Consider the following 144,179-nt stretch of genomic DNA (forward strand, 5'->3'; position numbering starts at 1 on the left):
ATGTGTTCATATATCATTCTTTCTTTGACCTTTACAATGTGCATAAACTTAAATGGGCCTTTTGTTTCCTTTCTACGATTTCTTGGTTGTTTTATGAAGAGAAATAACTGAAGCCTTCTTCAATCCTACTGTGGTCTATTAACACATTTATTAAATATGTTAGTTTAGCTGGAACAGTGTCCGAACCAGTGACTTCATCGTCTGTTAAACGTAAGGAGTAAGGCTGAATCCCATATACGTCTGCACCTGACTCACTATACAGTGATGTAGGTGCTCATCCATATTCATTTCAATTGTTATCAGATGAAGTCAATCAATACAACTTTATTTGTATAGCCCATATTCACAAATCACAATTTGTCTCATAGGGCTTTAACAAGGTGTGACATCCTCTGCCCTTAACCCTCAACAAGAGTAAGGAAAAACTACTAAAAACCCTTTTAACAGGGAAAAAGAAGGTAGAAACCTCAGAGAGAGCCACATGTGAGGGATCCCTCTCCCAGGACGGACAGAAGTGCAATAGATGTCAAGTGTAAAGGAGAACATCATCAAGATAAAGGTTTTATCAGCATTGATAAGAATAAACACTTTGTAGCATAACTGAAGGTCAATGAAGTGATGGATTATTGTCAGTAATGGTCGAGTATCTGAGGAGAAATATTATATATCAAGCAGTCTTGTTGTAATCATAGTCATGGTCAGCAGCCACCACGATCGTGATCCACCATCAAGATCAGATGCCACTATAGTCCACAGTCATTGTCCACTGCCGCCATCAGGATCCACCATCAGCTGCCACCTCGATCGTGGTCCACCACCACTATCAGATGCCAACACGATACAGGATCCGCCATTACGATCTCTGATACGCGATCCACCATCATAATCCACCAGAGGCTGCAGCCGCGCCCTGGATCTGCGGACGATAAGGCAAAGGGACTCGGGAAGAAGTCAAGTCAGTAACTTGTATTGATGAGATATTAATTTCTTTGATGTGATAACGATTGAGAAGAGGAAGGAGAAGTGGGAAGAGAAGCTCCGTGTATATGTGTCCCGACCCTTCTAGACCTATAGAAGCATAACTAAGAGCAGATCTAAGACAAGCCTGGACCGGCTCTAACTATAAGCTTTATCGTAAAGGAAGGTTTTAAGCTACTCTTAAACGTACAGATGGTGTCTGCCTCCCGAACTGAAAGTGGGAGATGATTCCACAGGAGAGGAGCTTGATAGCTGAAAGCTCTGGCTCCTACTCTACTTTTAGTGATTGGCTCTAAACCCAGACTGAAAGTCTTCATATATATTATTTTCCTGGAGATACTCACACAGCTGATTGGCTATAACTTTTTCAAGGATTTTAGACAGGAAGGGGAGGTTGGATATTGGTCTGTAATTGGCTAAAACCTCCGGGTCCAGGTGGGTTTTTTCAGAAGGGGTTTGATTACAGCTAGTTTAAAGGACTGTGGTACATATCCAGATGATAATGACAGATTGATTGTGCTCAGTAACGTACTATTAATTAGGGGCAGAATTTCTTTAAGTAATTTGGTAGGGATGGGATCTAAGATACAAGTTGTTGGTTGAGAACATGAGATTAGCTGATCAAGGGTGATCAGAGAGAAGCTGTCTAAATAATCAGTAAGATTCTCAACAGTTTCTGAGATTTCTGTTCTTGATGGGGTATTAGTGCCAATTGAGGGCAGGAGATGGTTGATTTTATTTCTAATAGTTAGAATTTTATCATTAACGAAGGTCATATAGATATTGCTATTTAGGGATCGAGGAATACTGGGTTCGGTGGAGGTGTGACTCTGTCAGCCTGGCTACAGAGCTGAAGAGAAACCTGGGGTTGTTTGTATTTTCTTCTATTAAAGTGGAGTAGTAGGCAGCTCTTGCTTTGTGGAGGACCTTCTTATATGCTTTAACACTATTCTTCCAGGCTAGGAGATTTTCAACACAGTTGTTGGAGCGCCACTTCCTTTCTAGTTTTCTTGACGCTTGTTTTAATTCATGTGTGTTGGAATTATACCACGGAGCTAATTTACTATGTTTACACGTTTCTTTTTTAGAGGCGCTATTGAGTCTAATGTTAATCGTAATGAGTCTACAGAGCTATCGTGAGATGGTCAATCTCAGTGGGTTTTTAAAGAATTTGTTGGTTATATCGACAGATAATACGGGTTTAAATGTAATTGGAATTATTTCCTTAAATTTAGCTACAGCACTATCAGGTTGACATCTAGAAAAGGAGTTTTTTATTAGTGGCATATATTCTGATAGTGAGAAATTGAAGGTTATTAAATTATGGTCTGATAGAATCGGATTACGTGGAAGTACTATTAGATGTTCAATTTTGACACCGTATGATAATACAAGGTCAAGTGTGTGGTTACAACAATGAGTAGGTTGGTGTACACACTGACTGAAACCAATTGAGTCTAGTACTGAAATAAATGCTACGCTAAGGCTATCATTATTATTGTCAACATGAATATTAAAGTCATCGACAATAATAACTTTATCTGTTTTTAGGACTAGGCTTGATAAAATTCCGTTTAAAATTCAGAATAAGCCCCAGGAGCACGGTAAACTACAGCAAATATGATTGGCTGTTGGTATTTCTTGGATGGGTGTGGAAGACTAAGAACAAGACTTTCAAATGAGTTGTAGCTTAGTTTAGGTTTAGGATTAATTGATAAACTGGAGTTAAAAATAGCAGCAACTCCACCTCCTCAGCCAAATTCTCGGGGAACGTGTGTATTTACATGACTGAGGGGAGTAGATTCATTTAGGCTGACATATTCATCATGATGCAGCCAGGTCTCAGTGAGGGACAATAAATCAATGTTGTGATCTGAGATCAGTTCATTAACTAAAATAGCCTTTGATGATCATGATCTTATATTTAAAAGTCAACATTTAAAAGTTTTTGTTCTATTTATGCTTGAAAGATGATCTACCAACAAAATTCTAATGTATGGTAAAATATATATTCTCATCATAACAGATATATGGACTGATATTGTGTTTATATTGTAGAGTCAAGACTAAAGGACATTTCTTGTGAAAACTAGCCACGCAATTAGGAGTCTTGACTCAATGTCCACATCGTGACCTCCTCTGGTGGCGAGGAAGGCCTGGGGAAGGCCTTTTCCATTTGTCTGCTGCCCTCAACAACATGCTACACTGATTCTTCCTCTGTCATGCAGTCAGGTGCAGTGTAGTTTTTTCCAAAGGATGCCACTGGTCCAAGTGGCTCCGTCAGGTACAGTAGATCACTTCTATGGACCGTTTCTCCTCTGACCTTGTGGGAAAAAGACGCTGTGTATCTTGGCCACAATTACGATTTATAACTTCAGACTAGATGAATAATTAGAAAGCTCAGTGTCACATTAGGATTTTTAATTACACATGACTCATTAACTTTTGCGGTTGGTTCTTTAGAAAATGAGAAATTGGTGAATGGTGAAACTCATAATTGAATGTTTATTTCTCTTTATTGATGACTTATTCTTATTCTAATTAATGACTTGTGGCATTTTCCTCAGGTAAACCATGTGTATAGCACCTTTAGTAGAACAATGCATCCACCCCAATAGAAAAGACCTTTTTCTCTGAAGACAAGTGACCTGTCACAGTAGGAAAAGCCCATGTACAGATACATAAAATCAATGATGGCTTAGTTTCAATTAACTGCCTCAGGTCCAGTGAAGTAACATTCAGGCCAGTACCAGAACCTCAGATCACAAAAGGTTTCACAAAAGTTTCTGTGACATTTCAAAATGACTGTGAAGTTGAAGGGAATTTGGTTTGAGGTACTCACATCAGTGAGTGAGAGATGTGCACCATTACAAAGTGGGAAAGTGTTTTCTTCAGACTGAATCTGGTCACGTTTGAGGCCCAAATACATCTGTTGAAAAACAGTTTCAGAACAGAAATGGCCTCTCGGCATGACCGGGGGGGAAGCGCCACATGTTTCAGACTAGGCTGACCTATGGTTACAAATGCTGTTCCTGAAGAAAAATAAACTTAGATCTAAACTCCAAAATGCTTTGAAGGATGCTGTTACAGTTACACCTTCAACGGATTGGGTGCAGACCTTCATTGTTGGGGAACCGATTTTCTTTACGCAACCTTGACTTGTGGTGGGATACCCCCGGCATACTGCTGGACATCTGCCGGAAAGAGGCCAGCCACAGTGGGGATGTGCAGCCTGGTGTCGGCTCTGTGCAGCAGAATGAAGCCACAGGGCAGGTCTGCATGCAACCGCTGGCCAGGGCCTCAACAGTCTGTTAACACTACATCGGCGCTACATGTCTAATTTAAAACTGACAGGAACCTGATCCGACTGTGAACAAATAATCGCTAACCCTAAACCGTTATGTATTTTAAGCACGTTCAATTTCCATGTAACATTATTACAAAAACTCAATGTAAAGGGTCACATTTATGTGTTTTCAATCATGTTGCGTTAGTTTGAATAAATCTTGAGAGTGGTTTGATTAGAAAATGTGTGTTTAATGTATATATTTACTATGTGAAGTTTAACTTTAACTTGAATTAAATTGGGATTACAGCAGACAATAACTGAGAATAAATACAGAGATATTAATGAGATTAATGAATTGTGCTAAAACAATAGATATACATAAAACAGAAATACTGTGCACAGTTTTGATTAGTGACATTGGAGTCCTTCATTCTTGTTTCACGATACATTGATGATAGGTCAACATTTGCTGGGTAGCTTTATCAATCCCAGCACAGCTGGATGATGGTGAACTAGATGAAACAGTACAGATATGTTGCCACACAAGATTATTGACATGATAGTTTTCATCAGAACTCTCTGTTCATTAAACTAAGTAGTGCATTGCCTGCTATAAACCTGCCTGTTTGGAATGGGCTGGTTGCTTATCCTGTGTTAATACTCCAGAGCTACTTCAGAATTATTCCTTGTCCTCAAAAAGTCAGACAATATACTGTCACTTGTGGGCTTTTTATAAACCGTCTATGGTGCAGAGTGAAGTTAAAAAACATTGAGCTCATCCTATCTGGTTTATCTGCAATGAAGATTTTATAGTGTTTTTCATAAAATGAAACTGAATTTTTTTAATTAACCACACGTGAACAGTAATTAAAAAAAAAATATATATATATATATACGTTTGAACTATTTACCTAACTGGTATATTTTTCAAACATTACATGTTGGCTAGCTCAGAGGTCTGTTAAACAACCGAAACATCATGCTTTTACTTTGAAGACAATTTGCTAAAAAGGAAGCGATTCTATGAAAACTGGTGCCATGCCAGAGATCAGCACTGTGTGTCTGTGTCCAATATGATGAAATAAAAATAATCAAATCATCAAAACGATCTTTCGTGACAGATATTATTGGAAGCTGGCTGATCAGTTACCGCCCACTGCAGTGGGTTATCTGAGGATGTAGAGGAAAACATGTTCAACTCAATCCACAGACTTTGAGCACACTGCCCCGCCCCCACTGACTGCTACAGAATGCTGGTTGCCTGTTTTTTTCAATTCTTATTCATATATCCCGTGTCCAAATTGCACAAAAACTTGGCACTGCATTTCCACGGGCAATTTACAATACACATGCCAAGTGTGAAGCTGACTAGATGAACAGTTTGTGAGACATGTATTCCAAATACAGACAGACGTGCAATTAGTATAGATGTGCTAATGTTTCTGCATAATAAACCTTTTATATTTTAAGCATTGTAACTTCCCTGAATGGTTTCTAGCTGTGGACAATGATAATCCTAAACTATTGGCAGAGAGTGGGAGTAATGTCAGACTGGCTGGGAGATGTTTTCCTCAGATGTCCTTCACATTGTCATGGATAACAATTTTTAGCTCTGGATTCATTGCCAACACGCATTCCCCAAATAAGTAGCTGTTCCAGAGTTTTAAACACAGTATTATAGCATTAAATGTCCAACTGCAATCTAAACCACGCTCTCTGGGTCCTGTGTACACGTTGCCATGTGGCAAACATGTGTGCAATCCAGGCAAGGGTCACTTCAACACACTCAGAGTGGCTGGTGTACAAGTATGTGTGTGCGTGTCTGGTTTTTCATTTGTTTTTCAAAATTGTGTTTTTTTGGTAATAGTTGCAGCCATTATACTTTTGTTTTTGAGTTGTGTGGATGTGGTTGATATTATTTGGATCTCACGGGGCTTCTTGAGCGGCTGGTTGAACTCTGAGCACACAGCCATTTCAGTTATTATTCTGCTTTGAATTTGAAAGTAGAAGTTCTGATGATTACATCCTGATTTTGCTCCTTCTCTCACTTTAGAGCACTCATTGCTACTTTTCCACAAACCTCTACTCCGACATTAAGATGGGCCAGAGGCGACAGCTGAGCTCCTCCTCCTCCTGACATCCAAAACAGCATTGTGCTAACCCCAGCTCTGTCTCCTTCAATATCACAGTAATGCCAGATCATCGTCTCAAATCATTTCAATTCAACAAGTCATTCGACAATAATAAGAATGATAGAGATGTGGTGTTGTTGTAGGAAGCAGCTTAAAATATATATCCTGTAATGATATTTATATATGTGTGTGTATGTGTGTATAGGCAAACAAAGTTGTTGTGTTGTTTGTCTTTGGGTTTGACAAATAAGTTATGAGATTTTTATTTAGTTTTTCTTATTGAAAATTAGAGCAGAGGCACACTTTTGGAGGCACTATAAGGAGCTAAAGCAAATACAATTAACTGATTCATCTGACCTTTGAATGAAGCAATGGAATTTATTGTCTGGCACAGCATTAAAAACAATGATCCATATAAACAGAAACAGTGTCTTTAAAGTTCACGTTGGTCCAACTTTCTACTGAAGAAAGTCTCCTTCCCACAATCATAAGGTTTTATATCACCTCCACTGAGGCTGAGTCATTCATTAAAACAGTCTTGAAAGTGGTTTGCTAAAATTCTTGATAGCTGAATCAGTGAGGACTGAAACACATTTAGTACAGAAGAAAAGGCAACTCAGAGGAAATGCATTGTTTGCAAGACTTCTACTCATTTCCATGTGTGTGGATACAGAGGTGACTGTGCTCCAGTGCCTGAAATCTAACCAGGGCTAGAATGGGTCATACACAAGGCATTAGATTTAAGTATCTGTTATGTTCCGTAAGTCTGAGACCACAACTATGTTTTACATTTCCCGGGGTTGAAGGAGAACTGGGCAGAACCATCTCTAAAGTCCAGACAGACGACACGTCTTATTACCTTGTACCTAACAGGGCTATGTGGAAAAAAACATTCAAAAAATATAACTCAAGTTTCACTTACTAGTCATTTTCAGGGTGTTCAACCAAATCTCTATCAGTTAAGGACCAACGTTCAAGAAAAAGCCAGTAGTTGAGAATGAAATCTGAGGCTTTTATTACATTGTTTCTATAATATGTCAATATGTTAGTGATGCACTTGGGAGGGTAATCTGCATATCTGAAACATTTCTTTAGTGTTTTTCACATTAGTAACTCATCAGCCTCACTGAACAGATTTTGAACCAGCATGTCAATCCACAGTGTGTGTATGTGAGAGACGTATGTCAAACCACTCAAATGAAACAAACATCTTCCAGATAGAACTGTGGAAACTTTCTTCATTTATATGCATCTTTTCATGTAGTGTACATTTTTGTGTCTTTTGAATTGAATGTCCATGAAATAAACATATTTATGACTTTGATGAATATTTTAGTTTGCCATCTTTATCGCATACATGAGCCCCCCCCATCATTAGTGATCTCACAGAAACGTTCATGTTCAGACCATGCTCACTGTAGAAGTCATCATTCACAACAGGCTAATGACAGAAGCTTTGATTCGTAGAAAAAAGGAGCGATTCTGTTGATTCTTCATGAAGACTGAGTTGTTTTCATCAACGGTCACAGTGTCTTGTTTGTTATTAGCACAGAGAAATAAATCATCACACATTCAACAGTCAAATCCAAACCTCCACCCTCTGGACATTTTTTCAAAGAAGGGAAGAATGTCACAATAAGCATTTAATAAAATGTAATGATTTCTTGCAGACACATCTGGTGTTATGATCACAGGACACTTCTAACAAAGTATAAATCTAATACACTTTCTGATGCATCGGTCTTGCAGCATTCACAGAACTTAAAGGATTTTCAATGGCTTGGATTGGTTCACTAGTCAAGGAGGCTACTGTTGCTGATTGCCTGCCACTCACACTGCAAACAGCAATAACCATTTGAAGTAATTCTTGTTTTAGAGTGCAGAGGTTGTGAGTATTGTAAGCAGTGTTCAATGCTAAGTGAATTCACTTGGTTTCTCCATATGTTGACGTAATAGTTGTCACACCCAACGAGGGTTTTAAAATACACCAGCCAGGATCAGCCCTAATGCCCTGCAGTCAGATGTCCCCTGGATGCCGTACAGCTTAATGTGTTGTACAGTTTCACCCATAGATATGTTGGAAGCAGTTGAACAGTAGGAGAGAAGGAGGCAGAACTCTGGGATAGTTTCTGCAAGTATTCGGCCAGCGTTGCCTCACTCGCCCTTGAACTGAGGACGCCTCTTCTCCTTGAACGCAGCCAAACCCTCCAATCGATCTTTGGTTGGTATCACCTGAAATAACAATATAAATACATCAGTACAGAAGAGGAAACACCTCTTTATTTAATTCATCTTGACCCGTTTCCTGAGGGAGACATGGAAGAGTTGTTTCATATTGATGATGTGACATTTTTTGGTGTGAACTGATGTCATGTTAAAGTAAAAACGATTATTAACACTTAAACACTGATGTCCTGTTTGTGCCCAGCACATCCCATCGTGTGTTGTTTGTGGCAGATGAACAGCATGCACACAACATGTAGGACTTTTGGCCGCCCATGCAAAATGAACATGGCGGAAACCCAACCGTTTGTGAATGCATGCATTACGGAAAGTATTAACCGAATTAACTGACATGAACAAGATAGATTAAGTCGGTTAGAGGTAATAAACGTCTTTTTTTCGATAAATTTTCTGTTAATTGCCCAGCCATGGTGTATGTTGTTTCACACACACTATATAATGCAGGTCCAATAATTATAATTACATTAGCATCAGTCAGAGATTTTTTGTATGCTTAGCTCCTTCCACTAACAAAGGGCAGCTAACAAAAGCATATGTATATTTGTTTAATATACAGCAGGTCAATTATCTACCTACTAATTCCACAAACATCTCTGTGTCTGTCTATATGTATGTGGAATGCATATCTCGTGAATCGTTTTCGCTAATCGACCTCACAGTTGGCGCGTCTATTTTAAGTGCAGAGCCAAGTTTGGTGCGATTTGGACAAGCGGTACTTTAATATTAATACAAATGTAATAAACAGACGACCAGCACCCTGTAGCAGGCAGTGGGGGCGGGGCAGTGTGCCTTCAGTCTGCGGACCAAGTTGGCAACAACTTTCATAGAATCATTTCCTGTTTAGCAATTTGTCCTCAAAGCAAAAGGTCAACATTTGTTCTGCTGCAGTAATGCTTCATATAGAGCTGCATCACAGAGCTTGTATTTTAAAAAGTTGGGACCTTGGGTCTAAAGATTGTGTCAATGCTTAACAGGCCTTTGAAGTAGCCAATGCAAAGTATGAAAAAGTAACACCAGTTAAGTAAATCATTCAAATGTATATAAACACCACACATATGAACAGCAATACAGAACATTCTGTTTCATTTTATGGAAAACATTGGCTATAAAATCTTCATTGCAGAGAAACCAGGTAGGATGAACACAAACACAGGCCAAGCAAACAGCCCATTCCAAACAGGCAGGTTTAGAACAGGCACTGAGGTAGCTAGTTGACTAGTAGAGATTCTCACCTGGGCGTAGCACGCCTCTTCAATGGCCAGACCTGTAGATAAATCCACCTGAAAGAGAATTTGGTATCTCTCATAAGCAACAATGAGATACAGTGAGTGCAACTGAAAAGCATCTGTATTCAAAAACTCAAGACTGTCTCTGAATTGCCCTCTTTTACTGGAGACAGCTCCTATCACCATCTCACCCTATACAGATTTTATTTTAGTACAAACATTTAAGTTTTGTCATTTCTAAGGTTGGGAGTAACATGGCACATGAGTGGGAGCACCATCTGTGAAACATAACTAATGTGTGTCTTCTCAAAGACAGAGACCAGAATGACAACTGGCCACCATAAGCCCAATAACCGTTGATATACTGTATAGTTGCGCAGGTGCATGTGTGCTCACGCATGTGCAGGGGTGTGTGCTAATATCAGCAAACGCAATTATGGAAAATACAAAATCACCTATTAGGGGTTATTTTGGCTTTAAATCGGACACAACCAACAAGCCAAAGGTCCTTTGACATGACAAAGCTGCACAAGCATTTGCTAATACATCATCGCGCTGAGCACATTGTGTGTGTGTTTTTCGTACTATACATGTACAACAAACATTTGTATTCTATAGCACACCTGTTCACACCTGGTATTTAGATTGCCCAACCCTAGTGAACACAACCTTACTCGACAAAGACCTGCTGTTGAATTACTGGGACTTACCTCTATCCCCTGGTTGATCGCAAGTTTTGCCATCCTTACTGCAATCGGGCCCTGTGAGAGTCAAACATTCGATTGTCTTATAGATTACAAAGCTTCATAAATTGCTTTGTGTTGTTTGGAATTATAAAATATTATGATGCTGTTATTGCAAGATTAAAAGGAGTAAACAAAGTTGATCTAGTCACGGCATTCACGGCTAAATCACCGTTTTGTTCTTCTCTTACTGTAAAGTATAACTTCTTAATACAGATGTGTGCTGGTCAGCGAGGTGTTACCTGAGGGTTGATCTCTCGGGCGAGCTCCAGAGCCTGCAAGTAGGCAGCATCCCCACTCTTATTCTGCTCCACAGATTTACTGACGAGGCCCAGACGACACGCCTCTGTTCCGTCCACCACCCGGGCTGCGAAGATGAGCTCCTTCGCAAGAGAGACACTGATCACCCTGGGGAGACGCTGTGTACCACCTGCAAAAGAAATGAGAAACCTAAATGGAGCATGGCCTTGACCACAGATGTTGATGATAATGCGGGTTGTCAACTATATAAACATATAAAATGAGTCATGATAGAAACGTTAGAGGCAAAAAGGGTACAAGTATCAAGCAGTAAGCATGTATTCACTGTCAGATCTTGAGCACATAAGGTTTTATACATTTCAGTGCAAAATGCAAATAATAACTTTTAAATGCGTATCCTTAACTCCAGAAAACTAACAGATTGCTGTGTCAAGGAAAACCATGAACTTATCAGTATTACCTGGTGTGCCTGAGTTGGTAAAAAATCTAAACTTAGACTAATAACTTAAGTTTATACGAATACCATGCAATCTAGATGTTATTGAACACACCCACTAAACATTCATTGGACTGATAAAAGTCAATGAACCCTTGGGTTTAATAACTGGCTGAGCCTCTTCTGTAGCTGTGGATCAGACCTGCGCAGAGTTCAGAAGGAGGATCATTCTTTCTACAGAGCAGCTTCAGCTCAGATTTATTCTCTGTGGCCATTTTCAGACCAAGTATTAACGTCAACACAGAGTTCCGGGGCCTCATTTATAACCGTTGTGTATGCACAAAACAGAGTCTGAAAGATGTTTACACAACTTCACACGCTGAAGTCGGGATTTATAAAAACAAACTTGACGGGAGAATGTGCGCCAACTCTGACCCACTCGTATGAACATTTCGGAGACGGGAAGGTGGTGAATCGAAACTAAATATATAGATACACTTTATATTCTCAATGTCTCCTATTCAAGTCTGATCTGGACTTGTACTTTCACTTTTAAAGCAAAGCAAAATGTGTGAAAAATACTTCTTTAAAAGAAACAAAGGAGAATGTCTGAATGAGCATGTAAAACTGACGTATGTACGGGCCAAATTATATGTATAAGTGAAATGAAATAACTTTTTTTCCCAGCACATTCAATATGGAGCCTGAAGATATTACCTTAGGCTTTGACTTTAAAAAGTATTGTGAATCTGTATGGCAGACTTCATGGCCATCCCATTAACAAAAGGCCCAACTCACAGCTGCTGGCAGGAAGCCTTGGACAATCACGGCCATTCAGGCAATTTTCAATGATGAGTTAACGTGTAGACAAAATAAATATTTAAGCCAGAAATAAAATAAAATATATCCTTACCTGCTCCAGGAATAATTGCCAGTTTAGTCTCAACTAGTCCCATTTTGGCAGTATTGGCTGGATGGACCAAAAAGCAGTAGTTAGCACTATTTACACATATACACAACAACTAGAATACATGTATGATATAATACAGAGAAAATAATGAATGCATTCATTTTATATTTCACCAATATCACAGTATATACATTCAGACACACTACTATACAAGTGATTCTAAAATAAACAATATAATAATAATATATGTAATAACTATTTTCATATCTCCACCACTGTTTAAATCAAGATCCAAACATTAACTCCTGACATATTTAATAAAATCAGCAGGATAATCAAACTAGTTTACTCAAACAGTCTGATCTCTGCATCAATAAAGCCATTTCTTAACACAGAGAAGGTTTGCGGGGCTTTCACACACACAGTTTATTGCATGCTTGTCATTACCTCTGAAAAGGTGGTTATGTTTTCACCTGTCCATTTGTTAGTCAGTAAAGCTGGGCATACACTGTGGGATTTAACACAGTTTTGCCCCCATTTCTTAGAGTCACATGATCTTCAGCTTTGTCACGCGTCGTTTGCCGTGCAGTGTACAGGGGGGGTGAACTGCGATTAATTGCTGCCGACTGACCATCAGAGATTTTTGTTTGACCAACTTCTCGAACAGTTAAATCAGAGCCAAGAGTCGATTTCTCAAACTTTTTCATGACTACACCTTTGCAAAGTTGCAAACACAGGGACAGCGAATTAAACTGAAGAAGCCTCTTGATTGAGATGAAACCTTTCACTTAATGACACTATGTAGCCTTAATAATGGTTTTTAGAGTGACACACTCTACTGACTGATAAACTCTGTAAACTTACTATCTCCCATAAATAAATAGGATAAACCTAATTAAAGTGGACGATAAAAGTATCGTAAAAGTAAAGGGGAGGATAAAAGAATAAAACTACGTCTGATTATCCTGCCACCCAACACCCAGTAGGCTACATCTTAATCTCTCCCCGTTTCCAGATGCACCAGTTTGACCAATACGTTTTGAGCAGACTGTGGTTGCCCGCAGGTAAACAGTCCATGTGGAGAGCAAAAGAAGTAGAACACATTGACTGTAGGGCATCAGCTATTGGCTTTTCATAAATATGCAGATAGCTGTTAATAATCAAAATGTCATCTGGACCTAAAAACACCAAACGAACCGTTACCCCCTAGAGGCTAATTCACCTTCAAATGATTGGAGATTGCTCAGCTGTCTGCTTCATTAAGGCTGTGTGTAAAACATTAGGATATTGTTGTGGCGCTTGTGACATCTTTGTTTCCTTTGGATTTACTATAATAGTATGGAGTATAGAACAATGTGTTTCACAATTATCCGGGAAAAAAACAGCTTTGATTCTAGGTGTCGCTGATTCCACCAGATGACTTTAGCCTTGTCACGCTCCACAATAGCTTTGTGGTAGAACTGAAGCAGAGAAAATTCCGCAGAGAATTTGAAAAAAGGTGGAAACTGAATAAAAATACTCGAGAACAGTATAATTAACTGCAGCACAGCATTTCATTTAGGGCATTTAGTTCTGACTTTAACTTTCAACTGTTTTAGGGATTTTCTTTGAACTGCTTTGACCGAAAACTGATTCCATATGTAGCTGGTACACAGAAAATCAACGCATCTCATCTTAAAACAGACTTATTTCAGTCTGCTACCATCAACTGTTAGTAATTCTACAACAACAAACATTAACAGAGTTTTGCACAGCCTCAAAATAAAACCTTACATGCAATTCTGATGTCACAAGCAAGGGCCATTTCCAAGCCTCCTCCTAAGGCGGCTCCATCAATTGCAGCAATTGTTGGTACAGGCAGATTACCTGTAAAAGAAAAGACAATATGGTCCCAATCAAAAGCTATACAATGTGTTCATATGTACCTCACCGAACCAACAACATCATTCAACTCGAACATATCAACTACTCATATCACTAGACTGCTATTTTCTTCACTTCTGGCAGAGCTGCCTAGAGTCTGTCAGGTTGTGTGTTCAGAAACCAGCCACCTACAGAAACTCTCTCTCGTTTCAAGGCTTGGGTGTGGAAACTGTAGGAGAACGTAGCTGTGCCTCGGGCTCACACTGTATTGTTAACATTGAAGATGAACAATTTTGTATTTCTTTCAATTGACCAATTTATATCAGATGCTCCAAATCATATTTTTTTTAATAAATATGATGCAATGGAACTCCCTGCAGTATCCACTTCCACATCAAGGCTGATTGGCCACTATATCACCATATAGCATATACACATATTGAGATCAGATACATTTGAATCATGATCCACTTTTCATAGTTATTGTTGAATATGTGAATTAATAACTGGTGCCATGTCAAATGTAAATGTGGAAAACAGTCAAACAACTTGACTGATGCAGTGTGTGATATAGTTATAGATACCTGATACCAATAATGTAATTATTGTGCATCATTCCCCCCCAAATGTTTAAAGTAATGATAATAACAAAATTAGTCAGTTAAATTGACCTAACCGTGATTCCTTCATTAGTAAATGAAAAAAGTCAAAGTTGTCTTCTGTGAAGAACACATCCAAGTCAAACATCTGCAGTGAATTTACAAACAGTCACGCTCAGTCTTTACCAAGCTCTGTGATGAGTGCTCTGGCTTTGGACACAAATGGCCCCACTTCACTCTGCTGCATCTTGGCTCTCTCCTTCAGATCTGCACCTGCACACCAACAGAAAGTAGCAGAATCAAACCAGTGGCTTCCTCAAACATGCAGCACAGAGTGCGCACGCACACGCACGCACGAAATGTCATGTCAATGCACACAGAAATGTCATGAATAAGGTGAGTTTACCTGCACAGAATATCCCAGGAACCAAACTACAGAAAATGACACTACGCACTTTGTTATTCTTCTTGATATCTTCCACAGCTTCAAACATCTGAAAGGCAGAAAAAGCTTAAATTAAAAACTGCACATCTATAAGATTTCTCCAAATGTCTTACGATTTGAATGTTAAACTTATTTTACATCACCTAAGAACAATAATAATTATTTGGAACATACTTTAAGACAAACTTAGACAAGAGAGATCAGAAAATCTGAAAAAACCTAATAACTTGAAGTCAGTTTAGAGGTCCAGGAATTCTACGATATTCTGTTTCACATGGACTGAACACTCCCTTCACTGCTGAGTCGTCAAAGTAAAGCTAGGACCGTGCTTCTCAGAAGATGTACATAGATGTACACACTGCAGGGCACTATGGGTCACCGTATATCATGAAGGCTTGGAAAGGAACCAACGTGCACATCTTGCAAGTTTCAACAGCAGGTCATTTATATCGTCATGCTGATTTGCTAAAATCAACTCAAATCATAATAACCTACATGCTGCTAAGAGAAGCAGAGTTCCAGCCTCATGTCTGTTACCAATCACTGACTTTACTCTTCTTCATCATGCCAAAAGTAATAAAAAGGTTCATAGTAATACATACCATTTTGACCAGATTTTTGCTGATGGCATTTTTGGCTTTTGCTCGATTTATTCCCACGACAACAATACCTGAAAGACAATGTTAAATCAGGGTGAATAACAATGGAACTCTTTAATAACAACATGTTAATGATGAGCCACATTATAGACATCACACAATGTCACAACTATGAAGCACATTGTCAGATCATCCGCAGAAACTCTGGAGCAGCCGATGTGGCGACTGGGGGAGGTTTAAGATGTTTCTAACAGGTGACGCAAAAAAGAAAAAAATAAGTATATCTCAGGATGTAAAAGTGAAGCCATACGCGTCCAAGACATGGACGAAAATGTCACGAGAATTTGAGGTCATACGAGCCGACGTTGTTACTGTGCTGTAGACAAAAACACTCATGCATCTCAATGGAGAACTGATTGTGCATGTGTGAAAGGAAACCTCGGGTGGGTTTAGACATATAAATGTGGCCTGAGCCGCTCTCTATTCTTTACAACTGTGACGTCCACTGAACCGTTTCACTTCTCCTGCAGCTTGATGTGTTATTCTGTGAGCGGGAGGATCATTCTGACTCATAGCGTCACCTCGTGTGTGCTTTCCTGACAAAATAAGGTTTTGAGACCCGACATACTAGTTTGGGGTTCCTCCATGTGAAAGACCGTGCAGTGTGTGATCCCCTGTTGCCAGTCAGTCATGTGGAATGAACTCACAATGACTGCAAGATTCCGAACAAGACAGCAAGTTGTGTAACTGCACAGTGATTCAACGACTTTGACGGTCGTGTTGTGTGAACTTGGCTTAAACTACCAAATGTAAAGGCTTGATACAGGCTGTGTCTTTCTGTGACAGTAGACAAATGCCAGTAAGTTTCTCATTGATAAACAGGCCGGATACTCAGTTCGATGCTCAGTAGACCTGACATGAATTTTGCAAACCGTCTTCTCTCTCTTGCTGCAGGGGGCCCCAGGGGGCCCCAGGGGGCCCCAGGGGTGGAGGGAGGGATTGACTATAACATCTTCATTGCAGATAAACTAGGTATAGGGTGAACAGTTTCTCTCAGGTCACACTTCACGCAGGATTTGGTTGTTGTTGTTGTTGTTGTTGTTATGTATATATTGCACCTTTTTCTACTACTTATGCTGTTATTACTTATATTGTGCACCTTGAGGACTGCTGCTTAATTTCGTTGTACACTGTGCAATGACAATAAAATGAGTCTATTCATTCTATTCTGCACCATGGACTGTTTATAAAAAAATCTCTGCACACAAAGTTTAGCACACAATGAATCAAAGTGACAGTATATTGTAAGGCTGTTGGGTTCTACATCGTAAATGGCAAAGTAATAATCAAAAGTGAGGCTATTTGTCATAGTTATACCACATGACTGTCTTTGAACACATCTGAGGAGGCACCACAGCCTGTTCCAAACAGTTTACAACGGGTACTGCACTAGTAGCACTGATGGAGGGGCAGCGTCGGGCAGTATTTCAGCGGCCACCATAATAAGAGCTGCTGAAATTCTCTAAATGATAAGGAAAGGAGCTTCAATGCTTCCTAACGTACCTCCTTTAGCATAGGAAAGACCAGACCAGACCAGTCTTTATGAAAGGAAAGGAGAAAATGTCGCCCCACAACTCTTTGCAGCTGCAACATTTAAAGCGACACAACCTTGTATTTGCACCTGGACACAACCAAGTAAATATAGAAAACAGAACAGCTGTTTAACGCTCATGACACGATCCAGAACGGATGTGAATCATCACACGATTGTTTGATTTCTTCTCTGTCACATCTGTCCGGTCCGGAATCACAATAAACAGCAAACATAATGAACTTACAGTTCACAACATCATCATCACAAATGCAAAACTTATTTCAATCCTCTGACTGTGGAATGGACACAATCCTTTTTCTCTCCACTTATATAAAAGGTTTTCCCCTTGTATATTCCTCACATTAATATATTATTTCTACATTTCAGTCTTGTTTGTTTTATTTTTTAATAAATCTGTTTTGTTGTCATCTCCTGTGAGTAAACTGAAACCATCTTTTCTCAGGACGTGAAATTCTGTTTTAAACAGAAAACTTTATTATAACTGTCAGCGATCAGGACAGCGTACTGTACATTTTGTGCGCATCTTCTTATGTAAATAAAGTATTAAAAAACCTCTGAGCTTAAGTGGAGTCGGATTTTCTCCGCACAGTGGATCTCCTCTCCTAACTCCTTACGTCTTCTCCTATGCATCTCTCCTTGACCTAGTGACGTCTTCCATCGGGATCAATGAGTAGTGGTTAGGAAAGGAGATTATTAGTTATTGTTAATTATGATTCATATTATTTGGACTATCTGAACGCAGCCGGTGGCTTCTGGTCACGTAGTGTGACGTCAGCGCGTGCAGTCTGTGATGGTGGGCGGGGCCCCGCTGTGCCTCCATCAGGATGTCGGACTGTGACTTCACAGTTTGTATGAACGCCTGATGGCGCGTCCGTCTCTTCCCGCTGGTACACATTACACACACACTGTAACAACCGGGCTTACCGTCGTCCTCTCCGTCCAGGTACCGGACGCGCAGGTCGTCCTTCAGGTCGGAGCTGTAGTGTCGCGCCGCCGCCGCCGCCGCAGCAGCCGGGGCGCGGAGCCGCACAGCGCGCGACACTGCCCCGGTGAAAACACAACGTCTCGTGCAGGAGAGAGCCGCCGCCAGGCTGCACGCGCCGCCCCGGTGTGCCGCCTGCACGCGGAAGGTCTGCATCAGGGCCGCCATGTTGACGAGCTGCTTGACTTTCAACTGTGAACCCCGTCACGTGGCCACGTCACCTGACTCCACCACCAGCGACGGGCGCAGCCACGTGTGTTTCTGAGAGAATATGAAAAAGAAAACAAAACACGAAGCCACTGAGAACTTGATGCCTTACATTTAGTTGAATGTACCGCTTAACTAGTTTCTGTGACTTTGTTTGCTCTGTTTTTACTGTAATAATCTGCTATTGCCACACATCGTGCTCAAATCTTCACTATAAAGCTAGTATTAACACGTTAGGACAATAACATCTGATAAGGACTGTCCTAATACCACATTTGCTAATGTATAAAATATATGAGTAGCTTGAATATGTCACCAGATAAATGATAAATCCCCGTTCAGGCTACTGAAGCCAGTTACCTGAAAGTAATGCACACACTGTGCAAAAGTAGCACCTCATTTTGCACAGTGCTACAACGTTGGACTCAATTTTTCTTCAGCTTACTTTGGAAAAATAAAGGTGTTTATTTTTCTATTTGCAGACCATAATATGCTTCTAGGGTTTCACAGTCAAGCATCATCATGGTTTGGATTCACAGCAAAAGATGGACTCATCAGTCCATCGTCAGTCACAACCCTGGTTCTCATATGTTCATGTACAGATTTGTTTCCAAATGCAAGCTTTGTATACATGATGTATACTTATATTGGGTGAATATGAAAGCTATAAAAATATAAGAGCACACATGATTCAGTGATAAGACATTTATTGTAAACAAAAGAATCACTGTTACAATAACTTGATGAAAGTGGTCATCACCAACGAGATTGTCCAAAGTATGACAACAAATGCACACACATCATTCATTTGAAATGAACTACACGACAACATACAGCAGGGGTACGGTGGCTGTAAACTGTAATAATACAATTACAATTAAGTGTGAGGCTGTAATGCAGAATCTCCGGAAACATTTTTGAAAATGATTTGTTCACCAAAATGTGACAGAATAAATGTCAGAGCTTTATAAAGTCCAGTTGTCACTTCCATCAGATGGTAGTCACAGTTGTCCCGCCAGTGTCACACACGTTGTCAGTTTTACCAGCAGTCTGGAAGCTAACAAGACTATTACAAAAAGAGAGCGCAAGAGCCGTGGCTGTTTGGCAAAAACAGTGAAGCAGTGACAGTAGCAGAGAATTTAAAAGTGAACTCATAAAAGTTATTTGCATAAATGATCAGTCTCTGTAACAGTATGTGTACTTGCCATTCTCAAAGATGTTCTAATCATAGGACATTTTGAGTGAAAATGCGTCAACGAAGTAAAAAAAAAAACATTAAATGAAGAAATAAGGGCACATGTACTGCACTTTATGACATGAGGGAACATATTGAAGCTCTAAAGGGTGCTTAGTTACAGTAAGTGCAGATGAGTAAGACAGTACAGACCTAAATAACCTCACTGAGGAAGGTCACAAACCGCACAAACGTGTTTGCATGTGGTTAGAATGTGATCCCACCTCAATCTGAGCCAACTGCAAGGCCTATTCTGCTGCACAATAAATGGAAATGTGCCAATTCAAAATCTACTTTCCATTAATACAAACCAAACTACAGAGCTCCTTACAGGAAGTGTCATGACATTGATTATTCTGAAATGACAAACCTGTAAAATAAAGCACCAAATATCCCTTAAAGCAGAGGCATGGGCTGTACAATTTTCTCAATACAATAACCATATTGCATTACTCAATAAGTCTGTGGGTTTAAGTGTTACAGTGATGTCTGTGATGAATTTACAATTCTCAAATACTGTGTAAAATCTTTATTTGGTCAATCTGCTCTGCAGAGAAAACAAGGCTGAAGCAGATTGATATCAGAGGTGGGCCTCTTATTTGCCGTTTCACAACCATGCTATATTTCAAGAGGTTCCTCCCACTTTCTGATCTACTCCCGTTTAAATTAATCTAATTATTTATGGAGCCTTTTTCTGACTCTGTAAAGTGGCCTTCAGTACTTTGAAAGGCACTATATAAATCCAAGTTATTATTATTATTATTATTATTATCATCATCAGGTTTCTCTCAGCAGAAACTTTGATTCCAGTCAGAATTAGTTTCAGTTGCTTTCGCTTCCCTAATCCTGATCAAACTACTGTCAAGGAAACTCTCCAGATATTTCACATTGAAATCCTTCCTTAGAGGCCATTGTTTCCTGGTAGGCTTTTAATATTTCAGGAAGTATTAACTCCCGTTGGTGATAACTGAACAGTGGTTGGAAACACCGCCATAATAAGCAATGAATGAAAACATTGTGTTCGAAAAGAGACGCTGAGGAGCAGACGCAGCTCTGTTGTGGAGCTGAGCGGGTGCAGTGGTATTGTGCACTGATTCTTTTGTAATTATACCTCTCAGCTTGTAACAGTGAGCAGTCTATAGGTTTAGACTCTGCCATTAGGTCTACACATTTTATTTGAAAACTTACATGAATGGAAACATGATTTAACCCTAATAACCTCACAGTGCAACAGCAAATGAAGTGGAAATGCAAAACAAAAGGATATTCAGAGGAACAACCCTTTGATGACGCACTGATGATCAGTGGTGCTTCTGTTGGACTCTATCACAGAATCTTGCTGTGTTGCCGTCAGTCTTTTCAAAGGAGGCCACTTTAGCAGAAAGGGAGGCGAGGTCCTGTTTTATATACAAGTGCTCAGCGTGTGAGTGTGCATAGGAAGGTTCTTCTCCATCTACGGCAGCTTTGTTTGAGATGGGGCTTGAGGTTCGCCTGCTACTCTTGCAGCCATCCCACAGTGCATCTGTGCTGCTTCTATGCCACTGCTCAGACCGGTGGCTCCAGCCCTGCATGTTGGTGACCTGTACTGACAAAGGGCACAGCAGGGGGGACTGTGTGTACTCTGAAGAGTCGTGAGTGGTCCGGCAGCGTCCTCCCTCTGTAATGCTGCCCGGAGTTGGGGACTTTCCAGAGAACTCGTATTCAGGGTCAATGGTCTCCGCTTTGATTTGAGTGGCTCTGGCTTTAATCCGCAGTTTATGGGGCAAAGCTGAAGAAGTGGTGTCGGGCACTTTGTGTGTGGAGACAATGACACTTGTTGGGCCAGCTGTAGACGGCATGAACCCTTTGGGGACTTGCTGCTCATCCTCACCATCGGACAATTTGCCTACAGCACCATCGTCTGAGGTGCGGGGGGAGTTACTGGATGACCTGGTGACTTGCAGTAATGAAGCCGGCTGGGAGTAAACACCAGACAAAGGACTGGCTATGTAGTTTCTATAGAGCTCATAGGGACTACTCCTCTCCTGTGCATAGCTGCCATTCTCCGATGGTTCTTGCTTGACCTCTGTGGCATTGCAGACATTGAAGCTACCCTGAGTTGCAGTGCATGTCTCAGGCATGGGAGGTGAATGCTTGATGACTGATATACAGCTACTACGCAAATGAAGAGACTCCAAATCTCTGCTGGAAGAACCTTGATCATCGGTGGGTGGTACAAACTCCTGGTAAAGATTGACAGTGGCGGAGCTGGATAACGTCTGGGCTTCTTGGGCATACGCAGCTGAGCTCAACAGGCCAAACTTCAGCTTCAGTGACAGGAGCTCCGCTTTGAGGGAGGCATTTTCCTCTCCAAGGGCCATCAGCTTGGTCTCCAGCACCATGTCGTTAATGCGCCGCTTCTCCCTTGAGCGCTTGGCCGCCTCATTGTTTTTGCGACGCCTCTCCCAGTAAATGTTGTCTTTCTTCTCCTCGGGGATAAACTCCCTTTTCCTGCGACAGCTAGTTTTAGCCTTAAATGGAATCGCAGATATTTTGTGGCCCATCAGGTCTCTGTTAGCCCCCTCTAGGGCCAGGGCCAGGGAATCCTCTCCACTGTAGGACTCACTGGAGTCCAGCTCTTGCTTGATTGATTGCATATTTACCACTGTCTGCAACGGACAATATGCTGGAAAGTCTTTAACTGTTCACCATAATGCATGTATGCATTGACAGCCACATTCAATGAATCCACTGGAGGAAATCTGGAAAAACAACGAGAGGTTGAAATGTTAGTGTTGAATTGAAACAAAGTTAATCGTGTAATCAATGGTAATGTCATTTTTTAAAGTGGTGTATTTTCTCTAGGGAGGGTGTTTGCCTTGCAGATGATTCAGAACAGTTGTATTATGAGATGATACAATGTTTTGCAATGTATCAGCAGACATTTCACTTCCTGTGTTATTTGCATTCATCTCGACTTACTAAATGAAATAAAAAACATGTCCTTTAAATCAACATTTCAACTAAATAATCTGAAATGCGGGAAAAATGCAAAAAATTAAGCATAATAATTTCCTAATGAGGATGAAGTTCCTTTACTGATCTTTTTCATAATCGTTTATTAATAAGAATGAAGTTTCTTAACAGAGATGTTGTCTTATTGTTTAGTTCTCCTCCTTGTCTGTTGGTGCAGCCTGTCTCTTACGTCAGTGTATGGCTTGAAGTAAAAATGCAGCAGAGGATAATTGTTGTTCATGATTTATGTCATTTGTTTTATAATTAATGTAATTACATGATTATAAATGTTCTAATTATCTCTACAGTAAAGACAGGGAGATAAATGAGTTTTACACCAAAATGACAAGTATCTGTCTGAGCTCGCAACTTTTAAGCAAGTTCAGTAGTAGATTTGTCTTATGAAATTTTGATTATTTCCTACAAATAATTAAAAAACATATCTCAAAATATACGAATATTTAATTTCGAGTTTAAGAAAAACTCTATTCGTACAGTATAAATACCATGTATCTCTAGGTATAGTTCAGTACATGTAACCACAATCATAGGGAAGACTGCTGACTGGACATTTGTCCAGAAGGCGATCAACAACACCCTCTACAAGGAGAGTAAGCCCAGAAGGTCAATGCCGAGATGGCAGAGCGCTGTATCTAATGATTCTCATGGAAAGTTGACCCTATGTGGTAGGTCAGGGGGGAGAAGATGGACATTTATGTATGTTTTGTGATTGATCTTAGGAAATATTGAATACTTTGATATACTGTTTTTTTTTTTTCAAGAGCTGTAAGGCATAATCCCCTATTAGTAAAATATGTCATGGGAAGGTGTGTGACGGTTAACAAGGGTGGAAAATACATACAGAGTCAACAACTCTAATTACTACGCATTATTTTGTCAAGCAATTCTAATTCTGTATGTACAGAGACACACTTTTGTTTGCTTATGTTGAATATTAAATCTAATTTCTAATCCTCGGTTTAAAAATCATTTTGCCAGGGGAGAATTGCCTAAAAAAGGCCTGTATTTGGATTCCAAGATCCCACACACCCAGAAAAGGACTGAAGACAGATGTGACATAACATGTGGCCTGGCAGGAGCTCAAACACAGAAACAGCCTGTAACCGGAGGCCGCCGTTCCACAGCCACACACTCCCCCATAACTGATGTTAATTATGAGTACAGCACCAAGTCGTCTCCGTATGATATGGAGAGGGGTTAAAGGGGTGTGCTGACTGTGTCCGAATTCTGCTGCTGCTGTAGGTCAACATTTATTCGTTGAGTGAATGGGAAGTGACAGGTGGGCTTGTGTGTGTGTGTAGACTGGTGCCTTTCATATGGAGTGGGAATGTATTTGATTGAACCTGATCCCAGAGAAGCCACATGCCACTTCCTTAGTAATCTACGAGAGTACTTGCAACTCAGCAAAATGTTTGCATGCTTGACGAGTAGTCCACTGTGAACCATTTCAACAAGCTCCATGTGTTCAAATCAGCAGGTCTCGCCAATGCTGGGATCTGACCCAACATGGCTGCTGTTATCACTCGCTTTTGTCTTTTCTAACGAGGAAACATGTGACACCAGGACTAAATTTGGACGACACGTGAGGAGGATGGGTGGCAGTGTGACTGCACCGGGCCGGTTCACCGTAAGTTCACAGAGGGCTCGGCCCGGACCGGGTCGGGTCGGGCTGACCACATTCCCTCATTGTGTCCACATTACACAATAACAGAGTCCCTCCGGCTGCCAGCACTTTCGATGGCTGCACACATTATGAAAGATCTGCTGGGTGGCAATCACAACACGGGCCTGGGTTTGGGAAAGTCTTTCTAGATGATCGGTTTTAAACTCCGTGGTTAGAGAAGAGAGAGAGTTTAAAATCAGATGACCTCTATGTGAACACATTTCGGCCACAGATCTCAGGCTGCGTGCTCACACACTGTTTACTCACATGACATCATAGGTTACTCAGAACGGTGGAGCTCTTCTGTGTTGTTAGAACGTGAGGAGAAACTACACCACGTACAGATCCAGGGCCGCTGATGGGATGGATAACTCGCCGTTACTCTCAAACTGTGTAAACCGTGTCGCAATGTGTCACCTCACATTAGACCATGATTAGATCGCGTGTCTGAATGCGATCTAATCAGCCCCGTGCCACTGGACTCCCAACACTGACCAGCTCCGACTAAACCACAACAACAACAACACGAGCTCTGTCGCACAGTGGAAACACAACCCAGAGCTCCGCACGCAGGCGAACGTGCGCGGCGCTGCGCTGGACTGTGGGCGGTGTTCAGGGCGAGTAAACACTCATCCAACACTGGACACGAGAACATGGAGCTGAGCGGCACCTCCAATCACAACTGTACCTTCTCTACCCGCGGCCGGCTGACCTGGCTCTGGTTCTCCTCCTCGTACCAAGCTCCGGGGACGAGTCCACTGGCCCCATCAGGCAGTCAGCACACAGGCGGAGGTGGTGGCCCGCTCTCCTCCCGGACCTGCTTCCCTTCAAGGTGGCTCCTGACTCATGGATCTATGTTAGTAGGTCACCGCTCTAACTATATTGGTAGAGCCAGGTTAAAGGACGGCCGCTAGAGCCAATCGCAACGCAGCATCTTCAGACTTTTCAGCCAATGACGCTTGGCGTCGGCAGAGCGCTCAGAGCTCATAGAAAATGTATGTCGTCATCGGCAACGCGTGTGGTGCGTTCAGGTGCGGCGCTTCACCAGGAGATACTACCACCACACTACTGCTGCTAATAACATTACATTATTATAGATATTATAGTATAGTGGTAGTATTATAATATAATACAATTATACAATTATAATGGATAATATGGTATAGTGCTAGTATTATAATAATATAATAAAATTGTAAAATTATAATGGATAATATCGTATAATGCTAATATTATGATAATATAATAGTATTATAATAATTTTATGGTTATCGTACTATAGTGTCAATATTATGGTAATATTATATTATTATCAAATTGCTATGGGTATTATAGTATAGTGCTAATATTATGACGATATAATATTATTATAAAATTATTATGGATATTAAAGTTTTACTAGCAGTTCAAGATATATATGTGTGTGTGTAATATATGGTCAGACTGGCTTGGCTTATATGTGGTCGGTCAAACCCAAACCCATATCTAATATATATCACAGTGTGATTTGTAAAATTGACCTTTGTATCACTTATACCATACTACAACTACTACTACTGTTAGAATCAGTAAATATAAGAATCTGAATTAGTTAACGCTGATTAAAATGTTATAATGTCCTATAGATACTCAGTGGTGGAATTATGTAAATCTTATCCACAAAACACAGCCTATTATGGGCTGCTATAAAACATGCTTGCACTGCATGGATTTTGATGAAGTGAGGCAATGCTAAAATATAAAACGACCAGAAATCCATCTGCTCATACTGCTCAACACCTCTAGGGGTCACTATTGGATCACTGGTAAGAATTTGGATCGTACCTGGAGGTTCAGAGTTAAAATGGCTGCTTCAGACCAGAGTCTCTGCTGAGTCTCTCCCAACACCCACACTCACAATCCTGGTAAATGGCCCAATGGTTACTACTGTGACATATTTATGGGCCTAACTGCTACAGTGCCCACGTTCCAGTTCAAAGAGTCTGGAGTTTTGCCAGAGTTCACTGGGACACAGCCTGTCACTCACACAAATACTAAACAACTAAGCTCAGAGTTTTTTAAAGTTCAAATCAAACAGAGTTTAGCTGTTACATTCAGATGGCAGCAAAAGTGAGCTACAATAATTAAGTACATCTCCTGTACTGTACATCAGAGCATTTTGGTTGTTTCTGTATGATTATATTTTAAAGTAGGGAAGCTATTTTTGATGAAAGTATACATCTGAAATTTATGTTAACAGTCACATTTGCAGTATTAATGTGCACCCAATAAGAGAAGAGGCTAAATGTGTTCCATCTGCTTCTGGATAATAAAAATGTGGTCGATGAAGGAATTTCAGCTACAATAGGAGCATAAAACTTATGCTCATTAGTTCCCCTCATTACAAAACACACACACAATTTATTTTGTACACTGAACACTTTTGTTTTCGTTGCCATTTTTCATAAGTTGAAAATATGCTTTGTACACTTAACTTCATATATATGTGTGTATCAGTCTATTATTATATTATCATATATATATATATACACATTGAAATTATTATACTGCAAGGTGCTGTGTACTATTCACTCACTCACTCACACACACACACAGTGAATAAGAATCTAAAGATTAGAGAAATACAATATAAAATCCCTGAGATAATTTTATTGGTATCAGCAATAAATGCATTTCTTCTCTATAAAGTAAAATTAACAAATGATAGCACATTATTTTATTGCTCTGACTGAAGTGATAGACACAATTTTCTTCATATGACTTTATTGGATACTCCACAGATGGATCTACACAATGCATGGTAAGCAAAAAACTGCAAACAAAGCAGATGTGGTGGAAAGGACATAGTTTTCACACTAGGCTTAGCAATTTTCACCAGTAAAGGAAAAACATTAACAACTAAAATGTTCAAAACCAAAGTACATAAATTAAAAATCTGTACAACTTGGTTAAAAAAGTATATATAAAAAGGATCCGCTTCATGGGAAACATGTTGTGAATAAGACCTTTGTCAATGGCCTCAAAAGAGATTCAACAAGAGTCTTTGTTCTTATTCTTTTGTTTGATGGCGGTAAGTTACAAAATACATCGTAGTGAACTTCATTAATAACAAAGTTACTTTCAAAACCACTATCTTTGGTCATCATACATTCTATTGTTCTATGTCTGTGGCTTTCACAAACCACAAAATAATCACCTCAAAAACAACATCAAATTGTCAAAGGGTGCACAAATTGCACACAAGTAAAGCCCTTGTCTTCTACCACAGAAACCTGGGTTCATTTCTGGGTTCTGGTAGCAATACCTATGGCCTGGTTGTACAATCCAATAAACACCACTGGCATTGTGGGCGGGTGGGAAGAGTGTGAGTGATCAGCTCACTTTTTGCTAATTCTTACCAACTGGTAGGCAGGGCTGCCTGTAAAGGAGGTGAACAATGCCCTTGTGGCATTCAAGAGAATAGGATTGCACTTTGAATTTTGCTTACTCTTTGACACAGGCATGTAAGAGGTACAAACATGACAAACACTTGGCATTCAAATGTATCTGTCCTATCTAAGAAACCCATAAAAAACATTCAGTCACAGTTCTGCAGAATTTCTCCTTTCACTTTACGATGCTCATTGAATTTTCTGGCAAGCAAGCACAGCTCACAGAATATTTTAGCTCAACTGTCCTTCAAACATCACCACACTTATGTGTCTGACAAGCGGACCACCATTTCTTCAGTCTGTGGAGGGTCATTATCACCTAGCAATTCTGTTTCAGGCACTGACAAGTCCTCGTGTTGGTCTATCTCCTCCTGGGATGCCCTGTCAGCCAAGTCCTCGTCAGTGGTCTTGGAGTTCTCATTTAATAGAGCTGCTCGCTCTGTCGCAGAGGTGTTGGAGGGGGCAGTGGTGACATAGCCTGTAGATGTGGATCCACTGCCACTATGGTGGGAACCAGCTTTGGGAACCATTTGGGGTTGGTGGTGCATCTGCTGGTGGGGCATTGCCATTGGTATTTGCATGGGGTAAAAGTTCTGCAGGTATGGGTAAGCTGACATTGGGTGATATCCATTGACAGGAATGTAGAGCTGTGGGGGCACCATTGGCCGATGCATTTGACCCTTCATGGGCATGAACTGGGGCTGATGGAATGGTGAGCTCTTTTTCGGGCTGGTGTAGCGGGATGCATTTGCGGTGCTCATGCTGATGTTGCTAACAGGGCTTGTGCTGAGAGAGCTGGTCTGAGTAGTGTTGCTGGTGCCAGAAGTCTGAGCAGAGCTGTTATAGTTAGACAGACTCTCCCAAGTGCGCAGGCGTGTGTGAATGTCCTTGAAGCGAGGTCTTCTTGCTGGAAATTCACTCCAACACTCCAGCATGAGAGTGTAAATCCAGGCTGGGCAGTCATCTGGACATGGCAGTAGCCGGTGGTTGCGAACCATCTCGATCACGTCCTGGTTGGAGTAGCCACAGTACGGCTGCAGACCATAACTGAAAGTCTCCCACAGCAGCACACCGTAAGACCAGATGTCAGAGTCGGTGGAGAACTTGCCATACATAATTGCTTCTGGGGACATCCAACGAATAGGGAAAAGGCCTGTGCCCATGAGATTGTAGTAATCGGCAGAGTAGACATCTCTGAACAGGCCCAGATCAAGTATCTTGATGCTGAGTTTGTCAAAGACGAGGATGTTTCGTGCAGAAAGGTCTTTATGGATCAATTGTTGGGCAGAAAGGTACTCCATTCCAGCAGCAATCTGGGTGATAACATGAAGGAAATCGGCTTGCTCCAAAGTGGACTTGACGGTCTTATCATCATCTGAGCTGCCAACATCTGAGTTTGGGGAGCGCATCACCAGATACTCATGCAGGTCACCAAGGCTGGAGTAGGAGAATATCATGCTCATTGGCTGCTCTTTGGTGACCACACCCAGCAAACTTACTATGCTTTGGTGCTGTATGTGAAAGCGGAGCATTGCTTCATGGCGAAATTCCTCACAGAGAGTGACATCAACCTTGTCTTTCAATGTCTTTATGGCCACCACTTGGACCGGCTCACCAGGAGTGGTGCCATACAGTTGGCCCTTGTAAACCTTGCCAAACCGATCCTCACCAAGCTCCTCCATGAACCGTACTGCTGACATATTGATCTCCCTCAGCTTGGCCTGCAGCAACAAATCAATAAACACAAATACATGTCAGCAAAGTGTATGGTCAACAATAAAGCCTAATGCAGTACGTAAGCACAGGAATACAACTGCTCTTAATTCAGGTGTATGGGTGTAATGGATGTTCGGACCAAAATCCGCAGGGTATCAAAAACATAAGAATCTGCATTGGTGGAAGTGTTGCCTGAGGAACCAATGAAATGAAGAACTAAGATTCATGGATGTGACTTTGAGAATCAGGCTCTGTTCAGACCTAATATTATCACTCAGAACACGTTCAGAGGGGGTCTGGGATCCTTGTGGTCACATTCTTTTAGCAGTGTGAACATAATTGTGTCCTGAGCCACATTGAACAAACTCCTATTCAGCTGACGTCATCTGACCAGCTACAGTTTCATAATGAGCCCAAATTATTTTTACACTTCTCAGTGTTTCACATACATGTGAAAGTGTTTATAGAGGAGGAAGTGAAAATCTGAAGTTGTCACAGGAGACACATGAGGTGACACATACTAATGCTAGGTCTGAACAGAACCCTAGTCACAGTGGTTTATCATAACCTGAAAAGGGAATTTTACAACTCTCAAAGGAACCATCACTGTAAACTCCATCTTGACAATCCCCAAGTAAAGAGTAGATTCACTCTGTTTATGTCACTGCGTAACATACCACAAATGCAGGTATTTGATTGATTTGGTAATGAACCACAAAACGCAGAGTTAACTGAAATGACAGGGGCCTTCAGGTCTTAAAGTCCCACCTTACAGGGGTTGCGTGAGTTTAAACCTGGTTTAAAGGACTTTGCTATTTCAACTCCTCTTGTGTTCACATGGAATAGATTCCACACTGAATTTCAGCATAGTCATTTATTTTGCCAGAAGTCTTTGTTAAGAAATAAATAAGACTACTACGTCTTTGAATGCACCGCTGATATTGGTAAGAACACTGCTATTCATCAGAATGTTAATATAAATGAAGTACCCCTTTATCAAAGAGTCTGTGCACTGTGTGTATGCATTACCTGGTGTTTCTGTTGACTGAGGAGAGAGAGCTCCATGTCCTGGCTGGGTGAGCTGCTGAGCTGGCGAGGTGGTGTGTCAGTCGAAGCCTTTTGCTTAGTGCGACACATACACACCAGAAAGAAGAGGCAAGCGATGACCAATGGGATGGCAATTGCAGGGATTAAAATGAACAGTATCTCCTTTCTTGGGTTCTCTGGAGGCTCTGTAAGATAACAGAGTAACAGAGATAGTCATTATTTGAACAAATTATCTGTGGAAAGAGGGTTCATACAACACTTGATCAGAACCTGATTTGGCTATTTAAGTGAAAATAATGTCACTGTGGATAATCCCCATTAAAAGCCACATCCTTCCACATGGTGCAAGAATGAAATTCCACTCAGTTACATCTGGTAAAGTCTTACTGGAACAAATGTGCTCTGTTCTCTGAAAAGCAAATCAAAGAACTAATGGAAAAAAATACTGAGGGCCCATAGGGACTAGAACAAAAATTAAACAAAGACAGAAACACAGGATAGATATATATTGACAATAAGCTTAAATCAGGATGCATATACAGTGTAAAAAAGGACAAGGATCCCTGAGGAACACAGTTCTGATGCATTTCTACAGTCTCCAGTCAAATTACCTCATCTAAACTTCTGTAAATTGGCCAAATATGATAGAGGTACTGGCAATTAATTCAAGTGCATTGATAGTGTGAGTTAACTGGGGTCCTAAACCCCAGAATTGCACATTAGTAACAGAACTGATGTGGTGGTTCTGACGTCAGTGGTGTTTAATGGAGGCCCTGTTTATTGTGGCTGTGAGCTACCAGCAGAAACACTTATAGAGACACTGTAGGCTACGAAATGTTATTGATTACATGCTGCGCAAACTGTGTTGTACAGTACTCTGTAATGAGCCAATTCAAGGTTTACTTTAGTAACCTATAGGTTTCTCAAATAACGAAATATGGAATCTTCAGCTCCACATTATTATATGAATCAGGACTTTGACTCAGGAATCTTTTTTCATCAAATTATATATAAACATTATTACTTTTTTCTCATAAATTACTACTTTATTTTTGTAATATTACAACTTTATCCTCTCAATATTAGCCTACAACTTTATTCTCTAATTTAAGGGGATTTTTTAAAAAGCCTTTTCTTTCTTCAATATGGGTCTAATACTCTGTTGTAGGAAAGAGACACTTGAGGGAGCTTTCAGAATGTCTTAAGTAAACTTTGTGTTGACCTTCACAATGTTCCAAGACCTCTTAAAGCTGCCCCAGGTGATAGCCCAGTCTGCTGTGTGAGTGGGCCCTGCCGTCCTTCTTATGAATGAACTATGTACTACCAACAGCAACAGGGACATGTGACACAGGAAGAAGCAGCTTCTACACCTCAATATCAACCTGTAGTCCAAATGAAAATGTGGACAAATTTGCTCGAATGTGTCTGAACGGTCTTTTCTGGCCTCTGGGTGGCCACAGGACATCCTTCATTCTACTGCAGCATTATGTTACAAAGCGTGTGGTGAAAAATGACTCACGCCGATGGGCTGTACAGTCCACGCTGCTACCCACAGTCTCTTATTTCATCACCCTTCCATTGTGAAAGAATGCTGGTGGTCTAATCGTGACAAAAGATGATGTCTGAACTCCTTTTCACACATTCACTGAGTGACAATGATGGAATAAACAGCCTGATCTGGTCAACTCAAGGCAGCAGCTTCTGTTGTTCAGACGTGCACTTTTTTAAAAGGTGTGACATTCACACACACAACCAATCAGTCACACTAAACTGTGCTGCCCCATACATGTTGACCAAAGAACCTCCTACATCACAGCAGTTATACACCCACAGCGATAATGTGATACTTTAGTTCACAAAACGTTCCAGTAGAGAAGTATTGTTACAATAATTTGAATGGTCAAAATGTAGGAACAGATTTACCACCATCAGCTCCCAACATGACCTTGGAGGAAATTCTGTCAAACTTAACCATAAAGATTGCAAATGTGAAAACATTTAAACCTTGGCTTTTACTGTTCTGTTAAGTAGGCCTGGGCGAGAAAAGTGCCATCAGTGGGTCCTCTGTTCTGCAGCAGTGTCGATAGTAAAGTGTTTGATGATATGTCAGTCTCAGTTCAGTGTCATATACTGACTCTTACAACAGACACCACTCCGCACTAGCATATATTGATTTGAACTAATACAGCTCTCAATGATGCACTGCCACTACCTTGTGTAACTTAGAAATGAAATCCCACTCCGGCAGATCCTACACTCTGTACATACTGATGGTATGCCCCTCTTGTTTTGTGTCATTTACTGGTTATTTGTGGTAAACACTCGGACTTACTGCAGGATTGGATGTCACACAGGTCCACCCTGACATGTGGGTCCAAGGTGAAGCACCAGGGGGCCTGCATCTGGCCTCCTGGGTTACGACAGAAGTTGTGACTTCCCCAGAGCTCGGGGTACTCCTGGGACAGATGGTGACTGTGAGGGTACTGAGAGCTCCATGGCTGGCAGGGGTGACCAGATCTAGTGATGCTGACGGTGCCCCTGTATTCAGCCCCACTTTCATTGTAGCAGATGTGGTCTTCGGGGGAATCTGTAAAGCAGACAGTGACACAGTGAGGATACTCAAACACTCTGAGAGAGGTGACTTACCTTGTGTACAATGATTGTGGATTCAGTTCAGTGTGTGGCATACCAGGACAGCTCTGAGGTGTGCAGCTTTATAAACCATGCTCACAATTTGAATAGGACTGTATTACCCAGTGTTTCTGTGCACTTCACATTCTAACATTTCACATTTTGGAGCTTCAAGTTGCAAACTAATGCTTTGGATGGAGTATGTCAATATTTAGGGAAATATGCTTATTTTCTTTCCAAAAAATCCTAAGCTAAGCAAACCACATCCTGACTCCAGCTCTGTACTTTACACAATAGATATCCATCTTCCTTATCTCACTCTCAGAAATAAAGCAAATCAGCATATTTCTCCAAATTCTGAACTGTTCCACTTCACAGGAAAATTTTTATTTCATGATGATCCTCAAAGTTGTAAAATAACAAATTTCAAACTTAAGTGAACATGGGTTTTGGTTACGATACCAACTCCTCAGAGTCCTCTCTGAGACTGAACACATGGCTACATCCCTTAAAACTCTGAGGTGACATCAAAGCTGAAGCTTTTACAAACAGTGATTGGTTGCTTGTTCTTGGGCTGGATGTGATTCCTTTATACTTTTGAGTTGCATCAAACAGGTAAGATCAAATGGTGGTTTGACCAACTCCATTTAGTATTACAATAATGCATTTTTCCTTGATTTTATGAGCGATGTGTTTTAAATCAATAATTGTAATGCGTGTGTGTGTGTGTGCGTGTGTGTTGTGTGTGTGTGTGTGTGTGTGTGTGTGTGTGTGTGTGTGTGTGTGTGTTGTGTGTGTGTGTGTGTGCGTGTGTACGCATGCCATAGCATCTACCTACATGGACCTAGTTTTTCTGGTGGCACTCCAATCCTCATGCAGGACGCAGCATCAAGCGTGCCTGGTCGTGGCAGTAGGTGGCAGCTGGGGAGCTTCAGTTGCATGAGGATCATGGGATTGGATCGGGCGATGGTGTACTCTGCGTGGCACAGGTCATTCTCCAGGGCCTCGCACTCATCCCGACAGAGCTGACGGCGCCGGGGGACCCGAGAGCCTTCGTCACACAGAGGGAAGACGTAGTAGCAGAAGGATGGGATGGCAAACCTGGAGCACTGATCCGACAGGTGGGTGGACGTACCAATCATAGTGAAAGCAGCTTTGGAGAGAAGAAAGAGACACCTGGTTGAACCATTTCGATCTTGCCTATATGGACTCAGAAATCGAAGAATTACAATATAATTGTTTATTAACGACTCAAGTATGTCAACTAATGTGTGGGTTATCTTACCAGTGATCCGGTTTTCACTCTCCCCCTGCATCTGCAGGGACTCAACATAGATGCTCTGGTTGCCAATGAAGCGAGCACAGGCGATGCCTCGGTATGGCTGGCAGAAACCTTTTTCAAGTGACCTAAAAAGAAAAACAAACAATGCTGTTTCCTCAAATATCTTATTAGTGCCCACAGAAGATGGCCCAGGGCAGTTTATTTGCCTGGTTGTGAGGGCTGCTGGGGGTCTAGAGTCATGGGATCAGGGGCAGTGACCAACTTTGCACCTACAAGTGTAATTTTAACAAATTAAAACGTTTTTTAAAAACAGCTCTTTCACAACATATCAGTAAGGAGAAGGATAAAGAGGTGAAGTAGCAGTGGCATTGTAGCATTGGTCCGAGCCAATGTCACAAGAAGTGGATGCTGAGGATCCAACCCCAGAACAGCAAAGACACTGCTTATCCAATGGGGTCCACCAGAGGCCTTCTTACATGGAGTCAGCACCTTCCACGAAGCATTCAACACCCACGAGATCTCTGCTGACAGGACGACCTTGTATGGTGTCCTCAGTATTTAATTTCCTCCCATACACAACCATCTGCTTATACTTGAACAGAGCACCATACTGAAGTATGTATCTCAAATGGTGTTTAGTTTGTCCAGTCTGGGCTACTGTAAAAAAAACATTGCTGCCTCCGTAGAGAGGATCCGCTCCCGGTGTATATTTAAAGTATTATAATATAAAGGGTCCATTCTAAGGTAAAGAAAACAACAATTCATACAATTTAGATGATAACCCTTTCAACTCAATCTTCCAAACTGGACCTTTAAGCCTAATCTTATTTTCAAACTTGGATCTTTGCTAAAGTCAATCATAAGTTCTGTTTGTGCAGGACTTAAGTCTCAGTCCACAAAGCAAACAGGCTGAGGCCAAAGCACAAAGTAAAAACCTGCCTGCAGTAAAACCAGCTGATGATGGCCTGGCTGCTCTGCCCTGCTACATAGGACGCTGGGAGTCTTTTCTCTTTTCATTACCCACAATCAGATTTACACGGCACACGTAATTTCATTCAGCTGCTGGGTATGGGAATAAATATTGACAATGACTCTTGTTGTTCACATTGTTCTATTTTAACCAGCATTTGAATCTGGACTTTACTGAGTGAGTCTGTTTTGAGTTTGACCCAGAAGCTGGTATATATCTTACTGCACACCACAACTTACTAATAGACAAAAGTGCTCATGGTGTCTTTTATTTGAAGTATCCCCCTTGGATCCTTTCTTTTCCTGTCCAAACAGGTTTTGAAAGGACCAACTGTAGACCAACTACAGCCACAAAAATAGTTTGACAGGACTGCCAGGCCATGTGTGAGGGGTGAACCTGGAGGGACTGGATGTAGAAATCAAAAGGACAGGATCAGCATCATAACAATGCAAAAGAGCTAATTTGGTGGGTGATGTTGTTTTGGATTTATGTGAAATATGATCCAGGAAGAACCGAGTCACAGACCCATGATGTTACAGGGTTATCATGCTAACACACTGCACACTGGGAAGTTGTCATGGCAGCAGCTGTGAAATACAGTGTTCACATTACAAAGTCATGGAGCAAAGGAGCACAAGCTGAGCCTGGTTGAACCTTGGCCTCAGTCTGAGCCCCTGGTGAACTGCTGAATGAGGGAGGCTGCACTTTTCATGCTGGGCTCATGTCGATATGAACACAACTTTACAGTTGAATCAAAATTTTGCTGGACATTTAGGTAGAATTTTGAAATTTTTATGAATAATTGCTATCAGTTGGTTGGTCACACAAATCTAGACAAATGAAAACAATAACGGATTAATTGAAAAAATAATTGGCAGTTTTAAGTTACGGTTCTAATGAATAATTCTACGAAGGACACCAGTTAGCTCATACTGATATTGTCACAACGTTACATTTGACATTTCTGAATAACTACACAATGTAAATGAATACCAGCTATTCCTGAAGCCCCATACTCCCTGACTCTAGCTATAAGACATTAAAGGAATCACATTGTTGGCTGATGAGATTCATTCAGAAACTGTTGGTCTGACTGAGGACATGAATCAGCATTCTTTCTAGTTCAGAGCAAGCTCATGCAAACTACTGACTAGTGTCTGACTGTTGGCTGAGGAATTTATTCTGAGCCTCGTGCTGGTGAGTCAAACCCGCAAGAGAGAGAGAGAGAGGAAAATGTCCTGCTACCCTCATCATTGGCTGCATCACTCAGTGCAGCGTAGCACAAGGTCTTCACCACCTCTAATAGTCAGACAAAGCAATGGAGGTAGCTGACATGTCTTTACATGCCCATTTTAGCTTTGGGCAGCCACTTGTAATACTTCAAACACATACATTTGCACTTCTGAGGATTTCTACTAACTACAGTCAGTTGCTAAAAACCCACCTTCTAATACGTTTTACCACTACAAACCTTCAGCTTGTCTGATAAAGGAAAGGGTTGCTTTGCTTGTCTAATCTGGAGTCTAAACCTAAAACTTGAATCCTTACCCCAATTAACATAATCTGGAACCAAACCTGACCCTAGACCAATGAGGTGAAAACACAATTTACAATAGTTCAGGATAGGTAGCTCCATAACCCACCTCCTCGTCTGGCAGAGAAAAATGCAAATATTTACTGGTGCTAAGTAGTAACACCACTCAGTTAATATACTGGCGTAATAATGATAATGAATATAACCAAACATCAACCCAAAGAAATCAGAGGTTAAGAGCCCTATTCCATAAAAGCACAACTTGTATTTTGTTGCTGCAATACTTGAACAAACTCTATACTGAGCAGAATTATAGAGCTTTCATTTTGAAAAGTTTTGGAACTTGGGTTGATTGCTTAACAGACCTCTGAAATAGCCAACATGCAATGTATGAAAAAATAAAACCACTTAGGTCAATCATTCAACCTTATATTTAAGCCACATATGTGAACAATAATTGAGAAAATTAGTTTTATTTTACGAATAAGATTGTCTATAAAATCTTCATTGCAGATAAACCAGGAAGGATGAACATTACGTTTTTTAACTTCACCCTGAACTATAGATTGTATATAAAAGAACTCTCCACACAACGTCAAGCACACAAACAATACAAAAGTGACTTGTATATTGTAGAACAGTTTGAGGAGGACTCACCAATGTGAAGGAATAATTTTGCGGTAGACTCCAGAGCATTAACACAGGCCAAGCAAACAGGCCCGTTTAGAACAGGCACTTTACTACTCCTACTAATGCAAAGAATATGTCCATGCATGGGTGTCAATGGTGTGTTGCTCCTATGAGCCCAGGAGGTGCAGCGGTGAATTTGGTGCAATGTGGACAATATTAATACATTTGGAATAAACAGGCAAACAGCCCTCTGTAGCAGTGGGGGCTGGGACTCATCAAATTGAATAAGAGTGGGGGTGGGGGTGGGTCGGAATCTCTGGGTGCAGAGCTCAACTCTTTGTTTTTCAAGTGCTGATGAAACATGGAGTAAGACCTTTTTATGAACTCTGTGAATCCTAGATGAGGCGTATAAGTGTGTTCTGGGAACACAGGCTGTTTCCATCAACTTTGTATTTCCTGAACAGACAAACATCTCAGGAAAGTGCAAACAAGACATTATTCAGAGTGAAAGTACAAAAAAATGGGTTGTTGGAAGTTTAGCAGAAATGTCTAAATTTGGTAATATAATGTTTCAAAGCACAGGGCCAGAGGAGCAGACAGTGTAAGAAGTTTTAAGAGGGTTTAAGAGTTACTGAACTCACTTTTTATGACTGTTTGGAGAAATCTTTTAGTTTTCTATTTGACCTTTTTTCCATATCCTTTTCACTTTTACCCTGAAGACTAACTAAGTTAGAATCGTATCTGGTTCAAGGTTTGTTCTGCTAAAGAACACAGGCTTTCTGTTGGATCACACTTTGTTTGCGGAATGAGGATTTGAGCAATGTGGATGGTGATTTTGCTGATTAATTCAATGAGATATTTGACTTTATTATCAAGATCTAAAAGATTTTAAATGTTTTCAAAGTGCATTTTTAATGATTGTTTATTGATTATTTTACATGTATTCCTTCTTGATTTAATTTTGTGATCGATCACTGCTTGTTATTGATTTTATTTTGATGTACTATTTTAATAACCGTTTTCTGATTATGGCTTGATAAAAAAAAAACTACTGTGGCCAAATGTCTGGATATATTTATATACAAGCTCCTTAGACATTACAAAAGGTACAGTTACATTAGGTCCCACCTGTCCCGCTCCTATTTACTGCAAGCCCAAAAAGTATAAAAAGTACTCAAAACGTACTCAAATAAAAAGTACTTTTTATATTGGACTACTACTTTTTATATTGGACTAATATAAAGAGATTTATTGTTAGAATAAAATACAGAGATTTACTACTTTTTTTCATATTACAAATAGTTGCAGTTTTTTAAAATACTATAATAGATATCACAGATCCTTTGTCATTATTGAGGGATTTTAATATAGTACAAATTATTTTGCAAACAAGGTTAATGTTCAGAAATCAACTTGCAGACTGATATTCTAACAGGCATCTGATTGCACCAAAAACAAAGCACTATAAAACTATCCCTTTCATATCTCTATGCAAAGATAATACAATGCATGTGTAAGGTTGTTTGGTAGGTATAAGGTTGTTTGGTAGGTATAAGGTTGTTTGGTAGGTATAAGGTTGTTTGGTAGGTGTAAGGTTGTTTGGTAGGTATAAGGTTGTTTGGTAGGTATAAGGTTGTTTGGTAGGTATAAGGTTGTTTGGTAGGTATTCTACTCATCCCGTTTACACTAGTTTCAGTCTCTAATGTTCTCCATAGGTATCATTTGCAGTTTTACCGGAAACCTGGACCTAAAAAAACATACTGTTCTTTTACATAATCAGTTAATGTAATGAAAGCGGGTTCCTTGGTTAACATTTATGATTGGTTTTTGAATCACTGATTGGTATATTTGATGCTGCTCATGCATGCACACATAATAACAAATCAACAGCACAGAACCTCTTCAAATCCTCCTAGAATGAAACTTACTTCTCCCCGATTTGATGATTGTAAAATTACTTTTCTGTGCTTTGATTGTGATAGAAGAAGCCTATGTTCGATAAAATGTGCCATTCATAAATACAGAAATGGGTAAACTGCAGGAGTGGCTGGAGAAGTTTTTGCAACTTTTCTGATGAAAAGATTCTTAATTTGGAAGGTTCATCTTTCCGTAGCTGTTGGAACATTTATTCACACATACTCTGACAAACACATGAATCTGTATAAGGTGTGCACTTACGATTCATCTGGGCCCTGTGTGGGCATCAGTCCTGTGGAGCCAAAATAACAACATAAGGAAAACATTCAAATTGTGTCAACAAACGTAAATGGGGCTCTTTCTGTTTTTGCATTTCCACAGTTCCTCCAGTTGTTTCAGTCCTGATGGGTGGCTAACTGAGAAAACAAATGGGATACCCTCTCTCTGTGTTTTTCCTGCAGAAGCACTATCTCTGACAGTTAATTGATATTAAATGTTTCCATGAAATGTCCTGCCTGGTGTCAAACAGAATTGTATACTGAAAGTGAGGCTTCAACAGAACCAGTCTAAATGCAGATGGTGTCATTACATGTATTCATTTATTTCATCATGATAAGGTGAAGCATAAAGGACTGTGTTTCACTTATTCATCACTTACTGTGTATACAGTTAGTCAAACAATAAACCTTCAACATTTTGTACATATGGTTAAATTACTAGGTCAATGTATAAGTAATGAGAACCTTACCAAGTTTGACGTACAGCACGCCTGTGGCAGAGATGACCTTGAGTGAGTTGGAGGCGACACACTGATAATAGCCAGTGTCTGTAGTGTCCAGGTCCTGGATGCGGAGCTTTGATCCAGCCTCTGTCTTGCGGATGGTTATACGTCCCTGCTCCTGGACCACAGGGGCGTCATTCTTCAGCCAGCGGATGGACGGTCGTGGGTTTCCTGTCACTTTGCAGTGCAGTGTGGCTGTCTGGCCCTGGAAGTGGGTGATGTTGTTGACTTGCTCCTGGAACTCCAGGAAATAACCTTAATGAGATTAAACACTATTGTTAGAAGTTTGAAGGAAGCATTAGACCCGGGAAAATGGGGTCTATAGACTTGTTACATTAACAGTGCAGAGCATTATTTCAGGTAGAGACCTGTCATAAACGGACAATTAACTTAGGTGACGCGCTCGTGCCAAAAAGGTTTGCAACCACATGGACTTCCTCCTCCTCCAACAAACAAAAAAACATAAATACAAATACACAGCTGTGGGCAGACCATGTTGAGACATGTTGAGGATCTTATCAATTTTCTGTGTAGGAAATTGCACCGTGTCATTTGTTTAACAATCACCCACAACCAGATTTATGTACTGTAAAGTATGATAATGAATATAATCGATAAAGAAAATTCACATTCACACATAATGATGTAGTATACCGTCACATTACGGAATAGGCTACACTTGGAAAGTAGGCTACTTTTACTTTTAATACTTCACGTGTATTTATAATCCAGTACTTACATACTTTTACTCAAGTTGAAAAGTTAATGTGGTACCTTTACTTTTACTTGGGTAAATATGTTTCTATTTATTTGCACTTTTATTTAAGTAGAATAAGTAAAATGATTGAGTTCTTCCTGCACTCCTACTAATGAATCAGAATAAAAACGAAGCTAGTAATTTCTTATAATTTTTTCTCACTCTTATTTTTTGTTTCCTTGAAAATGTGCTAAATTAATGGACCAATAGATCTCCTCCACCACCTACGACTGGTCCCATTTCTCCCTCATCTCTCACAGGGTTTAGTTGGACAGTAACAACAGTAGGTGAAATAAAGCTGGATAAATGTCCTTTAGAACGAAAGAGACAAAAAGGAAAGAAAACGCAGGTATACAAGGATGAAAGCAAAAACATTAGCAGACCACTCAAGACTGGGCAGTGAGCCACTCACATTCCAATTGGAAAATGACTCCAGAACTGTTTCCTCTCTCCGGAGGCCTGAACGGTTGCTGGCTACTCACCAACTGTTGATTCAAACAATTCTGCCTTGAAAAAACCTTGGAGTAAGAAATTATTGGGAAAAAAAACCCATTGATAATATATTTTATTTCCATTAAGATTGATAATAGTGAGAGCGTAGCAACTTACTTCCCTTAGATCAAGAAGCTGTATGTTCATCTGAGAGACAATAATGCTGCACTACACCTCAGTAGCATTGAAGGGAAATTGTAACATGCTTGCTGCATATTCAAGATGGTGGTTCGTAGTGACTCTTTTATTTTTCTTCTCTTTTTTGAGTGGGGAAGGTTGTTGATCTCTCTGCTAATATTTATGAAGTCTTTCTTGACAAACAGCAAGTGTCTCTGGCTGAAATCATGCAATGCAGTGGTCTCAGATTCAGTCTTGGACTTTAGTCAGTTAGAGTATGAATCGGTTTTGAAAGGACCTCAGCACTGCAGAGATAATGCAGGAAAGTTTATTCCCAGTCCTGTTAGCTATGGACATTACTGAATAAGGAGATAAACACACACACAGACACACACACACACACACACACAGACACACACACCCTGGCTAATACCATCTGCATTTTGAGCAGCAGCCAGGCTCTGGGGTTTACGCAATGGAAAACTGAAATCTGTGCCCAGCTTCCCAACCTGGCCGCAGCATAGCTGTCCTCAGCACGCTGTAGATGAGTGATGTCACAAGGCAGCTCTTTAATTAAAACGTCTTCATCTGTCATTAGGGGATGTATTGCAACTCCGAATGAGAGAGGTGTGAGGGCAGGGCAGAAAATGAAAGATAAAACAGCTGACATGCAGCGGTGATTACATCTTTGACTGTATATTGAGGGTATGCTGACCCACAGGAATCTAGTGATAATACAATTTCCCCTTTCAAGAATTCAAAGTCACTCGACTCAGATTCCCAAGCAGCACTGACCCCGCCATGTTCAACCAACATCTTCACTGAAACCTCAACTTCTCAAATCAAATCACCACATCCCAAGAGGCTATCATAAACATCTCTGCTGCGGAAACTCTCTTTTTTTCCTATCACTCAGGATAAAGCTGTTCCAAAACTTTTCACAAGTCTGTAACCTGAATATCCTCCCTTGACCTAAACAGCTTCATCACCTCCACCTATATTCTCAAAATAGGAACCAGTACACCCCTGGTATTAACATGGGGCTTTTGTGATCCGATCACACCAGGCCACGTTCGGAGGTGGTCTGGGCCACATATGTCCACATTCTTTCAGCAGTGTGAACACGAATGTTGCCGTAGCCACATTGAAGGGCCGCTTACTCAACTCACGTCCTCTGTGTATGTGGAAATACATACCGGCGCCACATGTTAATAATACCAGGTGTGTACGGGGCCTGAGAACTTCCTCTATCAGTGATTTCAACTTTTTCATTTAAATGCTGATGCTACCCTTTCCATTTCTCACCCTCACCTCTATATGATAATCAAAGGTCTATAACTACTTTCTCATATACCTCTTTGTTTTTTCTGGAGCCCTAAAAAGGTTCCTGAATCCTTAAATCTCAAATACAGAAAGACCAAACCATTGAAATCCTCTGCCTCTTCCTCTGCATCCATCCATCCATCAATCAATTACTTAATCATTCAATCAAATCTTTGTGTGTAGCCCATATTCAAAAATCACAATTGGCCTCATAGGGCCTCAACGACGCCCTTTCATTCTTCCATCTTTGACAGTCATTCATCCCTCAAAGACTGATCCTTATCAAACCCTTCATAACCTTGACATTTAATAAATCTTTTTTATATAATTAGCATCATCTTTGTAGATGAAGATGTAAACGGCATGGTCTTTATTAGTGAAATGAAGTGATAATTAGTATAGATAAGCTACATATCGGAGACACAACACTGCTACAACACACATCCATCACCTTTCTCTTTCAATGTGATGCAATTCAAAAGAGTTAGTGGCAGCATGCATGCTGGGACACTGTGGGATTCAGACATCATCATTCCTGGTTAAAGGTCAAACAACTTTATGACTTTAATAACTAGGACTATAATGGGTACTGTGGAGGCATGGCTGCTTCAAATATCAAGGTTGAAGTTGTTGATGAATTAGTCAAGCTTCCACAGCCTGTCCACCACCAGGTCCAGTGGACCATCAGTTTGTCTTTAGAATGACTAAGGAATGCAGCAAATGACAAACACTTAATGGATGAGTCAGAGTTTACCCTAACCTCAAAGAAGATAGTACTAAATCAAAGGCTGCACAGGACAACCGCTGAGTTATGGTACATTCTTGTGCTGATGAGATGCTGTGACATTTGAGATATTAGACTTGTATAGAAAATCTCTGTTTGAAAATTAAACCCACAAGACACAAAATAAACACACAGGTGAAAGCTAGCCTTCAAATTGTTCTCGTCAGCTGCCGATTTATATCATGTAGCTGGGTATTGAGCCTTAATATATTTGGACATTCTGATGAGTTTTTCTTGGGGGCTGGCCAGAGAAAGTCAACAGAAAGTCAAACACTCTCACTCGGACATTTGTGTTCTCACATACTACCCCTCCAAAGAATGTCCAGAGGTTCTGCAGAGTACAGTGAATGTCTGAAAGCTACTTGTTTTGTGTGGTGGTATACGGCCATACTCTAAATAAATATCCAGGACTGCTTAATGGCAAAACTGGATTGTACATCCATGCATGCCTCCATCATCTATACTGCCTATCCTTTGAGGGACGCGGGGGAGCTGGAGCCAATCCCAGCTGGCACTGGGCAAGAGGAGGGGTACACCCTGGACAGGTCACCAGTGTATCACAGGGCCAACACAGAGACACACAACCATTCACACTCACATTCGCACCTACATACTATTTAGAGTCTCCAATTAACGTTGGTGTTTTGGTTCCCCCTACTGTATTTTGGTTTCACTCACTATAGGATAGTGCAGACTCCAGGTGATTCGACTCAGATCTCAAAGAGCATCATCAAACAAAAACAAGGACAACGTTTCTGTGTTCAGATCTCAGTGTTCGCACCTCGTCCTCAGTGGCAGTGAAGCAGTAAGGGCCTGGTTCAGGCAAAGGCAGCAAAGAGGAGAAAGTGTCTTCACATGTCCTTCTGCATTGCAGTAAAGAGGTTATGTTGCCTTTGTTTGTTTACACTGAACCAAACAAGGCAGCATTTGCCGCCTCATGTGTGATTTTATGCAGCGTGTCACTCTTGTGGAATCAGAGGCGTGACATGTAACACAACAGTGTCAGCCTCCCGTCCCGTCAGGCTTTCCCGTTTATACAGAAGTTGATTTGGCTCCGTGGCTACCTCCACTGCAGGTGTAAAAGCAGAAACCTCTATAGACTGTGTCCAATAAAAAGAGCTGGTACACCATTTTCATTTCATCGGAGAAGCAAAGCTACCAACATGCTGAAGCTTGACACAGATGCTGCAATACTTCTCTTGCTGGGAAGGAACATTGTCAGGGAACATAAGGTTACATAGCAAATTAACAGTCTACATGACGCACCTTTGCACAAAAGTTGGATCTGGGTTGGCTGTTAGTGAGTGAAGTGTCTTTAAGAAGTACTCGTATTCCAAATTTGTGCACATTCAAGACTAATGCACAGTAGGACAGCTATTTTAAACCAGTGGGAAAAATGTATACAATTGAAGAGCCCCCCAATCAAAAACAACTGATCCTCAGCATTAGCTATGTGTTAACTCATTTACTAGACTTGCAGCAAGAATAGATGCTATCAAGTTCTCTTGTGATAGTAAAACACTCCTTGAGTACTAGAAATGTGTGTGTGTGTGTGTGTGTACTATGAATCCAGATCAGTTCCTGCATCACACCTGACAACAGAACTCACTTTTTCAGCTTTCCTGCAAGACTTTAATAAATCAAACAATTTATACAGATGTAGAGAGTTGCCCAGACGTGATAGGCATCATTACAAAGACTAAAGAGACAACTCTTACTCAACAATTATCCACTACCAACTCACTCCTAAGAGCTGTAGCCCTTTCTATTCAATTCAATTTGTATAGCACCATAACATACATTATCTCAAGGTCCCACAACAAGCCAGCACAGTGCTTACTACATTAGAGTAGCAGGTCTGTCCAAAACAACTTAGATCAGACCATGGCAGGTCCTAGATGCCTGTTGGAAGGTTCAACTCTCTGTATGATCCGATGAGCGAGAACAATCCCTGACTCCATGCTGCTTCAGGCTTTCACCTTCTCTCTTGCAACTCTTGTGCTCCCTCATGGCAGAAGTTACAATGATGCAAATCCTCTCCTGTTCCTACATATTCTGGCCTACCACTAATATTAACATCCACTATGATACTCTATATGTGTGTGGCAAATATAACAGTTTAACATTGTATATTTTCTTTATTCTTTCAGTTTCACTCCAGTTTTGTGACTGTGTGTGCATTGGGTCTCCATTAACAATTCAGAACAAGAAAGATATTTCAGTTTATAACACCTAAACTAGGATAGTATAAATGAGCCGGCAACATGACAACCGAACAAATGTGCTGATAAAGACCGAAAGTTCTGGAAAAAGCTTGTGAGTTAACCTTGAGTAATTATTCCAGAGTTATGGTGTAATCCTTTCTACTAGGAGTGTACCAGTGCAGTATGTGCCTATAAATATATATAGGTACAAGGCAATGAAGTTAGTGAAGTTATGGAATAGGGGGAGTAAGAGGATTATAAAGAACCTATTCTGTAGGTTTGAAGTTTTATTTTCTTAATCAATATTACATGGTTTTTAAGGCATTGAAACTGACCAAATAATTTTATTTCAGAATGTCCTTGTTACCAACAAGCAAAACAGCTCCTTTAAAATGTTGGGAAAGGCAACTTAAAATATTCAGGGTACATGTGTGCATTTACTTTGGAACAAAGGTCTAGGGTCTAGGGCTTCTTTCACAGCACACACACCAAAATTCAAGTCTGTGGATGTTCGATATTATAGTAATAAACTACTCTACACGATCTGGCTGAAACACTAACCATGACCTCTGTGAAAACCCTTACGAGGCTTAATACTTAAAGACGTGACATATGTTAACAATGTGCTATGAAACTACACCTAAAATAATTATTATACCAAGGAAAGAAGAATCCCATAGAAAGTTCTGCAGTATTTTCTTTCTGTTCTCAAGAATGATTAGTATTTATGAGAACTATTACTGCTCAGTGTTCCCTCTAGTCCCTAGACAGTCAACACAAACAGTCCTAACATTGTACCGTTCCATTTCCCCACCCTGGTATTAAACAGACCCTGCTGCAGCAGTGTCTGCCTCCCCTCAAATTATAACATGATTGATGATCCCAAGAGGCCACACTCAACACACACCATGCTGCGTGACAGAGCTTGGCTGAGAAGACATGGCTTAAAAAACCAGAGGGCACAGCCATTAACAAATCTGTTTCTAATCATTAATGAACTCTTTAATACTCTTGATTGTTTTCAGGAGTAGACCACTGACACTGACTTCTGGAGGGAAAATGGCTGAGCAAAGTTAGTTGGAAAAATGAAACAACTGAAACTTACAACTGCATATAAAGACATTAAAGTTTCCAGATCTCAGCAGTTAACCAGGTGAATACCAATGCCATGACCAGTAATCGTAATAAAATTGCGGTGAGCCAGAATTAGGTTTTAAAGCACGGTGTTCAACTTTGCCCATCTCAAAAAGACCAAAACCAACAATGTGTTTGCCTGCCTCTCAGTGCTTTACTCTACTCTGTCTGTGCAACACACATAGTATTCACAATAATGTGTATGTGTGCGCATACATTCATGTGTGTGTGTTATAAAACTCCCATTTTGAGGACGTGTTCAGCTTGAACAAGCAGTGTCACTGCATTTGTGTTTATAGTGCCACAGGTGGAGAACTCGATGCTACCTTAGAATCCTGTCTGCTCGTGGTTACAATGTGGGATGTCATGTTAACAGTATGCTTGGTGTTTAGGAAGTTAAGACGTGAAAACACTACTGCTAGGATACAGGAGCATCGACGCTTAGATTAATGTTGCTGTCCAGAGTCCAGAAGCCACAGAGACTGAGGAAAAAGATGAGACCATTGATAATATCAACATTTTCCTCAGTTGTTAAACGTCCATGTCCTCTGCCATTTCTGAAAATAACATGTCATAGCTCATGAGGTCTGAGGTTGTGAATACCACAAGAGGGGGGTGTTCATGTAGACTCTACTTGGGTAGACAGGAAACATGGCCCCATTTGAGGGCAGCATAAGAAGACACACATGTGCAAGTCTCAGGTCACGTCATCCCAAACTGTAAATCTCTATAAGTCCAAAGTTTCTGCGGTGAGTCCGCTATAGGTCTCAGCTATAGGCCTCTGCTATCAGGCAATGAAAGTCAGGTCAAGTCATTGCTCGGGATCGAAAAAAGTCAAGTCAAACTAAATTCTGATCATCTAAACCAGTAAAGACAGTGGTCACGAAAGCTTACGTTTCATTTGCCACATTAACTAAAACCTGTTGAAGCACTTACACTACTTAACCACACTGTAACGTGCGGTGTGTTCATTTGCAATGTCAGATGGTAGCATGTGAAACAAAAGATCATAATTTGTCACTGTGTTTTCCTGACATGGCTGATACGCTGCCAGTGTTTCTGTGGTAGTGTGTTTGCTTCTGCTCCGTGACATCACAACCCTTTATTCTTCATTACAGTGTGTAATTACCTACAGTACATTTACTCGCTACTATTTCACTACTGTACCACAGTTGTTTACACACTGCTCAGATCTGCTGGTTACCTGAGCTTAGCAGTTAGCAGTGGCTTCTCAATCCCACTCTCCATCTCTCTCCAGCTCATTGTGTCTAATCTTAATTATTTCTCGACCTCCTTTAGAGATGATGGTTGATGTAATAGTAAAATGTGGTGTATTTTCTGTAACGGAGGGGAGGCTCAGTGAATTGGAAGTGCTCTACACCATTGAAACCCAATCGTACTCTGTGGTAGTTGGCCGGCCAAGCTCCCAATTTACTGAAAGCTCAGAGTTGACGAGTTGTGACGTGTTTGCTGATCTTTTTCCGAAAATGGCCCAACAAGTTCAGTTTTCATTAAACGGTAAGAATATATAATTTCACTTTAGATGTAACATAAGTTCTTCTTTTGATATTTTATCATGTCTGAGGCCAACCTTGATTATCCTAATGTCCTAATCAATTCATCCCTCATTATGCCTTTGCATTTCCCAGCATTACATTAGCTGCCTGGGCGCTTGCTGAATTGTTGCCCTTTGGCTTCTAGACAGCGACAGTGATGTTATTTATTAGTGTCAATGTCGTTGTGGGGTTAGGGGTTTCAACGTAACCACTTGAAAGCAAACGAAGCACACCGTGTCCATGAAGCACACCGTGTCCATGAAGCACACCGTGTCCATGAAGCACACCGTGTCCATGAAGCACACCGTGTCCATCACAAGGCAGCATCCAGTTCCTCTGAGCTGTAGCTGTGGGCAGTTAGCGTAGCTTAGTATGGAGACCCAAAGCGGTAGGAAACAGCTACCCTAGTGATTCGAACACGGACTCCTCCAGTTGGCAATTTGAAGTGTTCTTAAAGACCAAATTGCCCATGTCAGTGCCATCACACATATATTTATAACATTTGTTTAATCTCTACTCAGACAAAAATGTAAAATGACTTGATAAATGCTGGACCTATTATCGTCTGAGCAGCATATCCAGCTATCGTGCTGGTTGTCGACCACAGCCTTTGGTTTTAGTTTATGTTTCCAGCATTGAACACATCTGTTTTCATATGGATTTAACAAAGCAGATATACAACATGTGAAAGAGTGAGCTTCACTGGGGGTTTTGTACTGACTTCAAACACTGATAACAACTCAGAAGACAAAAACAGGAGTTTCAAACTTACCTTCGGCAGTAGGTGCAGCGCCACTCTGAGCTTCAGCCAGACCATCTGTATCCGCTGATGGTCCTGGATCAGCTGAAGAAACAGCAATACACAAGTGTTGGAATAAGTAACTACATAGGAAAATCTGTCTAGATCATTAAAACAAATATTGTCTAAAACATCAGCCACCACACCTCTCCAGCATCAGAATTAGGGGCTACATGGACGGTTAAATTGGTCGCAGCCAGCTGGAGCTGAGCTCTGCTTCCTCACATCCAAATCACACCCTGCTGAGGCACAGCTCTGTCTCCTCAATCACATCCTGTCTCACAATCTTGGATTACCTAAATAAATGTCCCACGAAATACAACAAATAGTCCACAACACTAAAACTGAACTGTTTTTTATGTTCTGGCAGATCAGTGCAAAAAAACCCCCTCCATGGTTAGAACTAAGGCCACTGAGAGCCTATTTGGAGAGAAGTATATTAATATCTGGGATGTTGTAATATTGTGTTCTAAGACCACATCTCATGGTTTGGGTTGCTTTAACAAAATACCCAAAAAACACTTGGTCTATTTGAAGGATAATGACACTTTTTAGGCATTTCCGGTGAAAAAACTCTCTATAAACGCAGCAGCAGAAAAAAAAACATGACAGACATAAATTGGCTAAAAGTCACATTTTGTGTTTGGTATCATGGCGGCAGTTTGTTTTCTTTAGGGGATACGTTTTGAGGAATATGGGTAATGGATACTCTGGCTGCTCAAATTGATTGGGCCTGGCTCTTCCTGGAAGCTAATCAGGATCAGGCACATGTACGCAGACACAATTTATGGCTTGGTTATTAGCTAAACTCGACTTGGCATGGGCTCATATCCATGTGATGCAGAGCATGTGCTTGACAGATGTGGGTGGTGGTAGAAATTGGTGTTATGAGGACTGCAGTGAGTAAAACCATACAGTATTCCTCTCAGTGGCTGTACTTCCCTCTGTAGATTAGAGTTTAATCCAGCCATAGATGTGAGCAGAAATGGAGACAAGCTTTGTTCAACATGAGAAGGATGGATTATATCGCTAAATATTTTGACATCAGATACTAGATTTGCATTCACTAGATCTTGGCAACCGCCTCTGAATCGAACAGATCAAGAACAGAGCTCTAATGTTTTAAGAAAGTACGGCTGACCGGCACTAACTTCACGACATCCTTGTAATGTTGCATATCATAGTGGATATGATCACACTGGCAGGATGAAGCACAAGCACCAACACAGAACACTAGGGTTTGTTTGATCTTAGCCTTGAATGTTCTTAGTAAAATACTCCCATCTGTTCAACTGTAAATCAACTGCACAAGTCACCGACTAAAAACCAAATGGAAACAACAAAGAGATGTCTACTCCTGTAAGAGAATGAATTAGAATGAGGACAGCTAAACATTTCCAGGAGAGGGTATTAATGAAAAGGCTTGTGGTGTAATGTGACATACAGATTCTCAAACTGAAAATGACAAATATTTGGGAATTTGGGAGGAATTTCCTTAAATGCCCACAGAGAGCAAATGGCAAATAGGTTGAAAGCCAGACTTGTCATAGTTCTTGTCTAGAGCTTCCTGGTTCTGTGTACCAAAGTGCACTGGTCTTTGTCGCTGGTGATACATGTCTCGCTCCACATTGTAACTTGCATAAAAATTAAATCATGTATAACTAAGAACACTAAATTGCACAGTACAGTACACAACCCTGTCTGAACCTCATACAGTAGTTTAGATTGTGTTGTTAACTGTCCATGTTTAGAAATAGTTCAAATAAAGTCATATCAGCTGACTCCAATTCAAGATGCTCCATGTGTTCAGGCCAACTCTGTAAACTACTGTATTACCAGCTGGGTAATGTGGCAAAGTCATAATTACCGAAATGTACTGTGTTTAAGTTCACAGGTACTTTGCATATATGTTTTGAACGCTGTCAGTAAATCACAATGTCACTTAAGGTCCGATAACAATGAACCTTCTCTAGTGCCCCACTCGGGCCTAATTTGAATTTGGGAGAATAGATTACAAAATCATCAACTCACACTCAGTGGGGTGTCATGAACACACCAGCCTCCAGGGGCCACTAGTAGGGCTTCGTTCTTGCTACTGCCAGATGAGCTTGCCTATATACCACGAACCCCACAACACATGTCGTGAGCAAGTTAACTTATATTTTGAAAAAAACCAAGACAACCACGACCTGCACTAAGCTTCGGTGTGCCTGGTTGTAGGCAGTGGCTGTGATTGATTCCATGTATCTACAGCAGTGGAAAATGTTTGATTGGGGGCGATAGGATGCTTTTCCATCCCGAGCTGAGTGAGACTGCTGGCTGCTGCATTCCACCATGAAAGGGCCCTTTGAGAGCTGAGAGGCCAAGCCACAGCTCCATCTACTGGAGTTTTGACTGAGGGCCTTCTGGCACACCTCAACACTTTCCTTCTCTCCCCTGTTTAAACTGCTTGTTAAGTGCGTGTGTATGTGTGTGTGTTTGTGCATGCGCGCGTGTGTGTGTCTACGCTTGCCTCTCAGTCCTCTATCCTTTGTCTCTCTTACACCCCATCCTCCACCCCTCTACAATTTCTGCACTCACTTCCAACCTTTCCCTGAGTTTTGGACAAGGGTGGATTTGACAGTTCGCAGAGAGCAGACTGGAGTTATACAAACATTTCCTGAAGACAGAGCTGCTCAGGAGGCAGAAGCGATGTTGCTGGTTCAGTTAAACCTCAATGGAAGTAAAGGACCACAAAGTGTCAATGGAGGAAAACTCTTTTCTTCTCTCCAAGAATGTGAGTGGATAACGGAGGATTTCAAAGCTGCAAGCAACTGCTATATTTCTTTTTTCTTTCAATGTAACTGTATAGAGAATGTGAGTTAGAAACGTGGTTGGTGATGTACATCCTGCTGAGCTATCGAAAAAAGTGTTCATCGGTATTTGTATGGTTCCATCTCAGTTGACACTGCCAATACTGGAGCCATTTTCAGACATGTCCTCAGGGGATTTCTGTAGTTTGCATTTCACACATACACAACGCAGCGGGTTGTTCTCTCACAACAGCAACAAATTCTCCACAGGATTCAGGTGAGGGGTGGTGCAGCAGGCAGAGGCCGGACTGAACGTATTAATTCCCCTGCGGGGATCACGTGATTTTGTTTACAGTACATCGACGCGGCTGTTGGCTCTTGACTTCTTCGTCGGTGAGTTCTATGGCTACGCTTTGTCATCTGGGAGATATTCAGATTTCCTTTTTGTTCGTTTTTGCGTCTGTTGCGTGTTAGAAGCATTAACCCCCTCCCACACTTGCTCGCAGTGAATCTAGCGGGGGATCCCCTGCTGTGCGCTCACATTCTGTGCACTCACATTCTGCAGACTTTCAAGCTGACTTTATGCTAGGGGGCCAGGCGGAGAAGAAAGTAGGGAGCCTCTCACTCGGATATTTAAGATAAGATAGGATAAGAAGTCCTTTATTAGTCCCGCAATGGGGACATTTGCAATGTTACAGCAGCAAAAAGACATCACATAAGTAACATGCAGTACTTGGGTGAAGGAATATAAAGAAATAGAAATATACAACAATATAATTTGCGTTCACCCATACACTTCCTCCGGAGAAAATGTGGAGGATCTCCGGAGTGCATGTCTGAAAGCAGCTTTAATGATGCTGGAGATACCTCTGTAAGACACAGGAGGTGGAGATCAGTAATAATAAGGGGACAACGTGCACTAAAAGCACGACCACTATTTTCAGCACCTGACCACCTCAACTAATAACAATGTGAAGATGTGATATTTGACCTTGTGGATGCCATTCAGAAGGAGTTAGAGTCAGCTATTGGAAACCAAATCAACATTTTTCAGCATCTGACAGAAGTGAGGCTAAAACAAACAGCCAAACAGTTCAGGGGAAAAAGTGCACATGGACCCACAGCAGTCTGTGATTGACAACACAGGAAGATCCTTGAAATCCCCATAAGACTCTGAGAGGTTCAGGTTATGGGAAGCTCCAGATTATGGGTCGTTAAACTCCTACAGTGAAAATAACTATTAGTGTGGATGGAAGGAACATTAACGTGGTCAAAGTTCATTTGCTTTGATGTTTAGCATTACGGGGTTGAATAATGCTGTCTTCAGTCATTTTAACGTGCTTTTACTTCTCTTCTCTCACAAATAGCTGCATTCTATCTGTCCATCTGCCACTTGGCCTGCTGTGATTCAGGCTTTGTGTACATGACTATGATCTAAGTGAAGCTGGAGCGGCACATTATCTCCCCAGTCAAAATAAGTCAAGTCCTGGTCAACCTCCCTCCTCTAGATATCCGAGTCAGACCACACTGTGTGCCTCTGTCGGTCTCACCCTGCGGAGCCTCTCAGTTTTCTGTTGTGGGACTTATCCAGGCCCTCCTCAGTTACAGAGATAAGTGCTGTCTTAGAAGGAAACCCCACACTGCTTTTTGAGGTTTTATGTCAATGGGATCATTGCTTACAGACATAGGTTGTTCTCAAAATAGTTAATTCTATGCTTCATACAGATGTCAGTCTGTTTGCTTCTATGTGGATTCAGTGAGAAATGCACTTTCTGTTGCATCTTAATTTTCATTGAATTTCTAATTGTTTACTACAGGTTAATCTAAACGCCTGCCCCAACTGAGAGCAGCTCATACTGCAGAGTTTGTTACATCAACCTGATGAGCACTAACCCTTATAAAAGGACATACTTTTATCTATTGCCTCCTTCACCTTGAAGAATGACCATTCTCTGGAACCTAAAGCCCATGGACTCATCAGGGAGGTGCCTACAACACTTTAAAATGTATTAAATGTATTAATATCAAAAATGTCATTAGATACCAGACACAATTTCCCCCTGGTGACCATGAAAGGCAAATTTGTTTTGAATCTGGCCAACTGCTGTCCCCGTTCAGGATGAACAAAGCCACCAATAGACCGGAGCAAAAATGTGTTGTTGCTAAGAAACGAAATCTTCTAAAGATCTACTTTAACTTTTCACTCTTTGCTGAAACGGTCTGTAGCCAAAGCAGAAATGTTACGAAATTAGATAAGTGCTCAATGTGGGGGGAGCACACCTTCCTCACTCTGAAGCTAGCTAAATTGGAAATCGTAAAGACGTAAGACCAACAGAAGAAGAAAGAAGATGTAAAGAACCCTCCCACAATCGAATTGACAGACTCATTTTGCAGAGAAGCCATTTGCACAACACCACAATTAATGTCCCGTCTGCTGGAGCTAACGGGGAAAGAGAGTGAAATGACGCCAAATCAAACAAGGAAAAAATGAGAGCGGAAATCCTAAATTATTACTCTCCCAAGCCAGTTAAGAGTGGTATGGAAACTCTGAATGTAACGTGTTGGAATGTGCTAGGGGTATTTCAACAAATCACTTCACATGTCCTGTCTAACACACACCGTCTGTCGAGCTGGAGGAAGAAAAAGAAGATGTCCTGAAATTATGACCCCTCGTAAAAACTAAAAGTCCATGTATCTGATGGTAGCACTTCAGCAGTAAATGAGCCACACTGCCCTGAAGCTACATACTCACTCAAAGCATCTGTTATGTTCTCCTACAGATGGGTCAAATGAAAGGAGATGCACACACACACACACACACACACACACACACACACACACACACACACACACACACACACACACACACACACACACACACACACACACACACACACACACACACACACACACACACACACACGTGATTGACTCTTACTTTGGGCATGTATTCATCTTTCTGATACTCTTTTACTACAACATACTGTACTGATTGTTAATGAACCCAATAATTTCTGAGGAACTGACAAGTCAAAATCCTGCGGTCACTCTTTCTATAAGCTCTGATGTAGTCACCACCAATTCCTGCTAAATGCTCCCTGTGTGTCTGCTGTGCACAATGGTCTTCTCAGAGGGTTTTCACTGCTAACAGCTGCCTGCAGGAAACAAAGCCCGAGCCTGAGACAAACCATAAACATCAAAGCTGTGGGCCATAAAAAAATAAAACTTAAAAGAGACTGAAAAGCTCTGAAGAGCTGCAAAGTCGAGTGTTAATAATCGGTGATATCTGCACTGAGTGACGCTTTGGACATCATCAAGTTGGTTGTTTTAATGTTAAAGGGCAACTCCTTCCACAGATTTTATAAATCAGGTAGTTATGGCACTACTCTGAAAGGAGCTTTGTCCAGTTTGGGAAAACAGTCAACAAAAACAAAAATATGCTAATTCATTGCAATATGGGAGGTAGAGGACCCGGTGATTGAGTAAGAGATTCTGATCCAATACATTTTTGATATATCCTGTGAATATCTCGGTCTCTTGTGTGTGTGCTGACCCGATTCCAGCCAATCATATGATTTCAATTCAAATGTTTGTTTCACAAAACAAAATCCTAATGTTTTCTCAAGGAACTTTAGAATCTGTTGCAATGTGACCACATTATTTTAGAGGAACCCAACAAATCGTACAATGAGCAAACACTTGCTGACAGTGAGAAGAAAAAAACTAACTGTTATAAGAGGACGAAGCCTGAAGAAAACATGCAGAGACCAGGAACTGTTGAGTAAGAGCGCAGATAGAGGGAGAGGGGGACATGGGGCAGTGAAAGCGAGAGATGGTAAATCTGGCCTAGGATAATGGATAGGGCCAATTTAGGGATTACCAGTCAAAGGAGAAGGAGCTATCTACCCTTCCATTGCTGTCAGACTTGGTGGATTTATAAAGGGACTAATTGGGAGTGTAGATGAGAGCCAGGCGGTGAAGTTAAGGCTAGTGCATGGGCAGAATGACTACCGGTTGCAGTGCGATGGCGGCATATCTTCCAGAACTTAATTGCATAGGCAAGAAGGAGAGAGAGCCAATGATCAGGTCAGAACAACGAGAACCAGCGGCTCGCCCTATCGTTCCTCCGTGAAGCAGCCAAGTCTCCATTTACATCCATGTCTGTCCAGACTCATAAAACTGAATACATAGTTCAGTCAGACAATCACATTAAAATGTTTATTGCAATTTAATCACAGATATGATCACGTAGATATGATGGGAGTGATGAGCAAATACTTCTAACCCCACGTCGGGGCATACAGGTGGATGCATACAAGCAACGCATCGCACCAGATATAGGTTCTCTAATAACAATGCATACAACATGCATTGTTGCATTATACTGCATATGACAAAACTATACAACTATGTTTGGATATGTTTCTATTAACACACATTTTAAATTGCTTCCAAACACCAGAGTGAAGCCAGATTCTATCGGGCTCAGCTTACATTGTCTTCTCCAAAAATACAACTTCAACTCCCTTGTGCACACAAACAATAACTTAACCTCTTTAAAACCACTGCTAGTTTCTCATGGTGTCCCTCATTCTCATTTGATCTTAAACTGCCAGTGTTTTAGCTATAATCCATCAGTGTGTTAACAACAGTGGCTAATGCAATGGCAATGCTGACCCTCTGTGACCTTGCTATGTCAGAAATGCTCCTTACATATCCAGAGTCTGTGAATAATCAAAAATTAAAACACACGGCTCTCCTCCACTGGCTTTGGATTAGTAACTACTGTACTTGTGCAATGCTTGGTGTGTGTGTGTGTGTGAACTTGTGCTCCAATGTAAAATGACCCCAAACATGTTCACACTTAAAAAAATGGAAGGGTCAGCTGACAATGCATGATGCGAAACAGGCAACTTGTAGTGCCAAAGAAAACCCTACAATAAATCCAATCCAATGATGGTGCTGCTCTGTGGACTGTTTGGACTGTCAAACAGTTTGTAATACCTCCTCCTTCCACACGCTCCACATATTTTTGCCCAGAAGAAAACTCCAAATGGCTTACAGGGAGATCGAACACATTAGCACAACATAAGAGACAAATAGGAAACATATCTATTCATGATGTTATGTCATGTGTTACATGCAACAAACAATAACAACAAGCATACAGTACTTTGTATTTGCTACAAGAGACAGGGCACAGGTTTGCTTGAAGCACACTGGACTCTGCAGACACCTTCCCCTTCCCCTGATGGTTTCTGGGTTGAACATTGAACTCAAACTGTATTTATTTAAAAAATTTTACCAAACCTGTTCTAAGAACTTTCTCAAGCTGCACTGGAAGCATTCTTACGTCTGTAACACCAGGTTCCACACAAGTGATGGTGGCGAAGTTCCTCTCTAACACAAACGTTGTCCAGATGCGACTACGTTTGTCACACGGGCTCCATCACTCTTATCTAGACATAAACATGCATGTAAAACAAGTTGACATGCTTTCTGACATGATGACTGGATCGTGGCACTCTCTGGGCTGTCAGATGGTATCACTTGCCATGGAATTTCCCCTCTACGGGCCCTGATGCTATCTTCCCGCCCTGCGAGCCCTCATCACGAGGCGGCTTACACAGGAGTAACTCCATCCCCATGACTGAGTTAAAACAACAATAGCCATCTCGTAAAAAAACCCAGGAACTTCCGTTCAAATATTTGGCCATTTGGAGGCTCAAAGACGAGACAATAAATGAGACCAGGACGGTCGAGATGGGCCACAAGCTGAGTCATTTGCATTTTATTGGCTCTGTGATAAGATACCAAGCTGTGCATACCAAGCTAGCTCTGTGGAAAACTAGCACCGGCCATTAGGAGAAGGATTTTGGATGCCTGTGCAACAAAGCTCAAGTGTTAATTGTTTATCTTTCCCCAAACAGCACTGAGTCATTCTTGCTTCACACAAACAGTCATCGGGAAGAGCAGGAATGTGGAGCTGAAAGGTACACAACTGAATATTAGAGATTGGAGTCTTCCTCTTTGCTCGCTGCCTCTGAACTATGATTAACAAGGCATCTGCTGGAGGAGGGGGGGGGACAGGCTGTTACTTTGACAAGCCTGCTGTTAACATATTTTCACAGACCCATGGCAGACTGTAAAGGCCAACCACCGCTTACTGTGGCCGCTCACAATGTTTTACTCATCTGTCTCTATCAACAGATCTTCTTCAGTTTCCACAGATTCATCACTTAACACAAAGTCATTGTGACATTTGTGTGACGGGGTTGACATCACATTCGACCTCTGTTTCTTCAAAACCTCTGTAGTGGAATTTTGGTTCATTTGATTGTTTTCTTTTTACACACCTACTTAAGTGAAGAGCCAATTACTGTTCAAATCACAAACATGTCCTTTCCATGTGCTGTTAACCAGTGTAGATGGATTCCTGTTTCATTATGGCCACAGGTTACACTCCAGTAGGCTGGATAATAAAATAATACACTCAATGAAAATAGCCCACTGCTGCATTCTTTCTGTCCATTCAACAGACATGTATTGTTTTCTGGTATTTCTGACTCAGACTGTCCTCCATAAAAACAGGCCCACTGGTTCTATGTGTGAATAACATATTAGGACCTATAGTAAGTTTTATTGTCAAGTGGCCTCTGGCTGTGTGACGAGGTATCGGTCATTTCAGTTCAGGAGTCAAAACCAGGACATGAGGAAGTCAGCGCCGTGTCTTATCGCCACAAACTGTGTTGGCCTCTTCGTGGGTGTGTTCTACATGTGTGGCACCGCTTTTTCCTCCTGAGATATTTGTCTCCCACTGTGTTCTCACATTGTGTCCTCCGGACTCTCTGCTGACTTTATACTAGGGGGCCAGGCAGAGAGGAAGTCCGCAGAAAGTCCGGAGGCTCTCACTCAGACATACATACACCTCCTCTGGAGAAAGTGTGGAAGAGCTCCTCAGTACAGCTCTATAGAGCCACAGAGTAGAGAGAAGCTCAGACCTGATGGAAGGATCAAGAAAACTTTTCTTGATCCATCCCTCATTTCAAACATTCAATGTTGTTTCTATTAACTATGACTTTAACTGTGTTTTTTACTGTGATTGTCACCTGAGCTTCTGGGTGCTTCCTCCTGGGTTTTCTGCCTCAACTGCTGTTTGCCACTGCCTTTTATTAAATAAAAATAATAACTCATTTCTTACACTGCACTGCTATTTTCACAATTTTTATTTCTTATTTTATTTAAATGTTTTAAATTCTGTATTCAACCCTTTTAATTTATTTTTAAATGCTTTTTTTGGTTTTGTCTTATGTTGCTTTTACAGTGTGTCGTGATGCCTTTTATATTTTATGTAAAGCACTTTGAATTGCCTTGTTGTTGAAACGTGCTACACAAATAAACGTGCCTTGCCTCGTAAGTCGCCCAGTCCTCAATCCTCATTTGGATTGTTGACTTTTTCTGTGTGAAGAAAACTCTTCACCTGTGGAACTCAAAATGGATCTGATCATGACTGGCACCATTTTGAAATCACATTTAAAACAGTTTTTAGAGAGGGATTAGTCGTGTAGCCATGAACCATGTGGTGCTTGACATTTTATGGCACTTCTATTATGCGACTGTAAATTGTGTTTATGTTGTGTATTTTATGTATTTTAAAGGTCCGTTTCTTACAGCCTATATGCTGTGGTACATGACGATGGCTCATGGTGGTATATCCCTGTTTCTACACAAATGAAATTAAATAAATAAATAAATGATTCTCTTAAAATTATTCAACAAAAAGTTCATTCAATATGCAAATTAAAGATGTACAAAAAATATTTATATTGCACAATAACATCGGCAAAAACACAGTGGATGAAAATGGACCCAGTAGAACTAGAAATAGCCAACCATCTTTTTAAAAGTACAAACTCCTCTTCCCTCCTCTTAAAAGCTGCTGTACATTCATCAAAATCCACTGACGCCAACAGTTGGATGGGAGATTCCGTGTGTTATACTCGTGACTAATGTCACCTCAAGCAGAGATGATAAGCAGTCTGCACCAGTCTTTCTAAGGCTACGTCCACACTACTCCGGAGTTTTGGAGCCACTAAAACAGACGGTTGGAAACGCTGCTGGTCCCATTTTAGTTCCACCACTTGCTGATTGGGTCGTAGCCTTGATTCGTCAGGCTCCCTTCACATGACCCCCCCCCATTCGAGAAGAAAACTGCAGCATTAGCCGAGGCTGCCAGGCAGAACGCAACATGGATAATCAATAACTGGTTACAATTACTATTAGTTAAAATGTTCTAAATAAATCCATTGGCAAAGTATTATGAATGATAGAAAGAGAAATAAATATTCAGCTTTAGGATTTCATGGTTTCATTGAAGGAAGAAAGTAACAAAGAAAGTTGCCCATGGTTTTGGTAAGTTTGGAAACTTTGTGTTCTCAACTTCAAGAGATTGTTGAGTACAAACCCTGTATCTGTATTTGATGGACTCTATGTATGATTCTCCTCTCTGAATAATTTCATATCAAAAACGGTATCTCAGGTTTTTGGTTTCCTTAAAAAATGTGGAGATATAAAGTTTTCACCTGACATCCGATATTTTTGGTTTACTGCTGAATGATCCATAATCCAAGAAAAACTGTACAGGGCAACACGCTTTTGAAAGTGACCCCGTTTCTATTAATTTAGTTACAAAGGAATGCGTGAGGGATCCCGAATCAATATACATAAATGCAACAAAAGCTCCTCTAAAGATAGTTACACAGGTAGAGAAGTATTCACCATAAAACACGAGAACACATCCTGGGCAACCTTAACAGGATAATTATGAACAGACTCACCAACACTGCCTGTGGCTCCAAAAACCCTCTCATCTAAACAGATGACGGCCAGGCACATGCTGGAATTCAACAAGATTAAAAACATCCAGAGTAACTTCTTCTGGGGAAACAGATAAATAAAAAATAAAAAACTTTCTTTCTGCAAATACTATTGATAGAGAAGTGTTGAGACAAAATGTCTTAAACATACCAACTGAGACCGAAAAAGTCCTGCCAAGTGCCCCAGCTGACCTTTAACCTCTGGGTGTGTGTAGAGGGGCTGGAGGGGGAGGGACTCGCTCTCACTTAACAGACTATACAATTTATGTAACATAGGTCAAAAGGTGATCCAGCCGACTTCCTAACCAAACAACCGATAAAACCTCCCAACATGACGAACCGAACACAGTAAAGGGAGTGTGATGTATGACGTGTGTTTTGTCTGGTGCAGAATAAATCTGCCTGCGCTCCTATGAAAAATCCACTCAGACCAACTCACTGAGACATGCTTTATCTCCTCCGGTCCCCACACACTATAAATCCACCCAATTTGCTGGAATTAACTTCTTAAGTCAGCAGTGACAGATGGAAAATCCACTCGGGAAGTTTCAAATTTACCTTCCAGTTAAACGTTCCTCTCTAAACAGACAGGAGTGATAAATCGTATCTCTTCACCACCCCCCATTAGAGTCAACCGAAACGCAGGGATTGCTAGATTGTGGTATTTGTTAATAATATATATTAAGTACACAAGATGTTTATGTATGTTTTGCAAGTTACACTAAGAAGCCCGGTTATAGAGCAATGTGACACGGGTCAGGGATGCAAGTGATTACGGGATAGTGGTAACGGAAAATGAGCATTTAATAAAGTTGCACACAAAGTCAACAGTGAGGCCCATGTGCTTATGTTTAATGGAAACACGACACCCATCTCGGTGTCCCTGAAATGTGCTCCATCAAATGTCCGGATTTCGAAGTGTTTGAAATTCCTGTTTTAGTTTTTAGATCTTTGTTTATTTGCTGGCAGTCTCCTTCTCCCCTGTCTTTGTTGTGGATCAGCAGATCAGAGGGAAGTCGTTGGCAGGACAGTAGATTGCACCGGCCGCATGCATGTGGACGAGACAAACTAAAGAGGAATATTAACGTTCTCATACTGTGCATTAAAAAGGCTCCCTGCCTTTAGCTCTCCTCGGATTCTTCTGATCGTCTCTGTTCCCCTCTCTTTCTGTTAACCTCTTCAGTGCTGTGAGGCAAAATGGCTGTCCTGTTTATTCTTCCCACATAAACATATACAGACACAGCGAGGAGGTACAAAAGGAACAGGGGGGTTCTACAGCAAAACCATGTTGTACTGCTTTTTCTCCTTCAAACACTTGTAGCCCTCCTCCTCTTTCTCTGTTTACCAGCTCCACTAATTAGCACCACATGTTAAAATGATGCCTCTATGGTTTCTTCTCAAAATGAAATCAAGATAAGTCCCCCTACGATATTTATACACATGCTGTATACAAATGTCTTCTTTAAAGCAGTGGGGCTGACACAGTTGAATCAAAACCAAACTTTATGAATATTTAAACAAATGATCACCAATAAAATGAGATGTTCTCCCGAAAAAGCCAGAAACTATGATGTCTTAAACACACGACTCTTTTTACAGCAGCAAGCCAGCGGACTCTATCCTGTCGACTACTCCACACTGAGCCCTGTCCATGGGAATGCATCGCGTTGCTCTAATCAGTCCCAGATCCAGAATTATAATTAGTACCAGACCCAAGGCATACCAGCACATAGCAGTCTGCCTCCGAACGCTCATTTCACTCAGGTCACATCAACAAATACAGAAAAAGAAAAGCTCTTCACTCTTAATCTTGTTTATTTCAGGTTGATCATTGTAGCTCGACACATTGTTGTCATCGCTTTCCTTCTCCTGCCAGGGTCCATGTTCACTGATGAGCTGCAGCAATGGAAATGTAGTACGTGGCTGACCAAGCTATATACTCCGTATTCACAATAAATGTGTGATGATTTGGTTGGATTTGGGCTGTTCCCCGTATTACAATGACTGTAACTCTTTATTTTCATGTTTATATGTAAGGAAGCATGTGCAGTACAGTTTGATAGGTCAGTGGTCCCCAACCACCTGGCCATGGACTGATACTGGACCACAAGCATCTTCCAACACGATCTGATTCTGCAAAATACAGCTGACCGATGGTAATATAATGGTCAAGGGTTTTGAAAACGATTTTCCTTTCACATTGCCAGTAGATGAGTTTTCATTTGTGTGACTCTGCCTTTTGTTTGACCCTGGTGCAGTCTGTCATCTGGATGCTGATAACTAGTCCACCAGCACTGAGGCTTATTTTTGTGTTGGTAACCAAGGAGATGGCGCCTGAACCAGTGCTTACATGAAACACCAAAATGAGCGTGTATATGTGGGTTAGGAGACAAGATTGTCTTTCAGTTTTCTTTTACGGCGGATCATATTCAGCTTCACAAACATGCCAGAAAACATTTGGTAATAGGAAAAAGGAAGATGGAGGCCAGTGATGTTCAATAATTTCCCAATTTGGGATAATTAAAGTACATCTACCTATCTATCTATCTATCTATCTGTTATCTATCTATCTTATTGACTATGTCTTTTACATCAGTCTTTTCAAAGTCAATGAGGACTGCATGAACAGAGGCTGAATTTGGGGCCGAGGTGGCAAAGAGTCGCAAAATAAGCGTTAAAGAGGACGTGTGTCATTGCATCTCAACGAAAAAACGAGTGTGTTCATCTGCTTTGTTTTCATCACTGGAGATCGGAGGTGGAGCCAAACTGTCTAAAACACTCGAGAGAATGGCAAGACATGATGAATCATACAAATAGGGGTAAGAGAGTGCACATACACAGTGGACTCTGTCGTCCACCCAGCCCAGTACTTGCACCCATCGGAGCACCAATGGGTGTGCTGGTGTTAAAATGTGGTTTGTTCAGGCGCATTTTCGGTGCGTTGATATCTTGAGGCAGCAGAAAGGGACTGATCAACAAAAACATGGTCTATTTCACTGTTATTTCACATAGCATTATCAAGACAGTAACAGTCATCTATATACACGAGTGCACTACAAACAAGCTGCTTTCAGACATGCACCGAACTCTGGATTAATCTCCAGATATTCTCTGCAGTGACTGTATAGCCGTTTTCAGACATGACCTGTAGGTAAAATCCGGCGAATTTGCTACGGAGTTTACCCGCAGTTTTCCTTTCACACGGGCACAACACAGAAGGTTCTTTGCACAGACGCGTTCACAACAGCAACATTTTCAGGCATACGTGCAGCCGGGTGCAGCAGACAGAGGCAGGAAGTGACGTATTAACTCCGCTGTGTAGATCACGTGATGTCTTTACAACACACAGACACCGTCGTGTCCTAAATGTACATGAGAACTAGAGTTAGATCATTCAAATAGAGCCCCGTGTCTCTTCATAGGATTTCATAGTGTTGCATGTTCGCACAAAAAGTGAAACTATCTTGAGAAAGTGCGGCGCCTCCATGCAGCTGAACACTTCTAGATGCAGTGCATTTTGAAGCATACTAAAGCTTCTACACCCTCGTCCCTCATAGACCAGTTATTACTTTAACTGCTATTTCTCTTTACCTTCCCCCATTCAAAACGTCTTACCCTCATCACTTGTCAAGGAAAACTGCCCATGTTAGACACCGAAGAATTAGCACATAGCTCAACCTTGTTTAACCCATTCATAGCAGATGGCGGCCGCAGGTCAATCCCTCCTTGTTACTCTTCACACAGGACCTGAGACTGCCACTGTAGCTCCATTCACATTAAAGACGGCTGTGGCACTGTTGACACTGGAGAATGGAGGTAGAAGCTGCATTCCTACCAGAGTAAGGAAATCTCAAACCTACATATTGTGGCTTCAACTCTACAGCTGTTTCCTTGGTAATACAGATGTTTCGACCAGAGGAGTCGGGATCTGCAGTCGCAACAAAGAACACTCGGCCAAGATCCTCTACAGCCACATTGAGGGGCCGCTCACTCAGCCGACGTCCTCTGACCCACCACAGTTTTGTAATGAACCAAAAATATTTTCACAAACACAGATTTATCTGTGCACAGCGCATTCATTCACTGAACCCCTCTCAGGATCTCTCTTTCTCTCTGGCACTCTCTAACACACACACACACACACACACACACACACACACACACACACACACACACACACACACACACACACACACACACACACACACACACACACACACACACACACACACACACACACCTTTGAAGTGATGAGGCCATGTGTTTATTTACGTTATGGTGGGACGTGAGATCGGATCACAAGTGGTCACTGGGAAGCCATGGAGACACATTGTAACGTCTGCTGTCCACTTGGGATCCCCACGGTCGCATGTTAATGCAGGTCTGAGCAGGGCTGGAGGGGCTGGAACCCTCTGGAGCTCTGTCTTTATGTTGTGGCACAGCTACGCATATAAATACAATAGCGCCCTGGAGCCTTTCTCAAGCGGCTTCGCACTCCTTTGAATGCTTGTCACCAGCCAGCAATTAGCTGCAACTTGGAACAAAGCTAGCACTGTTGCAGGCAGGATGACCAGGCACTAGCACTGCTGGAAGAAGGTTGGCTGTAATGAGGCAGCTGAAAAAGTAATATTAAAAAGTACCCCTGGTAAACTTCAGGAGAGAAAACAAACATATAGTAGTAAGATCACAATCCTCTGTCATCGGGGGGGGGGCAGTGCACGTGATACAGTTTGTAGTAATCATAAGAAAACTATTAATCAGTGGGCTTTGGAGGAAAAAAACAAAGATAAAAAAGAAAAACAAGATGAGGACAGCTTATAAAACAAATATTCAAAACAGCTTCTAATAAACAAACGTGACTTTAAAAGTTACACTTAGTTAATTATAGAACACAATTGTGCACCCAAGTATTTGCTCATAATAGGATGAACTTGAAAACATCAACAGTGAGCTGGAATAAGAATTTAGGGGCATTTTGGGCCCTTTAGTAAAATCAGAGAGTGTAGATTTAAAGTTTAACTCCTACGACTCACTCCTATTCTCACAGCTGAAGAAATTTGCTTATTCGCCAATCAGTCAATAGTCACAATAGAACATCTATGAGCATACATTTTGATAATCAACAATCATTTACAGACCAAAGACCGTGCATTATTCCATTTGTCAGCATTTAGCTGAAGCTGTGCTGGCTTTGTTTTAACTATACAAACATATCATTGCTTTATGGTGTCACTTTGGTGCTTTGGTTGTGCACATCCTCAGACATTAACATTATGTGTCTGCAGGTTGCAACACGCATGTGAATGCTCGGGGCAGTGCTGACGTAAGGGCCTCACATGTGATGCTGCTTTGACCCTGGTCCCTGTCGCGATCTCAGAAGGAACCTCCTCCAGTGTGGCCATATCTCTTTAATCTCAGATCGCGAATAGTAGACACATAGTGCATAGTACACGCGTGGCACATACCAAATATGTGAAACAACAATTATATTCATGACGCATCTGGTTGTTCACGTAACATGGGGTATACCTAATTATTACTTTTTGTACTACAATTTGAAATGGATTATGCCGTCTCAATGTAAAGTCTATAGGATGGGACAGTGGAGCAAAAGCAGCCCTTTTAAAATACCATTACTACTGTGCATTATGCAATGGGTCCCACAGCAGTGAAGCAAACCAGAAGGAAACCGAAAAGAGTCACTGTCACCGAAGTGACTCGGTAATGTCAGTTGCACAGTGTCATCTACTTAAGTTTACTCTACTGGTCATACCAGATCAAGTAAAGCTGCAGCAATAAAACCTCTGCATGTACTGAATTGAATAACATTATATTTTGTAGCTTATGAATTCATTTTTTCTTTCAGGGGGAGGATTTAATTATTTCTTCATTCTAAGGTTACATTGTCACGCTTTAAAACATGTTATCTCTTGTTGTCCTTGGCAGAACACTCTGACTTCATGCCCAGTCAAATTAACATGGGATATACTGTACATGGCTCAATCTCCACTATCTTATTGTTCATGTGAATCAGGTTTTCACATCTTAGCATAGAATTACCACGTTCCTTCCTCCAGAAACTGAGGGAAAACTCATAGCACTGAACACCCCCCACATTTCTAAAAAACTCCAGATTAATGGACTGACCTCTGGCTAACTCTTCTGGCTTTTCCAGGGCCGCTACACATTGCTTTGCTTCACGACTGGAGTGGGGAAGGGGGGAAATGGACAGGGGGCAAACCAGGGTGTAACAGGGAGTACGCTGAGGGAAACACAACTTTGGAAAAAGCTTGTATGTGTACACCACGCAAAGGGTTAATCCTCTCTCCCTGTGTTTGTCAGTTACATCAGTGCCTGCCCTGTAGGTAAATAACAACACCATTAGTTCATCCACTCCTTCAAACCACAGACAGGTTCCACCCTGGAGTGGCACTATGGATTTATTAAACTGTCTGATTTCATTGGTGGGGCACCTGATTACAACAGCATGAATGGTTTACATACAGTTTCTGGCTTCCCCTAATTAAGAGTGAGACTCCACATTAATCACTGTCACCCGCTGTTTTATGACTATTTGAGGAGAGGTGCAACGTACAAACACTACACGGGTTTTACTCAGAAGGAAGCAAGAAGTTGTATTATCAAAGTAAAACTGCAGTTTTCTATAGCTTGTAACATTAACTTAACTTTCACATGGATCTCTGAATCCAACTGAATCACAGGAAATAGGTCCAACATGACGTAAGCACCATGCGTAGGTCATGTTGGACCTATTTACAACTATACAGGTTGTAAACAAACAGACACCAAATGGAGAACATAGCCATAATGTCAGGAGTGCTCCTTCATCTCAAAGGACATGTGTGCCCACTGAAATACAGAAAGTACAGAGGGTCAAAGTTGAAGCAGTAACTGGTTTAGTAAACTGTTGTTTACAATTAAACATTTTCTCTTCCACTTGACTTTGCCAAACGTGGACATTTTGCACATTGTGCTTCTTGCCAGACCTTTTTAGCACATTCTGAGATTGCCGCAATTAGGCCGGTTCAGACCAACGCAGTCCTCAGTCATTTGAAAGGAGCCAGTCACTAAGCACAGCAGGGAGGCCAGTGCAGGGGGCTCCAGCCCAAAAAATAACAGTGTTGTCCAGCTACAACTTAAACCGGGCTCAACTTGTTTCATTGCAAGTCAATGTGACATCATCCAGCAAAGCCCTGAACTGTATATACGCAGGGGTTTAAGGCTGGGGTATGTTTGAAACCTGTTTTCATGTGTGTTCTTACATGTCTAATGTTAAATGTGTTTATGGCTGTCTTGAAAGGCTACACTTGAAGGCAGCCTGTGAAGCCAACAGCTATAGAAACAAGTTGCTTCAGTGGATCAGTGCACACTCTGCATGGTGCTGCACTCAGTTGCATTGGACCCTAAAGGTTTACAAAACTGGGCTTTTTTGCAGAAACGAGCCTGAGGGCTAGTTCGTAATATTCTTCAATGGCATTAAACACTTCCCAGTTCTTAACCTTTTTTGGTAGAGTCCTAGTGCAGCCGCTTATGTTTAAACTACATGTGATATTTGCGTTCTTTGAACAACGGTACGTACCTACACAGCTGGGCTTGTTTTTCAGAATCCCAAACACGTTTCATCACAGGTATGACAGAACTCTCTTTCAACACGCACCACAGCAAAGGAAGGCCCTCTGGCTTCATTTCCATCAGCAGCAGCAGCAGCAGCAGCTCGGCCTCTCTACTCTAACCTCAACATGGTGACGCATACCACTGTGAGCACTCATTAGTTACAGCTTCCACTACGTTCACAACTGCTACCTTGGACTGCAGCTATTTCTGCTTCTCCCTCCATCGAGTGTGCTCACATCATTAAGGTTTAGGAACTTCTTATTCAGCTTTTTTTTTTTATATAACTGACAAAAACAGACACAACATGCTTAAGCTAATAATGCACAAACCACTATTGTATTAAATTGTGCTGTAATTTGATATTTCCATGTGACTATGCAGGGCCCCATTGCAAAGTGTCCTGCCTGTGGTGTCCTGCCACGGACAGAGATGTTAAACAGAAAATACTCCAAACATGGAACAGCGATGAAGAAAAGCCAAACCAGGGATTGCTTTTCCTAAACCAATGATGATGTGGAACTGTTACTGACAGTGTTAGCGGTGCTTGTGATTCATGTCCATGTTGCATTGACCACTGGTAGTTGAGGCTGATGATGTTACAGGGTCACATAATATGAGCATGACCAATCAGGGAAGGATAATAACTGATAGGAAACAAATGTGGGTTTCTGCAGCATTGTTTCCAAAAGTCTTTTTTCCCCTCTCCATTCAGATTAAAACACAACTCCAGAGTTTTCAAACTAAAACATGTACAGCCTAGGTTTGGAAAAGTGCAGTGGAGACGACAGGCATACATTAAACCTGCTTTCAGAAAGTCACTGAACTCCGGAGAACTGGAGGCTGAATGTGAGAACGCACGTCAAAGTGAGAGTCTCTGGACTTTCTGCTGTGTTCCTCCAGTCCGCCCCCTGGTAAAAACTCAGAGAACTCACGGAGAATGTCCGCAGGAGCAGGAGAAGGAACACAGCAGGTAGATCTCAGCAGGGTTCACCGTGAGGGAGTGGATGTGTTGATGTCTCTAACAATCTCAAATCTCAGGATAATTACTCTCCACTTTAATGCAATGCCTTTATTTTTATAACAATGGAAAAATAACTAGTTATTTGATAATTCCTTGAAAAATGGACCCTTACATGTTATTATTTTGTGTGGCTTTTAATCTAAACTAAATTCATTTCTGTAGTACTTCACATAAAAGCACTAAGGAAAAGTCAGGGCACTGTACTGCACTCTGATTAGCTGTTGTTGCTGATTCCTCTAGATATCTAACAGGAGGGTAAACCGTGTCAGGGAGACAGGTCGGGTCGTCCACTAACCAGAAGGTCGGCGGTTTGATCCCAGTCTCCCCTATAATGCATGCAGAAATGTCCTTGGACAAGATACTGAACCCACAGTTGCCCCTGCAGTTTATGAGTGATAAAGAAACTGCTACAAATAGATGCACTGTATGAATGTGTGTGTGTGAATGGCTGTAAAGAGCTAAGAGTGGACATCAAGACTAGAGAAGAGAAAATGCAGACCATTATTTTCCATTTGGCACCAATCGGAGGCTTTTGTCAGCGAGAGGAAAACTGTGCTGATATGCTACTACACGCGCCGTTTTTCAGACATGACCTGCGGATACGGTCCGGAGCATTGTGCACAGACTTTACCCACATTGGATTTCACACAAACACAACGCAGCGGGAGGTTCTCTGCACAGACACGTTCACAACAGCAACAGATCATCCTCATTATTCAGGAGAGAGGTGGAGCATTGCATTACATTTAGCGGACGCTTTTATCCAAAGCGACTTACAATAAGTGCATTCAACCGTGAGGGTTCAAACCCAGAGCAGCAAGAGTCATGTAAGTACATTAGATTCAAAAAAGCCAAACTTCAAAGTGGCAGAGGCAGGAAGTGATGCAATAACTCTGCAGCAGAGATCACGTGTGGTTTTTCTTGCCAACACACAAGACACTAGTGCCGGCTCCCAAACTCCACTGACATCTTCTCTGTGTGTGTCACCGCTTTTTCACCGGGACATACTGGTTTTCTTTTTGTGTCTGCCGCATGTTGCCTTCATCATCAACCCCCGGCCGCTGTGTTCACACGTCAGATTCTCCCAACTTTCTTCTGACTATATACTCTGGGACCAAGCGGAGAAAGTCTGCAGATAATCCGGAGCCTCTCACTCGGACATTTGCGTTCACACATGCTCTTCCGGTTCGGCTCATGTCTGAAAACAGCTCTGTCGACACATTACAGAAGACAAGTTATCTGCAGCAATGGACGACCGACCTCCAGCATGTTTCAAGGTTTTAGTTCATAGTTTTATGGATGGAAGCCACTGGCTACCTTCAAGCTAAAATGAAAAGCCCAAAGTCCCATAGGCCAAAGTTTTCTGCATGAAAACCAGTTTGTGTGATAATTCTAAATGATTGATTATCACAAGGACCAAATTGTAATTAAACACCACCAAGATGAGTGGTTTCTTTTTTGTTATGGTTAACAATGAGCCCTGTTCATTCCTTTCAGTATAAGTTAAACATGTGCTTTGGTCCTGTTTGTACATGAAATGCTGGAAATCCGATTCTGCACATGTGGTTTCCATACAATCACCAGCCTATAGGAAAACCACACACTTCTATCTCTTAATAGCTGTGTTTTTCAGTTCTGGATAAGAATTGTTAATATTGTGACGTGGTTTCAACTATACTAGGAAGTTTTTTTTAATGGTCAGCAACATGAATTAGTAGTGGAATGTTCTCTAAAACAAAGGGGATGCACAAACTGGGGGGGTGGGGGGGTTCATTTACCCCGCTGCGCCCCACCCCCCCCCTGCCCCTTGACTTCATACCAAATGGTGAGTCCTCAAAGACAGAGCTGAAAACAGGAAATCTCTGCAATCCTCACCCCCCGCAGGGCGAGTCCATCTATTAGCATGACCGACAAAGGCGCGCCGTCACCTCCACCTCAGCCTTCGATTAACATGACAACGACACAGAGACTGACACAAGAAGCTTTTATGAAGACGAAGAGCTGCAGGAACACATGTCAACAAGCCGCTGAGGACAAAGAAGGTCCGAGTGGCCGCAGGAACTCACATGTATTCAACTTAGAAAGGTGGCTCGGCCGCTTTACGCAGACGGGAGGGATGAAGAAAAGGCAACAAGTCTCTGTCTGCAGAGAGGATGTGAAATGTGCGACTTCAAAACAGAACCATCAAAGTACTGCAACTTTTTTTAATTTACATTTCACTGTAACAAGAAAAAGTCTTGAGAAAATAACGTGTGGGCTGTTGAGTGAGAAAATCTCCACAAACACGCACCTCCACCAACAGCTCCTCTCCAACTTTCTCACGTGGATGAGAGCCCGTTCTTCACAATGGGGAGTAATAAACGTGCTGCTCGTCGTGCATCACCACCTCCGCTTCTCGGGTGGAACTGTGTGTAAGCTGCGTCGTGAAAAGACACTCACCGTCACATCTCAGCTTTGGGAACAGCAGCAGCATCCAGATCAAACTCCTCAGGAATGCGGCCATAGCGGCGGTGTGCACACGCACTGGGGTCCGGCACGATCCCTATCACCAACTAACGATGGTGGCTTCACGCACTTCCACAGCTTCTCGTGCTGGAGCGTCTCCTCCTGCTGGAGCTTCTCCTCCTGCTGGAGCGTCTCCTCCTGCTGGTTCCTCAGTGAGCAGCCGCAGCGGCACAGACTCGCCAGGTGTCGGAGCAGCCGCGCATGGAGGTGCGGGCCAGATGCGGCTTCGCAGAAGGAAACAAAAGGTGCGATCCTCCGGAGCTCAGTCCGACAGATTCGTCGAGAGCCGCGGCTCTGCCCCAGCTGCTGGTCCCGGACTGGCCCCTGCGCTGCCCTGCTCAATCAAGCACACGCACACGCGCACTTACACGCGCACACTGAGGTGTAGTGACGTTTTTGTGGAGGGCGCCATCTAGAGACAGAACCACGGTAGTTCAGCAACAAGTGTGCGTCAGACTGAAGCCTTATGCTCAATGTAAACATGTGATCACGTGTGTGTGCAGGACTTTTACTTATTATAATATTGACTTGGTCTTAGTACTTTAACTTAGGTTAAGGATGTGAATTACTCCATCATACACCGGAGACCTGTCCAGGGTGCACTCCGCAAACTCAGATAATCCTGGACATATCACAGCAATACAGTATCCACAGCCAAATGCATTTAATAAACAGACAGCTAAGTAGTTTTCCTCTAAAGTAATTATTTGTTTTATCCGTGATTTCTATGATTTGTTTTCATTTTTTCCAAACAAAGAATGTTCATCAACAGCATACTAAAAACCATTTAATATGCATACGGTCAGAAGTGAGTACAGATTATTATGTGAGGAAACTGGTTGGTTTGGATTTCGTGTGTAATCTGCCAATTGAAAGATGCCTACGGCACAATAGGAAACATATGATCCAGTGTTTCTGGGGCAAAATTAAATGACATTAAATTTCAAGAGTTTCACAGTTCCTCTTCCAATCTGTCTTAATAACAACTCAATTTAAACACATATCTTTACATTTAATTATAGTAGCTTTGGACATAAAATCCCCCTCAAGAAAATACAAACTAAATAACAGAGGACAAAATAAACTGCAGTAGTAAAAACCAATGTCTATTAAACATCAAACAACCGGTGGCACATTAAGACGACCATTGTGTACAGTTCATGTCCTACAGACTGCAGAATGGCGAGTTAAATAATGAGTGCAATGCTTCCTCTTTGGTCAGTACATAAAAAGCAACAGATCATTTGGTCAGTGAAGATCACGTTTAGTGATAGCAGAGAAACAACTGCTGCCAGAAGACCCACGCTTACATTCAGAACAACATACACGCACGTGGTACATGTAGTTGAAATGTGAACAAAGGCAATGAATCAAAGAGACAAACAAAGTCGGATGAGACCATTTGGTCAGGAGTGTCCTCCTCACAGTGACGTCATACCAGTCCAGTGGAGTCCTGGTAAATCTCCGGCGTCTCTTAGCAGACACAATCATTACATTGTCATTTCAGGATGGTTACAGCTGCCTCTTGGATACAGGACACAGCCTTCTGGATGTCGTCCTCTGTCTGTTCGATGGTGATCACCACTCTGATGCTGAGGACGCACACAGGGAGCAGTCAGACACAACGAGGCAGTGCCAAGGCTAATGTCGCCAAAACAAATTGTTCTACTTCAACATTAAGACATACTGTCCACTGTAAGATAAATAAATGAAAAAACATGTTCTGCATAAACAGATTAGCCTTTAAGAAAGTATAAGTATCCTAGTCTCAGCCCCGAGATGATTGGATTCCAACTGAAGCCTTTGAAAAACACACCTCAGAGGTTCCATGATTTCCTACAACAACTAGACACTGTAGTTTTCAGCAAACCTTACTGACAACATGAGGAAATGGCATATTTACTCACCGTTGTCATATACAGGATGGTGAATGTGGGGCTAAGTCAAACTACAGTGTACAGTATGTGTGTAGTGTGTAACCCTTCAGACCTGTAATTACCATCCGTCCTGAGTGATCCATCACAAATGGTCAACTTAAAGTTCATGTGTGAACGCACCCCCTGCATCTTTAGATCTGATCACTCAGAAAACATTCTGAGGCGGTCTGAGACACGTGGCCACATACTTTTCAATGTGTGAATGCAAATGTGTTCTGGGCCACATTATGTAGGACCGCCTACTAAGCTGACGTCTTCTGACCTGCTACACTTTCATAATGAATCAAACAGATTTGTTTGTGGACACAATATCAACACTGACCGACACATAATGATTGATATTTTTCTTAAATGGGTAAAAGGTTTCTCCATAGCACAGCAGCGCATAGCCCATTGATTCAGTCATCTACTCCTGACCCCTCTCTCTCGACACACTCAAGACACCTTTGTAAACTTAGACTGGTTTAAAACAACATCATTTGACTGATGCAAAGAGCCGGTGTGAACAGGGTGATCAGCTGTGATGAACACATGGAACTTGATCGCCCGTCGGCTTGAGTCTACATGTGAGATTGTTTTGACGAAGACTTAGTCAATAGTTATTATCATTAGCTACAGCTAAATCCTTACTGGTGCCGCCAGGTGCTGTCATATAACAGACTGAGTGGACAGTGTGTTCAGTATATTGGTGAGGATTTAGAATTCATATTCTGCAGGTGGAGCCCTTTACCTTGGTGGGGGGAGGAAGCGCTCCTCTTTTTCCAGGTAGCGTGCGAGGGTCAGAGCCAAACCTCTTTCCAAACACTGACACAGCAAACATAAAAACGAAATAAAACACTTAGAACAAATAGTATTTATACTAAATGATATGTCACAATTTGATTTACGACTGTGGAACAATTTAGAAAACTTTTGCAAAATTTGAAAGCATATAAAATATTTCTGTCTCCATTTGTGTGAACAAACACAAATGTGTAAAAGCGGGAAATTCTAATGAGGAGTTTTTTTAAATCTGAAAAAAAGAGTCTCATCTTGATATTGCAATGCTGCTGATTAGAAGCTCCTCAACAGTTTCCAATAATCTGAACAAAACAGGAATTTGGGACGGGGGAACAATAGTGTAGGACTTACGTAATCTACAATGGAGCGGAGCAGCAGCATGTCAGCGTCTCTGGAGCCAGAACTTCTCTCGAGCTGCAAGTGAAGAGCCGGGGACAATGGCACTCCCACTAACTTCAACCCTGGAGTTCTGTCATACAAGGATAATCATGACACAACACTGACATCATTTCAACGTAAAACGCGGTGTATCTTTAGGTGAATTCCTGATGAACCCACAGAACCGACAGCTGAATTCGGAAAGGACAAGATGTTTGTTTTTAGGTCAGATTATAAAGAGGTGGCCTCTCATTTAGCAATGAGCTAAAACAATACAAGCCCTGAGTCTCATCCACTGAATGGTATGACTATAAGTATCACTGCTATTTATTAACATTTCATCCAACAAACAACACCAGCTGCCTTTTAACTCCACCCAGCCTTCCTCTGGAAGTATTGCTGACAGATTGAATCCTAACACACTGGGGTGGAGTACTGTGCTAGGGGGAAATAAGCAGGGACTTTCTAAAACATCTTTTCATTTGATATTCAATGTGCAGATTTGACTTTTGCAGGCTTTAAAGGTTCAGTGTGTAGAATGAGTTTCTTGCCTACCTGCAGTTTGTTTACTTGCTGTGCTTTGTCTCATATGTTGTGTTGTTACTTTTTCTTATGCATTGTGCCTGTCTGAACATTAATCTGTATATATTGCTTGTATGTGTTGACTATAACTACTACTAACAAGTCATTTTATTTCAATTTTAGGTTGCCATTCTAAAAAAAATGGCCCGGGACAACCGATGAAAATTTGCCAGTTGAGCTAACTCTGGCTCATTTACAGTCATTTTGCAGTTGATTAATCAGCATTGCCCCTGTCAAATAAACAAATAAATGAAATGATATCTAGTGATGAAGTTTAATGCTGCAGCTGAAGACTCCGCACCTCACCCTCACCTTCCAAACATGAAAGAGAACCTGTGGTAGCTTTCTCAAAAAAGGTGTTTAGTTTGTCCAGTCTGGGCTACTGTAAAAAACATGGCGGCCTCCGTATAGAGGACCCACTCTTGATGTAAATATAAAGTATTTAAATATAAAGGGCCCATTGTAGGCTAAAGAAAACAACAATTCCTACAATGTAGATATACAATAATCATCACTAGGATTATTGTATATTTAATCTCTGCCAAATGCCAATAGATCCATTTGACCTAAATTTTACACACTGGACCTTTAAATTAAATGTAGTTACTCCCTACACACACATTTTGTGTCTCTGAACAGGATAACTTTAAAATACTAATTCCCATGCAACAAACACACTACATTTAGTGGTGCAACCTCACTCACTTTTGTAAATAAGAAATTAGCTGAATTGTTTAGCACCTACAGACGGGTTATAAGTCCTTAGTGGATGTCCCCTAGATTGAGTTTAACCTGCAAAAGGCAACTACAAACTTTTAGAATAATTAAAATATAGACATATGTTCTCATTCAGCACTGTCTTTGTTGACAGTGAAAGACTGTAGTCAAAGAAAAAGAATCATATAGTACAGAAGAACTTACCCCTGTAAAGCCTTGTAAACCTGTTTGCACTTTTCCCTCAGGACAGCAAAAATATCTGCAAAGCAGATGGTGAAGATGAATGAGTGAAAACCACACTGCTTCTAATCAGCAAGACTTAGAAAATGATGAGTATTCTCTCAAATAACACCTCGTCACAAACTTCTCTGTACAGCTGAGGTACATACATGTCCTAATAATCGAGAGGTGCACAGAAGTGTTTTAGTATTTCAGAGCTTGTACCTGGATCCTCCTCCATGATGTTGAGGGCCTCGATGGCAGCAGCAGCCAACATGGGAGGCAGGGATGCAGAGAAACAGTAGCCCTGACCTGACAGACGCTAAAAAACAAACATCTTACTTTTTACGTCAGTAGGAGAAGCATTAAATCACCAGAAAAAACATGATATCTAAGTAAAAAACGAATAAATACAAAAAATAGAAAATAAAAATCAGTGGCTGCCTTTGATTTTGCATGAATATCAAGTCCATATTTAGCGAAAGCCCCTTAGGAAGCAGTTACAGTCCATACGGACAGGTCTGTGTTTCACCACAGCTTAACAAGACTGCTCAAGCTTTGTTCAGCTTCACAGGTGTTGGGGAGTGTTGGTGAACAGCTGTTCTGAAGACTGGGGCACTGGCTTGTTCTCTGCTAAACCGTTTGTTTTTTTTATACTTCTTGGAAGGTGTATCAATAAAACTGTTGTTTTTACCTGGTGGTCAATGACAAAGGAGCGTCCGCAGCAGAAGCCTCCAATGGAGGCCACAGCGTTCTCCATGTTAGCGCTGATCAAGTCGATGTCATCGATCTGCAGGGGAGCAGAGATGGTTCACTGTGGTTACTCAGATATGCTCTAAATGTTGATCAAGTATACCTTGGATCCAAACAACATGAGTGCCATCTCTTTATGTTTACTGAAAGAGTTTAATACCATTTAATCTGTTGGTTACATCAATGCATGCAATAAATCATGATAAGAAACCAGGAATTGTTGCTGTTCCTACTGATAAGTATGGGAGATTTACCCACTGAGTATATTGGTGTAAGCACCACTGCTCATTAGCTGCTCAGCCTTTAACAGTGTGAATCTACAGTATACCCTTAAAGCTGAATGCACTTACATTGACCCCAAAATGTTCGGTTACTCCTCTGCCATGTTCTCCCAATACACCAAAAGACAGGCTCTCTTCCAGAAAGATCCGCACCTTGTACTTGTACTTCAGCTCCACCTGGAAGTTGCACAAACACACCAATGGGCACCAGAGCAGAGACATACAGATGCTGTTCACACCTGGTATTCACATCAGTCCTGAGTGATCCCATCTCAAGTGGTCACAGGAGACACATTGAGGATGCGTTTTAATGTCAGGGGTGAACAGGCCAACGTAGCACTGAGCACTTGTGATGGGATCTCTCAGGACAGATGGTAATACCAGGTCTGAAGAGGGCAATACATCATATTACATTAGACACATCTGCCATGTTTGTGAGTTCCACAGCAGCAGTTCAACAGTATCCATGGCCCAAGAAAACATATTCAACTTATAATCAGGTTGCAAGGGAAATGAAAGGACAGAGGCTTATATGTTGTCTCAAACTTGTCATGGTGTTGAAGTAACAGTACTGAAACATATACACTGCTGAATGAGGTCAACATCATGCAAACAGCTTCAGCTCCTTGCTCTTAAGCCCACTGTTTGTATCTGCTACAGGTAAATGTTCCTTCATATGAGCTCTAAGGTAGATGTCTGACAGAGTTAAATAATGTTAAATGTTCCTACAGAGCACTGTCTGCTCGTCTTACATGTTCACTGTATCATAAACCATGTTCACCTTTTCCAAATGGGGGAAATGTGTGAAAAAAACACAACACCTCACACCAAACTCTTATTGTTGTGTTGAATCAACCTGTTAGTGTTGTCCTTCACCTGAGTAGGACCATTTCAGGTTGAAACATGGTGATATTGTTTGTGCTGATTCTTACGAGACATTGATGTGCAAGAGCCTCTTGATCATCACTAAATCACAGGCCCCTTGAAAGCATTTATTGAGCCTGGCCAAGGATATTAGGTTCATCATAGGATATCATTAGCAGCCTCTAGGGTCCATTAGTTTTCCATTTACCAGTTCGGGTAGAGGACAGATGTCCGCGGTGTTGATGTACAGCCCCTCCACGACAATGAACTTCCGGGTCACTCTAGCCTTACGAGGATTCTGGGGAAGACACAAAGTCTGGTATTTAACGAAACTTTGATGACAGCACAACAGTCATTAAAACAGGATCATACATATCTGCAGTTTAAACACTTGCAGCCTTAAGGTGACACCTGGCATCTGGCAATGTCCACACTAATACTACTTAATAATAGTATTATCAATAAAATGTTCATTAAAAAACAAAATAGATCTTTGCGTCTGTTTTAGAAAATAATCTCGGTCCATAGGTCTTTCCAGAAACAGGGATCACATGGTGGGAGCATGACGAATCAGGGCAAGATATGTTGTGAAGAGTAAGACCCAATCAATTGTCTACGTGGTTGTTTCCAAAAGTCTTTGTCTGTTTCTGTCTGTCCGGACTGAAGTGCAGCCCCAACTTTTAACATGATGTAGCCTCAAACTAAACAGCACTGTACTAACCTTCTGGTCCTCCAGCTCCTGCTCCTTCAGCATCCTTTCCAGATCCTCTATGTCGTTGTGTTTGAAGTATTTGATAAAGCTGCGGGACGCTTGAAGACCCTTCTGGATGGAGAAGCAGGCGGCCTCATCCCTGAACACACAATCAAGGACAAAAACATAAAACCAGGGAACACAAATCATTAACAGGCTGCGGATGGTGGATGTGTCTGTCTGCACTGAACCTTTGACCAGCTAAACCTGACTGACAGTCATTGTTGCTTTTTGCATGATACACGTTAGCAGAGACAAAGCTTACACAAAGATGATGTCACCCCTCTTGGAGTAGGCAGGGATTGCACTAGCAATGGTTGCAAAGCCATACGAATAGATGATGGCCTCTTCTGTCTTCATGAATCTGGCCAGATGGCTCTCCAACTCCAGGTGAACATCTTGAGGAGAAAAACAGGTAAGTGATTAATTTGCATTTACTATGACTATTTTCAATGACTTTCCAGGCTCAATTCCATGGCTATGGCCTAGTTTAAGACACTGATAAAGATTGAACAACAGTAAGATTTTTTTACACAGAGAACTATCAGTCTTTACAGAAGCTCACAGATAGAATACAGAGGCTTCTTAATGTAATTTAATGAGGATATAAGGAAGAATTGTGTTCTCTGTGACTCTGTGACAGCAGGTTTGTCTCATATTTTTATCATTGGTCATTTGTGCAGTAAAATTGTAACGCTGCTCCACAGATGACTCTATGTGGGGAAACCACTGCAAACAGGAGTTAAACAATATATCTGCTTCACTGAAAAGGGGCCTCGGCCCATTACTACCAGCCCTGGTGGCTGCCGCTGGCTCATCCCAACTCAGCCCAACTCAGCCCCAACCAGGCTCCATCCTTTTGACTGATGCTGGAGCCAGAATATACTGTAAAACGTATTCTTGACAGCCGCCATGTTTTCTACAGTCTGTTGAATTATTCCCAAATCCGACAAGAGGATGTGAACAGAAGATGAAAGGCAGATCTTTTTTTTGTTTTTAACTCACCAAAGGTTCCATAGAAGCCTCTTGGACCACATGTGCCCACACCATATTTCTTGAGTGAGGCCAAGGCCTTTTGCTGTCATGAGGAAGAGAAAAGAAATTTAAAAAACAACAAAAAAAGTAACAAAAAACCAAAACTATTTTTTTTCACCACACCAGAAACATAATAAATAATAAAGTAGTAGAAGTTATACTACAGGAAGTAAATCCTTAGTACTAACCTTAACCCGCTCATTGTCAAGGAGACCCAAGAAGTTAAAGGATGCAAAGTTAACACACTCTTTTCCATTGATTATGATTTTGTGGCTGGGAGGTCTGTAATGGAAAGCAGTGTGTAAACACTTCACTGAACACACTCACAGTATTGAGTTCAGATCACAACACAGTATCTAGTTTTCGTATAGGCACCATATCAGGGTTGTGCATACTGTCACCATAGTGTTATATATAATTATTTGTCATACATATTTGTCCTCATTTTCAGGCAGCCACACCCACTCACTTCACTGAGGTATTCACATTGAATTGCTGAGACATGAAACATGCTCATTTATTGTTGCCACAGTTCCATCAGTTAATTGCACGATGATGTTAGCTTTCAAACAAATCAAGGTATACAAAGACATGGCATGATGACTAAGTGACAACGTGACATGAAGTCTTTTTTTTGTTGTTTGGCAATAAACACATGGCTCATTGCGAGTTGGCTAGAACATGCACAAACACTGGTATGGTTAATCATGGGCAGAAAAGGAAAAGGTGAAAACAAAGATGTGTCTGTTTAAGCACCTGGACTACCCACTGACATTTACAGTATAAAGGATTCCTTCACACTTGTGTATTTTTAAAAGTGTGGCACAGGTAAGTTATAAGCAGGACATTTCACAAGTGAATCTCTGGTGGAACTAAATGAATCTCATTTACTGTTACTGACCAGCTGACATATACGTTAATATATTTGTAATAAACTGTAACCAGCCAATAATGTCAGCCATGTCAATTTATAAGTCAGGCTCTAGTCCGACCAAAATTTGACAACACAAGTGGAAAACTCCCTTATACCACCACCACCCCCCCACTGACTAAATCATTTTAATAGCAAACAATGACAAGTTTTCATCTCCATCTGGATCCATATGTGCATCCACACAGATGGTGATGCTTTTGAATGCAGGTTGTTACAATCCATCTTCTGCCACTGTCTGAGGGTGTAGTGGGTATCATATTGTCTCAGCTCTTCATTGACGCTAAATGATGTTTGCACTGAGTCAGTTATTCAAACTCTACATGTCTGTAGCACACAACACATGACATGTTCTTGTTTTTAACAATAAATTAAATGAAGCCATAAATAATGATAAATTCTATCTTCTATTCTTTATTTTCAGTGTCATCATTTGTATAGTGAGGTTTGGTGTTGCTCTCAAATTGCAGAAGTGAATTCTGTTCAGAACCATCCTGATGAATGAATCATTACAGAGCCAACTGTGATGATAGAGAATAAAGCTTGAATGAACCTTTAGCCCACGTGGACAGTTGGTTTCAGCCAAAACTTAAAAGCCCCATGAAAAGAAAAATGTATGTTCCCAGGTTTATTCCTGTGCCCCTTTGTTAACTGTACATTTCTCTCTTGTTATAAAACCAGAATATTAGTATTTATACATCTAAATCTCTGTCTTTTCTCTTCCTGTAAAACACGTTCAACTGTTTGACAACTCGTCCTACACTCAGGGCCATTTACTTATGCTGCCTCCAATCAGAAAGCTTTCTGGAAATTTTCACTCCCTGGCCCTGACTCTAACTTCTGACTGGCGTACATACGCTGTCTTAAAGTTGCAGGGTGTAGAATTTACTGACATCTAGTGGTGAAGTTTCATGTTGCAGCTGAATACCCCTCACCTCACCGTCCCCTTCCAAACATGAAAGAGAACCTGTGGTGACCTTCAGTTTTCATAAAAACTCAAAGGGTGTTTAGTTTGTCCAGTCTGGGCTACTACAAGAAACATGGCGGCCTCCATAGAGAGGACCCCCCCTGATGTGAATATAAAGTATTTCAATATAAAGGGCCCATTCTAGGGTAAATAAAACAACAATTTGTATAATTTAGATGAAACACACTCGTGAAAACATCACCAGGATTATTTTATATTAAATTTCTGTCAATAGAAATTTTACACACTGGACCTTTAAGTCCTCAACAACAGAGAGCAGGTTGACAACATGACCTTCTATGTTGAGCTGCTTCTTACTATCAACTCTGCCAAGGGGGCATGGAGCACCTTCAATGCTACTGGCTACTGTAAACACCAATCAATAATATGAAGAATCAAACAGCTCTGAGTCTATAAGCAGTATGTGAAGCAGAGAGATGTCCTGTGGGATTTACCCGGTGACAACATCATAGGTTAGGGATGGCTGCTCTTTGGACAGAGGGGGAACAAGAGGCTCTGGCTGCCACTCCTCAATCAGGTCCTCCTTTTCCTGTAACATAGATCCAGGTGACAGCTGTTTGTTGACACAGACACAACCACTGTATTATGTTTTTCAATGCACTGTGCTGACTTTACCTTCTCGGTCAGTTTATATGTCTCATGAAGTTTGTAGGTCTTGGAGAACAGAAGCCTGATGATCCAAAGTATGAGAATCCCCTCCAGGATCAGGTGATAAGCAGGAGCCTGAGGTCGACAGGGACAGAGTTAGACTGGAGTTAGACTGGAGTTAGACTGGTGTCAGACTGGTGTCAGACTGGTGAGTGAGTTGGACTCATAGTATCAGTTTAATCCTGTCGAAAACATAGATAAAACGTGTCTACAGACAAAAGTCCTGTCTTGGAATTGTGGTAATATAATAATTTTTGCAAATGTCTTACTATTCTTATAATAGCTGTGTTTCCAATAACTATTACTGTTGTTGACCAAACCACGTTATCTCATCTGTCACATTTACTTTTATTTTTTGTCTCAATTGACTTTTTTGGGGTCTTTGTGCATGGACAGTTAATTGCCTTATATGTTGTTTATTGTGTTATATTCTGTGAGTAGAAAAATACCAGTTTGGTCTGGATACAGTATTTGTCTTCAATCAAAAACTGCCACACAGGAGAGTGACTGACAGCAGACACTGTCTGCAAGAATACACCACCGATACATTTAGTCTTCCTCTGGGCTTCAGGGTGACGTCTTTCCTGACTGCTGTGTTGTCAAAGACCACAGAACTGTTAATGGTTTCTCTGATGAGCAGGCCTAGTGTAGCTTCTGGATAACGTAGCTGACTTGTTATGAGTGCAGTAATGCAATGCATGCACATATACTATTATTCCCCATACTTCTTATCGTCATTATTACTCGTCGTTCTTCTGCCTCAAATTTCATCCCACTACTCCTCCTGCAGCTTTTGTCACACATGCACGACAAATACATCAAAACGTGCGACTCGGTCGGGAATGGTGTGATCTGTCTATTCTAAGACTTTCGCCAGACGGTTCGCTCGTAAATTGCGACAAACAGTGATTTTCTTTTTTAAATGGGAGTTTATGGGAGCCTTCATCAAAGGTGTCTGTATTTGATGTCTTAGACAGTTGCAAAGGTGAGAGATATCACCTTTTTAAAGCGTCCTGTTTCATCATCCAACTCTAACCTATCATGTGTTTAAATGAGCACTGATATCTAATAGTTATTTCCCTGTCACTTGTGTGTTTGTAAACAGATTGATACGCTGTGGTTTAATAGGGTGCTTTCAGACTTGAAACTGAACTGAACGACAGAGAACCTCCAGTAGCCGTATGTATGAATGCACTTGTCTGAGTGAACGCCTCCAAACTTTTCTCCAGCGTTTTTCCAGCCAGCCCCCTAGTATAAAGCTCGAAGAATGTCCGAGGGAGCTGATGTGAAAAGAGAACACAGCAGGAGATTGTCTGCAGGCTTTACCGCAGGTGAGTGGGGGTGTCTCTAAAAACAAAAACGTTTCCAAAAAAAACAAAGAAAATAAATATCTCAGGATGAAAAAGCAGTGCCATAAACGTAGAAGACACCAACGAAGATGTCAAGAGAGTTTTGGGAGATAAGGGCAGATGCTGGTGTCGATGTGCTATGAACAACGGCCTCTGCCTGCTGCACCCCCCCTCGCCTGAACCCTCCAGACCTTTCTGTGTTGTTCTGAACACATCTGAGCGGAGAATCTCCTGATACGCTCATTATGTGTGAAGACAAACTCCAGAGAGAGCAGCCATCCTCAGGAGGTCATGTCTGAAAATCTATTTTGTGAGGATAAGTTTGACTATTACAGACTGAAGACATTGCCTCCCACATTCAAAGAACTGTTTGGGGTAAGGGTTAGAATTAGGTTTAGGTAAAAAGTACAGTAGGGGTTGGGTATTTAGTCATGATGGTTGAGGTTAGGGTGGGAATATATTGTGTAATAATCATAGCCAATATCAATGAGTGTTCAGCACAGGTGCAGGTCTCAGCTTACGAATGAGTTCTCTCCGAACCTGTCCACTTCAGGTTCGGAGAGAACTCTATCCAGTATGATGTGGTCCCCACACACATTCATAGTCTGATCGATACCAACCTAAGTGACTTAAGTTTGACCGCGGGTATATGGACCTTGGACATTAGTCCAATGAGTGCGCAGTTTAGTGGATCAGTTCCTGGAGGACTTCAACATGAGAAACTTAGTACTGCATGAACAGGAATGCTCCAGTTCAAATACAGCAACAGCAATCAGGCTATTTGAAGTTGAGAGGCGGCTGTGGCTCAGAGAATAGGGCGGGTCATCCTCTAACCAGAAGGTCGGCAGTTCAATCCCCTTCCATTCTGCATGCTGAAATGTCCCAGGCAAGATACTGCACCCCAAAACTGCCCGTACTCACAGAGAAGGTGCTGCACATAGGTGGACTGTATGAATGTGTGTGTAAAGTAGAGTGGTCATGAAGTACTAGAGAAGCGCTGTATAAATACTAGTGATGTGTGCTTCCGTGTCGAGGCTTTGAAGCATGTGTCGAGTAATCTAGGAAGATTTTTGTGAAGCGCGTATCGATTTGTGTTGATGACGTATGTGGTGACGTTCAAAGCACCGCGAGCCGGCCGTACCACGTGACTGAGTCAGGAAATGGTTCGCGGGTTTGGCGTGCGAATCGAAATATAAGGGGCAGCGAAACGCAATGGATCCCCCCCACCCCACCTCACATTTTGCGCGTTTGTTTGCTAAAAAAAAAAACGCCTGAAACCCAGCACTGTGGTAAAGTTGTTATTTTTAAATAAAAATTAATAAAATGTCCCACGTGTTACATGTTGTCCCTAGTAACATAAGCACATTCACCTCACAACCCTCTGCCCAATTTGTTTCCACTTTCCCTTTTGACCCCGCCATTGTATCATAAAGACAGACACCATATTAATAAGTTCATAATGTATGTATTGGCATCACAAACATCATTCATTCATTTATTCAATTCAAAGCTTCACACACCAAAGACATGGTGTCATTATAATCACTCTGCCTGTTTTACATTTATTGTCCACTTGATGGCACAGTGGAGCAAATGAAGCACCATGAAGCTTCGGCCCATGAGTGAACCAATTGGATGGAAAGCGTCAATGCTTCATGAAGCTTCATCTCGCCATCACTAATAAATACAGCCCATGAAAAGCAGGCAATTATCAGACATTGGTTCCATTCCCATTTTTTATAGAAATTCACCAAAACGCCTGAACACACGTGACGTTTAACAGCGTCTCCACGTTCAGCCGTCTCCACCTGGTTGTGACTGACAGCGTATTGGACCAATAGCAGAGAAGCAGAGTATTTCCGTCTTTGGAATGTTTGCAAATGTATCGGAAAATAACAACCATGGAAGAAAACCAACCCAAATCACAGGCTCCGACTATAGATTGAAAAAAATATATTTTTGTCTGCATCTAAGAAACGCCACACCTTGATTGTACAACCTAAACCCACATTTACTTTTTTTCAACATCCCGGGAAGTATCTGTGTTTGGTTGTATTCCTGTAACACACGTTACGATCTCACCAGTGCAATAAATAGCATGGCATGTGGTTAAACTCTTTATCTTGGCTTCTACGACAGAACGCCAGCAGCGGAGCAGCTTCAACAAATCATTTCTGCTTTTCAGACGAAGAAGGATCGGCGACGTTCACTCAAACTTCCTTGTTTCTTTACTTCTGGTCGTTGAGTGGCCGTGAGCAGTCAAACGGGAGCCGCTGATTGGCTGCGACACGTCCCTCAGGCCACCGTACCGACAAGTTTAACATTTACAGCTTCGGACTAAACTAAAAAAAAACACGACCGGACTTCGAACAACCGAGGAATCGAACCTGTGAACGTCGGGGCTGGATTCTGCTCGACAGAGACCCGCAGAGGAGACACGTACCTCATAAAACGCCTGCACCATTTCCACCAACACCCACTGCTGCCCGGACGCCATGTTCAGCTTGCCTGTGCAACGTCAGTCAAGCTGCGTTCACGTTCTACAAGAAAAGCAGGACATCTGAGCGTCCATCCGTAAAATACTTAGGTAATAGTTTCAAATTGGCAATAGTAATGAATAAAATACAGAAGCCAGTTAAAGGTCAAATATAACAATTATAACAAATAAATGTGAGCTTGTACTTTCACGCATGCTCCCTTTGTTTCTGAAGGGGGTTGGCAAGTTTCACATTATAATTATTATTCATTTTAGACCGTCATAATTACAACACTAACACAAACACAACACATGCTGTGTGAGCGCCATGTCCTGAAATAATCCTTCATATTTCTGTCAGTGATCTTTCTGTGCACCACACAAAACCACACTTATAAAACAAGACCTACTGTAAACAGATTTGAAATGCAACCATCTCTTATATACCCAACCATAACAGGTAGCAACATTAAGCTGCTTCCCAAAAGTTTCTGATTGGTTAGACTGTAACCAGCTCACTGTCCCAGTGGCCACTAGTCAGCTAGCCGAGTTACAACCAGTCGAAAAAAGCTTTTACTCTGAAACTGTTAGAATGGTCTTTCACCCAGGCCTGCAAGGATTTACAGACTTATACCAATTCGGCTTTTTGTAAAGAATGAAAAAGTCAAAAATACCTGTTTAAACATTTATTATAAATAATCAGTTAATATAGCCATTGTTATTTCTTTTTGGGGAAACAAATCTTTAAACTTAATATTCTTTTCAAATCCTCAAGTCATTAAAAAAAAGGAAAACACAACCTCACATTGTAATTATGAGTTAGAATCTCATTATTATGAGAAAATGTATTATTATAATAGGTGGATGCAATACATTTGAGATAAGTATCTTGTAATTATGAGGTTGTTGTGAGAATGTCTCCATCTCTTTCTTTGGTGATTGTAACCCACTTATATAACAAATGCAAGTATAGATTCTAGTGCTGTGAATCATTAAAGCTAACCAACACTTTACTTGTTTTAACATCAATATCATGAATGTGTTTGTATTGCTGAAAAAATAAGATTACTGAAATCCAGAAGTCTAAAAACGGCTACTGCACTCATGACACATTTTCTTTATTAATTGGTGACAGTACCAGAGCCAGTCTCATTCAAAGCAGTTTTGCCAATTTTCTCCAACTATTATTTAGCAGATTGTTCCTTTTACCTATAAGCATGTGGGTATGGCATCAGGCTGCAGTGCACTGATAAGACGTGGTCCTGAGGAAGACATGTAAACATCATAATAACTATGGCGATGTAAAAAGCGTATATAATAATATGCAATTATCGCTCTCACACACACGCACACACACACACACAGCAGCTGATGCTGCTGCTTGCGGGACAGCTGCCGTCCACATTCCACCTGGCTTCACACATGATTAGCAGAGTAACAGAGTATTAGATTCATAGATTAGCTGAGTTGCAGATGGTGACTCTGCAGTATACTGAAACCTGCAACGCAGTAATTAAGTAAGTAGTGAATAAGTAGCACTTTGTGTAAAACCATCAACATAGTAATTATTTGAATTAAAAATATATACATATACATATATATAATATTTCATTTAATTTCCTGTCGTTATTTCGAATTTTAAACCATTATTCAGGTATTTTCGGTGATTGTTCTTTGGGTCATTGTCATTTTTTAAACCACATAGCTTGGCATTTACAAGGTAAAATCAAACCCAAAACCCTAAATATGTAATACTGAAGTAAATTGTACATTTTCCAATGTACCAAATCACAGCCAAATTTTATTCAGTCTGCGGTTTTCCCAGCTGGATGGACACCGTTGTCTGACTAATTTACAGCAGCATTCTTGGACTCAGTTCTGTTCTTGTACGATTACATCTAGATCCATTCGTAACAGATTCTAGCTTCTGTCAGGTCGGTCTGGATTGGGGTCCTGCAGAGTTTTAATTGGTCCACCTGTTTTTACTCGTGATCCACAGTCTCATTACAAGACACACAGTCCATGGCTGTCTGCATTCAAGCAGATGAGAGGTAAACTTACATCGGGTCCCACGGGTCTTGAATGTCAGGATGAGGTTCTGTTATAACCTATTTCTACATGCTTCTCCAGCCACAGCTCTGCCAACTGTATTGTCGACGCAAACGTACTTGCTTTTGACCCAAGGCACATTTTGTATTGTTTTTGCTCCAGACTTGTGTTGCAGTGGACAGGATGATAAATGTGGAAAATTCCGGGGTCCTGACTGCGCAACACCTTTAATCCAGAATTTATTACTTTTGTGAACAAGTCCACATCTTCCAATCCCCAGCCGAGGATTGAGGTGTCGAAACCTCCAGCTTTGAGCAAATCACTCTTGAAAACACACGTGATTCCAAAACCATAATCTCTCCAGAAACCACTTTTCTTGGTGAGCACAAATTGGTTTTCTCTGTGGGACTTCTCAGCATACACTATCTTGGGGTTGTACTGACTAAAGACAACAGGGAAATAGACCTGTCTCCCTTGGACAGTGTTGTCTCTGCAGCGCTGCAAGGCATCGCCACTAAATATAAGATCAACATCACAGAAGAACAGCAAGGTGTCGTTATCAAGCTTTGAGGAGCCCAGCTCCAGAGCCAGGCCTCGGGAAAAGTTGCCTGGGACGGGGATTATAGAGAGGTCCGCTGTGGGATACTTCCTATAGTAGTCATTGATTAACTGAAAATGTTTTCCACTGTTCTGATTGCTCTCACTGTCCACAAGGACAACAGAGAGCTTAACATTTTGTTTGGTTATCAAACAGACCTTCTCAAAGTTCTCCATAAAGTGGACAAAGGTGTCGTAGCGACCAGACAATGGAACGACAATGTTGACCTTCCTCTGGCTTTGCTTCCACATTTCCCTGGTTGATTCATAGAACTGGAAGGGGGACAAGAACTTCAGGGAGTTGGACAGGAAGGACAGGGATTGGGATTCAGAGTTGATGGCAGCCACCAGTTCAACCACATCCAACTCTTCAGTTTCAGAAAAGAAGGGTTTGCTAAAGGGCTGCTGAAGGTAAGCGTGCCGCCTCACAGGCACTGTGATTTTGCGTCCCTTATGTTTCTTGTACAGCAGCAGTAAATCTAAGATGTATTCAGCCCCATGCATTGGATCCACCCTGTAGTAGCCATATTGAATCTCTTTAAAGTCAATTATACGGCCACGTGTTTTTGAATTCGTATTAATCATTTCCATGACCTGTAGAATAATGTCTTCTAGTGCAGTCCAAAGCAAGTTCCCAATGCTTTGCCGCACAATCTTGTTCTCAACAGCAGAATAAATGTGGCGTCCTGTCAGGAAATCCCACTCAATGACATCATTTCTCTCATTGGGCTGATAGCGCATGTAGGAAGGTGGCGGACCCAGTTGTTGATCCTCCCACAGCACTTCCGTATCACTCAGGTAACTCATAATCAGACCGTCACGGTGGAGCAGGATGGTGCGATAACGAAGCTCAGAGATCTTACGGCTCAGCGTGAAGCTGTGCAGACGGTACTGGTAGGCTGGCTTTTTGTTGGGGTGCAGTGTAATGGCATTGTGGATCTTGCTACTGTGAAGTTCTTCAATGAAACCTTTCTTGTTGTGTTCATAGTTTTCATAGAAGAGCTGCTGCATCTGTGAAAAGAGTTTGAACACCATGAGCATGGGGGATTTCCAGGCACAATTTCCAAAAACACTCATGACTACTTGTGCCATTTTACAAGTTGATAACTCTGATAAACAGATGACCTCTGTTTAATCAAAGCTCTTTTTCATTGCAGATGTGCTGCACACAACAGCAACAGCAACAGTTACACAGGCTCACAAATGAAAACTCCAAGGACATATACAAATAGAGCTAAACTTGTTTTTCCTGTTTCTGTCACTCAATGCATTTGTTTTACATCTGCTAATATTCACTTTTCAGGAGATGGGAAAAATAAGGATAAGAGCATGTGCCATGTACAGTCATCAACAGCAGTAAAACACAGCCACAAAGCATCTCTCTCCATAACAGTCGTCAGTGAGGTGTCAAAAGGTCAATTAGTTCTGTTGTAGTATTTGATGCACATTAAAACACATACACAGCATGTCACCCAGTATACACGCCCTACACTGTGCTAGATTTTGGAAACTAACATCTGTGGGAGGTTTTTTTTTGCTTTAGGATTCTCCTTGTAGTAGTCCTAAGAAAAATACAAAAGTGTTGCCACCCCAGTACAAAGTGCTTGGTTACTTTGGAAAATTAAAGATCACCATTATTAATATCTGAATCCCACAGAACTGATCAAAAACACCCACCGTCACTAAATACACACTCGTATTCCATGAGCCTGATAGAACAGAAAGAACACTGGCTCAATCCATACCTCATACGACCACACACACTGTGTTCCACCAAAGCGACGCACACAGCGGCCCACTTCCACATCCTCATGGGTGGTATACATCTCCCTCAGACAGGTACTGATGTGAGGGACCATCCTGCGCAGCACCTCTCGACTGAAGATCATCCCAGGGCCTCCCATGCAGAAGTTCTCTCCGGGCTCTAGGGCCAACTTGCCCAGCTCCTCAGCCATACCGAGGCCCGTCTGGCCAAGGTAAAGGGGCTTGCTGCTGTTCAGTGAGCGCAGGAACAGCTCTAGCTTCTCACCTGGAAAAGGGTGAGGAGTGACAAATTAAAATGGGCTTTTTGACAACACGTCATCCTGGGCTGGATAAGGCTGGATATGTTTAAATTACTTTGCTCAGTATAAGCACATCTTTCTACAAAATAAAACTAGTTCAAACTAACAAAATTATCTTATCCTAGAAATATTTATTTATTTATTGAGCCATTTGCATGCAAACGTCCCTCTCACATGGATATACACGATATAATACACCACAAAATACTGTTGCTGAAACATTTGTCACACATGAACATAACTTATTAGAATACACTGGGATTAAAGTCCCACGCTTACAAAGAAAATAAGAGTAGAGCCACTAGGGGTTCCCTTCCAAAACCACAGCTCATGTTTCTTTGATTAATTCATCCATTTTAGGAGCAGTAAGAATAAGGTGGACTTTCTCTATGGTCTGACCTACAAACAGTCTTTTTTCATCGGGGAAAAAAAGTAAACCTGCCTATACTGAATGTTCTGAAATTATTATTAATCATTAACTGTCAATTTAAAGTGTTCAACAGGTTTAACTACTTCAATAGACATTTAGTACTGAAAAATAACTAAGGCCCTATTCCTAGATATTGTCAATCAATCATTAACAAAGCCATCAATTTGATTAACTACGGTAACACTAAATTAACTACGGAGATCTGGGAACGTCACTACAACAAAGTGTGACAGGATAAGAACCCCAGCAGTCAGACGACCACACAGGTTGGAAACTAACTAAATGTTTATGAGGTAAAACTGAATTTAACTCCCTTTAAATATTGGTAATAATAGTTCCTTCCTGTGTGTACAGTGAGTAGCCTATATCAGGAGAGCTGCAGTTGAAGGAGTCTGTGATGGACTAAACAGTGTGTGTGTGTGTGTGTGTGTGTGTGTGTGTGTGTGTGTGTGTGTGTGTGTGTGTCTAACCTGCTGCTTTGTTTCCAACCTGCTCAGCTGTCTGACTGCTCATGTTTCTGGAGCCTCTTGTGGCCATATTCCCACAATTAATGTCAAAAGCTACAAAAAAGATGACCACCTTTGCATGAGCCCTGACTGTGTGTTTGCGGTGATTTGCTTGAACACATTTAGGGATAAACATCCTGGGACCTCCTTTACCATGTCCCTAAAGATTTGACCCATTAGGAAGTGAGGGCTTTACCTGATACCTGTTAAATCCGCCCTGCTTCTAAGGTCAGGGTCAGGTCATCAGTTATTTAAGATTAGACAGATTAGACATTTAAGGTGAGTTAAATAAGGTAGCGATCAGGGCTTGGCTTGGTGTCAATAAAATAGGAACCCCTTTATTTCACATGATCTGCAAACGTTCATTTATTTTAGACTATAACAACATAATGTCCCATTATAAATATCAATCTTCAAACCTTACTTCCATACCTCCCCCCACACACACACAGTGTCCATTCACGTGCAATTTGTGTTATCTTACAGTTTTTGTCAATCGTAATATTAATTCAATAGCATGTGCAATACTTCAATATATATGCTCCTTTTACAATACACGTATAGTTTTAGTTTAGTTTTTATCTGTCACTTCTATGTTGGACTTCTGTCACTGCACTCTATTACATTATATATCGTTGTGTACTGTCATCTAGGAGCAAGCTGGCACAAGAGTTTCCTTCGGGATAAATAAAGTTTGATCTCATCTTATTGCCAGAAATAGCTGCATTCTCAGAATAGTCACCTTTTATATAAACATCATCATCCGCTCGCATGAACCACTCGTATTTATCCAGGTAGTGGTCGTGGATGTACTTGAGCATCATGAATGACTTCTTCTGTGGCGGGTACGAGTCGTCCACACCGGCCAGGGAAACCACCGGGACGGGGGCGGGCAGGTGGATCGCCCCGGAGCCGGTGCTGGAGAAGAACTCCACCGTCCCGGGTACGGAACTCGTCCAGGTCCGGTACGCGGCGACGGCGCGGGAGCCCAGATACTTCTTGGCTGTCATCACACCGACGTAGAGGAACCGCCTCGGTGTGCCGACGGCTCTCCCGGTGTCCCCGCTGCTGTTTCCCCGACTCAAGACGAAGTCCTCGCCCGGACTTAGCTGCGGGCTGTCCCGGGCTTTGCTAGCCGCGCCGTTACCGAGGACGTCGACTGGACCGTTACCGATGGAGGAGTCTCTGTAGTAACACGCGGGGGACTTCTTCCTTTTGCTCTCCAGCACCTGAGGCACGATGAGCCACGAGGACGCAGTGAATCCCAGGAAAACGCCAAAAATCACGGTGGTCCACGGCCTCCTCGGCTTCAGAGCCATGTCTGTTTCCCCTGCGGAGAGCTGAGCTCTGCGGTGCCTGCGAACACATGAATGCTGCCGCTGTCTGGAGCTGCTGACGTGTACGAGCACCCGGCGGCTCCGCGGAGCTCGAGCGAGGCCTGGGTTGTCCTACCTGACGTGGAAACGCTTCCCAGCTTCTGGACGCGTAACGCACGGGGCTGAGCAGACACGGTGTCCGCTTTAAAGTGTCATCGTGTCCCATCCGAGAGCGTCCTACAGTCCCTCCTCCCCCACCGCTGCACGACACTGACTTACAGCCAACTTCCAGACTGACAGCCGCGCTGCACCTCCACATGTCCCGCCTCCAGTCCAGTGGCACATTCTCCTGTCTCGTCCAGCATCCTCCTCTCCTTCATACTTTTTTACTCTATTCATCTTTTTTTTTATCTTTCATATCCGGTCTCTCTGCTGGAGATAACAAATACATCACACAAACCAGTTGGGAAGAGTTCTGTTCTTCATGTCTATCTCCTCTTTTCTGTTTCCTCCCTTCATCTCAGTACCAACTGTCTGTGGAGAGGAATGACACATTTGAAGTCTTTAAACGTTTCTTGGGTCCACACAGAGGTTATCAGATCACGGTTGGACAAAACTGTTCATCTACTCCCATGACATTTGTTATTGTTTCCCAGCTGACTCTTTTGGTTGGAGGATCTCTGTATCCATTCGTTGGCAAGCAGCTGTCTATGACTTTCCACTTGTCTTAACTTGATGTGCACACATCGGCCATGTCCTCAGGGCCCCTAACACACTGTCAAAGTCTGAACCTGTATCACTTTCGGCTTCACAAGCAGCGAATAGATTGACTGATCCTCTCCCTCCATCTCTTCTTTGCTCGTTCATCGTCTAAGTGCTCGACTTTGGGTGGAACCCTCAATGCATTTTGAGGAGATTTTGACATCAGTGGCACACATCTCCTCCTTTGGCCAGCTGGATATCTGAAGACTGCTATTAGTACATGTCAATAATACTGGAAAGCCTTATGTAAATACAGTCCATTTACCATATGTGTTCTTAATTGAGGTTATCAGTACACTGTTGGAATTGTATAGTCAAGTGCTTTGAGTTGTAGGCTTTCTAGTCATCAATTCAGGGGGTGTTTCAGTATCTTGCCTCAGGACACTTGCACCATGATCATCATCATCATAATCATGTACATCCTCTTCTTTGGTTTTTTTATCGCAGGTTGCATTCACAAAATTGCATCAAAATTGTAATCTTTTGCTGTGCATACTGAAGGACAACAGGCTCAGCCAATGTTTCAATCATAATACTTGAAAAATAAAAAAACTCTTAAAAACCTGCAAACGCAACGTAGTGTTGTCTTCAAAGCATCGACCAGTCATGTCTTTACTGCGCAGATAGTAACTGGTTGTGCACAACTTATGTATCTTGTGTGCCCAAGATAAACAAAATATTGTTTTCCACATGCATACTGATAACATGCTGGCCCTAATCGCATCCTTCTATTGGTTGCATGTTTATTCCTGATGGTTAAAATGTTTATGTTCATGTCACACTGAAGACAGAGCAGATACATAGTGATTCAATAAAGAAATAACATTGTCATGAGTCCAGTCAGCGGACCTCAGAGATCAGAGATCAGAGAACAGTGACAGGGTTGTTAAAGATTCAGTGTGTAAGATCTAGGTGAAAGGGATCTATTGGCAGAAATTTCATATAAAATAATCCTAGTGATGTTTTCACTAGTGTGTTTCATCTAAGTTGTATAACTTGTTGTCTTCTTTACCCTAGAATGGGCCCTTTATGTTTAAAGGCTTTATATGTACATCGGAAGGGGGTCCTCTCTACGGAGGACGCCATGTTTTTTACAGTAGCCCAGACTGGACAAACTAAACACCATTTGAGTTTTTATGACAACTGAAGGTTACCTTTCATATTTGTAAAGGGAGGGCGAGGTGAGGGGTATACAGCTGCAACATGCAACTCCACCACTAGAGGTCACTAAATTCTACACACTGAACCTTTAATTGGTGAAATTCACGTTTTTATGCTGACTCACATATTTCAACATATATTTCATGTAGATATCTCCCTAAATGTTTGTCAATATTAGAACATGTCTACTACTACTACTTTGTTAAGTTAGACCATAGCTGTGACCATGTAGGGTATGTGACACACCCTCATTTAGCCAGTGTCTCTTTTTTAAAATAATATTTATTGGTTTTCATAATTTAACAGGACAACAACCAACAAATGTGTCAATCAACAATACAATAAAATATATACACAATATCAGATTGTAAACCAAGCTAGAATATTACAAATAAAATAATTTTGCCAGTATCATGTTTGTATTTGTATATTGAATGTTTGTCCGTTTAAGAATATTCCTTTTTAAACTGGTTGGGGTTGCATCTTTAGCTTAACTGTAACACAGAGCATTTTTAATCAGTTATTACGGTACCATCTAAAAGATATAAGTTTATGAATCAAATAATATGTTTTGGGGGTGGGGGTGAGGGGTTCACACAGGACCATACACTGGTCTTATACACATTTTTAAGGTTACAGTTTAAATCATGCATCGAATTCATGAATTTATTGTTAGAATCGCTAGAACGAAATCTGGAATATCGTGATTTCATGTTTTGGTAATGTTTATATTATAATGTGCAGTAGAACATTAAATGGACTCTTGAGACTCTGATGTCCTGATTTCCCCATGTATACAATGAGATTCCATCTGTGACGGTGTCCCTCCTGTTAGGTTTGCAGTGGATGATCCCGGAGCCTGACAGAATGTTCGGGTTAAGGTGATATCAGTCTGGTTATTGGGCAAGTGGGGTAGTGGTGGTTAGTGCATGCTGCCTCTTCACACTCCTGACCCCTGGAGGGAGCGAGAGCACTGAGCAAGAGTGAACATGGATGACAGGGCGCAGAGAGAAATTAGCAAGATAATGAATGTCCCTGAACTGCTGGTTCTATAAATAAGATTTTAAGATTGGTAGGACGTGATTCCTATCTACACATCGTTGGATTATGTCGATTCTGTAGAATGTGCGATGATAAGAAGTGAGGAGGTGATAGACCAGCAGATGGCAGCAGCATCCAGGCTGCAGGAAGAACGGCTTCTTTTGCTCTTTCATCAGGGCTGAATTCAACATGGTCGCATTTTACAACACAACTTGTTCAAAGGTTCATATGTGCAAACTACCTTAAAACCATACTGCAGGGGGAATCTAACCATTTCAGTTGAAGTCAGTGTGTTTTTGTACTTAATCCAAAGTAACATGTTTTCAATATGGTATGGAAGCAGAGAGGAAGGCTGGGGAAAGGCTACAGGGCATCTGAATACAATTATTATTAAATATTATTACTGATTATTATTATTATTGCCATAACATTTGATGCCACAAATGTGTCGGCTTGGTTTTATCTTAACCTGGCAACCCCAAACATGTTCTCACTGATGGCTTATGATTCATCTTTGCACAATTGGCAAATCAATTAACCATTGGTTACAACCAATAAACCTTATTAAACAGACTGGTGTGTTGCTTTGTTCTTAGCCATGATAAGTCTCTTATTTAAACTGAAACTGTTCAAAGTGATTCAGAAGATCAGGCACAAAGGAAAATCCAAAGTTCTTACTCCATCTGGGACGGTGTTGCATCAATGAAGGGTTTCATTCAACCAGCAAAATACAAGAGTTTCCTCCTTGAAACAAAAGCAAAAATATAACTATATATAATATATATAGGGATGATTGTTATTGTTTGTCCACCGTGTTACACACCAGAACCACGGAATAGATAAAGCAAACCTTTGTAGAAAACACAATCAAAATGTTTGTCAATGAAACAGAAAAAGAAAGAAATAATAATGATAATAATATATTATATGATAATATTGTTTTGAACGTTTCTCTTTAGCAGATGTCATTTCAAATTCAAAATGATACAAACGACAAAACACCACTTATCTGTGATTTCACGTGTTGACTTGTGTGCGGACTGAACGTGTATTTGGGTACAGTAAACATTGACACATTGAAGTTTGAACTAGAAGACAGAAGCAGCTGAGACCAGGAGCTCGTCCTCCGACCGTCCGTCAAGACATCGGAGGAGAAAAGAGAAGCAGCCATTGGCGGAGGGGCCGGTGACGTCAGCAGCCGCCGCACAGCGTTTTGAGGATGGTGAAAGTTCGTCAGTGTGCGGACGACTCGCTGCTGGAGACTGAACACGGAGAGAACCAGTGAAGTGGATGAGCTCGGCTTTGTTTCTGTTTATCAGCTGTGGGACATATCAGCATCACCTCCACAGCACGGACCCCCCGCTGCTCTCACACACCAGGTAAGAAGCTCCTCTACACAGGAGCTGAGCGCCTCAGGGAAGTGAAGCTGCGGCTCAGTGACTTCTCCCTCAACACGCTCATCTTCTTCACACTGATCAGCCTCTGCGAGTCGAGGTGCAGCTGATACCTGAGGGTTCATATAATCGAAATATATGATATCCATTTAGTACTGTGTATGTACATGTATGTATACACAGATATATTTTAAAATGTTACATATTTATAACAGGCAAATCCAATTACACACAGACACACACAGTGTCCATGACTTCAGAGGACATAGCATTGATTCACGTTCATTTCAAAGACACTTCTTCTGACCTTAACCGTAGTTACTACTTGCCTAACCCTAATCCTAACTTAAACCTAAACCTAACCTAACTTAAGGCAACTCTTCAGGATCACCAGGGCGCTTCCTGGTGGCCTAAGGTTAATTTTGGCCTGAACAGCTTGATGAGTGAGAGAATAACAAGTAGTAATGGTTTGATGGACCTCCTGCACCGGGTGCACACCTCACCTGACAGCTGCCTTACTGAACTGATAATAATCATCCATCACTGATGAGCAGTCACAAAAGTAAAGAGTTTTACAGTCATGTGATTTTTGGTTACCCATGTTCAGAGTGAGTTCAGTTTATTATGACTATATAGTATATAGAGTATAGTGTTTGCTATCAATATATTATATTTATATAACATAATATATAGGACTTAACCCTCCTAACCCAGTAATGTCAACCTGCCCCTCTAATGATACAAAAATGTTCAAATGGTTTTATACAATACCTGGAATGGAATATAATTTTTTGTATTTGTTGTTAAATCACAAATGTTTATGATCTGGATAACTTTCCTCCAAGAGGAACATAGAGGCCAAACCTATGTCGACTCTGGTGCCTTTTATTTAAGAAAAACAGCCTTAGCCGACAGAACCAGTGGCCTGTTGGTTTGTGTGAGGTTGGTTGGTTGTGTAGTTTATGTTTGATATGCTCAGAATTGTGGGATCTTTATTATGAATATAAATATTAATAACTAATTATATTTATTCAATTATTAGTTCCGATGATGTACTTTAAGTTTCTTGGTGACTTTAGTGCAACCCAGTGGGAGGAGATGTGTGGTAGAGTGTGTGGCAGTGGACCAGTGACTCAAATGGTGGAACTTGTGTAAAGTTTTCCCACATCTTGAATTTTTATGTTCCTAATAAAGTGCTTAATCAGACTTAAACAGAAAATGTGATGCGCACAAATAAACGTCAGAGAATACATTGTCGTGAGAATAACCAGAACACTGATTTAACTCAGCAGAGTCTGATCTATCTCAGCAACAGTGTTTTTCCAGTGCAGCTGTTAGCATGTCCAATCATGTCATAGGACATTTTGTTTCTCAATAAACTTTAGTGGCTTGTTTTCAAGTTCATATTTAATCTGACGTTCATTTTCTGGTCTTAATGAATGTCTGAAATTCACGAGGATTGCATCTTACTTTTCTTTGTAATGTGTAGGAAGGCATTGGCTTTGTTCCCAAAGGATGCCTGAGAAAGTTTGGAAAAAGTTTGACAACATAAAGGGGGGATGAATTCTAGAGCTACAATGAGAGGAATATGGTTGAAGGTGGAACAAAAGGTGAAAAAAACATATTATCTCTGTAGTTCCTCCACCATCCATTGGCATCGGAATAGATCACAGTGCATGAAGCTGGACATTTATGTTATTGATATAAGCCTGTAGGAAACATGAATGTAAAAGATACCTACAGCGGAATGACAACAGATGAAACCATGTATCTACAGAACAATAGTTACAACCCCCATTTGAAGCCGAAACTAGGCTTTGATGGCACATGGCTAAGACTCGTGATTGTTGTTTCATTTATCAGATTTAGTTAAAACCTTAACAGGACTGCCTCAGTCTGAGACCAAAATCTGCATCCTGTTTGGTAAGTTAAAGGCCTGAAGTTACATTTTTGCTTTATTTCACCCATTACCAAATAGATAAGTAATGCCACTGAGCATTACTTATCTAATTGCAGTACATATAGGACTCGATTGAAAAGAGAACATTCTTGTTTCCTTTCATTTGAAAACAACCAAACCCCGACCTGAGTGTCTGGTGAATATAGCTGCTCAGTAGGCAGGCTGCCTCACATATAGATTCCTATGCTGTTTTTCACAGTAGACATTTTGTCCTATCATTGTAGGAAAAGCAGCAAAGTTTATAACAGATGGAAAAAGTATGAACATAACACCAATGTTGAAAAAGCCTGGAATTTTCCCGTAAGATGTTTCCTGATAAAATCAAAGTGATAGATTGTCACACATCTGTTGGATTTCTACTTTTCGCTGATGTGGTTTGCATCTCTTTGAATCTATGAGATTTACGTGCCACTGGGGTCGTATTGTAATCTTGAACCACAGACAATGCATTTCAAAGGTGCAGTTTACGTTCTGCGGATCAATCGTGTGTCCTCTCATGTAGCTGTTCCACATATGCCACCTGTTACTGGTAAGAGTAGGAAGAGACTCATTGCAGAACGACTGAACAAATAGTCCTGAGGGACTTGAATGGGTCTAATAAGTTGCACCTGCCAAAACCATCTAGACACACGTTCCCATTTTTCCAGACCACCAAGCACAAGTGTTATGGGATAAACGGTGAGGAGAGGTTCGTTAGACACGACCATGTAAACAAGGCTGCAGACCTACATGGTTTGTTAATCATGTTATAATATTATTTATCTGCTCATGTTTAATGTCTTCAGTCTCTGGGTAGGCTGATGATTAAATAAACTAGAGGTTTATGCTTGCCAGTGAAATTGAGTTTGTAGTTTATAAGTAACCCATATTGCTTTTAAAAACTTTGACAGAATTCTTTTTATCATCAGCAAAACAGTTCATTTCACATCCAAAATGCACTAATACAAACAACACACTTCGAACACAGGTCAGAATCAACTCTCGTACCAGAACACATTTGTCTCCAATTTGTGACTCAAAACACACTGACCTGAAAAAAGTTACAATGGGTAACATTGTAATACTGTTAGCGCTGTTCTCTTTGAAGTAGCTTATCTGGTCCAGAGCCATCAAGTCCATCATATTGTTGTAGGAAGCTGCTGAGAGACCAGCCACTGGTGGACGAAGGCCTGTAAGGCTGTGAGCCAGACGCGTATCCCTGTAAAGAGCATGTAGCATGTTGGGTTCAAGCATCTAATGAAGAAGAGTCATTAGGAGATTAACCAGGGAGCAGCCAGATGACATCAAGCCAAATTTTCAATGACTAGGAAGAAACTGTTTGGCACTGTAAGGTAACCAGGAAAGAATAGTGACCTCTGGATGGACTGCTGCCACCTGGGAAAAGACAAATGGTTACAAGGGGGGAGGATGTGGACAGAACATGACTTTGACACAGGAGCCAGCCACACACACACACAATGCATAGTCTTGGTGAGATTGAAGCACAGCTGGGCCAGGAGAAAAGCTTCAGTGCAAGGAGCCTCCAGGAGCTGGTTGAGGTGAATTCAGATCACTCAGAAAGTGTGGGGAATCAAAGCCCCAGGCAGAATACCTCAACCTCCACATCCACACTAAATGACTTCTACACACAGGCAAGCAGAGCTGCAGACATCACCTCCAAACAAAGAAAGTGCCAGCTCAATGCACGATTCACCACCTTACTTGTTTCATAGTTGTGAGATGGACGAGGGCAGTGCAAAGACAGTCAGGATAAAGGGAGGCAGACCAGTGTGATCTAGAGTTCCTTCATCCTGTGGGTTAACAGATGGGAGTAGTGAGTATATGAGGGCAATGAAGGCCATAGCCAGGTCAAATCCAGGACCAAATAGTATTTCCCATGGGGACTACAAGAACTCCCCCACATCAACAGAAGGGTTCCTCAGCAACGGGAAGGTTTCTTGGACTTATATGGAGGAAGCAATGCATGCCAAGCAGCTGGAAGAGAGCTGAAGCATGAAGAGGATCAAGAGACCTTCACAGTTCCACACCATCTCTCTGCTAAAGGGGAGAGCAAGATATTCCTGGCCATACTTGCTTGTGGAAAGACATTGTACATGCTGGAAAACAATGACATCAACAGCACCTACTGTGCTGTTGATGTCATTGTTTGGTGCTTTTACAGTTCGTTGTATGTAGATTTAACAGTAATAGTTTGCGAAATGGAGTAAAAATACTGTATATAAAGATGGACGACCAAAGTGAAGTTAGTGAAGTGAAGTTAAAATGTCTTGATCGTTACCTGGTAGTTGGCTGCAGTGTAGGTAGTAAATCCCGCCTCTTCCTATTTTGTGGTTTGGACATGGTCCAAACTAAAATGTCAATGTTTATGTCAAAGATTGTTTTCTGTCATTTTAGGAGGTTCTTATCATCTCTGTCCTTTAAGTGTAAGATTTTCAGGTAAAATTTGTTTTAGTTAAGTATATATATATACTTATATATATATTATAAAAGGTGTAATAAGTGTCAGTTCGTAGGTTAATTATTTATAGAGTCAAATGAATTCTTGAGGAGACCGACGTCAAATCCAACTGGCCAATATAATCCACACTGACTGAGCTGACGGTATGAAGAGTTTGAGTCACTCATTTAGAAAAGAGTGTCTGGAATTGTAAAAAAAACAAAACTATGTTACATTTTTATATATTGTGGTTTGTCCATACAGAGAGCTGATTCAGTTCTCTAACAATCAGTACCCACTATCTCTATCAGAATGTCCTGTGTGTTTTAGTTTTACTGCAGTAGTGAAACAGCGCCTGGGAGGGCTGATGGTGGAAGGTCTGTCAAACACGCTGTTCAAACATAAGTACAACTCAACAGGGGCTGTGCCAAAACGATTAATAAGGGCTCTTTACTCATCCCCTCGCTGTGACAACATTCATTGATTTATTTGTAGCCACCACCACAATATCAACGTTGACCACCATATTATTTTTTTCGTATTTCAAATGAGTAAAATATTTTTGCTATTTTTACATGGCTTTTAACAAGATCATTTGGTCTTCCTTGGACAGAGATGATGTATAACTATGAGCATATGAGCACAAGTGGTTACCGCTGGAGATTCATTTCAAGATGCATTTTCACACCAAGTATGAACTGACACACTTAAAGCTGTTCACTTGTGAGAGAGCCGTGTGTAAGACGGATGGTAATACAGCTCCAAACAATCAGATAACAGGCAGGTGATATACAACACACACACACACACACACACACACACACACACACACACACACACACACACACACACACACACACACACACACACACACACACACACACACACACACACACACACACACACACACACACACACACACACACACACACACACACACACAGGCAGAGCTGCTTCTGCTTCATGGAGCGGCTGCACCATTAATTGGAGTTGAACATCTTCTTAATGTTAAAGGGCATGAAATGTGTTGGAGAACTTTAAATTAAAGCACTTTCAGGAATTTAAGAGTCAATTGAAGTGCTGAAAGTAGCTGAAGTGTCATGTACCATGTGACCGTTGGGAGAATTCACTCTAACTGTATATTGTTATCTTAGTCTAACATAATAATATGTCCGCAGAACTAATGTTTAGCTTCCAGCAGGTGCAGGAAATAAGCAGTTGAGCAATAAAGGATACATGCCGACTATTGTAGTTTGACTGCAGTCACATTGTGTTTACATGGGTTTGTTAGTTCAGTGCTTGCACAACTTAAACTGATTGATAATCGTTGTGTGATTATCTCAATTAATGTGAGAAAAAGCAATGGAAATATATATTTTGCATGGATGTGCAGTCCATTCTGTAAATGTTCATGTGAACGAACAGAAGCAGATGACTGCTGTGTTGTGTGCATGGAAACACACTGTAGGATGAAGCGTTCTCTAGTGAGGGAAAGTCAGCTCACACTGCAGGAGACTCACTAAGCTGGCTGCAGCTGTGCTTTCTCTGAGGTTTCAGCCAGCCAACCAGGAATGACGGCTGCTTTTGAGAAAAGTATTCAAAGATATTTATATCTTTGCTCCAGTTGAGACCATCACTGAATATGATGATGGGTGTGAGAGTCTCCCAGTCAGGGAGACAATTTCTCTTTCTATAACATCACTATTTGTTTCTTGACGGTCATTTTAGCACATTACAGGCTCAGTTTGTCAGAGTCAACATTATGCGGTGAGAGTTGTATACTATAATCAGTCCGAGCTGTGCTTTGTCAGGCTTGCTTGACGTACGTCAGAGTCAGCTGTAGGCCTCCTTCATCCGCCTCAGCTGTTGTTTTGCTCGGTGAAACCATTGAGTCTTAATGACAAAGTAAGAGTGCTGATGGGGCCTGCTTCAACAACCCTTCAAACAAAGTAAATAAAGCAATAAACTACATATTGTGGTAGAATAATCAATTTTTAAAAGTAATTGTTTATTCTGTTATGAGCCTAAATCAAAAGGTTTTGGTGTATTAGACATACATTGGTACAAAGTTTGTTGTGAAGTTTCAGTATCTTTAGTTCAGTTAGTTCGTTAGTTTGAGCTGTGCAAACCTTGTACATAACTATGGTGATGCTGTGTCTGCAGTAAACTGCTTTGTACTAACATGTGCTTTGACATGGGTAAATCTAACAGCAACTCTAGATTTCCAAGGATTTCCATCTGTTGCATTGTGGGACAAAAGTGCTTACATGTACATGTCTTAACAATACTTATTTGATAATAGTGTGTACATCTGGGTCACAGGCAAAGTGGAGCTGAGCCTTGAATTTCAGTAGCTACATATTCAGTTGCGTTACTACCAGGTCGTACCTGTGTGAGACAGTAGTAATAAATATTGATCCATGGTCTTAGCACAGCCTTTGTTGGTGCTGGAGGGACCTCTGACAGGTCTTGGTTCCTGGCAGTCCTGAGTGAGCGGACAGAGAGGCGTCAATACCGTGCTGCCTGGAGCAGTGTATCAAAGTTGTGCAGCCCAGCTTAATCCGCTCCATTAGGGTTTGTGTCTGGAGCCCTTTCACTCTCACAGCATGGCCCTTGTTTGTGCAGGAGTGCAGTTGTCTTGGGGTGGGGAGAGTTTCAGCGTTGGTGGCTGCAGCTGTGCCCCTCTCAGCTCAGTGAAACCAGAGAGGACTGGCCCTGCTGGCCCGTAAAGCGCCGGCACAGACACACTGTCCTCAGCCATGCAGCCACTGGAGACATCTGACGGGCTTCCTCCATCAAACAACTCTTTTGAAAGGAGGCTAACCAGAAGACACAGGTCTTACCTTACTGGCCTCTTCAGATTCATCAAGCAGCTGGAGTAATAAAGTTGCCCTCATGTACTGAACTTGCCAGCTGTTTCTGTACCATTAAGGAAGTTGACCAGACATACTTAGTGTGAGTACATTGACAAATCCTACAAATCGCACCAGAGATTCAACCGTTACCTTTCATTTCAAACAGTGCACATGAGGTTTGGTCATTTCGGTGTTTAAACACACATTATTCAAGATTAAACTGGAGACAGGGAGACTAGTCAGAAGAGAGGAAAGATGAATACAGCCAAATACAGAGAGGTCCTTGATGAAAACCTGCTCCAGATTGCATGCGACCTGAGACTGAAATTTCGGTCACTCCTGTCCTCGATTGGTCCAACTAAAGCCCATATTTAAGAGAAAATCTAGAAATGTTTCTGTATGGTGTGCAGTGTCCGCACTGGGCTGTCACTGGGTAGACAGAGAAATATGCTCTGCTAAATACCAGAGAGAAACACACAGGTAGTGAGGTGTATAGGACGCACACAAGGATTTGGTTTTCTGTGTCACGAGTTAAACTTCTTCAATCCTGCCTCATGGACTGGCAGGTCTCTCTCTACCAGAGGATGATGTACAGACAAAGTGATTTCAACAAAAATGTTACTTTGAATTAAAGCAAATGTCCTGACGTTCCCGAAGACAGCAAGCTTGTTTTTCCAAAATCTAGTGTTTTTTCGTCTAAAAGTAGAGGATCTCTGATTGCTTAACAAAGTGTGGAGACTTTGCTCCTCAGACAGAAACTGTCTTTGTCTCATTTAGGTCATCCTTATAATTAAAAGAAGCTTTGAAATAGTTGAATAACAACAGAATGCGTGCAACCACCAATATCTCACTGGGGTTCTGTCAAAATAAAATATCACAGCTTTGTTAAGGAGAACTAACCGTTGTCATATTTGTACGTCCACACCAGCCAGTGAAGATAGATTGAATGCTGTTGATTATATGACTCAGATTGGTTGTATTCAAACATTTATGTTGCTATACTAAAGGCACCACTTTGGAAATTGAAGGTTCCCATTGAATCTGTATGTGACTAATGTGCTTAGTGGCTAACGAATGCTGCGATTTGCAAAGCAAGCAGGTCCTCTAGTATTTTCCTTCTAACCAGATTGTGCAAACAAGCGCTAAGAATGTGAATGTGGAAACATAAAAGTATAAAAAACAGACAATAACGTGTGTTCAATCTTTAGAATCAGGTAAGCTTGAGTCAGCACATGCAGCACGTGTGTTATCCTGCACACAAAGCAGTGGCAGGGGGAAAGAGCCGGATCCCTTCAGACTCGACCTGACAGGATCATAACGGCTTTGACTTTAATAGTAATGACTGATGACCTCACTTGGCCTGAAAGCCCAAAGATTAACACGAACACAGTGAAATCACTTAGGAGATGTTTAGCAGGTATAACGTGGACCATGTTCACTGTGATGATATAGTGTTCTAGTTTGCTCGCATAGCACTAAAGGGGGATGTAATTAATTTATCAGGTATCATTCATTTATTAAGTATTAATAAAAGTAGATTTGACCTGACGATGATGCTAGAAAAAAACAATGTGATTAGAATATGAATCTTGACTGTCCATCCAACTGCTGTTGGTGATACGCTGACTTGGGACCAAAGTGGTGAAGTGACTGAATAGAAAGGATTTCAGCTAATGAAGCAGATCCATCGTCTGACAGCAGCCTATCACGCTGCACTAACAGACCAACAGACAAACAGCAGATGGTACCTCAGATGATCTCATTAAATTGGTGACTATTTGATCTCCTTCAGTCACAAGTTTGTTGCCGAAAGGCCAAATGAAGCATGGCTGTTGTCTGATGCTCTGTGCTCTCTGTACTCAAAAGATCAAGTGTGAAAGGGGCACCACTCTAAATTACTGGGAATTTGCAAATGGTATTTTATAGTTAAACAAGAGCAACAAAGTGACCAGTGTTGTCTGGTGATCTCGCTGTAATCAGTGTTTCTCCCACATCAACTTTCATTCCGATCATATCGATAATTTCAGTTTATCTGCTCAATAGTTATGAATGTGCTGAAGTGGACTTCAGTGTCATCAGATGTTACTTCAATGTGTCAGATACAAGTTCAGTAACTATTCTATATGTTCAGCTGTTTGTCTGATTTTCAGTTTGTAGTTAAAGGTTGTTAATATTAACTACATTTGAACCCTGATGCTCAAAACGGCACACATCCCATCTTCAAGGTTTACTTATTTCTGGTTTCTGTTACAGTGTTGAATCCCTAATTTGAACTAGATTTAAGGAAAACATGATCATTTCCCCTTATGAATGTTATAAAATGTATTTAAAAATAATAAATCTCGATTTTTTAAAAGTAATAATTGTTAGTGTAAATTCTCCACTGCGACTGACTTGCACACACACTCACACACAGAACACATTTTCTGATGTTTTTATAAATGATTTATCTGTTAATCATTGTTTGACTACTCAGATGAAAACAGCTCACCCGTCTTCTCCTGTTTTAGGGTGCAGCTCCTACAGAGATGGCTGTGTTACTGTGCTGTGACAGGACACTTCTATTGGCTGTGGTCGTCTGTTTTCTGCCTTGCATCACTTCCTCCCTCAATTTGGAGGATCCCAACGTCTGCAGCCACTGGGAGAGGTCAGTCCCAATGCTTCTGTCATGTTCTTTAAAAGCTCTTTGACCTCACGTTTCCATCGATGTCTGTTGCAGTGGCAACTGATTCCGCAGGCCACACATGCAGGAGCCGGTCCGACCGTATGAGAGAACCACAGGTTGCATTCAGAGAGCAGCCTTAGCCCTGTGTGAAAAAACACAACACTATCCTTAACTGTAATGTAACCAGTCCATCAGTGCAGCAAGGCTGTTTATTCAGGGGGCTCTGGAATTACAATGCAGGTCGTCACGCTCAACATTTGCTGCAGCACAATGTGCAGTCATTCAGTAAAGCTAAGTATGGTGGACAATCACATCCATGTAATGGTACATTCCAGGTTGATTTCTTTTTAATGTGAGCCCTTTATTTCTGCTGTTTACTTTGCAAACAACACACGTTGCTTGCCCTGAAAACTTGACAGATTTGTAAAACCTTAAGAAATGCACACACTTAAAACTGAAAGTATAACTTTTAACACAATCATTTCTTACTGTGTTAAAACTGTTATTATTTAAACAATACACTGTCACTAGTCACTGTCTCTGACAGGCCCTTTTGCTGTTTTAACACAGGGCTGTATTCAGTCGGAGTCCCTGCTGAAGTATGAAGATGGAGTCAGGAACTAGCTTAGCTTAACATGAAAGGAAAGCAGCTGGCTCTCTGAAAGCTTCAAAATACTACCAACATTTAAAGGCCCTTTCACATTGGATGGCAATCCACTAACATCTGGCTTTAGTTTTCAATGTCAGAGGGTACAATTCATTTCATTGTCTCATGTCTAAGGCAGCAGTCACTGGTATTTATCAGCTCCAGCTCCAATTAGCAGAGATGGAAACATGACACCCAGGTGGACACGCTAATTTTCACCTCCTTTTCCGGGCATGATACGAAGCCTCGTGGAGGCAAGGAAGGATTGTCGCCTCCTCCTGTAAGAACTTTGTCACTTTTGCTGTCTGTAAATACAGACAGCAAATCAGTTGTTCATTCCGTACTCAAATCAGTACTGATCTAAAAGACATGGAAAAGTAACAAAGTTACTGGAAAAAAACAAACAAACTGAAAGGCAAACTCATCAATGGCAGTGGCAAAGGTGTTGATTGCTTTCTTAGTGGGTTTATCTGCAATTACAAACCCCACACATATTGTCTTCTTTTTGTATAAAAGGGGAATGAAGCTCACTCACTTACACACTGTCCCTGTTTTGTTTAAAGTAATGTATACCCTGGTGTTAGACTAACCTCAGTGTGTCAAACACATGGCTCTTTTTTTCAAAATAAAGGTGTTAAAAAGGTGAAGTGAGGCTCTTGACAAACTTTCAAATTAAAAAGAAGCTTGGAAATCCATTAAGCGAAATGTAAAAGAACAAAGGTAGAAGCAGATTTCCCAGCTAGATTATCTTTCAGCAGCTAATCTGAGGAAACAGCTGCGGACGCAGTCAGAGCGCTCCTCTGTTATTGTCCCGAAGACTGACGGCAGAGAAAGATTTAGAGGGAGACAAGAGAGGGAAGGAGGACAGTCTGAGACATACAGTGTTGATGCTAATGATGTTTTTACCAGCTCTGAACAGGGTCTCAGTCCCACATAGATCTTAGGATTTGTGGCAGAAAGTAAATGGACTTGCTGTTCCTTCAACGACGTCATTTTCGAAAACGTGATGTCAGTCAGTCAGCAAGAGGAAACAGAAAGAGATGCTTATTGATACAGTAACTATACAGTAGAATATAGTAAAAAGTAATGAGAAAAGTAAAAAGAAGAATAGAAAGGTCAATGAGGGGTAAACATCAGTTAGCAGACAGTAGTCAGTGCAGGTCATTGAACGTGGCTCATGTGAGGGGGTGAAGTTAGATTTGGTTTATCATATTTAAATGCTCTGCTGAGATTTGATGTGGTGAAGCTCGGCCTTAGAGGAAAATTAAGAGCTCAGTATTGGTTGGGGCCAAGGTTGGATTTGTTTTGACTCTGACTTGACTCTTGCTTTTATATAATAATGGTGGTGATTGATCATGTTTTTACTGTTTTGTGTAGGAAGTGGTTAGTTCTCCATGTATTGATCAGTTGTTTGATTAAACAATTAGCCCAGCTACAGAAAATGAGTTTGCATATCAGTAGTGTTTGTATAAAATGTATGGATCAGTGTCTGAAATGATCCCTAGCTTTACTCACACAAGGCTTCACCCTGAGATCAGTCTGTTGACAGAGAATGTGTCAGTGACAAACAAGCATTCTAAATACATGATGTTCAGAGTTGCTTCCTATCATTTCTGAAGTGTTTTGGCAGACTTAATAAACTATGTGAAGACAAAACACACTTTTCACAAAAGAGCTGCTGATGTCTAACACACACATTAAATGGTAAAGTAAATAGATGTATAAATCTTGTCTAGTCTGAACGACCACATTCAAGTGCCTAATACTACAAGTCCCTCACACATTCATACAGCCCTTCTCTAGCACACAAACTCTCTCTGGGGCGGCTGTGGCCTGTGTGTTAATGGTGAATGTAAAACTGTACTGTAAATCACTTTGTGTGGCCATCAAAACTAGATAAGCATTATATAAATACAGACCCTGTACCAAACAATTCACCTATGGAACATTGCCGGAGCCAAAATGTGGTTCATAGTATTACCAATGGACAAATATACGGAGGAAACCAGTGACCATCTGACAAACATACACACACATACACACACACACACGTGCACACACACACTGATTTCTCTCTCGTCTCTTCTCTTCCTGTGGTTTCAGTTACTCAGTGACGGTGCAGGAGTCGTACGCCCACCCTTTTGATCAGGTTTATTACACCAGCTGCACCGACATCCTGAACTGGTTCAAGTGCACCAGACACAGGTAAGGACCACATCACTGAGGCCTGAAGCAGGAGTGTGTAAGCGTGGAGAGAATGGTGGTTTTTTTTTAACCTCTCCACTCAAATCCATCTCTCCACACAAATCCATCACAGTGATATTTTATTTTTGTCAAGCTTACGTTATTGTCGCATGGTAATGCTGTATGGACCCATCATTCTACATTAGTAAGTACGTGACCATACAGTGAGGACAACCAAAGTAAAGGACTGTTTAGTGTCAACTTAGAAAACAGTAGTTTGGTAGAAATTCGTATCACCCAAGTCCATTTATTCTGGGGCTTAAGTAGTAGAGTATGTTGCAGCCACTGCAACTATTATATTGTGCCATGTGACAAGCATGATCCTGAGCTTCGATTCAAATATGATCACAACTACAAGCAGCAATACTTTTTACAGCATCATGCAGCAGCATTGTAAGTTAATAGGTAAACAGTCACTATGAACTGCTATTGCAACTATATTTGTATGTAATGCCCTGAAATTTCAATCTGTACATATTTCCAATTTTCTGTCAATCATCTATTCATTATAAGTACCTGCTTATCCAATTACAGTGCTGACATTCAGTCAGACAACTATTAAATACCCTGCATGTGTTCGGACTCTACATGTACATGCCGAACACTCCGTCACGTCCACTCGTAGAATCAAATACAGTCCAATCAAATATCTCAGCCATCTGATCTCACAAAGATAATAATTTGTACACTTAAATGATTTAATTAGAAATTTGATCTTTATTTATGGTTTTGACTATATTGAGAATTTGTATAATTTCAATAATGCGGCCCAGTTAAATATTACTGGAGGCTACAACATCAGTAATAAACATGTTGTTTAATACTGACCGGTATATTAGATTTGAATCAGTTGTGAAACCAGGTGGTATATGTTAAAATGTTATAATGACAAGGGGTGATATACAGTGCAGAAACAAATGATTCACTCACTATTTACTCAAGCAAGGTGAGTAGCTACTGTGAATTACAAACTATATTCATTTCCTTTACAGCTTTAAAGGTGCTTTGTATTAAATTCCCTTGCTTAGTTCAGCATGATTTAGTTTAATAATACAGATCTGGTTTGATCTCACAGGGTAGTTATCAATTAATCATTTTATATTTGTAAAGCACATATTCACAAATCACAATTTGTCTCATCCTCTGCCCTTAACCCTCATCAAGAATGAGGAAAAACAAAAAAACGTTTAACAGGGGGTAAAGAGTAGAACCTCAGAGAGAGCCACTTGTGAGGACGTCAACAAAATAACAATATTTACAAAAGAGAAATGACAGAGGAGTTTAGTGTCAAGTTCCAAATTCAAGTTATCATCTTTTTTGGACAGGACATCCCGGTTTTTGCAATGTTATGTTGTTGAAAAAACAACTTCAAATTTGGTATAAATGTGAATCAAAGTTCAGGTCTGGATCAAAGATAACTCCTAGATTCCTGAAGGACTGCTGGAGGCAAGGCGGATGCCATCCAATTTAGCTATATCATTAAATAATTCATCTCTGAGGAGTTTAGGGCCAAGTATTACAACTTCTCTTTAATAAATCAATGAGAGAATATGGCGGATCATCCAGGTATTTATGTCCCTAAAACTTTGCTAAAACTAATTTACAGTTTCCCCTGGTTTCATAGATAAGTATAACTGGGTATTGTCTGTAGAGCAATATGAAATTTCCTGATTATGTTTCCAAACAGAAGCTTATATTTGAAATAAAGATTTGAAAAAAAGCAACAGTGTGTGTATGCATCAGGTAGGTTCTTTTACTGAGTGTGTGACCCTGTGTGTCTGTGTGCAGGGTGAGCTATCGTACAGCATATCGCAGAGGAGAGAAAACCATGTACCGGAGAAAGTCCCAATGCTGTCCGGGTTTTTATGAGAGTGGAGAGATCTGTGCCCGTGAGTATCTTCATTATGGTTAAGAAACTGTTGTTTTTTTTAGCACTTTCACTCACACCTGGACTCTTCAAAACTGCAAGGAAAGATACCCAGCTAACCTAATAAATGAGGTACTCACAAAAGGACAACATTAGTTTTGATGAATGAAGTCATTTTGGGACACAGGTGACCAATTCAAAGAAAGAAACCTGGATGAATGAGTAGAGTAGTACAACAAATTCACAATGCAGGTTTGTGAATGGGTTGATGAGAACGATACTCATGACCTCCACAGCGACCACAGCTAAAGCTCAACACGAGTGCAGTGCTCGTTCCAAACCTGCCTGTTTGGAACGGGCTGGTTGCTTGGCCTGTGTTAAAGCTCTAGAGCTATTTCAGAATTACCCTTTGTCATTAGTGAGTCCTCCTCAAACAGTTCTACAATATAGTCACTTTTTTATTGTTAGTGTGCTGGACATTGTGCAGAGTGAGGTTAGAAAACATTGTGTTCATCCTACCTGGTTTATCTTCAATGTTTTTCATAGAATGTTAATGTTACATTATTGTTCACATGTGTGGTTTATATAAACGGTTGAATGATTGACTTAACTGGTGTTATTTTTTAATACGTTGCGTATCGGTTATGTCAGAGGTCTGTTAAGCAATTGACACAATCTTCAGACCTAAGTTCACAACTTTTCAAAAATAAAAGCTCTTTAATTCAGCTCAATGTAAAGCCTTGCAGCAACAAAACAACATTGTGCTTTTACTTAGAAGACAAGTTTCCAAACAGGAAGTGTTTCTATGAACGTTGTGGCCATGATGGAGATCAGCATCAGTGACACCCGTGAATGTTTATGTCATTCTCATATGGTGAAATTAAAGAATAGATGCTGCAGTTTATCCGAGGATGTAAATTATGTATGTTTGCCTGTTCATACAAACTTTTATTTATATTGAACGTATCGTGTTGAATTGGATCAAACTCAACCACTGAGCTTCCCTGGGCCCTTAACAATACATAAGTCAAGAGTGAGGCAGATAAAGGGTTTTCAAGATATACGCGTTCCACATACAGACAGGCAGGCAGACATTTGTGGAATCAGTAGGTAGATTATAGATTATACAGCTGCTACATACTGAGGGAAAAGACACGCAAGCCTCAGCTGAAAGACTGTCACTAGTCAGAAAAACAGACCCTGTGTCTTCTACATGTGTTGTCGTTACAGTGATTTCACGTCGTTGAGGCTACTGTGTAACCCCTCCCTGTCAGTAGCTAGCAGGCAGTGACAGGTGCGAAGTCACTGCGGCAAAAACAACAACTGGTTTTCAGCAGTCACAGTAAAAGAAAGAATTGTGTTAACACATTTTCTAAGTAGTTGGTGATAAAAGAAACTTTGATTCATGCAGGGATGTGATATTGTGGCCCTGCAGGAGTTCAGGGGGGGGATTTATTTTGGTGTGAGAAGACTCTGTTGTATGAGCAGCCATCACATGCTGCTCTGTTAGACTCACTGAACCCCTGGACAAAACACTGCAGTGAGGAGGATCCGCTCCATGGCATTTTCCCATAAGGAACTACATTAAGGTTGAGGTTAGTTTGGATAGAGTTGATTTGCTTGCTGCCCTTTACATGTTGATTTAAAATATCCAGTCTTGTTAACAAAATCTTGTTAACAATGGGCCTCATTCAACAACCTTTCTTAAGAAGGAATTTCTTCTTTAAACCCACTTACCAGTTTTTTTTACGAAGATTCTGACATTCACCAATGTTTTGTTATCTGGGATTTGTTCTTATGTAAGAACAGAACCTGCGCACACTGAAGAGCACTCGTACGCACACCTGACAACTGAAAGGCTTGTGCAAATATTCAATCATTGTGTTTTTTACTTTTAATTCTAAAGTAGTAAAATGAGATTTAAATTACCATAATATTTGATCATTTTTGTCTTTAAAAAAGACAGACAAGTTTCAGTGCACATTATAATCTTTTTAAATGCATGGTATTGTTGAAGAAGGGGACACACAGAAATGAACACCAACTCTGCACTTCCTCTCAACCCAACAGGGATCTTTACCCTCTTTCAGCTCCTCATTTTGGTTTTGCATTACACAGCTGTATATTTGGCTATTTGGTATATTTGGCTTGTCTCTCAGAACTAGTTCTAAAGATGTGCTGTCCGACCGTGTTGGAAATTGAACGTGTTTATAGTTGCTGTACTGGAAGGCAGAGTGGAAGGCAGCCGGGATAAGCCAAATGGGACGATGGTGCATATTTTCAGTCTCTCCAGAAAAACATTCATCGTCTTGCACTTGTTTATACACACGACATCCCGGAGCACGAATCCTGCTTTAGAGGTTTGCTGAAGCACTTAGCACTGAAGATCCAAATAGTGTTCTCAGAGATGGAGGAGACAAAACCACAGGGTAAAGGAGAGTAAACATTTGACTTTGATTCATCGGGGGGGACACAGAAACCTCTCTTATTCAGCTGTTGTTTTCTTATCTGAGTTGGAAAACACTCAAGGAAGTCAAGGAATTTACTGTTATTTGCATTTACATACAATGAAACGCTGTATACAGTAATACCATCACACAATGAAACTAGTGGACATCAAAACAATAATAAAAAACTTAACCAAATAGATTTAAATAATTAGAAGAGCGAGTACAGTGGGTTGAGTAGTGTTTGCCTTGATGTTGATGTTAGTGATATCACTTACCCAATGGTAGCGATGAAAATAAATGAAAATAGCTTAAAATGTATATAGTTGCTTCAGGTCAAATTAAATCACAATATTAAACTCCTTGTGAGAACACTGAGTGGTGCACTCATGGAAATTAACCACATATTTGACAGTGAACGTCTTAAAGCATTTGAGCAAAAACAACCTTTTTTGTACCTTGTTTTTTTGGTATGCAGTCTTCCCAGATCACTGACCACTTATTTGGTGCCATATACATGAAGCTTAACTTAATAATATTTCAAATGTGTGCAGTTACCATCTTGTCCTCATGTCCGGTCTGCAAGTGGTCAAGAACAAAAACAATGAATGATTAAAGACATTGTAAAATCAGTGTTTTGAAAGTGGGCCTCTTATTAGATATGCATGACAACATTTTGATTGAAAATCAGTTTATATCAGCTCTTTATGAAACATGTGGCTGTTGTTTCCAGCCAAAAGAAAGTGAAGACTAATAACTTGACTGGCAAAGTCTGCTCGTAAACAAAGTGGTCCAAGTCCAAATATTTATGACACAAATCATTTATACTCAGAAGGGGGAATAAATCATTTTTTTTGTTTACTGACTGATTCTGATACAGATATTCTTTCTAAGTGTTATTGTACCGCTGACTGGCCTGTCTTCCTGTCTCCTCCATGTCCAGCGTTTTGTGCAGAGAGCTGTGTTCATGGCCGCTGTATGGCCCCTAACACCTGCCAGTGTGAACCGGGCTGGGGGGGCTCCAACTGCTCCAGTGGTAAGTCCTCCAGCTGCTGCTGTCTGTGAGCAATCTTGTCTTTGTGTGTGTGACTCTGTTTTTTTCTGTGAAAGCACTCTGAACACACGGGAGAAGAAACAGATGGTTGTATCATCTTACTGACTGTTCCACTGTACCACACCAACACAGAACAGGAGCGAAACACTTTGCTCTCATGGCTTCTTTCCCTTTTGCCTCAGACTTCAAAATAAAATCGGAAAACTATCAACATTTCACAGGCAGATTGTGATGAATGTTATCGCGAACTCTTGTCAACACCGGCTTTCAGTTTGTGCTTGCTTCACTGTGGTCTGGCTAAGCTCAACGCGCCCTCATTCGAGGCTGATATTACTTTTCAATTGAATTAGTGTGCACAGAAGCCCATTTACAGTTCTGTCTCTCAGACATCAACATGATCTATAACACCCACTCGCAGTCTGTGCAGCCGTCAGCTGCAGTCTTCACTTAGGGCCAGCTTAAACGGATACAGATTTACACGTTTGTTTTTCATGAAAATCTAAACTCAAATCTCTCATTTGCAAAAGTATTCAGACCATTTGTTGTCGATCTAAATTGTACGTTTGCTCTAATGACCCTTGAGACCTCAGCAGCTCTTCATAAATCAACAGTGTTGTGCAAGTTCACACTTAAAAAGGGTTCAGTTCATAAAGATTCAAATGAACTAGTTCACAGTTTAGAATTTTAAACTAAGTTCACAGTCCCCAAAATAAACAATTTCACGTCATATCTTCCATTTTTATTAACCTCTTGAAACCCACTAGGCCAACGGTGAACAAAGCAGACACTGACCAGGTAGCATATGAAATGAGGTTTTGTCAACAGGGACCTGCTATATATCTTTTTGGAATGAATAGAAGGTCGGCTAAACGGCCATAACAACCATTTCACCTTAACCTAACACAATTCACAAGCAACTAAACCAGCATTGTCTACACACTGACGATCACGCTACTTCATGCCAACCATACAAGGTGCCCCGACTCATTCAAGGTGCCCTGAAAATTCACAGTCACGTTCAGCAGTTGCAAACTTGTCCTATTGGGACTTGGACCCTTCTTCTCAGCACTGATGTCCCTGTACACTATCTTGCACCCTGTTACTATGTGTGATGTGGTCGTCCTCAGCCTCTGTGCATCCGGTGCTTAGGGCCTGTTCTTTTTCTTTGCTAGTGTTCTCAGGCTGCAGGACTCAATGTGAGGAGTTCTCAGGAGGCATGAGGAGTCTTGACATAAGCTGCAGGTCATCGGCCGTTTTCTGGTTCAGTTGCTGAGTAATTGTTTTTCTTGGGATGTCACCTCCTCCCATACGTCGTTTCAGTATTGCTCGGACTCAGTTTTATTTGTCAGCTCCTGATTGACTTGTTCCAGTAGCTTGTCCCAACAACTCACTTGAGCCTGCCCTGAGCAGGATTTGAACCTCCCTGATCTGCTGTTTCAAAGGCAACAATACCACTGTGCCATATAATATCACCATCTCAATCCAGATTCCTTCAACAACAGCTACTACTAGTATGATGAGATTCGGCGAGTTTTCCTGTAGCCATGTCTAAATCACATGAATAAGTCACAGAACACAGCACTGATGGAACTCCATACAATTCTCATCCATTCAGTGATCTGACTGTGCCCGTGATGACAAAAGTGTCATGTCTCCTCTTCTCCTCTCATCACTTTTCATTGTCTGGTTGTGCCCTTCTCATTTCTGTGAAGATGTTGGTTGCATTTTGGGAAATGTAGGAGCCAGTGTTTATTGAGCTTGGCCCATACCAGGATCTAAAAGCTAACATACATATCCACCTCTGTTGCTTTGGTGTGGATCGTTCTATTTTAAACTTTCTCTTTTGGCCCTTTCCCAAAGACACGGTGCTGATGTTGTTGCCAAAAAGCCCAGCTCCACAGAATTGCTGTAACAAAAGTTGCAGTCGCTGTAGTCACTAGCTCTGCGAGAGGCTGTTCCCCCTTATTTAGAGAGGAAATGATCAAAAACAGCAGCTGTGACTGATAATATGAATATGAATATATAATAATATTATCTGTTGGTCTGACCGTACCTGAGTAAGAGTGGAGTGTAAAAAACACAGCCGTCAGGTCGGATACCTTCTACCTCTTATAGCTCCAGTGAGCCGAGAACAACGGCCAATCGGACAGCGTTTTGGAAATCCCTGTGTTTTGAACAATGAAGATGACCTAGAACTTTCTCTCAGCTGAGAATTCAAACTATAGTGTAAAGTGACCACGTGTAAATACACAGACTGACCAACTGTCAGAAGGAGATGGAATTCATCACATCCTCTTTGGAGAGAAATAAACACAGAGAACCTTTTTCCAATTTATTAATCATCACATTTGAAATACAAAATCAGGCTCACATGAAATCCTTTAACAGCAACACACTGCCAGTGGTTGTGTAATAAGTGAATATTAGGTATTCACACAATCATATACAACTGTACATAATTATTTATAATACATAGCACCTGCACCATACTGCTGAAAGATGTATTTATGGATACCCTGGTTTCCTGAACGCGTAAAAAATTTCATCTTTGCACTTATTAAATGAGTCTTTTCCTCTGAACAGAAATATCCCATTGGAGATCATATGCTCAACATAATGTCATCAGTGTAATTTCATCAGTTTTCATCAATTTGTGTTTAGTGCTTGAAGCACCAGTTGTTTTGTTTACATCCAACTTGCAGACAGTGTCCAGTCAGTGTCTGTGGGAGGTTATTTTTGTTTCTACTTATGAGCCTGTGAATCTGTCTCCATGCAAGTCTATAAGCTGATATGCATGAGGAGCCCACAGGGTGTGCCCCCGCTGTCTTCAGTTTCAGCCTGTAATAAAGAAGCTTATTGTTGTGTATTGGCCCCAGGGTTCTCCTGGGCCCCAGTAAACCCAGCCAGTCTGTCTGCTCTCACACGCTTCTAAAAAAATATCTCTTGTCACAGAACTTAAAGGAAGTATGGATGACTTGCAAATATAAATCTAAATCGTGGAAATAAGATGATTGATTTTGGAACCATGTTTTCCTGTCTATTAAGCAACGAGCAAAACTGGTTGATAAAAGTTTGGTTAAGGAGAAATTTAAGAGACAACGGATGAGAAGACAAAAAAAAAAAGAATCTCACTTTATATTTTTTCAAGATTTTCCAAGCATTCAATTCAGATATCTGTTAAACTGAACTGTAAACATGTTGAACTATCATCCTTTTGCACCTATTAACCTTACTCTGTTATTCTAACCCAGCCACTACTCACATGCATTGCCCCTAAACCAAGTCTCTACAGTCCCCGCCCCTTCTCTACAGGCCATGTCCTGCTACTGTGTGCTCAACATAATATTTCTGAGCAGCTGTGCTGTGACAAGAAGCTCTGCAGACACCACTCATGGCTGGACAACTACTTATCTTGTACTTTGATTCACAGGGGTTATCACTGTAGTGTTTTAATAAAAGGACGTTAGAGTTCATTCAAAATGAATGTTGCTTTGAACACTTCACTGGAGTTTCAGTGGCTCAAACCTCTAAATCCAATCGGTTTTTGATAACATTAATGGTTTTTTTTAAAAGCTCACAAAAATATACGTTTTTTTTTTTTTTTGAAGCTCACATAATTTCCAAAAACAGATGGCCACTGTAGTTTTTATGTCATGTTGATCATGACCTGTGGGGGATGTTCTCAGTCCACTACGAGATACCAGGTTCACTGGCACTGAACCTTTAGTTATGTAATATTTGTGATATTTATATTTTGTTTCTTTAGGTGATAAAAAGGCCAGTGTGAATTTTCAGTATGTATAGTGTAGTATTTATAGTATTAGTATTAAGTAGTCGTAGTATCAATAGTATTCAGTATAAATGATTGAACTTTCGACACTAAATGGTTGATTAAGTGGAGACCTGTTTTTGTGAAATCACATTTCTGTGATAAAGCAGCAAATATGTTCTCTTGACTCACATGAGTCGCCAACAGCATTCAGCCACTGTTCATTCACGACCCCCTCCAGAAACTGAGGTCTAATAACCAGATAAGACTCTGATGCATGGACTGTGTTTTACAGGTCAGTGAGCTTCAACAATATGTCTGAGGATCAATTTGGGGAACAAGAACAGGAAATGGCAGGAGGTTGTGTTCACTGGTGAGCAGGAATAATAGGAGGAGAAAACTGTGTGGTAGCAAATAACCGGAGGCGCTGGAGCTCGTGATTAAAAGTACACATGACAACAGCACAAGATGCTCAGGAGGCCTCAAGTTCAGCTGTGGGAATATACTGAGAAACAGCATGTACTGTATATGCTACAGTCCATGTGTAGGATCCTCTTTTTCTTGTTTTTTTATATACAGTACTTCACTTTGTGTCCTGTTATTAATGGATCCTGGATTTAATTCAACTCAAGTCACACAAATCCTCTCCAATAAACCACATTTTATTTTTCCTGGAAGTTTCCGGCTTCTTGGTCTCCGTACTTAGTCGTGTTTATGTCACCAGCTTCTCTTCCCTCACCTCAGACGAGTGTTGAAGTGAGATTCGATTACAAGGTGGCACTGGAGACACACTGTCTACTCTTGATCGGATCAACCCTGTCACATGTTAATTCTGTATGAACAGGTTCTTAGGCTACGTCCACGTACACTATTACCTTTGAGTTTATTAAAACACATTTTCTGCTTTGTCTATGCCCGGCGTCAATAGTCACCCATCTTCACCCCTGATTGGTTCTTATCAGTTACAACGTGACTTACCAGTGAAGGCCAAGCGTAACTGTAAACAGCTCCACCTTGTTGTCTGTCCCTGCTCTTACTTTTCACCATTGCTGTTCCTCATTCGTAGTTTTGTTCTGTAACTAAGCAACCAACTGCAGAGAAGAGAATCTGCTTCCTGTTTTCGGTCTTTTGTTTCCAGGTGTGTCAGTGTGGACTGATAGAACAAACTAAAGCTAAAAGGTTTGTCTGGATTTTAATCGCAAAAACGTATTCACGTGGACAAAGCCTCAGTTTCCACCTCTGTGCTCCTCTTACTAAAAAGTGAGAGTGTATACATTCAAACATAATGTATCTCAAATCAATAATGAGTTGAGAGATAATAATCTCGACATGACTATGAGTTAGTTTTAGATTTTACAGAAACACATAAGACATTATACAAGACAGGATGAATAATTCTAACCAGGAATAATCAATTGGTCTTGATGTGTAAAACGATGTGTCTCTTAATTTAGTGTGTGTGTGTGTCTCAATGGAAAGACAAAGAGTGACATTTAAATAAGCAAACAAATGAAAAGCAGTGTGTGTTCTGTGTCTTTACACATATATAGACACCGTACTATATGTGTAAAGACATTGCTGAATGGAGTGTTGATTTTATTGTAACATGATGATAAAACTCTGGAGGATACACATTCCCCTTCAGCATGGGAAAGTGGAAGAATGCTACAGATGTTTTTTCTCACTGAGAATCCTCCGTATCAGTGTGAAAGGCGTTTTCTGTTCCCATGAGTGCACCATGCCTGGTAGACTGGGTAATCACTAAATAGATGGAAAAACATTCCGGCCCCAATCCCTCCTTAGTGAAGAGAGTGAGAGCTGAGCCAACCATCAGCAGCTCAGGTTACCGGCTCAAGACTTTGTGTTACTTTTGGGTTGAAGTGTTTTATGACTTGTTGTGTCTGCATTTCCTCAAATTAAGATGCATGGATGATGAATTTTTGCTCTCAATCAAGTTTTGTTCAGATATCGACACGTGAACTGTTGGCGAACATTAGGAAGTCTAAGGATTCAAAAAAGAAGAAAAAAAACATGAGATCCTTTGTAAGACGGAGTTGCATCCAGCCTTGTGACCAAACCCTGGCACAGTGCAGTCTTTTTTGTTCACAACCGTGTTGAATAGGCCAGTGAAAGGGAACAGTCTGTTCTCCAGCGAGTGGATGAGGAGCCCCAAGCTCCTGGAGTCTGGCCTTTCTTCGATCTAGGTCAGGTTTCACAAAGGTACCGGGATGGCCGAGTTGAATGCAGGAAGGGTTTTACATGTGCATTTTAGTATTTCTAATCTCCACCTCCCCTTTATTCCCCACCCAACCCCCATCTTTCCTCACAACTGTTTGTCACACAGGACCAGACTGCCTGAGGAAAAGGAAGTATGCACTTTTATCAGGGCAAGGAGAAGTAGGCTAATGCAGGAGGAATAAAAGGAGCCTGTTAATCACTTGAACAACCTCAGAATGGTGGAATGGTTGGAGATGGCTGTGTTACTTTGCATGCTGGGCACATAAACACCAGACTGTGTGGGTGCAGTAGAAGAGTGGAGCCCAGCTCAAAGAAAATATGTTTTCATTTAAATAAACAGTTGGTGTAATAATTGTGGCCTACAACACTAATCTAGATGACCAAAACCAAAATAGACAAATATTAATTTGAGCCCCTTAAAATACAGTTTTAGTTTGGAAACTCGACTAGCAGCTGTGGATGCAAAGTGTTGCCAACTCCTCCTGCTACTTTTCGCCAGTGCTGTTCCTTGTTCATAATATTTTCTGTAACGAACCAACCAACTGCAGGAGAAGATATAATCTGCTTCCTGTTTACACCGGTACATGCATGACCGGTGTACGAATGGTCATGTGATATGTGTTTTCAGGTGTGCTAGTGTGGACGGAGATTACTTCTGATACAGAGCTAAAATGCTCATCTAAACACAGATTGTTTTCATTTAAAAACAAGAACATATTAGAGTGGAAACCTCCTCCGATTCCACCTCTGTGCTCTTATCACCGCATCTCAGTGCAGCTCTCAATACTATAGATTATAATATACCTGAAATCCTAACTCATGCCTTGGTTTCATGGAGACTTGATTATTGTAGGTAATGTCTTTTCTGACCCGCCACATAGTCTTTTAAAAGGTCAAGACCATGGACGGTGCTTCATGATGCTGTGCTGAGAATTTTGACTAAATCCAGAATCCATATTTTTTCACATGACACCAAATTTTGCATGTCAGATTCTATATTAAGGTGCTCTTAATGACATTTTAATGACACAGAATTCTAAATGGGCATACCTCTCTAAAGTCTTAAACTATAAATTCAATACTGTGCTCTGAGTTCTCAGAGAACAGGGGTCCTGTCTGACCTCTGAGTGAAACAGAAGTCTGCTGGCTGCAGGGCCTTTCCCTACTGCGCCCCTTCCTCTGCTATAGCTCCCTACCGAAATCCGACTGCCTCCTCTGAGGCATTTAAATCCAAACTTAAAACTCATCTTTATGCGTTAACTTTGAATTAGCACCTTATTCTTGTTTTATTACAAGCTTTATTACCTCTTACTATTCTACCACAGGCACGTCTGTCTCACCTTGGTCCCTATGCCTGGTTCTGCTAATGGGGGACTGTTAGGCCCTGTTCATAAATAATACATCCACCTCCATATATCAGAACACAAGTGAGCAGCTCTGTCAGTTAACAACTGCACTTAGAAATGTCCACTTGTGATCACTCAGGACAGATATGTGTCAGTGCCAGAGACAGCCAGTAGCTGATGGCATTATGTTTACAGGTTGTCACTTCACAAAACACCTTTTTACCCGGTGAACATGTTATATTTTGACATCACCATATAGGCTACTTTTCTCCAAGTGACGAGATCAAATATTTGCAGTTTTGTAATCACTTTAAGACTCAATCATTGAGTTACACATAGAAAAAGATTCCACCTTAAATGTCGCTGGTGGCTTGCCTCTAAACAGCACAGTGAATTAAATAATCATTTTTCAATGGCATTAACATGAACTATTAAAGGTGAAAATGCAGCAAAACATTGTTTCATTCATCATCCTCTTCTCACAGTTTCTTTATTTGTGTTGCATTTATAAAGAAACACTATAAAGCCTGTTAAACTTGGACAGCTTGCATCACATTGTTGCTGAGAATTAAAACTAGTTTAGCTAAGTTTTCACAGTCTAACTTATTAGATGAGCCTGACCGCTGCTACACTGCAGCTTCAACCTGTGTTTCTTAATATCACACTTATAACAGCCTACTGCATCACATGGTCTAGTACTGAGTTAAATGTTTGTCTGACTACTGCGTAACATTCACAACATGGTCTAAATCACTGACTGATCAGCTTTGTTGGGACTCTAGATCTCCATGGACCTCAAAAACCTTTATTTCACACATATTACAAAACATATATTTGTTAAATGTACTGTATGTACTGCATGTATGAGACTGCAGCTCATTTTGCCCCAGGACCCCTCTTCCCTGGAAGTCATGTGTCTTTCTTCAAGAATATTCATGACTGAACTCAAGAGAACTGTGTTAAGTTATATTGTAAAGATTATAAAACCATGCCTTTAAATTAAATTACTTTTCTATTTCATTGGAAAATGTATAAACATTCTATTCTCTTCAAATATGAAGCCCTTATGTTTCGTTTACTGTCTTTATATGTAATATTTGGTTAAAAGGCAATTTAATATGTCACTACTACATTAATTCAGTATTTTTTACATGGATTCTCTACTGCTGTAGTTCATGAGAGAGTCTGCAGTATATTCTCTGCACTACACAAAGAGAAAGAAAAGGAAAGACACATGTAACCACAAGATACTGGGACAGTTCACACAAATGTTTGCATTCTATTCTTTATATTCTGTGTCCAGTCACAGCCTCAGGAGTCAAGACAGCTGTTTTTTAAATGATTATTTAACAGATACATAATTTGATCAGGATCAGAGGTGAAGCTTTGTCGTGAACCAAAAGATGAGGCTCCAGATGAAAAAAAGAAACTTCAGACTGAGGATTGTCAGGTGACCGAAACCCCCCTGCAACTGGTTCGGCACTTCCTGCAGAAAAATACCGTAGTTTTCAGATGATTCTTGACCTTGGAAACTGTAGTCTAATGCAGAAAAGTTATAAGTTATTGGAAGCTCCATCTGCATGAACCTTCACAAACCCTCAAACTAGTTAAATGTGGAAGATGATACATGAAAATGATTATTTAAACTCTAAAAGTCCATCACAGCCAACTCACGTGTGTTCAGTCCTAATATTTGGCATCGAGGCTCTGACCACATCACTCTCACAAGGAAACACCAAACTCAGCACAGCAGGGAGTGACGATAATAACTTTCCCAGTGGGACATATTCTCAAAGCCAACAGGCGGGTGCTGGGTGGAGGTGGGTCATTTAGAACGAGTGCAAATCATTGAACAGAGCGCTGACGGCATCAGTTCACCACCATGATTAAAAGGGGGTTTTATATGTTGCAGTGAGATGTGTTTGTCCTGTTACTTGAACACAAATTGAGTCTGTTGTGTTTATTTTTGGACAGAAATGATTAATTATCGCTAAACCTGCTAAACTAATAGCTGACTGTGATGGTATACAGTAGTATACACAGTGTTTTTTATGAAGTCAATGGTCTTTTTCCTAGTGAAAAATCTCACTTGCCCATGAACTTAATATAAACCTCCATGACGCACAGTGCCATAATTACAGGTCTGGTAGTCACTGTAAACCTCCCTGACTCTCTCCTGTTTTGTCCCCAGTCATTACCAGACGCTGAGAGGGCAACAGTCTCTCGATGTGTCCCTCATCAAGATGAAAGACATCTAGAATAAACATGTGGTCCAACACATTGTCAGGTTCATCATGTGGCTAGGGCTTCCATTGCAAGTTGTGATTGGAAAGCCAGATGGATGTTAGAAATCATTCTTGTGTATGAGGTATGGTCTCATTAGGGATGGAAATCCAACTGCCAAAGGTTAATGAGGTGGGGTTAGGTTATGGGCTGCTTGTAGAATCGGATGGCTTTCATGACAGTGATTAGAGCAGGCTTTGGTTTCAGCCCTAAGAATCACTTCAAGTGGTTGACTTTACTTAATTGTGTGGTGGGACACAAGTCCCCAGAAAATCTCTATTTTGGTTCAGGCTGCGTTTTGGCTTTACGTACACAATGTGTTATGACCCCATTCACTTGCTGTACGTTGATGTGTTAACGACTTATTTTCCAGTGGATAAAATAGCAAATTTTCTCTTCAACCTACACTCAATAACCCATAATGGCAAGGTGAAAAATGAAAAGATATATACTTGAAAACTTTTATTTAAAAAGGTGACCCTTTGCTCTGGCTGCATATCGTGCATGTCAGGTTCATCCTGTTGGATTCACTTATCCGTGAGATGTGTCTAGAACTTGACCCGAGTCCACTTGTGTCCAATCTTGCTTTTTGATTTTCAGCTTGTGACAGTAACCACTGGGGACCCCACTGCAGTAACAGATGTCAGTGCCAGAACGGAGCGCTGTGTAACCCCATCACTGGAGCCTGTATCTGCACTCCCGGATACAGAGGCTGGCGCTGTGAGACCCAGTGTGAAATGGGTACCTACGGAAACGGGTGCCAACAGAAATGTCAATGCCAGAATGGTGCTGCCTGTCACCATGTGACTGGAGAATGCAGGTGCACACCAGGATACACTGGAGCTTTGTAAGTTGAAGAGAATGTGTGAGCATCTGTTTGGTGTTTCTAGTCTCGGATAGTGGCACCAAAGTAAAAGCCAGTGTCTTCAGTGTTATGCTTTCAATAAGGTGACGTAAGAAATATAGGATCAACTAGCACAGAAAACAAACACATCTGAAATAATGGATTTTTAAAGTCAGTCAAGTTTTGTTTTTTCTGATGATGAAGACACTACTATGACCTTGTGATTTAGACAAAAACACACACACACTCCATTAGCTTATTATTATCCCCCCTGAAAAAGTCTCTCATGACTTTAAAATCGTATTTATATAACTCAACACTGTGACTGGAATCTATGAATATGCTAACTTGGCCTTGCCCATGCTCACCTACATCTACTGAGCCCCACCCACAGATTGACATGATTGGTTTCTTAGGTTTGTGACATCACAAACCCTGCCTGCCTGAATCCATTTTTTTCAGATGGGCATTTGTTTACTGCAGTGTTAAGGTGGAAATACTCAGGTTTAAAAACTTACCATACTGTCAGAATGTTTGTGCTGCCACTACTGTCACTTGCCCTTACTCTTGTTGAGGGTTAAGGGCAGAGGATGTCACACCTTGTTAAAGCCCTATAGAACAAATTGTGATTCGTGAATATGGGCTATACAAATAAAATTTGATTGATTGATTGATTTTGTTTGTCACTCTAACTGAAATTCAACAAACAAACAATATTCTCCCACATGACCTTGACACACACATATTAACTGGAGGTTGTTTCCTTTCTCTTCATAGCTGTGAAGACCTCTGTCCTCCAGGTAAACATGGGCCGCAGTGTGAGGAGAGGTGTCCTTGTCAGAATGGTGGAGTGTGTCATCATGTGACTGGAGAGTGCTCCTGTCCTGCAGGATGGATGGTACACACCCCTAATTGTTTCTGTAAACTCATGAGAAGAATGGCTTATTGCCATTCACACTCACATTTAGTGTTTTGGGCAAAATACAAACAGTACGTTGCATCAGCAAAATCACTGTATTAATAAACAATAAATAGTTTTAACAATAATGTGAAACAGAGAAGCTGTAACAATTATTATTAAGATTATGAATCTTTCCCTCACCAGTCACACACAGCAGCAGGCCTAGAAGTCATGAGGGTATTTTTACAGTTTGAGGAGAAAAAGCTGCTCACATGATTAACAGCTTCGATTCTGTATGTATGTTCCTGTTGTGTAGGGTACTGTGTGCGGCCAGCCATGTCCAGAGGGGAGATTTGGACAGAACTGCTCCCAGGAATGTCAGTGTCACAACAACGGCTTTTGTGTGTTGTCCACTGGACAGTGTCTTTGCACCCCTGGATACACAGGAGAACGGTAAGAGCAACTTTTACAGTAATGTAGCATCCCTGCGGTAACAGCAGCAGCTTCTGGTAAAATCACTATCCCTCAGGTGCTTAACCTGGATTTTGTGAAATTAGCACAAATCAAACCTGTATCCTGTTTCACACAGTATCCAGTACTTATATGTTGTGAGGTCATTATTTTGACAGGTTTTGTCCATTTATTTACATACTGCAAAATGTGTCTGCACAGATCACCTGACATGTCTTACCTTTGTGGAGTTTTTAGACCCTTCATTGGTTCTGATCCACAAAAAGATTTTATTTTTATTGCCCAAAAAGATAAAATAGCTTGTCACCAGTAGGTTAAGACTCATCAGCCTTCAATAAACAGGTGGAAGCTAAGGTCCTTGGAATTTCGACAGTGAAAATTCTTGGGATTAGGCTGGGATTCATTGCAGTTTTTAGGGAACATAAGAACTCCCTTAAGTAGTGATGCTTAATAGAGACATAAATGATGTCGGACCCTGTTGCCCCTGCTAAACTCTGTAGCTCAGGGAGATTCAAGTCTGAAATTCGACCCCTAAAGTACAGAAGAAGTGTTTCATCCCACTGGACCAGATTATGACATGGTGAAAAGTCAAATTTACAAAATCCAAATTAAATTATCTGCGTGCGCTATAAACCTCCCCCACATCCCACAGAGAGAGGAGAGAAAACACAAGCAGGAAGCGTAGTCAGTATTTTCACAGACAAATCTCAGCAGAGCACCACACGGGGCTTCAGGCCCATATAATTAGCAATATCAGAGAGCATGCACCATATACTTAAGCAGACCAGTGACGAGACAGGAATAGCCTTTCCAAGTGCACTTTTATGACTAAATGAGGGTTTAAGAGAAGCTGAACATTATGGTATAGCACTGTTTGGTGCTGGGCCGGCCATGGCACACCCAAACCCACTGGAAACCATTAACAAGACGATAAAGGGAGAGGGTGGTGGGGCGGCTGGCACTGCTTATTGACAATGCTTTGCAGGAATGTAGATGACAGGATTTAATAAATGTTGAGACATGACTGATCAAATGTAAGAAACACCACACTGACTGTCAAGTTAAGTGGATCCCACGGCTGTCATTTCCTGAGTGGTAGCTGTTTGCCACATTAGCCGAGGCTCTGTGTTCCAACAAAGGCAGAACGAGCTGTGGATTCACCAGAGAGCCTGTTCACTGCAGCCAGTCGTGTGTTGGGGATTTACCTTCTGCTCCGCTCATGGCTGGATTGAATGGTGATGTACTGTAGATTAGTCTGTACAACTAACACTGCTCCAGGACAAAACACCGATTTATGATCAGTGTAGTATAGAATCAATAGGGTATTCTAACATGTGTACTCTCGTGTGAACTGCTTGTAGTACAGTGACCGTTAGCCACTGATTGTGAATTTTTTTGTCATTATTTTTTGCCTTCATATTCACACTTTTTAAAAAAATCAATTTGCATTTGGCACACCTTAGGGATGCATGACTCAGGGACTGTCTTATACAATTTTTGTATGTACTGTATATGTATATATATGTATGATCAAATGATAATACAGGCATACATTCATACATACATTTTGCATGAGCAATCAACAATCATATGTGAGTTTCAGTTCATGTCTTTACAGTTTAGGCCATAGTCCTCCCTTTTAACAGAGACAAATAACTTTGGAGCTGATTGTGAGGGATCCTTCTCCCAGGACAGACAGAGGTGTGATAGATGCTAAAATAAGAACATTCATGAGAAAAGACAGCATCTAAGAGGTGTGTCAATGTTTAAAGTATTTATGCAAAAGAAAATGTCTGACAGAGATGAAGGGAGCAGTAGTGACAATTGTAATGATAGCGGTATTGTCAATAATAGTAATTTATATGAGTTGACATATTGTATATCATAATCCACGATCACGATCCACAATCCTGGGTCTGAAATGATAAAGTACAAGCTGAAAGCTCTGGCTCCTACTCTACTTTTACTTCTACTGAATTCTGGGAGCACAGTGCTGTAGTGGGGCGATGTGGTGCTATGAGCTCTTCCAGGTATGATGCCATATAATTATGGGCCTTTTCAAACAAAAACATTTAATACTAATCTATGTTAATTTATGTTACTGAATATTTATGTTGTTGTGTTTTTTCTGCTACTATGTTTTTTGAAACGAATGTGTTATTTATTATTTACTAAACTAAACTAAGCTAAGCTTTCTAAGTGAGAAGGAGAATTTTGAATTCTCTTTTAAATTGAACAGAAACTCAGTGAAGCTGATACAGGAGAAATGTGGTCTCTTTTCCTGGTTCTTGTCAGCACACGTGCTGCAGCATTTTGGTCAAGCTGCAGAGTTTTAAAGACTTACTGGTGGAGCCTGATAATAGGGAATTACAATAATTAAGTCTGGACATAACAAAGGCGTAGATGCTGCATTGAATTACTTAAAAACTACAACATTTAGCTTAAAAGTTTAGCATCAAATCACATTTTTTCATCGTAAATAATCTCTGGTAAACATTTTATAGACATGTTTAATATGACTGTCAGCATACTTCGATCTTTATGAAAAGACTTTTCTTAGGAGAAACAATTGTAATAACAGGAACAACATAAGCAGGTATTTGATTAAGGTTTGTGATGAAGCCTTCACATTTTCTAATCCACGATGGATACTGCTCTGCCTTCTGGTTTAAACAGGTGCCAAGACGAGTGTCCTGTTGGAACTTATGGTGCTAGCTGCGCAAAGACCTGTCGCTGTAAGAACAACAGCAAGTGCTACCACACCAACGGAATGTGCCTGTGTGAGCCAGGGTACACAGGCGAGATCTGTGATGTGCGACTGTGTCCTGAAGCGCACTACGGCCTCCGGTGTGACAGGAAGTGTCCGTGCTACCCCCAGAACACACAAAGGTATGCAGGGAATAGTGTTCACACTTTGTTCTAAATGTAGTTCATAGGGGGTTTTGTATTATTTCCATTCAAACATATTGAAAAAGACAAAAGAAAGTCTTCACAAGCCTTCGTCCGTTTGTTAGTGTGATCTTTGTTCCTTTAGACAGCAGACTGTGAGCCAGTACTCAGTCAGATCTGTTAGGCTGGCACAGCTGGTCAGGCTGCATGTGTCCGGCCAGAGAACAGCTGATCTGCTGATCATCAATGGGACTGCTGTGTCACACAGACCAGCTGTCAGTCAAACACAGCCACATTCCACCTGTCGCACTGCTGATAACCCCCACTCTGCTGGCATGGAGGGAAAACCTCCTGGAGACCTCCAGTCACATCCAATCAGCTTCTACACCGTTACAGTTCTGTTACTCAGAAAAAACTTGACAAACTGAAACATCTGGGTCCCAGTTTGACTCAGATTTAATTCACTGAAAAGATTTTTCTCTTACTCTCTCTGACTTTACCTATGGTCTGCAAAAGTAGGTACACTACAGGTAGAGCATAAGAAACACGAGGCAGCAAATGTGTTTCATTGTAGGATAACTTTGGGGCATAATTTCCCATGTTGTTGTGATGTTAAAATGATTGACAGGGACAACATACATTTTGCATACATGCTTTTTAAATGTCCATGCATAATTTGTACACGATAACGAATGTGCAATCCCTCTACAATCATAGAGGGATTGCACATTCGTTATCCAAATGTGGGTTTCATTACTGTACACTTTACACCATAGTCTGTGCTTCATAGTACTGTCAAACACTAATAACAATCTGTGGAAAAAACAAGCACCTTATTGGACGTACTTTGGCAACTGCCCTGTTGTTTACATTGCAGCACGGTAACACTGTCGTACTATTCCTGCTTAATGCTGCACCCAGAAAGGTGGGGAAATAAGGCCCCATCTGAGTTCTCTTTTGAACCTCCACTGGTATCTACCTATTCTCAGAGAACATGGAGTCTTTGGGTTTGGTGACTGGCTACTCTCTGGAATGCCAAAGCAATAAGGGATTGAAAACAGGGTTAAACAGGGTTTAAGTGGCATATGAGGTGACAGGTTAAATGTTGAATCTCTCATCAGCTGATTGTCAGGTGGAAGGGATGCTGCGGTGAACTTAAATCTTTCCAGTTTTTAAGTACAATACCTTTTTCTGATGTCATTCAATAGCTTTATTTGTTGGTATTGTTCTTTACAGTGCCGCTTTGTTTATCTTCCACAGAAACCCATTGGTTCATTTTAATTGATTCAATTAAAATGAAGTGAAACCCTGTCCACACGGCACACATGAGCACCGTGCCAGTCAGGTGCACCCTTTGAAGTTTGGAGAAACTGAATTTTAGATGTGGTTGAATAATGTGTTTTATGAAAAGATTCTTTTTAAGCACACTAAACCTCCTGAGGCATGGCAGACCAGCAGTGATTCACTGATTGTTTTCAGACATGCACTGAACTCCGAACTCTCTCCGCAGGGTCTGTATGTGTGAACGTAAATGTCAGCGTGAGAGCCTTCTGAGTTTCTGCTGACTTTCTCTATGTGGCCCCCCAGTATAAAGTCAGCAGAAACTCTGGAGGAGTCGATGTGAGAACACAGATCCTCTGCAGGTTTCACCACGAGCTAGTGGGGGTGTTGAAGGGCGCTTCTAACACGCAACAGATGCAAAAATGAACACAAATTAAAAGATTTAAATCTCTCTAGACGAAACAGCGGTGTCATACACACAGAAGACAGCAACAGAGATGTCAAGTGAATTTGTGGAGATAAGAGCTAAGACTGGTGTCGATGGGCTGTAAACAAACATCTGAAAACGACTTTACTGCTACGTAGGAACAATACATTTTCAGAAGGAGCAGTATGAGCACCACTAAACAAGCAAAGTACAAACACAATCTGTAATGGTATGTTCCTCTCTCTTGTCCCCAGCTGCCACCCGATGTCAGGGGAGTGTACATGTCAGCCTGGCTGGTCCGGCCTCTACTGCAACGAGACGTGCACCCCTGGATTTTATGGCGTGTCCTGCCAGCAGGTGTGCCAGTGTCAGAATGGTGCCGACTGCCACGGTGTGAGCGGACAGTGTATCTGTGCTCCAGGCTTCACGGTAAACTGTCCTCTAACATTTCAGGAAGTGAATGAATGCTTTAGGTCACAGATGACGTTTATTTATTTGGCTTATGCAGTGCAGCATGTGGCAGTCGGTGGCTTCATCTCCTCTCTGCCACTTTATACTTTATGAAGGGAAAATACACAAAATGTTTCTTTTTAAAATGACAGTTTGACAGTCAATGTTCCATTTGCTCATTCAGGGCAGCTTGAAGGTGCTGTCACTCAGAATATGGCTCTTTAGTCACATCTAGTGGCGGCAGTTAGACATTATAGCGATTTCAGCAAATGTTGTTTTTCTTCTATCCCTTTTTTTCTTTTGGGGTTTTCTAGCAGGCATGAATCAACTAAATGTTTTAACTGGGCACACATTAGACACTACTTCCATTAGATACACAGATATGGGGAGAAAAGCAGGTAAACTGTACACAACCGTCATAAAGGAGGATTTACTGCAGGGGTGTTGCATTAGAGTTAGCTAGGTCAGTGTAATATGTATGTATATTTCATGTGACCTGCATGCTCTGAGCTATGATGTCAGTCATACATACATACATACATACATACATACATACATACATACATACATACATACATACATACATACATACATACATACATACATACATACACAATGTGCAATGAGGAAGAAGAGATGTAGAAAAGGCAGCTTTGATACTCTTATGGGTGGAATGCAGCAGATGAGTGATCACGTGTCTTCGGTGCTGTTGACGGCCGAGCTGTGTGTTTGAAGAATGAATGGTATCGCCGCAGTCGGCTGTAACCATGTGTCCGCTGACCTCCTCAGGGTCCCAACTGCTCGATCCCGTGCCCAGCAGGGACACACGGAGCGAACTGCTCCTCCAGCTGTAACTGTAAGAACCGAGCTCAGTGTTCTCCTGTGGACGGATCGTGCTCCTGCAAACCAGGTGAGGAGAGAGCTGAACCAGGAGGAAGAAGACAGCATATACAGGACATGTGAATGATATGAAATAAATATGTATGATATAAATCTGAATGTGAAATGAGTCAGTAGTGCATCATTTGACATTTATTCCAGGTTATTCTTTATTTCATTCCAGCAGTTATTATTATAAAAGTCAGTTTTCTTCTCACAACACGTGATAACTGTGTACAGTAATAGCCTTAGTGATTTTATTATCTCATCTTTCTTTTTCTCTATTAATCAGGGTGGCATGGGGTGGACTGCTCCATCAACTGTCCCAGTGGTACCTGGGGTCTGAGCTGTAACCTCACCTGTATGTGTGGGAATGGAGGATCATGCAACGCCCTGGATGGTCACTGTACCTGTGCTCCTGGCTGGAGAGGAAAGAAGTGTGAACTCCACTGTCAGGTGAGAGGAGATGGATTCTCCCACAGCTTTAAAAAAAAGAAATGGCACTTAGTTTAGTTCAGTTATGTTTTGTTGCTTTGCCCACATTTGAACAGGAGTGGAAGTAGAAGAGATGTGAAAAGCATGAAAACGTTCTCTGTGAAGGCTCAATTACTGCTGCTCATCATGTGATGTGTTACTGTGATGGGGCTCTTCCTCCTTCTCAGGATGGCAGCTATGGTCTTGACTGTAAAGAACATTGTGACTGCAGTCATGCCGATGGATGTCAGCACTCCTCTGGTCACTGCCGCTGTCTGGCTGGATGGACCGGTAAGACAGAATTACATGTCCACATTGCTGTTTTCTCTACGTATGTGCAGCGTGCCTAAAATATCAGTTATCATTGAGCCCTGCTCTCTTTGTGGTTCAGGTTTTTCTATCTATCTATTTATATCTTAAAAAATCTATTGTATCCAGCTGTTATGTGAATGAGGCTGAATGAGAGATCTTGGATTAGCAAAGATAATAATTTGAGCCTAGAGGACAGAGAGGATGTTCACACGTTTGACTTACTCTCTCCTACTGGCTGAAAGAGGTCTACGTTTTTTAAATAAAACTGAAAATTCAGCATTTCTGGGAATATACTTTCTGCTTTTTCAGAAGGACAGATAACTCTAATGTCAAGTGTTAAGTAGCGAGAAGAAATCAGGACATTGTTATTTACTAAAAGACTGGAAGGCTCTGTCCACTTACCAGTACGTCTAAATGATCATAAGCTTGCTGATGAACTAGTTTTATCTCATTTGAGTTGAGCACTGGAAATATTGCATTGTAAACAACAGCTGTGTGCAGAAGTACAGAAGTACCTGGCAGACATTATGCATGTGTACTGATTTATTACTACTCAGTGTTCAGGTATAGAGAGAATACAGTCAGTATACAGATATCTCAGTACACACTTTCAGGGTTTTTCCCCTGTCTTCATGGACAGCATGCTGGACTTCCTTAGAGAACATGCATACAGTCTCCTTGAAGAGGCCTTTGTCCCTGCTTCACTGGGCTCCTCCCTGCTTGGCCCCGTAGCTGGATCGAGAGCAGGTCATCCACTAACCAGAAGGTCTGCGCTTCGATTCCCATCTCCCCCATTGGCGAAAGTCTCCTTGGGCAAGATACTGAACCCCAAATTGCCCCTGATGGCCGCGCCGGCCGTGTGTGAATGATGTATGACAGAGAAAGAGCTGCACATAGATGGTTATCAAGACTAGAAAAGTGCTATATCCATTTAACTCAGAGACTTAACAGGAGAGCGGAGGGAGGAGAGTTGTAGATTGAAGGAGTGCACAGAAGAAAAAAGGGTCTGAGCCTTTACAGAATAGTCGTGTCCACAGAGGGATGTAACTGGATCAGAAGAGCCTTTTTAGTCAGAGCTCCATGTAGTACAATATAAATGTGTTCACTGCGTTTACATGTGTGTGTGTGTGTGTGTGTGTGTGTGTGTGTGTGTGTGTGTGTGTGTGTGTGTGTGTGTGTGTGTGTGTGTGTGTAGGTATCCACTGTGACAGTGTGTGTGCAGAGGGCCGCTGGGGCCCAAACTGCTCCCTCCCCTGCAACTGTAAGAATGGAGCTTCCTGCTCACCTGATGAAGGAACCTGTGAGTGTGCTCCAGGATACAGAGGCACCACCTGCCAGAGGAGTAAGTCCTACATCAGCACCACATACTGCTGCATCCTCACAGAAGACAAACGAGTTCATGTCAACTTCAGTAGTATTTCCATAGTTCTGTCTATTCTCTGCTATAGTTAATAATTGAGAACACAGTGACATCAGACCATCAGACATTCTGTAGACGAGGTTTTCAATATGGTGGACGTGTAGTCTGATGCCTTTGTGTTTCTCCTGGTTTGGCTGCAGTCTGCTCCCCTGGCTACTTTGGTCACCGCTGCAGTCAGACCTGTCCACAGTGTGTCCACAGTAACGGGCCGTGCCACCACATTACAGGACAGTGTGATTGTTTGCCGGGATTCAAGGGGGCACTGTGCAACGAGGGTGAGCATTGCACCACAGCACATTCACCAAGTTACCCCACAGAACAGTTTCGACTGTGTTATAAAGGCTTCAGGGTTCAGTCCACGTGGATTTCCAAGGGCTGATTCTAGTCAAAGCTCCCTGTTGCTATTGGTCCTGAAAATGCTGTTCCAGCGAAAATCCCTCAGGTTATGACGCTTTCTCAGAAAACAGCCAGAGCTTGAATGAAAATCCCTTGAATGGGACACACATCTGTGTCATCCAACCTGTACACAACTAGATCTCTCTGCAGGGTATACATGTTCTGATAATGTTTGTACAGAACTTGTGGTCATCTGATGGAACACGTTACCTAAAGGTTCAGTGTGTACGATCTAGGTGAAAGGGATCTACTGGCAGAAATTGAATATAATATAATCCTTGTGATGTTTTCACGAGTGTGTAATCATCTAAATTGTTTTTCTTTACCCTAGAATGAGCCCTTTTTCTTTAAATACTTTATATTTACATCAGGAGAGGGTTCTCTACGGAGGCCGCCATGTTATTTACAGTAGGCCAACTGAACACCTTTTGAGTTTTTATAACAACTGAAGTCTACCACAGGTTCTCTTTCCTGTTTGGAAGGGGGTGAGGTGAGGGGTATTCAGCTGCAACATGAAACTTCACCACTAGATTCTTCACAATTTAGCCTTTAACAAAGTTTGATAGCTTATCCCATGAGAAAGATCTTGACCCAATCAGCAACCACGATGGCAAAAACAATATAATGATAAACACCCCCCCCATGTCCTGTGAACAGTGTGTCCCAGAGGTCGCTTTGGGAAGAACTGTCTGGGGAGCTGCAGCTGCACCAACAACGGCACCTGTAACCCCATCGATGGTTCCTGTCAGTGTTACCCAGGATGGATCGGTAGTGACTGCTCCCAACGTGCGTATAATAGAATCATAAATAATCTACAATAGTGGTTCTGTTCTTTCATGTACTTGTTTCTTCATGAGACTGTATTCTGAAGAGAAATGGTATTTAAACGGGATATTTGGCTATGAACTGATCAAACTAAGCCTTAGCGTTGTGCGGTTTCTGCGTTGCAGCATGTCCGCCTGGTCAGTGGGGACCCAACTGCATCCACACATGTAATTGTCACAATGGAGCCTACTGCAGCGCATATGATGGAGAATGCAAGTGCACCCCAGGATGGACCGGCCTCTACTGCACACAGCGTCAGTCCCAGACACACTCACATACTGACTCATTACTGTATGACACAACCGTTGAGGTTTATTCAAGGAACATGTAGACAGTTTAATGTGATGTTTGATGAATTCCTTGCAGGCTGTCCTTTGGGTTTCTATGGGAAGGATTGTTCTCAGACCTGTCAGTGCAGGAATGGAGCTGACTGTGATCACATCTCTGGACAGTGCACCTGTCGCACTGGCTTCATGGGACGTCACTGTGAACAAAGTATGTCACTCTCTCTTTCTCTCTTTCAACTGGCAAATTCAGGGTTTCAACTTCAGCAAACACCTCTGATTCAGAGGCATCCCTACTCCATTTGCTTTGAATGATCGCCTCTTGTTTTGAATCTCCAGAGTGTCCTCCTGGTTCGTACGGGTATGGCTGCCGTCACGTCTGTGACTGTCTAAATAACTCCACCTGTGATCACATGACTGGTACGTGTTACTGCAGTCCAGGCTGGAAAGGACCTCGCTGTGACCAAGGTGAGGAATTACCTCAGTACAAATGGAAGCAGTCAAAGTAAAGAAACAGTTCCGTTCTCAGGTCTGTTATTGCGTACTCTAATCAGATTATCTTGGTAGACTAATCACTGGCAGCCATCTCCTTTTAAAGAGACAACTTTGTCAGGTTTTAGTTTAACAAAGACTAAAGGTTCCTTTCGACTAAACCAACTCTGTGCCTGTGGCTGTAGCTCAATATGTGCTCCTCCTTCTGCCTTCAGCGGGTGTGGTGGTGGTGGGCAGCCTCAACAGTTTGACCAGTGCAGCCATGCATGTGGACACCTACCAGATCGGAGCCATTGCAGGAATCATTGTCCTGGTTCTACTGGTCCTCTTCCTTCTACTCCTCTTCATCATCTACAGGAAGAAGCAGAAGGGAAAAGAGCCCACCATGCCAGCTGTGACCTACACTCCTGCTATGAGGGTCACTGCTGATTACACCATCACAGGTACAGTACAAGTTGACCTGTTTGCAACTGTGACCAGCTCAGTGATGGGAATATGTACTCCAGTATCTGAACCAGCAGCTGAAGAAGAGCAAAAAAGTAGCAACATACATCAGTTATGTCTTACCTCGGATGTTTTGCATCGATGTGCTTTATCTAAGTCCATAACTCCAGTAAAGCCGGCTAATTCAAAATGGCAGTGACAGTGCTAAAGGCACGAGCACCCTAACACACCAATGCATGGAGTTGTGAGATCTGAGTCAGGTACAGGAATGAGCAGGAGGTCTTGTGGGCAATTGACCCAATCTGCTGACCCAAGTTCACAACTTTTCAAAATATAAGCTCTGTAACTGTAACTCTGTAATGCAATCAGCACCCCCAACACCCATTAATGTGTGTCAGTCTGATATGGTGAAAAATAAAAAAGAATTAACAAAATGATCTGCCAGGCCAGATATTAAAACTGCCGTACAGTTTTGGCCTGTAGGCGCTATTTGCCGGCCATTGTCCTCTGGGGAATAAGTCTAGGTTTTAGCTGGGTCACGCAGAGATAAGAGAGAGACTTGTCCTGATGACACTACAGTCCACTCCTCTCTGTGCTGTTTGCTTTGGGTCACTGTTGGATCAGAGAACCGTAGTTCTGTAGTTCTTCCCAAACATTTCACCTTTTTGTGTCAACATTTCTAAATCCTAAAAACATATTTTCACTATGTCATCTTGGTGACATGGCGACTGATGGACAAGAATTATCATTTACTTAAGATTAAATATAAAAACACAATAAGGTGCGCACAAAGTGAAAGGATGTGAATAGAACAATTAATACAAAATTGCAAACAGTGATCATTAGGTCCTCATGCAATATGACCAGTGATAGGAGGAGCATGTGAAAGCATTTTTTGTGTCCAGTAGGTGGCACTATGACTAAGACTGAACTGTGTCACATAGATGTCCTCAGACTTGGACTCAGATCACACATGAAGTTTGCCAGTTTTCAAACATCCAATTCTCTGTTTTAGATTGTACATATCGATTTTGAAGTCAGTCTGAATAATTCTGCAGGTTATGTTTGTTACGGTGCAATGCATTGAAAATGACCGACTTCCTGTTGGGTTCAGGCCAGGCTTTTTATATACCAGAGCATGATAGATATGGCTAATAGCTTTGTGCATCTATGTGAAATGTGCCGTGGGCATTGGTGATCAAGGGACTTCAATTTGTACCCGACTGACGAGAAGTCTCGCGAGTTCTTGAGCATTTTTGGCCTCAATATTACCACACAGAGCTTGGGCCCCAATAACAAACTACTGAAAGTGGGGCTGTGAGAAGACTACTTCTAAAGGAAAGGAACTGAATAATAACAAGTGTCTCATTTGGACCTAGAGAGGAGACAAGCTACAAAGAAAAGATTTATTTGTACCATACACTGAACTGCATCCATGGAAACAGTTTAGTATTAATAACATGTGCTATTCAACTCTTGCTCCTTATGACATTGCCGAATGAGACGATTTTCATTTTAGCACATCAGGCTCTGAAAGCACTGGTGGACTGAGTTGTTGAGTGCATCCTGGTAAGTGATCTCTTCACCGTGTCATTTTTCAGATGCCCACCCACCAACATGTGAGGGTCACCCCAGCAACTACTTCTCCAACCCAAGCTACCATACTCTGACCCAGTGCATCAGTCCGTCACATGTTAACAATGGTCCCTATGGAAAGGTATGGAAGTGGACTATTTGAGATTCTAAAGAGGGTCGAAGAGAATTCAGTATGGAACGTGTCTATATAAAACAAATTCTGACAACTGATGTTTTTCCCTTTAACTCAATTCAATGTTGCATGCTTAGACCAAGAACAACCAGCTGTTTGTGAACCTGAAGAGTGTAGATCAGCGAAAAGGGAATCCTCTAACTGATCACACTGGGACACTGCCCGCAGACTGGAAACAAGGGGATTGCTTCAACGAACTGGGTGAGTCATGGCCGCGACAAACCTGCACTTCTCACTGTGCAGCGGGTGTGCATGATAGTGTCCTGTGTGCACGTTCACAGGGAAACATACATTTACTGGCTAATCAGTTTTATTTGCATCTTAATGGGCAGAGATGGGAGAATTATTACAATTGTACTGTTGTTAACTAACATTTCAGCATAATCTAACCATAATATTTCCATTTTTCTTCATACCAGGAGCCTACGGAATTGATAGACGATACATGGGCAAATCATTACGAGGTAGGCTATGTAATTGTACAAATGAAAGCAAAACAGTATAAGTCTGATGCTGGTATTAAATTCTCTCTGGCTCCTCTGTTCACCTCATCTAGACCTGGTGAAGGGCACACCCTATCATGCCAGTTCCTGTTCCCTAAACAGCTCTGAAAATCCATATGCCACAATAAAGGACCCCCCCCTACTTACGACCAGAAACACTGAGTGCGGCTATGTGGAAATGAAGTCACCAGCCAGACGGGATTCACCATACGCAGAGATCAGCAACAGCAGCCCCAACAATAACCGGAATGTCTATGAAGTTGGTGAGGTGCTTTAGTTTACGTATGTGTTGTTGTCGTTGAGAGTGCTCGGCCGAGTACTGTTTCACATGCAATAACTGCATAATGCAGTACTATATCCAGTTAGGGGTGAGGCTGTGGCTCTCTAACCAGAAGGTCGGCGGTTCGATCCCAGTCTTCCCCATTCTGCATGCCGAAGTTGGGCAAGATACTGAACCAAATTGCCCCTTCTCATGGAAAAAGTGCTGCACATAGATGCACTGTATGAATGTGTGTGTGAATGGGTGAATGTAAAACTGTAACTGTAAAGCGCTTTGAGTGGTCATCAAGACTAGAAAAGAGCTATATAAATACAGACAATTTACCATTATGGATTATCACTTCTATCACAATTTTACAATACTGTTGAATGTTGATATGCTGCCCTCTGGAAATAACTTAGATACAAATTATCTGTAACTTGCTGGATTTGACAAAAAAGTATATTGGACTAGAATCACTTACATCATGTCAAGTTACTTAGTGTAATGCAAAAAAAGGGGTTGATGTGTAGTGATGAATTCACGTAGAATTATCAGCAACCTATATGAACTTCTTTTAGCTCACAAATTCAAATCTCCTCCACCGAGTTTCCAACAACTGACCTAAAAGAGAGTGAATGTTGGATGTCGACAGGTAGACACATACATGACAACAAATACTAACTTTCCCTCTGTTTACTGCTCTTTACAAACATGTTAAAACAAACTGATAACATGCCAGTGTAGTTTTCCCTGGTTTTGGTGGTAATTTAATAAAGCAACTTCTGGAGGCTTCATTTTGTCAGAACTGGTAGATCCCCCTGCTTGCAGTCCCCGTGCTAAGCCAGACTTAACATATCCTGGACCCATCTCTTAACTAGATTTACACAGATGAATGAGTGTGATCACATTTTCCAAAATGTTGGACTGTTCCTTTAAGTTTACTCACCCCAACACAACTCACTTTAATTCCAGAGCCGACTGTGAGCACCATCCCGCCCACTGGAGACGGCCACACACAGTTTGGTCAGGATCCATACGATCTGCCAAAAAACAGCCACATCCTCTCTCACTACGACCTCCTGCCGGCCAGAGAGAGTCCATCATCCGAGGTCAAGGAGCTGGACAGTGAATGAGGCTTAGGGACTCGGCGCAGAGTTCAGGTCTCACCTCCAGTCAACAGCTCCAGCACTGGATGTTCCACAAACACACACTTTATACCCACATCATCATTTTACTTGTTTCTAGCTGTTATACTTTGACATTCTCAATGTCAGTATGTTTCATGACTTCAAAGTGGGTATAAAGTGTTGGAGGCACAGCTGCTGTATTTTTATAACAATATTTAAACTGCAACAAAGTCTTCGTAGGTCATTCCATAAGTCTGGGAGGTAAGGTTTGATTGAAGAATGCTTTGAACAAAACAGTTTGGATGATGTTCTGTCAGACCTTTACCTTGCAGGTAAAGCCTGCAGCCTCCTTCTGACTGCCTCCCCAATCTTTCTCCAACAACCGTGTCGTTTGCATGTCTCCTCAATGCAACAAATTGTACTAACGGGGATTTAAAAAACACACATTCAGCTTGTGGCAAAGCGTTTGAGGTGTTGAACTTGATTGCACAGACAAAAAGTGGTCTGCCATCCTCTCATACCTCCATACACCTGGCTAATTGCTGCCAAAAAGAGGGTGTGATTGTTGGATTGTGTTATTCCTAAGCAGAAGGGGTTTCAGAGGCTGTCAAATGTTCAGAGCACTTCATTTCAAGAGAATATTCCTTTATTATGTTTGTGTATAACATTCAATACCAAGATCTCTATTTTGCTTTCTATCTCTATTTTTGTAGTTACCGTATTAAAAAAATGGCTAATGTGGTTGAATATTAGCAGTTGCATCAAATAATAGATTACTCTTGAAGTTGGAGTGATGAAGGGTACCAGAATCAAGCTGCTGACAGTGTTGATGTTTGCACATAGTAATGACATCAGTTGTAGTCAGTCAGTGTTGAAATAGTATTTAACTTAACCAAAGTTGCAAGTGCCATTTAACGTTTTTATAAGTGTATTTCAAAGCTCTGCAAATCTGCTTAATCCAAGTGGTACTGAGCCCATTTTAGTTTTTCGGTCATTTCCATTATTTCCTGTTCAGTTTATCAAAACATCATATTGCACATGTAGGAGCCATGTAAGAAACTAAAATCATAATTCATAAATATCCGTCATACAGCTCAGTGGTCGTGATCCCCATTCTGTGATCTCTGTTGCCATTCACAGTTGCTCCTCTGACCAGCATGTTCTTCTATAAAACAGTACTTTGCATCAGCAACTTCCTGCCACCTCCATCTGCCTGTCAAAAAGCTACAGCTAAACCCTGCCTCTGTAATAAGTAGAGCCCATACAGCCACATTGGTTGAAGAGACTCTTGCACTACAACAAGCAAGGTGCGGTTCATGTGACAGTAGCCGACCTTCCTTCCTAAGGCACCTAGACTGTGAGATTTCAGCAATCTAAGAAGTGTATTGCAATCCAAACTGCCAACCTTTGTAAACTCAGAGGTTACACAAAAATATACCAAAATAATGATAAGTGTGTGACCATCTGCACGTCCACAGTGGTAAACTATAAGCAAGAACAGAGCCCTTGCAATATTGATATTTATATTTAAGGAAA

The 144,179-nt window shown here is 41.3% G+C and overlaps 6 protein-coding genes across 6 annotated transcripts in view; 1 reads left to right on the plus strand and 5 right to left on the minus strand.

Annotated features, from left to right (window-relative positions):
- Window positions 1-7,390: 7,390 nt before the first annotated feature.
- Window positions 7,391-18,563, minus strand: auh (AU RNA binding protein/enoyl-CoA hydratase). Its single transcript, XM_035184265.2, has 10 exons — window positions 18,265-18,563; window positions 15,729-15,796; window positions 15,088-15,175; window positions 14,868-14,954; window positions 13,993-14,085; window positions 12,223-12,279; window positions 10,855-11,042; window positions 10,580-10,630; window positions 9,876-9,923; window positions 7,391-8,631 (listed from the first exon to the last, which is right to left on the minus strand). The coding sequence occupies exons 1-10, from the start codon at window positions 18,488-18,490 to the stop codon at window positions 8,554-8,556; spliced, it is 984 nt and encodes a 327-aa protein (XP_035040156.1). The 5' UTR covers window positions 18,491-18,563; the 3' UTR covers window positions 7,391-8,553.
- A 656-nt stretch (window positions 18,564-19,219) lies between these two features.
- Window positions 19,220-25,033, minus strand: nfil3 (nuclear factor, interleukin 3 regulated). The gene is given in 3 exon segments (XM_035184264.2): window positions 19,220-21,126; window positions 21,128-22,504; window positions 24,709-25,033. Coding segments are annotated over 2 exon segments (1,368 nt in total). The 5' UTR covers window positions 22,400-22,504; window positions 24,709-25,033; the 3' UTR covers window positions 19,220-21,030.
- A 2,154-nt stretch (window positions 25,034-27,187) lies between these two features.
- ror2 (receptor tyrosine kinase-like orphan receptor 2) lies at window positions 27,188-73,023 on the minus strand. The gene is made up of 9 exons (XM_035184273.1): window positions 72,310-73,023; window positions 49,520-49,591; window positions 40,348-40,635; window positions 39,861-39,891; window positions 34,552-34,673; window positions 34,105-34,419; window positions 32,968-33,222; window positions 30,618-30,820; window positions 27,188-29,593 (listed from the first exon to the last, which is right to left on the minus strand). The coding sequence occupies exons 1-9, from the start codon at window positions 72,371-72,373 to the stop codon at window positions 28,136-28,138; spliced, it is 2,808 nt and encodes a 935-aa protein (XP_035040164.1). The 5' UTR covers window positions 72,374-73,023; the 3' UTR covers window positions 27,188-28,135.
- Window positions 73,024-73,149: 126 nt separating this feature from the next.
- sptlc1 (serine palmitoyltransferase, long chain base subunit 1) lies at window positions 73,150-87,145 on the minus strand. The gene is made up of 15 exons (XM_035184275.2): window positions 87,032-87,145; window positions 83,207-83,314; window positions 83,026-83,120; window positions 80,861-80,954; window positions 80,643-80,715; window positions 79,903-80,035; window positions 79,608-79,737; window positions 79,095-79,184; window positions 78,092-78,199; window positions 77,683-77,778; window positions 77,214-77,310; window positions 76,974-77,028; window positions 75,444-75,561; window positions 75,043-75,116; window positions 73,150-73,967 (listed from the first exon to the last, which is right to left on the minus strand). Exons 1-15 carry the CDS (start codon window positions 87,083-87,085, stop codon window positions 73,874-73,876), a joined length of 1,419 nt encoding a protein of 472 aa, XP_035040166.1. The 5' UTR covers window positions 87,086-87,145; the 3' UTR covers window positions 73,150-73,873.
- Window positions 87,146-88,166: 1,021 nt separating this feature from the next.
- Window positions 88,167-94,339, minus strand: chsy3 (chondroitin sulfate synthase 3). Its single transcript, XM_035184274.2, has 3 exons — window positions 93,452-94,339; window positions 91,456-91,739; window positions 88,167-90,721 (listed from the first exon to the last, which is right to left on the minus strand). Exons 1-3 carry the CDS (start codon window positions 94,026-94,028, stop codon window positions 89,150-89,152), a joined length of 2,433 nt encoding a protein of 810 aa, XP_035040165.1. The 5' UTR covers window positions 94,029-94,339; the 3' UTR covers window positions 88,167-89,149.
- Window positions 94,340-98,153: 3,814 nt separating this feature from the next.
- The window catches only part of megf10 (multiple EGF-like-domains 10), a 48,951-nt gene continuing 2,925 nt past the window's right edge, over window positions 98,154-144,179 (plus strand). The window contains exons 1-25 of the mRNA XM_035184097.2: window positions 98,154-98,368; window positions 108,146-108,282; window positions 111,050-111,151; window positions 112,979-113,079; window positions 116,448-116,540; window positions 126,795-127,041; window positions 127,816-127,936; window positions 128,256-128,392; window positions 131,087-131,299; window positions 133,262-133,436; window positions 134,247-134,367; window positions 134,629-134,792; window positions 134,999-135,101; window positions 136,318-136,464; window positions 136,683-136,817; window positions 137,596-137,724; window positions 137,889-138,017; window positions 138,130-138,258; window positions 138,387-138,515; window positions 138,755-138,982; window positions 140,585-140,700; window positions 140,829-140,952; window positions 141,171-141,215; window positions 141,308-141,517; window positions 142,489-144,179. The exon at window positions 142,489-144,179 is cut by the window's right edge and continues 2,925 nt beyond it. Of these exons, the coding sequence (XP_035039988.1) occupies window positions 108,164-108,282; window positions 111,050-111,151; window positions 112,979-113,079; window positions 116,448-116,540; window positions 126,795-127,041; window positions 127,816-127,936; window positions 128,256-128,392; window positions 131,087-131,299; window positions 133,262-133,436; window positions 134,247-134,367; window positions 134,629-134,792; window positions 134,999-135,101; window positions 136,318-136,464; window positions 136,683-136,817; window positions 137,596-137,724; window positions 137,889-138,017; window positions 138,130-138,258; window positions 138,387-138,515; window positions 138,755-138,982; window positions 140,585-140,700; window positions 140,829-140,952; window positions 141,171-141,215; window positions 141,308-141,517; window positions 142,489-142,649 (3,378 nt within the window). The 5' untranslated portion in view covers window positions 98,154-98,368; window positions 108,146-108,163 and the 3' untranslated portion in view covers window positions 142,650-144,179. The remainder of the gene's footprint in view (window positions 98,369-108,145; window positions 108,283-111,049; window positions 111,152-112,978; window positions 113,080-116,447; window positions 116,541-126,794; window positions 127,042-127,815; window positions 127,937-128,255; window positions 128,393-131,086; window positions 131,300-133,261; window positions 133,437-134,246; window positions 134,368-134,628; window positions 134,793-134,998; window positions 135,102-136,317; window positions 136,465-136,682; window positions 136,818-137,595; window positions 137,725-137,888; window positions 138,018-138,129; window positions 138,259-138,386; window positions 138,516-138,754; window positions 138,983-140,584; window positions 140,701-140,828; window positions 140,953-141,170; window positions 141,216-141,307; window positions 141,518-142,488) is intronic.

The sequence above is a fragment of the Hippoglossus stenolepis genome, chromosome 18 (assembly GCF_022539355.2).
Source record: "Hippoglossus stenolepis isolate QCI-W04-F060 chromosome 18, HSTE1.2, whole genome shotgun sequence".
Lineage (NCBI taxonomy): Eukaryota > Metazoa > Chordata > Actinopteri > Pleuronectiformes > Pleuronectidae > Hippoglossus > Hippoglossus stenolepis.

Coding starts and splice junctions, on each gene's coding strand:
- ror2 (XM_035184273.1), bottom strand. CDS start 72,373: ATGGCCGCATTCCTGAGGAGTTTGATCTGGATGCTGCTGCTGTTCCCA. Junction 39,892..40,347: donor CGTGCTGTACGTCAAACTTG/GTAAGGTTCTCA, acceptor TTGGCTCCACAG/GACTGATGCCCACACAGGGC. Junction 30,821..32,967: donor GTGTGACATCCAATCCTGCA/GTAAGTCCGAGT, acceptor GTTATCTTACAG/AGCCTCCAGAGAACCCAAGA.
- sptlc1 (XM_035184275.2), bottom strand. CDS start 87,085: ATGGCGTCCGGGCAGCAGTGGGTGTTGGTGGAAATGGTGCAGGCGTTT. Junction 80,716..80,860: donor TTGACAATGAGCGGGTTAAG/GTTAGTACTAAG, acceptor TCCTCATGACAG/CAAAAGGCCTTGGCCTCACT. Junction 80,036..80,642: donor AGGCTTCTATGGAACCTTTG/GTGAGTTAAAAA, acceptor TTTCTCCTCAAG/ATGTTCACCTGGAGTTGGAG.
- auh (XM_035184265.2), bottom strand. CDS start 18,490: ATGGCGGCCCTGATGCAGACCTTCCGCGTGCAGGCGGCACACCGGGGC. Junction 9,924..10,579: donor CGATCAACCAGGGGATAGAG/GTAAGTCCCAGT, acceptor ATTCTCTTTCAG/GTGGATTTATCTACAGGTCT. Junction 8,632..9,875: donor AAGAGGCGTGCTACGCCCAG/GTGAGAATCTCT, acceptor TTGTTATTTCAG/GTGATACCAACCAAAGATCG.
- chsy3 (XM_035184274.2), bottom strand. CDS start 94,028: ATGGCTCTGAAGCCGAGGAGGCCGTGGACCACCGTGATTTTTGGCGTT. Junction 91,740..93,451: donor TGATGATGTTTATATAAAAG/GTGACTATTCTG, acceptor ACCCTTTTCCAG/GTGAGAAGCTAGAGCTGTTC. Junction 90,722..91,455: donor AGTGTGTGTGGTCGTATGAG/GTATGGATTGAG, acceptor CTCTTTTCACAG/ATGCAGCAGCTCTTCTATGA.